General features: G+C 39.3%; 3 protein-coding genes, 1 non-coding gene and 2 pseudogenes across 6 annotated transcripts; 1 reads left to right on the top strand and 5 right to left on the bottom strand.

Annotated features, from left to right (window-relative positions):
• Positions 1-383: 383 nt before the first annotated feature.
• Positions 384-38,488, bottom strand: ZMPSTE24 (zinc metallopeptidase STE24). 2 transcript variants are annotated; one of them, XM_024554630.4, is made up of 10 exons: positions 38,182-38,485; positions 36,228-36,374; positions 30,288-30,374; positions 27,811-27,927; positions 27,277-27,429; positions 25,833-25,974; positions 17,110-17,294; positions 8,939-9,043; positions 6,218-6,361; positions 384-2,340 (listed from the first exon to the last, which is right to left on the bottom strand). In XM_024554630.4, exons 1-10 carry the CDS (start codon positions 38,308-38,310, stop codon positions 2,116-2,118), a joined length of 1,434 nt encoding a protein of 477 aa, XP_024410398.1. In that variant the 5' UTR covers positions 38,311-38,485; the 3' UTR covers positions 384-2,115. The 2 variants fall into 2 exon arrangements, with proteins under 2 accessions (XP_024410398.1, XP_024410399.1); XM_024554631.4 differs by lacking the exon at positions 6,218-6,361 and having other exon boundaries at positions 38,182-38,488.
• Positions 38,489-43,819: 5,331 nt separating this feature from the next.
• TMCO2 (transmembrane and coiled-coil domains 2) lies at positions 43,820-46,461 on the bottom strand. The gene is made up of 2 exons (XM_024554632.2): positions 46,201-46,461; positions 43,820-44,221 (listed from the first exon to the last, which is right to left on the bottom strand). Exons 1-2 carry the CDS (start codon positions 46,438-46,440, stop codon positions 43,904-43,906), a joined length of 558 nt encoding a protein of 185 aa, XP_024410400.1. The 5' UTR covers positions 46,441-46,461; the 3' UTR covers positions 43,820-43,903.
• A 6,263-nt stretch (positions 46,462-52,724) lies between these two features.
• Positions 52,725-132,948, bottom strand: RLF (RLF zinc finger). 2 transcript variants are annotated; one of them, XM_024554627.4, is made up of 8 exons: positions 132,665-132,948; positions 104,118-104,272; positions 102,063-102,144; positions 97,207-97,339; positions 91,622-91,824; positions 70,914-71,050; positions 64,342-64,483; positions 53,223-59,399 (listed from the first exon to the last, which is right to left on the bottom strand). In XM_024554627.4, the coding sequence occupies exons 1-8, from the start codon at positions 132,905-132,907 to the stop codon at positions 54,744-54,746; spliced, it is 5,751 nt and encodes a 1,916-aa protein (XP_024410395.2). In that variant the 5' UTR covers positions 132,908-132,948; the 3' UTR covers positions 53,223-54,743. The 2 variants fall into 2 exon arrangements, with proteins under 2 accessions (XP_045046817.2, XP_024410395.2); XM_045190882.3 differs by lacking the exons at positions 102,063-102,144; positions 104,118-104,272; positions 132,665-132,948 and adding an exon at positions 92,338-92,426 and having other exon boundaries at positions 52,725-59,399; positions 97,207-97,340.
• LOC112299713 (small nucleolar RNA SNORA28) lies at positions 65,544-65,664 on the bottom strand. Its single transcript, XR_002974302.1, has one exon. It is a non-coding gene; the product is annotated as a small nucleolar RNA SNORA28 (small nucleolar RNA).
• Positions 110,524-113,648, bottom strand: LOC128780577 (keratin, type II cytoskeletal 8 pseudogene; annotated as a pseudogene).
• On the top strand, positions 121,946-122,823 carry LOC112299394 (transcription and mRNA export factor ENY2 pseudogene; annotated as a pseudogene).
• Positions 132,949-144,179: the final 11,231 nt, after the last annotated feature.

Here is a 144,179-nt window from a genome sequence, read left to right as displayed (position 1 = left end):
TTATAGGGGACCAGCTAAAAACAATTACATATTAAAAAGCTAATTACTCCTGCCACACGTAAGGAAGACCAAACAGGCAGCTGGAGCAGACCAAACAGGCCCGAGACAATCTGAGGTTATAAAAATGGAGAAGGGATGGTTCTGAATGAAGCTTTTGAGAAAACACCACAAAAACTGCTAACGCTCTGGAGTGGAGCAGGAGGAAGACTCCGAAGAGGCTCATGTGTGGGAGGCGTGGTGATGGCATTGGCCTCACTCAGCACCAGGGCTGCTTCTCCCCACTACTCTTGATGTCCTACAACTCAGTTCCTCCAGGTAATAAACATACAGCTAGGTAACAAACAACACACACATTTCATCAAATCAAAGACAAAGCACATGAATCTGCATTGGCAATTTTAATGTTTCACTTGTGCATAACTGAAATTTTTATTTAAAGGCACAGAAGGAAGGAAAGGCAGTTAACACAGCATGGATTCGCAATAAAGGATGCTGAATAAAACTCATAGGACTGCTCCTCTTTCAGCCTTAGGGAAATAAATAATGCAGTACAAAACTAGATCTTTATCTTTATTGTATTTCCATGTGAAGACATCACCCAGTTATGAGCTGAGCAACGGCTTTCTGTCCAGATCCCGGGGGTGCAGAGCTGAAGCACTCTGGACTAAACGCCCAGAAGGCAAGCATTAACTGTGGGAGGGAGCTTAGGCACAAAGGAAGTTCTCATTCAGGAAGCGGAGAGATTTGAAGCAGTCAGACACACAGCTTTGGAAACTGGAAAAGAAATCTTTCATGGCATTTGTTTTAAAAAGAACAATTATGTACATATCAAGAAGTTTAATTTTTAAAACTGGAACCAGGCCCAATTAAATAGTACTTACAACTTATTAATTAATAAAAATTACAAAAATAAAAACCACAACTCTTCTGTCCTTGAAAGAGATAGAAAACTATATTTTTTCTTATAAGAGAATCATCAGCATTTTCACCTTTATGTCTCTTAAAATAGCATTTCTTCTTCTTTCCACATTTCATCACTTCAAAAATAGCAAAACCTGTTCTGTATGGTAATTTCTGCTATGTGAAAGGATACACCACCATCTACTGAATAAGAGTATAAATGAGGAAAAGGCTGAATGTTTTGAAAAATACCAGTTTACCTCTAATGGGATCATACCCACCAGGAGGAAGGAAAGATAAAGACTGAGATATTTTTTAAAACAAAACTCAAGCCCAATGATTTAAAACATTCTATACATAATTTCTTATTACAAAGCACTATTGGAAACTCCCGATCAGCGCGTAGCGAGAGAGGGAGCAGAGAAATTTAGTGGAACAGCAGGGCGTGTTTCTAACTGCTTTCATTTAAATAACATCAGCTTTCCCAATTATTGTCTTTCTTCCTTATTTAAAACACTGATAAGCCAGATTAAATCATAACGGCATGAAAGTAAAATCAAATCTCAACTCAGACGAAGACAATGGTTCGGAACCACTGCTTCTGCACTAGACAGGACTCGGAGGGGTGTGTCCTCTTCGAGAACTACGCCCCCAAACACATCATATGCCGATTCCATAGAAGTGTGTAAATAAAACAAGTTCTGTATTTGCCCAAATAATTTTACAAGTCGATGGTAAATTCGATGTTAAAGATAAAAGCATAAGCCTTAAAATTTCATCCAATGTTTTCATTAAGAAATGGATTATTTTTATTTTATTTTTATTATTATTTTTCTATTTATTTACTTTTAGAGAGAGAAGAAGGGAGAGAGAAAGAGAGGGAGAGAAACATCAATGTGTGAGAGATACCTTGATTGGTTGCCTCTCACATGCTCCCAAATGGGGACCTGGCCTGCAACCCAGGCTTGTGCCCTGACTAGGAATCAAACCAGTGACCTTTCGGTTCACAGGCCGGCACTCAATCCACTGAGCCACACCAGCCAAGAAATGGATTATTAAAATAATTTTTGAAATGAGATAGTAAATGTATTTACATCTGGGCTTTACTATACTTAATAATTTCCTTTAAAAAAAGTTTTAAAAAAATCAAGAGCTGGAACATGCTGTCAGGACAGAAATAATCAGAAATGTCTTCAGTTGCAGACCCTGGGCAACTCAGTCTTGTTTGGAATTTTTCAAAGCCTGAAGTCTCTCTAGTAGCGGAGGATGAGAATAATGCCACATTGAAAACAGCCAGTCAGAAACAGGGAATCCCAAGTTATCCTTGTTCAGTTTGATTAAAGCAGAATATAAGTCTTTAGCCTTCCCAAGTTTCTTGGCAAATGCATCCGCTTGAAACTCAAATCTGCGGCTTAGGACTGTTAGGCAAAAAGAAAGAACCTGAAAAGGTAAATAAAGAGGTTTTAATCAATGCCCACTCGCTGTTGTCACTGAAGGTTTCAAGCGCTAAGCAGGACTGGAAAGGAACTAAGGCTCAGGAAAGAGAGACAGCAGGCCCAGGGAAAGATCACTAGTACTCAGGGAACCTGGGATGGGGGAATTATTATAAAATGAACCTTTCCACCTCTAGTAAATAGACCAGAAACAGACATATATCCAAATGAACAGTGTCCTTACCAAAAAATACTAATTTTTAAGAATATGCCATTTGCCAGGCACTTTACATATTTCCCAACAATCTTGCAAGGTAATTACTCTTGCTCCTGTTTTATAGGCGAGGAGGGTGAAGTTCAGAGAGGTTCGCTAATTTGCTTGAGGTAACACAGCTAGAGGTGGTAGCACTGAAATTCTCAGTGACTCCAAAGCCCAGGGACACCACCTACCTCAGTCAGAGTGAAGTCATAATAATTTGTATTCTGACCCTTTTTTCCTTTCTAAAAAAAATTCTTGATCACGTATCTACCTTTAAAGGATAATTAGTCTTGACTGAGAATATTCTTAAAAATATGCAGTTTCTAATGACAATCTCAAAATTAAATTTTCTACAATTTTTTGAGCTATGGAAGCACTGTTAGAATAGACTGGGTTGGCCAAAAAGTCCATTTAGTTTTTTCTGTAAACTAAAAGACACAATTTTCATTTTCACCAATAAGTTTATAGATTTGGATATTTTGAATATGTCGGCTATCTCCCATGTGGTATAAGGTTGACTGTTCTCAATTAATGTCAAGATTTGATTGCTATCAACTTCAACTGGCCTACCCATCATGGAACATCGTCCAGTGAGAAATCTCCAGCACGAAACTTCGCAAACCACTCCTGACACATTCAATCAGCCACAGCACCTTCTCCATAAACTACACAAATCTTTTTTTTTTGCATTTCAATTGCATTTTTACCTTTCTTGAAATAATAAAGCATAATATGCTGAAAATGTTGCATTTTTCTTCAATATTAAAATGGCTACACAAAAATTCACCAATTTTGGTATGTTTTTTAAATGCATGCTGACATGACAGCTGTCACAATACAATCTAACAAAATTGTTTCTAATGAAGTTAAAGACAACTAAGCACTCCTAGAGCCCTCTTATGGAAAAATGCCAAAAGAACTTTTCGGCCAACCCAATATATCCAGTCTCCAATGATGACAGCTATGAAGGGGATAAATTTCATTTGAAAATAGAAATTTCAGAGGAAAAAATAATTTCTTTGCATACTGAAATACTGCAGGTTGAATGATGTTATTTAAGATATTCCTATCTTAAAATACTTCAGCATTAAAAGGCTTAAAGAGTCTCTCATTTGTACCTCTTATTGGCGCTAGCAAATAGAAGTTTCAAAGTCAAGTCTGTGACATGAAAGGAAATTATTTGCCCGGTAAGAACAAAATCCTTCTGGCCACTGGGGGTCAATCTCTGCTCGGAGTTGACCAGCTCCCAAACCACACATTGATGTTTCTCTCCCTCTCTTTCTTCCTCCCTTTCCCTCTCTAAAAATAAATAAAATCTTAAAAAATATATTTTATGTATTTATTTATTTTTTACAGGGGAAAGGAGGGAGAGAAACACCAGTGTATGAAAGAAACATAGATAGGCTGCCTCTCGCACACTCCCAGCTGAGAACCTGGCCTGCAATCCAGGCATGTGCCCTGACTAGGAATCGAACCAGCAACCTTTTGGTCCAAAGTCCAGCGCTCAATCCACTGAGCCACACCAGCCAGGGCTGAACTGTTTTTTTGTATCTCACTGTAACACATAAACAAAGACATAAGCAGATACTAATCTGCAACTATCTGCTCTTACATAGGTTTCCAAATTCTTCTTTAACAGGGCAATTTCCCCTGGAAAATCTCTTTCCTATTATGACCTCTTAAACACTAATATTAAACATGAGATTTTCTGGTTAAATACCTAGTCTTTTTGAAACAAATTTTATGGGCTCGCCAAGGTTGTGTGTTTTTTTTAAAGATTTTATTTATTTAATTTTTAGAGAGTGGGGAAGGGAAGGAGAAAGAGATGGAAAACATCAAACAGCTGCCTCTCACAGGCCCCCAACCGGGGACCTGACCTGCAACCCAGGCACGTGCCCTGACCATCTGAGAATCGAACCAGCGACCTACTGGTTTGCGGGATGATGCCCAACCAACTGAGTCACACCAGTCAGGACCTCTCCAAGGTTTTATACATTAATATCTCTGTGGATTAGTCACATTTCAAATTATTCTAATACCCCACATATTTACTGAGACATGTGTTGAAGTGAACTCAACCACTCAATTTGAGGAAACAAAACAAAATCCCCTGAGCAGCCCCGTTAGATGCCATAAACGATAGCCATTCACACTACTTACAAGAGGACCCTCCTACTCAGCAGTCTAGTAACTCTTACTTAATGAGTAGGGTGATCTGGTTTCGCAGTCTGTGGCAGGTTAAAGAATAAAGTTACAAAGGATAGCGACCCTACTGGACAGTCACCCTGATAGTAGCAAGGATTACCAGCCTGACTGAGAGGGAAGAGACAAGAAATGAAGACAGATAAATAAATAAATAAATGGCACAGCCGCTGAAAAAGCAGAGCAGTCTGGGGTCATTAGCATACACAGTTCAGGGTCCTTGAGGCATCACTGAAATGCGACAGAAGACAGAAGTGACAGTATCATTACAAGGGGGCCTGTAACCTCTTTAAGCAGTAACAGACTGTGTAAGGCACTTTATAAATACTTTCAATAAAATGTAAATTTAGGCACCCCCCCGCCCCCCCACCAAGGGGGTTACCTTTGCCTTCCCCTCTCCTAAGCTCCAAGGGCCCTTCTTTTGCTTCTGTAACTTGTTCCCTGAGTCCACACAGCCCAGCTGGCTCACTTCTGCTACCTCTGTAACTTTCTAAATAAGCTTTCTCTTATAATTTGGAAACAAAAACTTAATATGTAAAATTAAAACATTTAGAGTTTAAAGATAATCTCAGTTCTCTGGAAAATTTGTTCAGTTTATGTAGTCAGTGCTACATAGATATGATCTGTTCCCCTCTTTTCTGATGCCTCACCCTTATCCCCCTTTTTATGAAGAAACAGAATTCATTCAGTTTATTTTAAAACCGTGTCCCAAGAAAGTCTTCTTCTGAATGGAGATATCTCAAGATCTCCAATGTTATTTCTGTTTCATTTGGAAGCCTAATCAAATACGACACGTGATTACCATCAGATTTGTTAAGAGTCTCAGTAATCCATGTCTTACATGTACGAAGTCCCAGTACTGAGCAGTGGCAGAGCAGGGGGTCTGAAACGTCACCTATCATAGAGCACCCAGTTCTGATGGAGAGGGTCCTGGGGTGGGGCCCCAGGGCTACGCTGCAGCAGGTGACCAGGGAACGGAATCAGAGAAACACTCCCCCACAGCCTCCCTTATCTGGCCGCATGAACTCGGTTATTATTTGTCTTATCCCCTCAGACACGGGTCTTCACCCCACACTGGTGAACGTGTGGTCTAGGACATAGCGCTCCAACAGGTCGTTTCTATCTACCAAGACTCTGAGGGGTACGTTACATCCAGGTTTGTGTTACTAGAGTCTAATCCTCTACTTACCCCCCTTGTTGCATGTAACAGCACGCAACAAGCATTTGTTTATTTGGGCCTGGGAGTTTCTGCCCAAGCAGGAAAACTTTTTTTTGTACTGGTCAGTAAATCAAGGGACTGAAAGACTTTGTTTCATTTCCTTGTTAAAACTATAGTTTTGCTTATTTCTTTTTTCACAACCCTAGGGGTCCAGTTTTGAAACAGGCAAGGCCATATGTGAGATTATTTTAGATTATACGTTACCTCATTGTAAGGTGAAAAAATAAACTGGAAGATGATCAGCAGTCCAATGAGAGTGGGCTGGCTGTCAAAAAACCCGAATGCAGCAAAAAGCTCCTTTCGACCAATTAATACAGCAAACAAGAAGAAACACAGGAAAGAATTCATCTAGAAAGAAGGACACACGATTTCTAAGTGACCGCTAAGCTGATTTCACTGTAGTACCAAAAAGCAGAGTGAGACATCATGGTGTGGCTCGAGGAACGGTGTCAGTGTAAGGGCAGAAAAAGTTGGTTACGTAGTTTTCTAGTTTCACTTTCACTGTAAAAAGAAAAACAAAATTTCCCCCAATGCATGGTATTCTCTACAAACAGGCTTAAGTGGAGCCTCCTATGATTGAGGGTTTAAAGTGGCCAAGAGTAATGGGGTATTTTCTTTCTGTAAAAAGTTAAAGGACTAGAGTGGATTCTGGCTTCGTTTGCACTCAGCCATCATCGGACACAAGGCTTCCCACCTGACCTCGATGCACAGGCTCAAAGGAAACTGGCTTCCCTTGAATTCTCTTCAGAACCAATGGAGCTGAACATTACAGTTAGAAAGGTCCAAGAAAAAAGCAGATCTATCTTTAACAATATGTGAGAGGAAAAAACTCTGAAGTCTGAACCAGTAAAATTGGAGAATAAATACGATTCTTTTCCCTTAGCAGATGTGGATCTTGGAAGCCACATATAGCATTTTTAAGTGTAAGGTACCACCTATTTACCAGATGACCCAAAAGCTGCCAGCTTAGAGTGGGCCCAAGAGCACAAGAAGGCTTGCCAGCTGGCCCAGGATGTCCAGGCTGGACAAGCAGTTTTGCCACTCAGCAGATCCAATACAGACAACTGCACTCATAGCGAAGGCCCCTAGAATTGTGAACTAGGCGCTCCGTTTCCATCAAGTGACCGTAGTTCTTTTGATAAACAACTTCTGCTTTGCTACTGGGCTCCACAAGGACTGATTCTTGACCATGGGACACCATGATCCTGCAACCTGAGCTGCTCCTCCTGACCTGGATGCTATCCTGGTCCACCTAGCAAGGAAACGGGTATGCCCAGAAGCACTCCAACATCAGGCATGTACAGGAGTGGGAATGAAGAAAGTCACGAAGGCAGAAGTAAGTTAAATAAGCAGGTGGTTCATACTCCTGGCATGCCAACTCCTGATATCTGTCACCCTCGGTCAACCCTTACTCTAGGGAGCTCCCTGTAATCATTTACTCGGGAAGGAAACGTGTGAGCCAGTTTTACAGATAATGCAATACACTGGCACCAGCCTAAAGTGGAATCTGTGGCATCACAGTACCACACAAGGATGGCCCTGGAAGACAGTGGTAAAGGGAAATTCTCTCCATGAGGAACTTTAAGAAATTCATCTCACTGTTCACTCAGTCTGGAAGCAGAGAGGGTCTAGGCTAAGGATGTAAGTACCAATTCACCGGCAGTGGGCCACCGCTGGTTTGGCTGGATGACCAGCACCTTGGGAACTGAAGGATGGCTAAAGAGAGATTTGGAATAGAGGGGTGTGGGAAAACCTCCAAAATTGGCCCTGAGTGTGATTATTCCCACAACAGAGGAGGTTCTCAATGATCCCGTGGAGAAGACGCCTGTTCTGTGGATGTCAGCCCACCTCTTCTCCCAGCCACTCAAGAACTTGGTCGAGGGGTCCATGAACAAAGTGGCCAAGGAGGTAGGGATGGAGTCAGTGCGTTAGTCAGCAACACAGGCATCCCCCCACTGGCTACTGCTAGGTGCCCAATTTATTTTTTGAAGGGGCAATCAACCCCAGCCCTGACAAGGTACCACAGCTTCGGGACCAGCCCACAGCCTCATGGTAAGCTGATTCCACTGGACCTACTTTCAAGAAATGGGCAGTGATTTTCCTTATTAGACTAAGTACTTACTTTGAACTTGGATTTGGACTTACTTAATGTCTTACTCACTGTTGTGCATCCATACAACATAGCTTCAAAACCAAGGAGCTCGTTTTATATCTAGAGATGTAAGGCAACAGGAAAGTGCCTAAAGGGAGGGGTTCCTAAGTCTTCCCATACATTCCATGCCCCAGAACAGGCTGGCCTTTTGAAAGGGTACAAAGTATGGCTTAAGACTCGGGTAAGGCCACACGCACGCTCGGATCCAGTCAGCAGGATGGAGTGCTGTCGCCCTCAGAGCCTGCGAACTTGAGGCCACTCTGTGGATTTAGAGGTATTGATACCCAGAGGAGGAATGTTAACAGGAATTGTTACTTTCTTCTTCACATACACTAGGTTTTCCAGTTTCTTTTCAATGGATGTATGACGACTTTTAAATTAGGAAAAATGGTTTTTAAAAAAGAGTCTATTGTCTAACTTACTTAGGCCCACTCCTTCTGATCTTACAGCTCCTGCAGCTGAGTAACTCAGGGGGCAGTGATGACAGTGGTGATGACAATAAACATGTTATAATACTTACTACTTTCCAAACACTACTATAAGCTCTTTACCTGTATCAACTCATTTAATTCTCACATCACTCCTACGAGGTACTGTAAGGGAATGGTGGCAGACAAGGGTCCAGAAATGTGCCTGAGGTCACACTGTGATGCAAAGCCAGGGGCCAGGCTGCAAAGTCTGTCTCAACCTCTCTACCACATGATCTCTCCTACCTGCCATTCTTCTAACCTGGCTACCGTTCCGTAAAAAGAGAAGTGTCACTCCAAACTTACCTGGCTAATGATGATATTTTTGACCGTATGTCCCAACTTCCAATGCCCCAGTTCATGGCCTAGTACAGCAAGCACCTCCTCGTTTTTGCATCCTTGTTTCTTATTCTGAATCAAAGAACAAATTGATATAATATAATATCAAGATATAATCTTTATCAATAGGACAATATTTAAATAAATCATGACAAAGTCACAAGGCAGCCATATTATAGAGCCATTAGAAATTGTGTTTTCAAAAACCATGTGTGACATGGGAAATCGCTCATGGCGAATAGTGTCAAACAACAGTTATGGCCTATTGGTGATGTTTCAAAGATTATATTCTGACAGGGGAAACTGGTTTAATTAGGTGAAGAAAGCAGGAAACAAAACTAAAAACACAGTATGATTCTCATTAAGAAAAAATGTGAATGCGTATGTAAAAACACCCAAATCCAGGGAACAGACTGGGAGTATTCAACGTATCAAAATGTCAACAGTAGTTTTTTCTCTACGGTAGAATTACAGTGTGTTAACTACTTTGTATCTTTCTTATATTCCAAATTATGTACAAATAAGCACATATCACTTATGACCTCCAAAAATACACCAGAAATTGCCATTTTAAAAATTAAGACCTCCAATTTAAAACAGCAGAAAGGACATTCACATCTAATTTTATTCCCACCAAAACCCCCAATAAGACGACATTCACCCCCCACCCCATATAAATGATGAAACAACGTAAACCGACAAGAATGGGGCAAACAGTAGCGGTGACAACAGCAACATTTTGGAAGCAGGAGGGCAGATGGAGAAAAGAGAACCGGCCTCATTCACACCAGAGTCTTCAAAGGGCTTGGGGACTAGCAGCACAGGGTACAGTGGAGCTGGGGAGAAGGGTAAGGTGACGAATATCAGGACCGGGTGAGAGCTGTTTCAGAAGGAGTTAGAGCCCCAGATTCCACGTCCAGCTCCACACCAAAAGCCAATGGCTCCTCCCTCATCTGGGCAGAACCCTGAGGGTTTGTTCTCTGAGCAGAAGAGGACTTTCACCTGGGGGCTCACTAAGCGTGCTGTCGGCCATCACAACAAAATGTGCCTACAGGCGGGTATGAGACAGCTGCAACACGGGGCCTTGGGGTTAGGGGTAAAAGGGTGAATGGGGCAGTGGTGGTGGCTGCCCTGCATTACAGATACGCGTACACCAAAAAGCAACTGAATTTGTACACTTTAAAATGGTAAATTTTATCTCAATTTTTTTTGAAAAGTAAAATGATTACACAAAATCTAGTAAGCATTCATCAAAAGAAAGCTGGTAGCAGTATTAATATCAGACAAAATCAACTTAAAGGCAAAAGGCATTCTTAAAGGAGGTCACAACAGAGTGATCAAGGCTCAGCTTAACAGGAGTATACATTGATTCTAAATTTTTATGTACCTAATACTCTTTCCTCAGAATATATTAATTCAAAACTGTCAGATTTGTAAAGAAAACCTGACAAATCTATCATAATAGAGGATATTACCATACCTCTCAATCACGGAAACATCAAGCAAATGAACTATCAACAATGATATAAAGATCTGAATGAAATAATAAACGAGCTTGACCTACTGGGGACATGCAGCATCCTGCAACAAGCAATGAGAAAACACATGCCCTAAAAAGTGAAGGCTAGAGGTTTTGAAATTAACTCCAGCTACTTAAAAGGGTGAAGTACAAAAAAACAGATGAGCACGGAATTGATTTTGCTTTATAGTTTAGAAAAATGCAACCTAATGGGAACACAGGCAGCAGGATTTATTGGAATCTAGATATTTCACCTCTTCTCCCCTCTTCCACCAATTCCTCATTTTTTAAGGAAAACGACCACTTAAAGCAAAGCTCGGTAGATGCATAAGAAAAGGGATCAATTAAGGATATTTGCAAGAGAGTTTTTACATTTATTTTATCTTTTCATTCTAAATGTTAGAATATAGGTCAGAGTACATTTGGCAGATAAAGAAAAGAATGAGATAACTAACCTAGTAGTTCTTTCAGTATCTAAGAGAAACGTGTACTGGTACCTTCAGGGCATGCCCACTAAAAGGGAGTAATGAATTAATGCACCAATTAAGAGACATCTATTCTAAGGGGGAAAGTTAAGAGGTGCAACTGAAGATGTACATACAAAGATATTCACTGCACGAACATTTTGGGGGGCAAGAATATTTCTAACAGCAAGTAATTGGTAACAACCCCTATACCCAACTATCCACAAACATAGTTAGATAGGATGGTTAGTTGGATCATGAACGATTTTGTTATGGCCCTGATGGGTGTGGTGCAATTGGTAGGGCATCGTCTTGCAAAGTGAAAGGCTGCTGGTTCGATTCCCGGCCAGGGCACAAGCCTGGGTTGCGGGTTTGGTCCCTGGTAGGGTATGGCCGAGTCATTAAGAGGTAACCGATAGATGTTTCTCTCTCACATCTATGTTTCTCTCACTCTCTTTCTCTCTCCCTTCCCTCCAATAATAAATAAAAATAAAATCTTTAAAATAAGTAAATGATTTTGTTACTGATGTTTTCTAACTTTTCAATTACTTCAGTAACAAGCAAAAATATGGCTGTTTTTGTTTAATAATAATAATGATACTAACTCCTACTCATTAGTGGCTTATGCATCAGACAGTGAATATTAGGAATTTTACATACAGTTCATTCACCTCCATTTCTATAAGGCAGGTATCATTAGCCTCGTTTTATATCAATTAACACAGTCTTCAGGCTTCTGTTTTCACTAGTTACCCGCTTCGATACGAACTATTGAACTATCCCAATACGATAGTGCCCAATACGAACTATCAATTCTTTTATAAAAACAACCAGCTCTTGCCCTGGCTGGTGTGGCTCAGTGGATTGAGTGCCGGCCTACACACCGAAAGGTCACCAGTTTGATTTCCCAGTCAGGGCACATGCCTGGGTTGTGGGCCAGGTGCCCACTTGGGACCGTGTGAGAGGCAACTGATCGATGTTTCTCTCACACATTGACGTTTCTCTCTTTTTCTCCCTCATTCCCTTGTCTCTAAAAGTAAGTAACTATAAAAAAACAAACAAACAAAAAAACCAATTCTCTATTAGATAGTAGACTATAGGTCCGACATCTGGACTACGGAAGCTATTCAGAACTGTACAGGAGTCACACTCAAAGATATGAATGAAAAGAGCTTAAATAAGGATTACTTTCCAGAAAAAGGGGACTTGCTCATTTGTTGTAGAGTCTTAGGCAGAACTAGATTTTCTTCTCTTCCCACACTGATTTCATATAAAAGAGCGGAAATAAACACCACACATATTTACTCACCTATTGTATCAATATTTTTCTTTTTATATAAAATTCATGCACTGATTCATTTGATCCTCACAACACTATGCTGAGCAGGATAGAAAATACTATCTTCATTTTAGAGAGGAAGAAAATGAAGAAGGTGAGAAATTAAAACTGCCCTGGCCAGTGTGGCTCAGTTGGTTGGAGCATCAGCCCATAAAACGAAAAGTTGTGGGTTCAATTCTGGTCAGGGCACATGCCTGGGATGCGGGTTCGATCCCCTCATCAGGGTGCATGCAAGAGGCAACCGGTTTCTCCCTCCCTCCCTTCTCCTCTTAAAAAAAAGTCTTTTTTGCTTTTTAATTTATTGATTTGAGAGAGAAGGGGAAAGGGGGGGGGAGAGAGAGAAAAAAACACTGATTTGTTGTTCTACTTACTTATGTACTCATTGGTTGTTTCTTGTATGTGCCCTGACCGGAGATCAAACCCAGAACCTTGGCATATTGGGACAATGCTCTAACCTACCGAGCTACCCGACCAGAGCAAGAAATTAAAATGTCTTACTTGACATCATCTTGCTAATAAACAGTGGGTAAAATTCAGACCCGCATCTTTGGAGCCTGTGCCGCTTCTATTACACTTGTCAGCTAGGACGACTTTCACCTAACCCTAGCACTTGCTTGGGAAATGCTTGTTTTCTTCTACAAAAGGGCAGCTTTCCTGTACAGCTTTTATATGGTTTTAACTTTCCTTTTCTTTAAATTGCTTTTGACACAGGTTGTTCAAATTATGTGTTCCATTTGTCTCCTGAAGGGTAAAATTCCAGAGAATAAGTTCCCTAGATATTTTTTAAAAACATGAATAGCCAGTCCAGAGACATTCAAAATGTTCATAGTTATCTCTAAGAGGAATTTCAGATAACATTAGTATTCTTCCTTAAATTTCTGTTAAAAATGAAACGAGTCATCTTCTCTACATCATCCAGACTTAAAACCATCTTTGCGCTGCCCCCTGCATTGTACAGTAGGGAGTCAGTAGCAGGTGCCGGGTAAATTACTGTTTCCTAAACATCTGCCACATCTGTGTAATCTCTACGTGACTACTTACTTAGTATCATTTCTTTCCACTTTTATTTTTTTATCCTTACCTGAGAACGTTTTTTTCATTGCTTTTAGAGCGAGAGAGAGACATTGATACGAGAAAGAAACACTGACTGGCGGTTTTCTCCTACGCGCTCTGATGGGGGATCAAACCCGCCACCTGCGCACAAGCCCCGCCCAGAAACGGAACCCGCGACCCCTTGGTCCGTGGGACAACACTCCAACAGAGCCACACAGCCAGGGCTTAGTATCTTTCTTTAAACCAATTTACTTTTTAAAACTTAGCCTTATCCTAAATGACATAATTCATGAAATCATAATATGCTAGTTTTATTTTTCCTAATGTACTTTAATAAATATATAGCTATTCAAATTCAACACACTGACATACTATCTAAAATCATCTCACCAGCCCTGACCTGTGTGGCACTACCAGTTGAGCCTCAGTCCACAAAGTGGAAGGTTTCCGGTTTGATCCGAGTGTGGGTGTGGGGTCAGTCCCCCGTTTGGGGTGGGTACAAGAAGCAACTGATTGATGTTTCTCTCTCACATCAATGTTTCTCTCCTTTCTCTTCCTCCATTCCCCTCTCTCTAAAAATAAATAAGTAAAATCTTAAAAAATAATATAAAATCCTCTCACCAGGGGGACATGCACTACTGGAAGCAGTACGGCTAATGAATGAATGTCTTTGACCTTCTCCTTCACTCGCATTGTAGCAATTATCAAGCACTTTAAATCTGCCTTTTGTGGTGACCCTTCCCCGCATTCTGACCTTTCGCTCTAGCACAGGCCCTCATTATTTCATGGCTATCTTGGACATCCTAATGCAACAGACCCTAGAAGCCTCCTGGCCTCCAATCTTTGCTCTCTCCTATATGCTGCCACCAAATTTTAATCTTCCTGAAAACAGGCTTTGGCCTTTACTCGAGTCAATCGAAACATTCCAGGCCCCTGGAAACACTCACTCCATGTCTTCAGGAAGGAGTATTTTACAAACCGGTCCTCGCCTAACTTTCTCCATGTACGAGAATTCATTCCATAATTACTCTCAGGATAGCCATTGTGTAGTTTTCTTTTCCTCTCGACAGCTTTATTCATTTCATGTCTTCAAAGTGGAAAGGCCTATCCCCAAGTTAAAGTTCTATCTAGTTCAAATATCCTTTTTAAGTAACTGTCTCACCATTAGAACTTATATTAATTTCTTAATTCCTGAAAGCCACACTATTTCAGCTACTTAGTATATTTACCACACTTTGCTTTAAAGTATGGGCTATTTGTATACTTATCTAGACTCTATTATGATAGGTTCTTTTTAATTTAATTTATTGATTTATATTTATTTCAGAGAGAGAGTGGAGGGAAGAGAGAGAGAGAGAAAGATCAGATGTGAGAAAGAAACATCTGTTGGTTGCACCCTGTGTGTTCCCCGGTCAAGGACTGAACCTGCAACCTAGGCATATGCTGTGGCCAGGAATTGAACCCACAACCCTTTGGTTTACAGGATGATGCTCCAACTAACTGAGCCACACTGGCCAGGACTACTATAGGTTCTTTAGGTAGGACTATGTCTAGTGTATCTTCATCTTGTAACTTATACATAGATGCTGAAATATTTGTAGTTATCAATGAAATAAAACAGACTCTTCAAGAAGCCAAGAAAATAACTCAAACTCCATTCAACATGCTTCAAAGGACTGCCCAATCTTTTTAAAAATTTAAGGCAAAGATTACTGTTCTCATAGATACTAAAGTTCAGTGATTTCATTACATTGCTCACAATTAGGGAACCACTGTCTCCTATCCAGGTGTGGCTATAAGGTAACCCTGTAGGTAGACGTCTCCTAAGTAGGGTGCCTCGCTGAACTTGCATGATGCCTCAGTGCAGTCCCTGGGTTACCCTTTCTGCACTCAGTTTTCCTGTCTATAAGACGACCTTACGCTCTCTGCCTGGCTTAAAGTCCTATGACTTGTCGTCAGGCCAAATTGACTTATTTCAACATCATAAAAACCCCACTTAAAAAATAAATTAAAAATTAAAGGAGGTAAGCCTCTCCCGATGCTGCCTAATCTCTTCGCAGACTTTTGTCCCATCTACATATTTATAATGGACTAGGCAGTTTTCTAGACCATCTTCTTAGGTCAAAATAGATGCTCAAGTGATAATAGTTATTTTCTGGTACTTAGAATACATAAAATAAACTACAAGGTATTTCAGAATACAGAGTGGGGCAAAAGCAGGTTTATGGTTATTTGTATGGAAAATAATACAGTAATTAATACTCAATAATACAAGAGTAAACTGTCTTGTGCACTCACAAGGGTGAACCTTTGCTCCACCCTGTATTATTTCCCTTAGTCTCCATGACCCTAGTGCCTCTCAACTCAGAGTGACCTTGCCCCACAAGCCCCTACCCCCTCAGATACCTGGCAATGTCTAGAGACATTTCTGGTTGTCACAACTGTTGGGGTGGCAAGGGGGTCGTGGTGATGTTTACACGGGCATCTAGTGGGCGGAGGCCAGAGATGCTGCTAAACGTCCTATGATGCGTAAGACGTCCTCCCGTAAGACAACAAAAAATTATCTGGCCCAAATCTCAACAGTGCTGATGTGAAACCCGCAGCCTTCATCTTTTAGTTATGAAACTGATGATTTAGCCCCGACCAGTGTGGCTCAGTTGGCTGGGCATCATCCTGCAAAGTGAACGGTTGCTGCTTAAATTCCCAGTCAGGTCACATGCCTGGGTTGCAGGTTTGTTCCCTGGCCAGGGGGCATGCGAGAGGTAACCAATCGATGTTTCTCTCACATTGATGTTTCTCTCCCTCCCTTACCCAGTCCCTAAAAATAAATAAATAGAACCTTAAAAAAATTAAAAAGAAAGAAACCAATGATTTAGAGAGCTTAACTTACTTGTCCAGCATCACGCAGATCCAAAATCATCTCTGAGAGACACCAAAGCCAAGAGCACATCGCACATACAAATGCTGGTGGCAGTTTCTGATTAAATTTTTGTTGTTTCTTATCATTGTCTCCTTTCCCCCATTTAATCTTGGTACTTGAGATTTTGCTAATCAGCGTCAGCTGACCTCATCCAGGAAAGGACTCAAAAAAAAGCTTTCTCAGACTCTAAGGTCAGAGTTAGGAAATGTGTATTCTGGTGTCCTCACTGCATCCAGTATACGTGGCTTCACTGTGGCAATTGCCATGCTGTACTGTGACTGGGTAAGCTCCTTGGGAGCAGGGTTTGCCCCTTTAACTCTGTGTTCCCAGTGCCAACCTAAGTATCTCAGCACAGAGTATACGTTTCATAATATTTGTTACACAAACAAAAGGAAACTCACCAAATTACGAAACGTACCCAAGGACACATAGCTACTAAATGACAGAACCAGGATTCAAACCCAAGTCTCTCCATTGCCAGAGTCTGTAATTACTGTCTCAACAAAACTACAAATTAGTGTTTATCTCCTCTTTATCCTGCCTGTGGGATTTCTTTGATCATAAACACATAAGGAATATATATAAAGTCCCTGTTGTGAAGACAGCGTATAATTATAAGAATTTACCTGTCTATGCTTCCAATTTTAATGTGTACACTCTGCAAAGCTCTCAAGATAGTTAGCACGTAATAACAGTGATGACCTCTCCCAAATATCAGAATTATAAAGGGGCCATGTGTTGTAATGGATAGTCTCCCTGAATTCAACACTCACATAGAAATTGATGTTATTTTGAGTTGTCACGGGAAATAAACCAGAGTCTCTTAGAAAAAGAAGAACTCACTTTAACTTTAGCTTTTACTTCTTCACTGTCCCCTTCTCCATCATTGCGGGGTTCCATGCCAGGCTCCTCCTGGATGTCTTTGTGTAGGACAGAATACTCTTCCAGTAGAGTGTCAAACAAAACTATTCGCTTGTTCTTGAAGAAGCCATAAAAATAAGCATTGCTGTGGGAAGAGCGTTTAGACCCTAGGGAAAAGACAGTTCAAAGCACGGAGAATAATTAAAAAGTCTGGGGTCCTTGGAAAGCCTCCTAGAAATTGAATTACTGGAAAGGACATTAACATTTTCAAATTGCTTAGTAGCTGAAGAAACCTGTACCGACATAAATCACCACCAGCAGTGGGAGAGGGTCTGTTTACCTGCCATCTGGCCCACACAGATCTCTGCTCAGCAGAGCTATGCAGCAGTAAGTAAATAAGGAAAGCTGAAATATCCAGCTGCACTGGAATGATTAAATTATGGTAAAGCAATGAAACGGAATATTAAGCAGTCTCCCAAAACTATACTTTTGAAGAATTAACAAGATAGGAAAAAGCTCACCCATATACTGAGGATATAAAACTTTATGTATATATGGTTCCATTATTATCACGGAAAAAAATGTACATGTAAATAGAAAAACATAAACAAAAGCCTAAGAGATATATCAAAATACTGAAGTGTTAAAAAAAAAAATGCTGAAGTGGCTTCTAGAACTATAGATTTTTGTTCCTTCCTCTATACTTTTGTCCCTTTTCCTAGGCTTTTAAAGTAAGTAAATGTACTTCTACACTCAGAAAATAATTAGAGCTACTTTTTAAAAGACTGAAAAAAATGTTTAAACTTTTAACAGTGGCCAACAGTAGCTGAACTACGGTTGACTTTTATTTTCTTCTTTACATATGTATTTTATTTTCTAAACATTCTATATTGTGCAGTGAATTTAGCGGTTAAAAGCAGACTTTGGGTTCAAATCTTGGCTCTGCCATGTATTAGCTGTGTAAATGGAAGAAACTTTCTTAATTTCTTTAAGTTTCATTTGTCTATTTATGATGCAAACCAGTATCTACCTCATTGGATTGGACCGAGGATTACATGAGAAATTCTGCGTAAATCAATTAGACTACTGAGTTAGATATAACTACTGATTGATTGATTTATGAGCCCAATGCATATAAACTACTACTACTTATATGCTTTTAAAAAAAATTACAAAATGTGTTTCTCTTGAGAATTTGAGATCTCTCACTGTAAATGTGAATTTTGTATCTACTCATATTTCTAATGTGAAGTATGTTTAAGTAGTATATTTAGAGTATAGTATATTTTATTTATATAGCAGTATGTCTGACAGTATGTTTAGAAGATGGTAAGATTTTGATAAACAGTGGCATTTATTTACTTGTTTATTTTTCAGTTTTTGTTTAATTGCTTGGATGTTAAAAGCCAAAAGTGGTCCAATTTTGCCAATAATATAGGACCTTAGGATTTGGGAAACTGTGAATCATTCTGAGGTCTCACACTTCTTTCTCATCTCTGTCTTATCTAATTCTGATTTTTAAAAAAATGAATTTAAAAATATTTCCAAGAAGCTGCTTGAATTTATTTATGGAAGCAGGCAGACTGCATGCATATAAATAAAATTAAATTAACATCTTAATATCTCTCACTGGTCCAAATATCTCAAAATGTGGCCCAAGGCACACTTACATCAAAATAAGTTCACGGTGCTAGTCAGATGTAGATGTTACAAACACCTATGAGTAGAAACACGTACGGGATCAGAATCTCTGGGAATCTGTTCTTTAACAATCTCTCCAGGGAATTCTTATATAGTACTCATTAAAGTTTAAAACTCCCTGCACAGTGCTCTGGCTGGTGTGGCTCAGTGGACTGAGTGCCAGTCTGTGGGCCAAAGGGCGGTGGGTTCGATTCCCAGTGAGGGCACGTGCCTGGGTTGCAGGCCGGGTCCCCAGTAGGTGGGCACGTGAGAAGCAACCACACATTGATGTTTCCCACCCTCTCTTTCTCACTCCCTTCCCCTCTCTCAAAATAAGTAAATAAAATCTTAAAAAAGAAAAAAAAGGCCCTGCACAAGACCATAAGCTTTTTGTATCCCTGTGTCTGGCATATAGTATATATTTGATAATGCTTGTTTTCTGAATGGACTAATGATACCACTTGAGGTATGAAGTAATGTATTTGAGAACTCTGAGAATCCAAATGTCCCATGCAAATGTAAGGCATTGCCATCTGTGTCATTTTTGTTTATGTTTGATCTTACCCTCTCAGCAGACCACTCTCCTTAAAACACTTCCTTTTCCAATCTCAAAGAGAACAGCATTTTCTCCTGTTTTCCTTCCTACCTCAGTGGTCTCTCCCTCTTAGTTTCTGATGCTGACTCTGCCCTGAGCCCCTCACCCACAGCATTAAATGCCATCGCTGTGCCAGATATTTCCACATCAATATTCTTGGCCCAGACCTCTCCCTAGAACTCCAAACTCATACACCCAGCTGCCTATATATTTCTCCATCTCCACATGGATATATACAGTGCATGTTATTTTTATTCTTTTTTAAATAAATATCTTACTGTTGTTCTACTACAGTTGTCCCAGTTTCCCCCCTTTGCTCTCCTCTGCCCAGCCTACCCCTCTGATGCCAGTCAATCCCCACACCAATGTCCATGTCTATAGGTCATTCATATGTGTTCCTTGACTGGTCCTTTCCCCTTCTTTCCCTCCCTTATCCCCCTCCCCACTCCCCTCTGGTCGATGTCAGTCTGTTCCTTGTTTCCATGCCTCTGGTTCTATTTGCTAGTGTGTTGTTTTGTTCATTAGGTTCTTCTTATAGGTGAGATCACCTGGTCTTTGTCTTTTGCCACCTGGCTTATTTCACTTAGCATAATATTCTCCAGTTCCATCTATGTTGTCGCAAAAGGCAGGAGTTCCTTCTTTCTTTCTGTTGCATAATATTCCATTGTGTAAATGTACCACAGTTTTTTGATCCACTCATTTAGTGATGGGCATTTAGGCTGTTTCCAGCACTTGGCTATTGTAAATACCACTGCTATGAACATTGGGGTGCACAGGTTCTTTTGGATTGGTGTTTCAGGATTCTTAGGGTATAATCCCAGCAGTGTTGTCGCTGGGTCAAAAGGCAGTTCCATTTTTAGTTTTTTGAGGAAATTCCATACTGTTTTCCACAGTGGCTGCACCAGTCTGCATTCCCACAAACAGTGCTCCAGGGTTCCCTTTTCTCCATGTCCTCGCCAGCACTTGTTTTTTGATTTGTTAATGACGGCCATTCTGACCAGTGTGTGTCAGGATCTCACTGTAGACTTAATTTGCATCTCTCTGATGGCTAGTGATGTTGAGTATCCTTTCATATGTCTCTGGGTCCTCTTAGAGAAGTGTCTGTTCAGGTCTTTTGCCCATTTTTAAATTGAATTGTTTTGTCTTCCTGGTGTTGAGCCATATGAGTTCTTTATGTTTTGGAGATCAAACCTTTGTCCGAGGTATCAATAGGAAATATGTTTTCCCATATGGTTGAATCCCTTTTCATTTTGATGTTTTCTTCAGCCCTGCAGAAGCTTTTTAATTTGTTGTAGTCCCATTTGTTTATTTTTTCCTCTATTTCTCTTACCCCAGGAGATATATCAGTGAAAATATTGCAGGGTGGGATATATGAAATTTTACTGCCTATGTTTTCCTCTAGGACTTTTATGGTATCATGACTTATATTTCAGTCTTTTATCCATCTTGAGTTTATTCTGGTGTATGGTGTAAGATGGTGGTCTGCTTTCATTTTTTTGCATGTAGCTGTCCAGATCTCCCAACACCATTTATTGAAGTCTATTTTTACTCCGTTTTATGCTCCTGCCCCCTTTGTCAAATATTAATTGACCATAACGACATGGGTTTATTTTATGTGTCTGTTCTTATGCCAGAACCAGACTGTTTTGATTACTGTGGCCTTGTAGTATATTTTGATAACAGGTATTGTGACCCCTTCTACTTTGTTCTTCTCTCTCAAGATTGCTGAGGCTATTTGGGGTTGTTTTGGGTTCCATATAAATTTTTTGAAATATTTGTCCTAGATCTGTGAAATATGCCATTGGTATATATTTTTTAAGATTTTGTTTTTAGAGAGAGGGGAAGGGAGGGAGAAAGAGGAGAGAAACATCATTGTGTGGTTGCCCCCACTGGGGACGTGGCCTGCAACCCAGGCATGTGCCCTGACTGGGAATCGAACTGGCAACCCTTTGGTTTGCAGCCCACACTCAATCCATTGAGCTACACCAGCCAGGGTGCCATTGGTATTTTAATAGGGATTGTGCTGAATTTATAGGTTGCTTTGGGTAGTATGGACATTTTAATGATGTTAATTCTTCCAATCCATGAGCACGGTGTATGGTTCCATTTGTTTGTGTCTTCCTTAATTTCTTTCTTCAGTGTTCTGTAATTCTCCAAGTACAAGTCTTTTACCTCCTAGGTTAAGTTTATTCCTAGGTACTTTACTTTTCTTGTTGCTATAGTAAATGGGATTTTTTCCCCTAGTTTCTGTTATTTTGTTGCTGGTGTACAAAAATGCCTTTGATTTCTGAATATTGACTTTGTATCCTGCTGTTTTGCCAAATTCACTTATTAGGTTGAGTAGTTTTTTGGTGGAAACTATAGGGTTTTCTCTGTACACTATCATGTCATCTGGAAATAATGACAGTTTTACTTCCTCCTTTCTAAATTGGATGCTTTTTATTTCTTTTTCTTGTCCGATCACTGTGCCTAGAACTTCCAATACTATGTTGGATAAAAGTGGTGAAAGCGGCACCCTTGCCTTGTTCCTGATCTTAGGGGGAAAGCTTTTAGTTTTTGCCTGTTCAGAATGATATCAGCCATAGGTTTCTTGTATATGGCCTTTATTATGTTGAGATATGCCCCCTCTATCCCCACTTCGCTGAGTGTTACCATAAAGGGGTGCTGTACTTTATCAAATGCCTTTTCAGCTTCTGTTATGATCATGTGATTTTTATGTTTTATTTTGTTTATGTGATGTATTACATTTATTGACTTGTGAATATTGTACCATCCTTGCATCCCTAGGACAAATCCCATTTGATCATGATGTATGATCTTTTTAATGTATTGCTGGATCCAGATTGCCAATATTTTTGTTGAGGATTTTAGCATCTATGTTCATCAGAGGTATTGGCCTATAGTTATCTTTCTTTGTTGTGTTTTTACCTCATTTTGGAATTAGGATAATACTGGCCTCAGAAAAAGAGTTTGAGAGTCTTCCCTCTTCTTGAATTTTATGAAATAGTTTGAGAAGGATAGGAGTTAGTTCTTTAAATATTTGGAAAAATTGCCTATGAAGGCATCTGCTCTAGAGCTTTTGCGTGCTGGGAGTTTTTTCGTTACTGCTTCAATTTCACTAGTTATTATGGGTCTATTCAGGCTTTCTGCTTCTTCTTGATTCAGTTTTGAAAGCTTGTATATTTCTAGAAATTTGTCCATTTCCCCCGGGTTGTCTAATTTCTTGGCATACAGTTGTTGGTATAATTTCTTAAAATCTTTTATATTTCTGTGGTGTTGGTGGTAACTTCTCTTTTGTTTCTGATTTGATTTCTTTGGGTCCTCTTGTTGTTTATATTCTTATGTGTGTTTTTCACTCTGCCCAGGATTGGAATCTCATTTCAGAGTTTAGGGAATTCACATCACGTCTTGTGAGAGACCTCTTGTCACTTGAGAACTCTAAAAATCCAGATATTTGTTTCCCCAGCATCCTGGCAGCTAGCTCGTGCCCTGGCTCAGTCAATCAAATGTACCCACTAGGGACTCTGAATAGGTAGCTAATTAGCAAGGAAGCAGGGCAGTAAGAACTAGTTGTGTAGGTGCTAGTGGCAGGGATGTTAGGGGTGCAAACTGCTGAATCCAACAGTAGGAGGCAACAGCAGTGTCCTCCCAGACTGGCTCTGCAATGAAATTCTGAGTTCCTCATCTCCCTAGGGAACAGCCCATTTTCCAAGCTTGGTAAACTTAACTTTCCTGGTGATTCTGTAAGCTAGCAAATATTGTTTCAATAAGCGATATCCCACCCCCCACCAGCCCTGCTTAAGTCAGCCACAGGTGGTTTTTACTGCTTGTTTGCAACTACAGCTTGCCAAATTTGTAGTTCAATGTTCAATATTTATCTCAATATGCAACACATCCAACTTAATTTCGCATAGACCTGCTGTCTTCCAGTGTTTTTCAATATCAGGAAGCTACCATTTATCTAATTGCCCAGGCTATAAATCTAGGTCATTATCCTTGATGTTTCCGTTTCCCCCTTGTTCCTTTCCATGTAATCTATTAGCAAACTCTACGTCTAAAACATATCCACAGTGTACCCACTTCTGTCCATCAATCACTACTGCCCTAGACTAAGCTACCACTACCTCCTACCTGTATTATTACAACAACCTCCGAACTGCTCCGCGTGCTTCTATTCTTGCCGCCCCTACAATCTATTCTCCATATAGCAAACCGAGTTATTTTAAAAACACAAACCAGACCATGTCGCTTTCCTGCTTAAAACCTTCACTGGCACCCTGGCTGGTGATTCCCAGTCAGGGCACATGCCTGGGTTGCGGACCAGGTCCCCATTAGAAGGTGCATGAGAGGCAACCGCATATTGATGTTTCTCTCCCTTTCTCCCTCCCTTCCCCTCTGTCTAAAAACAAATAAGTAAAATCTCTAAAAACCCTTCAATAGCTTTTCCCTTGAACCTAAAATCCAAGCTCCTTCCCCTGATTTACAAAAGTCTTTGTGGTCTGACTCTTGGCTGTCTCAGATTTCATGTCCTAACACTCTACTGTAATATGGCAGCCACACTGGACTGCTTTCTGTTTCCTGAAGATTCAAAGCTCTGGAAGGCCTTTCTATTGATGTCAGCATGCACAGCTCCTTCCTGCAGGTCTTAGCTTAAATTCACTTGCTCGGAGAGGTCTTGCCTGATGAGCCACTCTAAAGTATCTGCTCAGTAATTCTTCACATCACACAAGTTTGATTCTCTGCACAGCCCTTGCTATCTGATATTTTCCGGGAGCAGGAATCTTGGCTCCTCACAATATTCCTGTTAATTTACAAATCTGTAATGTGTTGTTGTTATTGTTATTAACAATATTCATTCATTCAAAATATTTTTGAGGACTGGTAACATTATTAACAATAAAAGCATGCATTACCAGTGAGCAACCTTCTGTTTAGCAAAGTTAAGTTGCTCAAAGTCACAGGGTAACTGTGACAGAGCTAGGATTCAAGCCCAAGACTACCGACTCCACAACCTGACCTCTGAAATTCTACCCCTCCACCTACTCAAATCTTGATTTTCTGTAAGGTCCCAGCTTATACTATAACCCTACATAAAGCCTTCCCTGACTGCTGCATCTAAAATCATATAGCATGATGGTATATATTACACATCTATCAAGTACCTCTGTTATCATTAGCTGTCATTTCATATTACCTGATTATAACTTAAGTGATCAGCAAATTAGTTTGCCCCTCCAGTAAAAGACCCTCAGAAACTGCTGTACTGATTAGTGTGCTACTAGTTTAATATTAACTAAAAGAGCAGTGATCTCAGAGGCTAAAGTAATATGAATTGGCTTATTCTCTTAACATTTCCCCACAGAAATGTTCCAACTGATCCTTTAGTTTGGCTGAATAACCTCAGAAGCTAACCAAAGTCTAAGATTTCTATATTCTCCTAGTTACTGTTAATTCATTCTTTCCCGTTGTGGCCATCTCTGTTCTCCCCTAGCTCCACTATTACATACATCTCAGTTTCTACTCCTTCATCCAATTGGTGACTTTTTAGTTTAGAGGAGGGATGGGCAAACAATGGCTTGCAGGCCAATTCAATCTGCCGTTTATTTTTATGAATAAATTTTTATTAGAACACAGCCATGCTCACGTGATTATGTATTACCTGTGACTGCTTTTGTACCATAATGACACAGTTAAACAGCTGTGACAGGGAACATGTGGCCTGAAAAGCCTACACTTTTACTATTGAGGCCTTTACAGAAAATGTTTGCCAAAACCATGGTTTGGAGGAAGCAAAACTGAAACCTAGAGGGATGAAGTGACTTGTCCAGGATTCCACAGCTGATAAGTAGCAGAGGAAGAACTAGCCTCATTCACTGACATGGATTTTAGTTTATAGATTCTGAAAGTCATGGTACGACACAACAGCGTTATTCTACATCTCTGTAAGTTTCGGTAATCTGCAGGTGCAATCAGAGTCCTCCAGAACACTGACGTTTTGTTGAAGGAGACAAAGCCAATAATAATGGTTTTGTTTAGGAGCCCCCAAACTAGTGCTAAATGGAATCTGACAATGCAAGGGTCCGAGTTAATTCCTAGGAGCCAGGCAGGTAACAGAAGTACATAAATCAATCTAATATACATGATATAACGGGGAGCAATAAAGGCCTTGGCCCAAAATTAAAAACAGTATTGAAAAGCCAACCAAACATAGCTTCGGGCAAGAGCGGGATTCAGTATCAGTCCACCGGTTTGATGACATATCCCTGAACTATGCCATCTATTCTTATCAATCTTAAAAAGCCAAAATGTAAAATTCTAACCTTTAGATAACAATGAAAACAAACCTGATTTGTTCATTTATTAAAATTTTAAAAGTACTCAAATAAAACAAACCAGGCAAATGAAATCTTCTTACCCCCAGTAGCCTTACCTTCAACAACATACACCTTAGTCAAAGGAAAGTCAATACTCTTTGCCATTACTTCAATTTCTTGTTTAAGCTTTCCCTCAGGTAGAGGTGTGAATTTGTCAAATAAAGGGGCAATATAATCAGCATAGATTGTGACAAGCACCTGAAAAGTAAATGTCAGAACAACCTATGAATATGTTCTTAAAGAAAAACTACTCATTATACAAATTCAATTACGTTAAAATAGTTATGCGATCCTAGCCTTGGAAACAGGGGCCTTATCTTACTTGCTCTGATATTCCCAGCCCCATATCGTACCAGATATTAAGTGTTTGATGAGTTAAATCAAAATGAGTAGTCTCTAGGTGGTAATAACCAAAAAGTCAAATGGTCCATTCAAAACTATCCTGGGGATTTCCGGCACTTCACAAGCCCGTAGTAACTTGGACTTCTGCCTTTCAAAGTAATCGTGATAGACCTGAAGTCTTTGCTGAAAAACAATTACTAGAACTTGACTGTGTGCTGTCTGTTATTTGGTTGGTCTGCTAAAATTAATTACCTGTAGGTCACAACTGTACACTTTGGTTGAAACAGCACTTCCTTAAGCATTTCCTCTGCTCTTTCCTCTCACTTCAGTTTGCCATGCAATAGACACGTATAAATCAAACTAGTGCCCTTTGTCCGATCTTGATCCCACCAGTAGGAAGTGAAACAATGAGCACCACGGTAGTTCAGACTAAGATAAGCCTCCTCCTCAGTGGAGTTAAGGGATGATAGATGATATTTTTAGGGGCTGTCAACAGACAATTTTGATCATGTTGTAGTGCTTGTGTTGTGAAGCAGTTTAGGATATGGGAAGGAGAAGAGGAAAAGAAGACGTGAGGGAGGGTAAATGAAGGGGGAACGAGAGAAAAAGGGAGGGAGAAGGAAGAGAGATGAGGAGAGATGACAGTGGGGGAGGAAAGAAGGTAGGAGGAAGAGGAAAGGAAGGGGAAAGGAACAGAGAAGAAGGGGTAGAGAGGGAAAAGGGAGAAAGGAGGAAGAAGGGCAAAGAAAAACCAGCTAAGTTTATGCTTTTTTCTTCTTGTCCCTCTTCAATCTCTTCTCTTCACAACAGCCATGCTTTTTAGGCAATGGAGTTCAGTCAAGAGTCATTACATTATCAAACCACGTCATCCGTTCTGGTGGCGACCCATCAATGCATAGCCCAAAACTGCCTGACAACTGGATCGCCACAAGTAACAACTAGCCTCTAGGATCTGTAATAGTCAACAGAAGGAGAAAAATCTATGTCAGAGCCAATTCTATTTTAATAACCAAAAACAGAATCCAGGAGGGGAATTTATGAGCACCTACTTATATTTCATCTGCTTCTTAAGAACTGTTTATGTGCCAATGAAGTCTAAACCATACTTGTCACACCAAGGAACTTTGTAAAAGAAAATTACACAAAAACTTTACTCACCAGAGAAACAACTAATGTGAACAGCCAGGCATAAATAAAAAAATAGTCACCCCCAATTTTAATAATGTAAAGCAGAAGCGAAGACACAGGCAATAAAATGCACTGAGTTACAATAAATTTTTTGATTGCATCTCTCATGAAGAATCCCAAAGTCTGAAAAAAGAAAACATCATCACAAGAAACTGAGAAATTGCCTTTTAAATGAATATAAGAAGATACATTATTAAGGCAATTTAAAAAGTTAAAAGGCAGTGAGACTGTATTACATGACACTAGGCAACCTAAGACAATAAATGTCTTGCAGTTTACAGTTTAAAATAAACACTTAAATGTTATCAGCTGAAAAACACTAGACATTAGTGCTTGAAGGGTCCATGGCAAGACCTTACACTGCGCTCTCTACCACATGCAGTTCTTTTTTTCTCACAGAATTCACACTCTGAAACAGCAAATTATGTTTCAGCTGTTACTAGCAGAAGACAAGGGCACAAAAGGTCTTCACGTTTAAGAGAACATTTGCATTCTCTACCATACCTGCTGATTGAAACCATGTTTTTCTTCTATCACAAAAGTGTTATAAAGACTCCATGGCAAACCAGTCAACGCGCTGAAGAGTGTAGCCATCAGCAGAAACACCAAGGACTGAGTGATCTAAACACAAGGAGGAACAAAAATGGCAGTTTTTATAGTGTAATACTAATTCATTCTTAAAATGAATTACTGGGGAACAAATCTAGGAGTACTGGCTGAGTACTTACTAGATCTCAAGCAATGTGCTTGTTTCTGTGGGTAATACAAGGTCTGAAACGTCATCTACACCCTCAAAGCTTACTTGCTAGAGAAGGAGGTATTGAAGGAAGTCCCCTTTTATCACACAGGAACTGTATGAGAGTTACCTGAAGCCATACAGACAGTTCAAGATTTGAAAATCCAGACTTTGCTCATCTATCGTCTTCTGAAACATCCCCCATTCTTCCTAGTGTATCAACACACCTTAATAATCAATATAAAAAGTGACTGTTCTGTGACCTTTAAAATGTTGGCTATCTCCTACTGTCAGTTCTAAACATATAAGGATATGGAAAAATAATAAAAATAACACTGGTTTAGTACACTATACTTTAAATCATTAGAAACATTAAGAATTAGTGTTTACTTCTTTAAGCAGTTTGGACAGTGCCCGCCTTCTCAAAGTTTACATCGGCTTCGAACATTCACCCTCTGAGCTTTCAACGTCACAAAACATCTCTGAGGTCCTCAGACGTGAGAGTTCCTGCCAGTACAGCACCTCCGGGACATCTTCATCCTTTTCGTCAAAACCGCCTTCCTCATTTATGTCCACGTCACCTTCACTGAGTTCCTCTGGCTGCACGTCTAACCTCTCTCGGGGCAGCAGGGGCAGCCTTCCCAGGGGCAGCTATTTCATCTCTACCTGCACGCATGCTAGACGTGAATGTCACTTCAGTGTAACCATTTCCCATTTCTTGGCTATACGTTCATCTTTGCTGGCCACTTCCCTTGCAATTACCCGTGTTTTGTAAAACGTCATGTGGATATACAGCTGGGACGCCAGGAGGCCACACAACGTGCACTCTGCGTAACTAACGGGTTGACCACTCGCTGACCTACTTTGAAAAAAGTGAGGTGACTGCTCACGGATGACTGAGCATCTGTTATTTGCAAGAGATCCGTAGACCAGAGACCTAGCAGGGAAGTTCGTACTTTATGCAACCCCTCACGTGATATACTACGGTAATTGAAATCTGAGCCATGCTGTTAAGGGACTGGCGTTATTTAACCAAATCGTGGTGACCGAAATTTGTGTGTATCAGAACTGTGCAAGAAAGTACAGCCAATACCACGTATGTATACAGTCGTCTACATAAGTCTACAGTCGTATGTAGACTTATATGTATACAGACAGGAATAGGTCTCTAAAACACTGTGAAATGCAAAAATATCATCTCAGAACATTATATAAAATATGTCCCATTGAGGTAAGAAATATTTTTAATGCCTATATGTATATAAATTGTGTTCATTCATTTAACAAATATTTACAGAGTACCTGCTCTGTGACTGGCACTGTCCTAGCACTAGTGACAGAGCAGTGAAGGACACGTATATAAAAGGTCTCTGTTCCTTAGAGCTTAAAATTCCTGTCAGGGAGATAAAAAGAAAACAAACGAGATAGCTGCAGACAGTGGTAAGTGCCTTTATGAAGAAAACAAAATAAGGAGACGTGCTTCCCACAGAGCGTCAGGTGAATTCTACTGTAGGTGCAGTGTCAGGGAGAGCCCCTCTGAGAAAGCGACATTCAGGGCGAGAACTGAAAAAGGAGCCAGCCCGGACGTTACATAAGCCCACCCTAAATCCTTTCTGAAACAATGCTGAGACTATGTAAGTAAACTGCGACACCACACGTGACAGGTCGGGAGAAAGTCTGTGAAGACAGAGACATCACAGGAAAAGGGGTCATAGAAGAATTCGGCTGCTTTAGAAAAAGGCACACAGAAAAGGGACATCAGCTGAGCAGAATTAAAGCGCAAGGTACCTACACATGTAGAAGAGATCCAGCATTTCAAAAAGCAATCAGGAAGCGGGGAAAAGACTTGACAATTTCTAAGGAAAAGTCAGGAAGCAGTGTCCCAACACCCATTATGGGTGGGAAGTCTCAGGTTCAAGGCTTTGCCTTAAACTGGAGGTCCTAGAAGAGTAGGTGGCCGAGCCAAGCAGCTCAATGCAGACTGTAAGAGATGCACACTCTGTCTTCGTCTGAAGTGTCTGCTAAGTTGTGTGGCGCAGAGAACCTGCTGAGTGTGGGCTCAACAACATTCATGCTTCCCCATTCGTTGCACAGAGTTGTTCTGAGAAGCAGCCGCCTCACTAGACACGACCTTACCCGGGTCCCTTGTGTCTGAGAGGGAAAGGACTGGCTCACAAGCGAAATGAGCACACAAAGGACAGGCACCGCTCTAGAGCCAAGGAAGTTAAGAAGAGGGTGTACATACCTCATATTCTGGTCCAAAGCCAGCACTGCCACAGAACCGTCCAGAGAGTCTCCAGAGATAAGGGATTCCTCCAAAGAGAAGAATAAGCTATAAAACAAAGCACACTTTGCTCACATTTGAGCAGTACCAGAAACTATCATGTTATAAACAAAAAAGGACCCATCTTACTGAGGATAAAATATGCATCTCAACGAATACAAACCAATTGAGATACTAAATTTAGACTGTTAAAAGGCTTTTGCCTGTACATTTTATATGGATGAATTGTATGATATGTAAATTATATATCTCCATAAAGCTATTTAAAAACAGCTTTTGCCAAAAGACCACAACAAAGGATTAAAAAAAAAAAATCTACATGCTGCCTTCTATAAGGATTTGGCTTCACTGGCTCAAATTTTCCGCTCCACCCAGAGACAGGGCTCAGGCCCCTGTCCGATCACGTCTGCTGAAAGCACTGCAGCCTGAGTGTGGACAAACTCCCCCTGACATCGCCAGACCACAGTGGGAAACAAGCTTAGAGAGGCTGAAAAACTTGTGCAAACTCTCACAGCTCGTGAGTGACAGGAATGGAATCTGAACCAAGCTTCATGCTTCCGTAACTGGCTTCTCCTTCACAGGAAATAGCCACTTCAGTCAGGACAAAGGGTTAGTACTGGTATAAGTGAGGGTCGCGTCCACTTGACGAACTGGGGCCGAGTGGGCTGTCCGCGCCCTCTCCAGGTAAGGAAAAGCTGACTCCCGAGGCAGGAGGCAGGGTGTCAGAGAAGCGGGCCCCCTTCTCAGCACGCCCTTGGTCTTGGACAGACACGGTGAACAAAGGTGTCTACCAAATCATGTGGACGTTCAAATGAAGCAGCAGCTCTTAAAATCTGAGAGGAACACATGTTGAAGAAACACAATCTCTCACAACAGACACTAAGTCTGTGGAATTCACTTTGTTAGGAGGCATCAGTTCGTTGTTCCTCTCAGAGGAGCCTCAGGAACACGGTGCCCACACCTCTTGGGCAGAAGCTCACTTTCCCACCAGTTCAGCCACGGTATCTCGTGCTTTGAGGGTCTGGGCACGATAATGTAGCTCACGGGTGTCCTCCCAATCCACTTCGCATTTTTATATATGAATCCGTAAGTAGTACAGTGGTTTGTTTATACATGCTTTCTAAGAATGTATATAAATGACTTGATATTGTACAACTTGCTTTTTACACTCTCCATTTTTTAGATCTATCCTTGGTGAGTTTTAACTTTATTCAATGTTATCGGCTTGTTCTCTAAAGTATTTCTACCAAATTACACTCCCACCAGCAGTATCAGAGTTCCTGTTTCCCCACAACCTCACTCACGCTTGGTGCTATCCATCCTTTTACATTTCTCCCAGTAAGCTGGGTTGGTTTAAAAGCATGGCTCTCAAATATGGTCTCTCAACAGCAGCATCAGCATCACCCAGGAGTGTGTAAGAAATGCAAATTCTCGGGCTCCACCCCAGAACTACTGAATCAGAAACTAGAAATGAGCCTAGCAATCTCCAGAAAAATCTGACATATACCAAAATTTGAAAATCACTGTTTTAATAAATTGCTTTTAAAGGCTCCCTTAGCTCTAGGTCCAGCTATTTCCACGTTACTACAATTAACTCAATTATGGGTGTACACCCTGTTTTCCCAAAAGACATGTTCTGGCATCAACGCGTGGTGTATGCCCTACTTGTTGCACTAATCGACTTGGGGTGGCATCTGTTTCATCCTATTCTCAATACTAATCACACAGAATTAAGGGTTTATAATGCCTCTAGTGAAGGAACATTAACACTCCAGCTTTTAAGTAAGTACCAAGGGCAGCTTAACATGAACTTTGAAAGCATCTATGAATGCATTTGGGTACTGCTGTGGCAACCTGTTTAGCACGCTCTGGGGAATGAAAGACAAAAGCACAGTGAGCAGTAAACTTCCTCCGTATTGACCATCTCGCTGAGCATGACCTGGGGATGTCTTACAAAAAAAACTAACCATCTCAGCAAAAACAAGTCCAGTGCTTTTATATATATTACATCACTGAAGTCTTGAAAAGCAGGCAGGGCAAAAGCATAGTCATCTCTGTTTTATAGATGAGGCAACTGAAACTCAGAAAGGTTAATTTGCCTAAAGAGGCCCAATAACTAAGTAATTGCTGTATTAAGCACAGTAGGAGGTGTTCATTTACATTATGTTACTCAGTCCGTGCCAGAACCATCTGTGATCTGGTGTAGTATCCACAAACTTCTCATCGTAAAGAGGAGAAAAGTGAGGCTCAACGATGCTAAACTACTCACCCAGAACCGCGCAGAAATTAAAGCAGCAACAATTTGGACTTTTCTGCTCTGCCCTACTCTACTCGCCAGCCCTTCCATTTCTTGAGAGGACATCTATGAGATGTCAGGGAAGTCAGTCTCGGAGAGGCTGGACATTTTCCCTCTGGGTGCTCTGTCACATTCGTGTGAACAGTGGTATCTGTGGTCACACAAGGCCTCTGCTTATGATCCCCCAGGTAGAAAGTACCAAGAAAAAAAATCAAAAGTGTAAATTAATCTTTGTCCTTGTTCTTTGTGACCAAAGTATATAAGCCTATTGATTTTAATCAACACAACACAGGCATTAGTGACCTTGTTTTCAAACAGTATATCGGACTTCAGAGTAACACAAAGCGCTTCCTCGTCTGCTGGTAAATGTAGCTACTAATTCCCCAAGGATAAATTTAGCACATTCCTGTTGCAGTCCCTAGAGTTTCAAGAATGGTTTCTTCAATGTGATTTTAAAGATTCAGAAGAGCGGAGTTTAGAACCCAGTTCTCCCCTTTATTAGAGTCTCTGATCTTCAAATGGACAAGCCATTTAATTTCTCGGAGCCTTCGATTTCTCACCCGTAAAAAGGAAACAATGATGCCTCTACTCTACCTCGGAGCACTGCTATGATCGCCAACCATGCAACAGAAACAGCGTGCGAAGTGAAAATCACTACTCGTACAACTGCTACAATGGTGACCGTTACTGTTCCCAGGGTCGCCCGTCAGTGCTGCTTCTGGCCTGAGCCGCGGCAGATCACAAAGCTCCTGTTCTGCACACGGGCTCCCCCACCTCCATCCTCTCCCAGGGCAAGCGGAACCACTCCCGTGGACACCGGCTGTGACGGCCAAGCTGCTGCCCATCTCTCCTGGAACTGTTTTACTACCGACAACAAGGAGACTGAAGATGTTTCCCTGTCATTTTATAATGGCCCTGTGGGGGTAAGTCAAAGAACTCCAAAGAGTCAAACACCAGCGAGGAAAGATGACAGTGTCTAAATTTCCCATCTCTACTTCCGTCCCTCCCTGAGGGCTGATTTCCTCCTACTCAGGGACTGTCCCTAACAGAAGAAATGCTTCAGATAGATGAACCAAAATCAAATACAATCCTCAACAATGCTGGCTCTCCTGGATTGGATGGAAGGCATCAAGTTTTGTTTGGTTCTTAAACATATGTTTTATTGGTTTTAGAGAAAGAGAAGAAGGAGAGGGGGAGAGAGAGAGAGAGAGAGAGAGAGAGAACACTGGTTGCCTCCAGCACACGCCCCCAAAGGGATCGAACTCGCAACCTAGGCATGTGCCCTGACTGGGAATCAAACTAACAACCTTTTGGTGTACAGGACAATGCTCCAACCAACTAGGCTACTTGGCCAGGGTGGAAGGCATCAAGTTCGAATACTAATCTTCAGTATCTCAGTAACTGAACTTGGCTTAGACTAGTAAAAATATAATTTAAAAAATCAATATTGAAAAGACTAATAACTAGGATTCACTGTCTATCCCAAAAGCCACTGTAATTTTATTTTTCAGATCAGTTATTAATTCCAAGACATAACTCTGCCAGAAGTTTTGCCGTTTTCCATCATGTTGAGGAGATGGGAGAGGTTTCTAATAACCTGGCTCTAACTGCACTAGTCTTACCATTCCGTATCTGTCAAGGCAGATTTTGTGACTGGATAAATAATTTTGTCATCATTTACCAAAGCCACCAACAGTCAGTTTCTTCTCTTTAACTGATGAAACAATTACAACAGCTGATCTCAATTATTTTCAATGTAGGAATCTGTCCCTTAGTGGTACTGGGCCCTAAAAGAGCTCTGGAGGGACAGAGACTCAGCATGATCGTAATGACGAAACTAGTAATAGCCAACGCTATGGAGCACGTACAGTGGGTCAGGCACTGTTCCAAGCATCTTACAAATATTAACTCATTTAATCCTCTCAACAGCACTATGAGTGAGGAACTAATATTACCATGCAATTTTAACAGATGAGGAAACTGAGATATAAAAATATTGAGTGACCTGCTTGTGGTCACACGGCTGGTATAGTAGAGCTAAGATTCAAACTCAAGCCCGAGTCTGCCCTTAACTTCTAAACCATGCACTTTCAATTGTTCCCCAGGGTGGGAAACCAAGAAATGGGTTCTGGGGCAGAAAAAATCTTACTCATTTTATAAGCACAGATATACATACATATGGTACAGAAAGAGATATACAGTGTATATGTGGTTTAAAATTTCATGGAGGGACGATTAGGAAAAAAAAAAAATGTCTAAAAAGGAACATGGTCAGGGGCCAGGGAAGAGAATGCAAACAGACTGAGAAACAACGCTCCGGTCCCACCGCACAGCCTGTACTTTTAGCATGGAGGCTAAGACGGGCCCTGTTTCGCTCAGTAAAAATGGCCTGTCACCCACTGTTTCGTTCAACAAATATGAATTATGTGCTTATTATAAGCCGGGCCCTGGGTATAAAATGCTGAGCAGACTTCAAAGAACCCTTTCTTGAAGGAACGACCAGCTGTCCACTAAACAGGCACATTTACAACCCGGTAAATGCTCTGACAGGAATAATAATAGGACGCTACGTTCTGCAGACTTGAGGGACAGGGGAAGTTCCCAATGGCTCCCTAGAAGACATCTGCCTCAGCTGGATCCTAATGGAACAGTGGGGATTAATCAGCCTCCAGTGGCACTGAAGAGGGAGAGAAAGGGCACCCCAGACAGAGATACCCGCATGTAAAAAGACTCAAAGTCATAGGAAACCAACTTGGGTATGAGTACAATAAAGAAGGGGAAAGAATCTGGGGGAAGAAATAAAACGATGAGGCTCAAGTAAGCAAAAATCACCTCATAAACCACACAAGGAAATCTGGACTGCACCCTGTAGAATAACATGATCAAAATGGTTCTTCAGAGTGCCTGTGGTTGCAACGTGGAAAACAGGGTTAGGATGGAGGCATGAAGACAGGTAGGGGCTGCTACAAGAATAACTTACAACGTAAGGTTCTTCACAACTGGCCTTGGTGACAGTTGCCATATTCTATAATTTTTTTTCCCAGAAAGCTTTAAAAAAAATTCTTTTATTGAATTTATTGGGGTGACATTGGTTAATAAAATTCTATAGGTTTCAGGTGTACAATTCTCTAGTACATCATCTGTACAGTGTATTGTATGTTCACCACCCCAAGTCAAGTCTTCCATCACCATTTATCCCCCCTTTACCCTCTCCTACCTCCCCACCCCCCTTCACCTCTAGTAATCACCATACTGCTGTCTGTGTCTGTGAGGTGTTTTTTATTAATTTCTTCATCCTTTTCACCTACTCCCCCAACACCCCTCCCTCTGACAACTGTCAGTCTGTTCTGAGTCTGTTTCTGTTTTGGTTGTTAGTTTATTTTGTTCACTAGATTCCATATATAAGTGAAATCATAACTAAACAGTTATGTGTTTGAGTCTTTGCTCCACACCTATTCTATCGATAACAAAGGCCAGGAAAGCATTCTGGGATTTGTAGATGCAATATTATCCTCTTTTGTATCACAAGAACACAAAAAGGAAAACAAACATACACAGTATTAAACTATTGGATAGATTGTCTCTTCAAGACATAAATTACTCACGGTGCCTTCGATCTCTGAATAGAGTCCTGACCAGAAGCTGAAGGTACTTTTATCCAGCTGATAGAGTCGAGACTTCTCAAACGTTTCTGAATCCATGATCTGTCCTAACTCCGTTGGTACGTGAGTTGTTGTTTTATATATTCGTCTCTGAAATATTTTGAAAACACTTGAATGAAACAACTCATTATTTACTACAATAGTCACTTAGGATCAAACATTGAATGGCTTACAGCATTAACTTGTCTCTTAAGCCTGTTGGATTCACTGGACACATACATCTAAGTTGCATTTGATCGAGCACATTGTCCACTAAAACAACTGCTGAGGAAGAACGGAGAATCCGAGGCTAGCTGACTAGGTAAGAAAATCAGGGCTGTCATCACATTTCAGTTTGCACTTATCAACCAAAATTGTAACATTGCAAAGGGTACCACTCACTTCAGGGGTAACATACATTCTACTATGTAGAAAACAAATTCATGGATGAAAGAAGGAAGCAAATATGCTAACCATGAGTATTAACAGATAGAGTGGCTAGTAATTATATTTGGTTCTAGAAGCCAAATTAAGAGAAATTTGAGGAATAACAGAAACATGTTAAGTCTTCAAAAAAGACAAACGTTTTCATTATATAAAATTGGGAAAGGTAATTTCAGCCCATGGGACGTAATACAGGGACCAGAGAGCGAACAAGGTAATGGACAGCATCTTCTGAAATGGTTTTACGACAAATGGCTTCTCTGTTGTTGTACATCTTACCAAATCCTCACTAAGTGGCGTGACATTAAAGCATAACTGAGTAAAGATACTATAGAAAAGTAGTTACTGTAACTAGGTTTATTATTAAAGCAAGACAGTGAAATGTTCAATACCCCGCCTGTGTGTTTACTTTATGCAAAGTACCTTCTCGAGGCCTAGAAGATTCTGTACTAATGAAGCTATGCAAAGAGCTATTGGGTCAGAGAACATTAGGTGACAGAAACTAATGCTTTTTTCATCTTCACACCTCTTTGAATATTCTGGATGGAAAAAGAGATCAAGATACAACCCAAACATTGACATAGAAAAATTAAAAGTTTCAACTTAAAGATTCATGCAGAATGTAAAATGAGAAGAAATTTTCAGAGGAAAAATCTACATTGCTCCAGAAAAAGTGTTGCAGCGGTTAAAAAGAGAAAGGTTTTCTAACCATCATAGTTGACATAATTCAGCAACAGAGAAGAATGTTAAGTAAAGCAAACCAGCAGTGAGAGATGGCAATAAAGCAGTCAATTAAACTTAAAATCTATCTCATTTAAAAGTTCAGCTCTCTAATCCATCCAGCTGTGAATTATGCTCATCTCCAGGGAATTCTGAGTAACTTTCCCTTTCCACTTTACTGTTTTAATTGTTTAAACGAAGATAAGAAGATGCTTTTGAGAGAAACAAGAAAATATTGTTGTCTGGGCAATAAAACAACATACTCCTTTTTTTTTTTTAAGGGAAAGGAGTTCTTGGAAGGTTTACGAAATCCTTATTTTCAGAAAATGGTTTCCTGATTCTATGGTTGAACATGATTATACAAGCGTCTTGAGGAAGCTGTGATTATAAAATGTTAGTATCACCCTTTGACGGTTTATGGGTCGCTGCCAAAGGAAAAAACAGAAGTCTGGGGATCTTAAGGAAGCTGTGGGGCAGGCACAAGAGCTAAAGGCTGACGAGGCGGCAGCCTGCTTTCCCTTTCACCAGGCCCTACTGCTCCTGAGTCCCACGATCACGTTGCGGAAAACGTCCCTGGAGCACCAGGTCCCCTCGAGGCCAATCCCAGCATCGGACCAAGTTAGGAAGCTCAGCAGGACCCCATAGGGTCGAGGCTGGGTACTGGGGCAGCAGCGTTCCGGGACTTGGGGTCGAGACCGCGACTGGCCTAGAGCTGGCGGCGTGTCGGGGTTAGGAGGGCCCTGTCTAGGCTCACCTGACGGTGTGCTAGGAAGGTCTCCCAGAGATACACGGTCCACGAGAAGAGGAGCACGGCCCCAAAGATACGCTTCTCGGCTGGGATCTCCCACACCGGGTCCAGAGATGCCCACATGCCCATGGCCATCTGGTTCCGCCTCCTCCTTTAAGCGTGCACCGGTACCACACCAACACAGTCCCCTCAAAGCGTCGCGGCAGTGTCACAGCTTTAGCCGTCCCTTCCGAGAGCCCCTGCACCGCCACCCGCCCCCATGCCACCCCCTGCGCGCAGCCGGCAGTGTTACACAAACACTCTTCCCCATGCCGACGCCCCGTGGTGCCGCCCAGTGCCTGCCGGAAGAGGGCTATCCCGCCTTCCTCGCTTCCGGCTGGAGGAGAGCCGAAGCTCGGAGACCGCCAACCCCACCTCCACCCAGGACCTATGGTCCTAGGCTGCGCGACCCCAACCTTCTGTCCCTTCCCCTGCACACCGAGGCCCTGCCGAGGGTTCCGGGTGACGCTGGAGCCCCTCCGCGCGCCGGAGCCCTCCGCTCTCTAGCTTCCGGAGCCGCAACTGCAGCTCTTCGCTTCGGGGCTTGCCAGGCTGGGCCGCGGCCGAGCCGTATTTTCCCCGGCCAGGGTAGTGGGACTGAGCGGGAACTAACGCAGGATGGACTGCTACACGAGCCCTTAAATAGCTGGGAAGAACGAGAGGAGCCGACGTCCTAGGCTCTAGACACCATTCCTCTAACTAATGCTATTCGGACTGTGGTATGTTCATCCTGGGATACCTTAAGATTAAAGGTATAGCGAGACGAGGTATTAAAAGTGCCCTATTTTGGCCTGTATCTGGGTGTTCTGAATTCAGGCATGTTAGAGAACGGTCGGTAGTGATGAGATTTTCAGTAAACATCTCGCCTCTTCCACCCCAAGTGAGTCAAAGGCGGCGTTTTGCCTAAGAGAATGCCCTGGAGCAAAGCAAGGATAGAGTAGGTTAGAAATACCTGTAACAAACTCCTATCAAAGCACAATGCCATATCTCTGTCTTAGAATTCAGAAGTGAAATATGGTCACAGGAACGACTGTTCACACATTTGTTTGACTTGAAAAGTGAAATTTTTTCTGACCCAAGATATGGGTGACTTGGTTAATTGGATAGACAAAGAATGGCGTTGCTAATTTGCACAATTATTTACTATGAATCCAACTAAATCTGCAGCTGCAACTAAAATATATTTAAATTACAGTGAAATTGTAGTGCTAAAGATGTGTTGAGATTAACAGTATCTTGAATTTCCCAACTCTTCCTATATGCCTCAGAATGAGAGTAATCATATAATTAGAAGTCACTTGAGAAAGTGATGGATTCGCCCTGGCTGGTGTGGCTCAGTGGATTGAGTGCCGGCCTGCAAACCAGAGGGTCACTGGTTTGATTCCCAGTCAGGGCACATGCCTGAATTGCAGGCCAGGTCTCCAGTAGGGGGGCGTGCAAGAGGCAACCACACACTAATGTTTCTCTCTGTCTCTTTCTTCCTCCCTTCCCCCTCCCTAAAAATAAATTAAAAAAAAAAAAAAAGAAAGTGATGGATTCTATTGACAGGACAACAAATTACTTTGCAAGTCAAATTGTTTCCAGTTCTTTGCTTTCAACAGAATCGGTGGTGGGCCTAATTGAACTGTCAGCTAATCAAAGAACGTTATTTGATGTTTGGCATATAACTCAGAAGGAAAACAAAGAATTGATTGACACTCCTATAAGAAAACTAGCATTCCTGGCTTTTTGTGTGAGTGATATTTCCCAGCACCGTATCTATGAAAACAAAAAAATCTATCAGTAAGAAACAGTCATTCAGACACATGAGTTAATTGGTGGGGAAGCCCTATCCACCTCCCTGAGAGAAGCATTTCCAGTAGATTTTTACATTTGATGTGTATGTATTAAAATTTGTGATATTATTTTGTGCAGATTTTTAGTCATTCATTCTAATGATAATTATAATGATTAGTCAACTCAATGAATTCTTTCTGATAGGCCCATACTATTACAGGAAAATTTTTAAAATTCTACTTTAATATGTAAATACTTTTATTTCAAACACGATTAAAGGTTTGTCTAACAAAAAGCTACATTTGGATAACATTTAATGGAAAAGTGGAATATAAATGTAAATTAGGGATGAGAAAAGAAAATACACAATTAACAAATATTAAAGAGCTTATTTGTGTAATTTTAAGTGGATGATAGTGGTTATTCCATTGTTACGTAGATTGGGATGCATTATAAAAAGTAACTTCACAGTCTTATCTTAAATTGTCATTATTATAATTTGCCAAAATTTACATCCATTGCAACTATTTAAGTTAATGATGAAAACTTTAGCTATCAACCTAAAATATGAGGGGATAAACCCTTTTTAAAAATTCTCTCTCCCTTGGGCTGTCATCTCTATGCCCTCTTCAGTCCCCACGTCTTTATCTGTCTAGGTCCACCCAGCCTGGTGCACTTGCTGCAAAGCCTCACGGAAGCTCCTGTCACCCAAACTTTGTCGCTAAGAGAACAGGTTTAGTTGGACTGCTTGAGTGCCTGTCACAACTGTACCACATATTAGCAAGTTGCTTAACCTCTCTGTGCATCAGTTCCCCATCAGTAAAAAGAGAAAATAGTATTTGCCTCCTCATATTGTGAGGATCAAATGAGAAAAGTCATGTAAATCTCTTAGCAGTGTATCTGGCTTGCCCAATAAAGGTTAGCTGCTAGCTCCCCATATTCATGAGAATTATATCATAGCATTGATCTGGCACCATGTACCTGAAGAGATTGAGGAACAAGAAGCTGGTATGAAGTTTTGAAAAGTCACGACTGTAATTCACTCATTCATTCAACAAATATTGAGTGTCTGCTAAGTACAAGCCACTGTTCTAGGTGCTTGGGATATAGCAGTGAACTTTCCTCTCCTGAAGCTTGTGTACTTAGTGGGCTGGGGTGGATGAGGGTTGATAGATAAGCAAATATGTAACAGAAAAAGTGGAGGAGGTGGTAAGCACTCTGATGGAAAAGCAGGGAAAGGGAAAAACAGTGTGCTGGCATGAGGGGCACTACTTTACATAAGATGGTCAAGAAAAACCTGTCAGAATAGCTGACGGTTGAGCACAGACCCAAGGAAAGTGAGAGGAGCCGCCAGAGAGTATCTGGGGAAAGTGTGCCTTGCACAATGAAGTGTGCTTTGCAAATGCAAAGGCCCTGAGGTGGGACAGTGCTTCTTTGCATATTTGAGGACTTGTAAGAGTGTGTGGAGAGAAAGCAGGAGGGGGAGTGCAGATCATGCCATCATACACAGTCTTTTATTGAAGAACTTGACTTTTGCTCAGAGTGAAAGAATAAGCCGTTGGAAGATTTTGAGCAGAGCAGTAACATGATCTCATTCACTACTGTGTAGAGAACGATGTAATGGGGACAGAGATGGAAACAGGGAGTCCAGTTAGGAGGCCATTTCAGGAACCAGGTGAGAGATAGTGGTGGATTGGGCTAGGCTGATAACAGGGGAGGGAGAAATGAATTATGGAAAGGGAATAAATCACTTTGTTCCCCTTTGCAGAAAGATAGTGGTAATAGAGGGGCTGGTCTGTCTGGAGCCTGAAATAGGAGTCTCAAAAGAGAGTGTTGTCAGGGTTTTGCCAAAAGAGAGAAACTGAATTTCGAGAATAAGGAGTCCCCTCCCTAGAGCAGCGGACACTGGTATAGGGTAGCTCGTCTACCCCATCTAACCTGAATGATAAAATAGTTCTCAAGCCCTCCCCCTATCTTGCCTTGATTCTCTGCCAAGCATCCAAGGTTCCTTAATTGGTACCCTGGACATGAGTGCTCTGATGTCAAGAAAGCAATGCCCTCGCTGGGAATGAGTACTTGATATTAGTCCCTTATGGTTATGGTGTAAATCACACATCTCTTCTTGGGAGCTGAGATCCAGGAACAAGGTGACCCCATCATTAGTTTCTACCGCACTTTGCATTTAGCTCAGTCTATGTCTTCCACACAGACTACCAAATCTGTTACTCCCCTGTTTAAAAGTGTCCATTGCCAGCAATATGAGAGGACCTTTAAATGCCTTTCATTACCTGGTATCAGTCTATTCTTCCAGGCCTTTCTTCAAATACTTTCCTTTTGATATGCCCCCAGAATGATAACCAAGTCAAAATGAACGGAACGATGCAGAAAGACACTGAAATTTAGACAGCACACACACAAAACTGAGATGTTGACTTTAAAAGGTTGCAGGGCACTTGAGCAGCAGCAGCGTGGTTAACAAACGTCTCCCCTGCATCGTCAGATAATACACATTGTTGACAACCCCCATCTGTTCCATTTGCCACATCACCAATTCAAAGCTGATTTGAGGATGAGATTAGTATGTTTTGCCTAAAGCAAAAATCCTTCCTGGTAGCTCTGGAAATAGCCAGTTCTTCAGCCACCATGAAACTCTCCTTGTTCTCCCAGTAAGCCACCCTCTTTTTTATGGCTCTGTGATGATTCCGCCAGGGGGAATACCTTCCTGCTGGATACCTTCCTGTGTAACCCTTTATGGGATACCTCAATGTGCCTTCTTTAATGCCTTTCCTAGGCGCATCCTGTATTCACCAACCTGCTGACCTGTTTTTTGCACTGAGTACACAATACAATGAAGTCTCATTTTACACAAGGGTTGCATTTTAACACCAGTGCACTGGACAAAAACGACCAAAATTACCCTTGGAAATCCCTTACGAAGATGCCATTTGGAAAGCTGCTGTCTTGCCTCCTGCTGACTAGCATAGCCAGTTTTTGCCCAGCACGGCAGTAAATCATTGTTTGTACACCATCTGAAACGTTTCATTTAGGTGTCAAATACAATGTTCCAATGAGCGTAATCACATTTGTTGTGGCAAGAATGCACACACTATGAGGCTTGTGGAATAGGAGACTCTCTGAGAGGACCATCTACTGTATGTTCCCCAGCAGGCCATCGTTCTTGTCAGGTACACACTCAAATTGGGTATAACGGCAGGTGGGTGCCTCCCCTCTTCCTCCCCTCCCTGTCAAGTTGGATTCACATATGAATCCCCCTCAATTCAAGATGTTAAAACCCCACTGCATTATAATTCCTTGTTCTGAAATTACCTGTTCAACCAGCCAAATTGAGTGCGCCTGAAGCACTCAGGACAGATTCCCGAGGGTGATTACAATGCTTAGCACAGAGGAAATTTCAGTAAAAGGTAAAGTGAAACTCTTTTTTTGTCCACTCCCACCCTTGCCCACTTCTGAGTAATTAATGCAGTGAGACTCCCGGGCCAAATATTTACCGTTAGGCCCAAGACCAGCACGAGGGTCAGCCTACCTTTACAGGACAATCCGCAGCATTGCCCCTCAACAGCGCTTGCTTGCATCCAACCTCTTCAGCATGGAGCTCAAGGCCATATCCCTGACCACTCTCCCTTCCCTTCCCAGTCCCATGGATTCGTTTGTCTGTCCTCTTCCACATGACCGCTTATGGTCTCCAGCCTGCGGAGCAGGCACCACAATCTCAGGGACATTTTTAACCACCACCATACCCAGTATTACCCCACCACACGCAAGTAGAAGTTGGGCTCTATTGAATAGAGAGCCAGTCCTTGTAGGGTGATTTCAATATAGTTCTCTGTCTTTATTGATACGCCACTGTACACATAAGGGCAACAGCGCTTTTCTGGAAAAAGATCGGAGTCCATCACATTTCAGAAGTGGAAGTAAACCCTGATGTGGGCAAGGGACTCTGGCAGTCGGAGCAGCTGCAGTAGGGCTCGGAGGAGCAATCCCTCTTCGTGGCAGGTTTCTGGGAAATGATCATCCCCTCCAGGTTCTTCACTTTGTTTTCCACCATCTGAAGTTTTTTCAGAATTTTCTCTTGCAGACCCATGGACAGGAAGAAATTATTTTTGTCTTGAACTGGGAGACCATTCCCTTCTGGGTTGACCAGCAAAGCCTGAAAAAAATCTGAGCCCTTCTTGTAAAGTTTGTAGAGTGTGATTACAAACAACAACATTTTCTAAAATAAAACAACAGAAGTTTACCGTTACTTGTTTATTCATGTGAAATGCCAGTTTGCTATAGATGTAAAACAAAACAAAAAATGGACAGTGAAAGTAAGCCCTCGTCCCTTTGCCAAGCCTTGTTTAACAAGACACCTGCACCCGTATTTTGTCTTTTGATCTTCACCCCAAAATGGAGCGGGGGGCAGGTTGGGGATTATTATCTGCATTTACTTAATACAGATTGTAATAATAGATATACCTTTTGCTGAAAGTTTGCCGCATGCAGGTCCCTTTGCTAGGAGTTTCCTTGCCTGTGCGTGACCTATTTGTGTAGAAAAAACCCAACTGAATAGCCATTTAGTTACATTCCAGTTTGGACCCTATCATTGTCCAAGGTCATGCACTTGGAAATGGTAGAGCCAGGACTGGAATCCAGGAATTCTGACTTCTACATATGTGCTTTCGAGACACAGTGGTCTGAAGAACTGTATTTCCTGGTCACGGCAAAAAACCCTTTTTTTAATGTACCAGGATGGATTCCTGCCAGAATAAGAAAAATAAAACCAATCATCTTTTTTCCTTATAACACTAGCACTGCTTATTGAGTACTTATGTGCTAGGCTTTACATACACAGTACCTCCTTTAACCCTCACACCCTGAGGGAGGCACTGTTAGCAAACCCATCCTACAGATGAGGCTAAGTGATCCCTCTCGGTCACACAAGTGGTAGAACAAAGATTTAAGCCCCAGCAGTGGACTCCAGAGCTCGTCCTATTTACCGCTCTGTTACTCTGCTGCTTTGTCTTGGTTGAGGTTTCTGGAGGGCTGTGAATTCCTTTTTCTGATTGAGCTAAACATTAACTGTATGAGAGCAGAACCCAGAATTACAGATGAGTTATTATTTTGCCTTATATTTTTTTCTATTAGCTAATTAAAATGTGTGTATGCGAATATACACACACACACCCATGCTGGGGATTTAGGTCAGTTAGATTTCATTAAATGGGGTTTTGGAAAAGAATTGAACTTGCAATCCTAAAAGCTGGGTTCAAGTCTCGGCTTTTCCAGTCTATGTCAGCACGGAAAACTCTGTCAAGTTCCCTGGCCCACAGCGCTGCCCTGCCCTGCCCTGCCCACCGTGCAGGGCTGGGAGGAACTGAGAGCGTGCGACCATGGTTCCTCAACAGAAATGACAAATGGAAATAAATGAATGCTATAAAATGATCTAGTAATAGCTTCTCTTAGCATTTTCCAAGTAAACCAATAACTCTTTAAGAAAGCCCTTTTAAAAACCTACTTCCTTTCATTTTCACTGAAGCCCATTTCACCTCAGTTTTTCTGTCTTATGAAAATAACTTCTATCCATTTCATGGAATGGTTGGGGTTCTCGAAGCATTTTGACTATATTGTAAGATAGCTATTCTTATTGGTGATTAAACAGAGGTATGTAAAATCCTAAATGTTTCTCATAATCCCAGCCAATTATACTCCTATTACCGAAAAGATCCACTGTATAGTTACCTTACAGAACCCTAGCTTGTTAAAACAAGGAAGTAATGAAAACACCACGATGACTAAATGAATACACGTGCCTCTTCATCAGTTACAGACACAGTAAGAACCCGAGACCCCAGTTATACTCACGCTACCTATTCTATTCAAGGTACCCCCAACAGTGTCTGATGCAAAGGAGACACTCAGCAGTAGTCAAATAAGTTTGGGGGTAAGGCTGCCTTCTCAGGTTGTGAACTAGTTTAACCCATTTTATTACAAACAAGCCAAAGGCCCTTATAAGAAAGAGCATTTTTTAATGCTCAAAACCTCATTGGGGGAAGTTTTAAAGGATAATTTAGTTTCAGCCAACTTCAGAGTCAAAGGTTCATCCTTGCTCATCTGCATGGCCTTAAAACTGGGATGGCAGCAATGTGGGAGAGAACTGATCAAGTTCCAATGTATAACTATTTAAGTTTCCCTGTAACAAAAGAGTATAACCTGGAATGATTGAATACTTCGTTTCCATAAGGCATACAGTCCTGCTGCCAACAAAGTACAAAATGAAATCCCCAGGATAACTTGCACAGCCGGAGCAAAATAATCTAGTAGCCCTGAATTTGTTTGCTGAGGCACACCAGTCTCTCCCAAAAAAGTTGCTTGTAGCCAATTCCATATTGAGCTCAGAGAGACATAATCTATTTTGTCCCAGATAGAAGATGAAGGTGGAAATGTTGACATTTTAATAAGATATCTGCTCCAGGAGCTACATGTGCTAAGGCTTCAGGACCCTCAATGGGAGTTAGGGGAAGTGACCTGGGAGGCCAGGTGTTCTAGAGCCACTGTGAGCTGTGCTTTGTGACGTCACCATTCCAAAGGTCAGCTTGCTTCCCACTCGCCCAGTGAACCTTCTCACACAAAACCAACCAAGCACTGGCCTGGGTTTTCAGTTCTCGTAGCGGCGCTTTCTCTGATCTTTGGCAGTTCCTAGCTCTAGCACAGCACTGCACAATAGAGCTTTCTGTGGAGAAGGAAATACATGCTCTGTCCAATATGGTAGCTACTAGGCCCTTGAACTGTGGATACTGGGCAGAGGAACTGAATTTTACATTTTATGTAATTTTAATTAAATGCCACATGTGACTGGTGGGGGCCCTACTTGGACAGTATTTGGATCATTTCCAATAATCTATGGGATGAACAGCAGTATTTTCATATGACAAATGAGAAAATTGATGCTATGTGGAGCTTTGAGGAGACAGGATTTAGAGAGGGCTTTGCTAAAGAGTGAGTAGTTGACGTGGTACATGTGGAGAAAGGTGGCTACTGGGTCATTTTGTAGAATTCCCTTTTTCATATGTCCCACCATTGTTTAGACCTATTCAGAAATTGTGACCTCTGGGAAGGCTTTTAACATTCGATCCTCATTCTGCTCTTCTTTTTTGCAAAGGGGTATTCCACCTCCTTAACAATTTATAGTAGGAACAAATGGTATAATATTGTACACACGCTGTAAAGAGCAGCACGTGCACTATAAACTATCTGACGTGTTATCAAATCACTGATTTACTGACTCGTACCGATCTTCTCAGCAAGGTGATATGAAAACATAACATGTCTGATCTCTTCCAAAAAAGCTTACATGGAAAAGACAGCACACAAGAGTCCCAAAGAGGGTTTGCATTAAGAGGAGGGGAGGGGGTACTAAGGAAAGAAAGGGTCAGTTACAAAAAATAATTTTTAGAAAATATAGTTTGATGCTACTCCAAATTGCTCATTCTGTTTGACTGAAAGAACAAGAATAGGACCGTCTGGTGGGGAAGGAAGAACTCATTTTGTTCTTACAGGGAGGGGAGGTACAGTGAGTTACTTGAGGTGTCAGAGACACATCCAGAAAATGCAAGCCTAGAAAGCTATTGGAAATGTATAGTACTTGCGTCGGGGAGAAATGATTAGGAGTGACTGCTATGGATGTTAATTAAACCCACAGTCTGCTAATGACTAACAAGTAGCCAGCATCCAAAATTTTTAGTAAGAACTAAAAGTTACTCAGGTAAGACTTGGGATTTGACTGTAACAGGTTAAACATAGGTTGGAAACCATTAAAGAATGGTAACTGGAGAACCAAGATGGCGGCGTAGGTAGACACACTGCGCCTCCTCGCACAACCAGAACTGACAGAAAACCTAACGGCAAGGAAGTCCGACACCAAGTAGATAAAAAAGAAACATACATCCAGACCGGTAGGAGGGGCGGAGACTGGCGGAGTGTGGGACTAACGGGGCAGGCAGTCTGACCACTAGCAGACCCTGCGGCCCCACATTCGCGCACAGATAAACCGAGAGGGCCGGACTCAGAGTGGCAGAGAACGGAGCAGGCAGAGCGGTGGGTAGCACCCCACGACCGCACACTCAGGCACAGATAAACCCGGTCGAACCGCGGGGAGCGAAGCAGATGGCGTAACCCAGGGCTCCAGCTCGGGGAAATAAAGCCTCAAACCTCTGATTGAAAACGCCCATGGGGGTTGGGGCAGCAGCAGGAGAGACTCCCAGCCTCACAGGAGAGGTTGTTGGAGAGACTCACTGGGGCCTGGAGTGTGCACAAGCCCACCCACTGGGGAACCAGCACCAGAGCAGCCCAATTTGATTGTGGGTGGTGGAGGGAGTGACTGAAGTCCGGTGGAGTGGAGCGGGCGCCATTGCTCCCACTTGGCCCCACCCCCACGTACAGCGTCACAGCACAGCCACCAGCGTTATCCCACCCCAGGGAACACCTAAAGCTCCGCCCCTTTAAGTAACAGATGTGCCAAGACAAAAAAAAAAAAAAAAATGGCCCAAATGACAGAACACTTCAAAGCTCCAGAAAAAATGCAACTAAGCGAGGAAGAGATAGCCAACCTATCAGATGCACAGTTCAAAACACTGGTTATTAAGACGCTCACAGAATTGGTTGAATTTGGTCAAAAACTAGATGAAAAAATGAAGGCTATGCTAAGAGAAACAAAGGAAAATGTACAGGGAACCAACAATGATGCGAAGGAAACTGGGACTCAAATCAATGGTGTGGACCAGAAGGAAGAAAGAAACATCCAGCCAGAAAAGAATGAAGAAACAAGAATTCAGAAAAATGAGGAGAGGCTTAGGAACCTCCAGGACATCTTGAAACGTTCCAACATCCGAATTATAGGGGTGCCAGAAGGAGAAGAGGAAGAACAAAAAATTGAAAACTTATTTGAACAAATAATGAAGGAGAACTTCCCCAGTCTGGCAAAGGAAATAGACTTCCAGGAAGTCCAGGAAGCTCAGAGAGTCCCAAAGAAGCTGGATCCAAGGAAGAACACACCAAGGCACATCATAATTACATTACCCAAGATGAAAGAGAAGGAGAGAATCTTAGAAGCAGCAAGAGAAAAGGAGACAGTTACCTACAAAGGGGTTCCCATAAGACTGTCAGCTGATTTCTCAAAAGAGACCTTACAGGCAAGAAGGGACTGGCAAGAAGTATTCCAAGTCATGAAAGGCAAGGGCCTACATCCAAGATTACTGTATCCAGCAAAGCTATCATTTAGAATGAAAGGGCAGATAAAGTGCTTCTCAGATAAGGTCAAGTTAAAGGAGTTCATCATCACCAAGCCCTTATTATATGAAATGTTAAAGGGACTTACCTAAGAAAAAGAAGATAAAAACTATGAACAGTAAAATGACAGCAAACTCACAGTTATTAACAACCACACCTAAAACCAAAACAAAAGAAAACTAAGCAAACAACTAGAACAGAAACAGAACCACAGAAATGGAGATCACATGGAGGGTTATCAATAGGGGATTGGGAGGGGGAGAGATGGGGGAAAGGTACAGAGAATAAATAGCATAAATGATAGGTGGAAAATAGACAGGGGGAGGGTAGGAATAGTGTAGGAAATGTAGAAGCCAAAGAACTTATAAGTATGACCCATGGACATGAACTATAGGGGGGGAATGTGGGAGGGAGGGGGTGGGCAGGATGGAGTTGAGTGAAGGGGTGGAAATGGGACAACTGTAATAGCATAATCAATAAATATATATATATAAAAAAAGAATGGTAACCAGAAACGTTTTGTGGAAAGATAGGGAAGGTTGTGACTGAATCGTTACCTAACACTCCCCACACTCAATCAGACCCCCGTTACAGAGCACCTTATACTTTACTTTCAAGCACTTAACACAACTATAGCAATCTGTGCAGGTTTTGGATTCGTATCAGTCTTCCTTGTCTATTGTAAACTCAAGGAAGACAGGGACCATATCCATTTTATTTACTGTATCCCTAGTGCTTGGCACATAATATGCATTTAACTTTTTTTAGTAAATGTGACGTCCCCTAGGAAAATTCCAGCCTAAATTGTTCATTCATCAAGCACCTATCCCTGTATTTGTTACTAGTGTGTGTAGAGGCCTTATACATAGCCGTTACGATAAGCCTTTGATAGCATAATAATAGGTCTGGGTTCAAATTCTGACTGCTATTCATTACCCTTGTTACCTTGGGCAAGTTACTTAACCTGGAGCTCAATTCTCTGTAAAGTGGGAGTTATTCTTACTTTGTAGAGCTATAACGAAAATTTGGTAACTTGTGTAAGTACACATAGATAATGGCAACTATTGGTAGTATTTGTAGTGACATTTATGACCAAATACAAGGGACTGTAAATCTCAGTAATATAAAGGTGCCTCAGAGAATCTCAGCCAAAAAACCTATCTGATTCTCCACTTGGACACCCGAAAACTCCCAATGACCAAGAATTTACCACTATGGAAGACATCGTGGCCCACCTTTAGACAGTGTCATCCTGCCGCCTAGCCAGCCAGCCAGCCAGCCAGCCCTCAGTTACGTCCACTCGGTAGTCTGCAACACCGCACCCTGGTAGGAATTTTTGACTTACACATGCAACTTATGACATATGCAACATTTACTTTCAAGCCTTCAATAGGTTGTTGCCTTTCAAACAAAATGCAAAATCTAGAACATGGTTACAAGGCACCAAAATACTTGGTTCCTTCTTATCTACCCACCCTCTCTCTCCTGTCCCTTTTCCATGGTTATTTCAACTAGACTTGTCAATGTAACTACCATGTGGTTGCACCACAAAGCCTTCATATATAATTGAATTGTTCTTTGGCTAACTCGTATCGATTCTTTGATTTCAGTTTAAACATCACCTTCTCAAGGAAGCTTTTCCTGCCTCTTTTTGGTTCCCATCACAGCCAGAGCTTGTATTGCAGCACTTTTATTTCACTATTTTTAGTATTTCATTTAATTTCTTCCTTACTAGACTCTAATCTCCACGATGCAGAAAATTTCCATGCCATATTCAACACTCATATCCCTAGAAGCCAGCAATGGTATGTGCTTGGTAAATATTTGGCTATAGCTTTTCCATCTCTCCTGTCTTCTCTTTTCCAGGCTAAATATACCAAACACAGGCTAAATCCGACTGTCCTGGTTACCTTCCTCAAAGTGGTTCAGACCTCCAAACGCAGTCTGTCACAGTCTGTTTCTGCAGACGTAGACCCAGCAACTCAAAATAAGAGTGGGCCACTCTCTCTAGACTCAGCTTTACATAATAGGAGGCTTTGCCCCTGAATCTGTAGGATAAAGCCAGGAGGCATCATTCTACTGTGGGAGCAGGAGGTGGGGAGGAGAGGAAATCGAGCAACTTTCCTGACTTTCAGAAGATTCCTTACGAGATGTTTCACAGGTTACACGCTGTTCACAGAAAGAACATGCACCAGTTCATCTCTTTCCTCACATGAGGAAATGTCAATACTGGCTATGGGACTGGACTTGGATCTGCAAGACCTGGCTTTTACCTACACTTCAGACTTTATTTCCCACTCCTCACTTTCACAAACAATGCACTCAGTTTAATTACAGAACTGGGGTATTTTTGGTACTTTAAATACCACCTGCAACTTTCCCTCTTTCTTCCTGCACATTAAGTTCCCCTCCCTAATATTCTTCCAGTCAGAAGAGATTGGGAAATAGGCTCTACCTCTTCCTAGCTTTCATCAGCAGGGCAGTATACTTCATTTCTAAAGCTTCTGTCCACAAAGGGTAACAGAACCAACTTCACGGAATTATAAAAAGTCAACAAGATAATTTTATGTAAAGTGCAAAAAAAGAAAAAAAAGGCAATTGTCCTGAATGCTCACTGAACATCCCACTTTGCATCCTAGGCCATTGCTCCTGGAACTTTTCTGTGCCTGTGAATTAAAATGCAGACTTGGGTCCAGGAGGTCTGGACAGTGTGCATGGCTAACAGGCTCACAGGTCCACGGTGCTGGCCTGCTGCTGCTGCTCTGTGATTAACAACGTGTAAGTCAGCCCAGCCCTCATATTAAACTTCCACAACAGCAGGTGACTTAACAAATTTACTTTGGTAATTTTATATCCCAAAGTATTTGGAACTCTCTTTAAGTATGTGTGTCCTTAAATATCTATTTGGTTAATGACCGCCTCTGTCTTCCAATAACCACATCCTTGGCAGTGCAGCTCTGAAGGAGGCCACCTTGGACTAAGAGGATAGGATGGGGATGAAATCCCTAGAAAGGCTCATCAAAAGCTTTTCTTCTCCATTGTTTTCTACCCTCTCTTCTTTTACATATGTGCTCATGAACATGGGGAGACACTGAAGCAAGAGAACTGTGGGTGAAAAGAATGACAATGCCTGGCAATACCATCATTTTATGAGGCATTCTCTACTGAAAAAGGCTTTGAGACAAAGTGTTTCCCAGTCTGTTATGAATCCCAGGGAGATCAAGAAGAATAACAGCACCTAAAAGCTCCATGACACTTTGGCTTTCTGTACTATCATATAGTCACACATGCTGCTTCTAACATAAAACACTGTCTTCAATAAAGATCAAACGAAGCAAGCCCAACTGGATTAAAAAAATACTAGGATCAAACATTTGATCCTAAGTACTTGAAGCAAATTGAGTTTGGCAGCACTGCAAAGGGACTCACTTGCTCCTTCCAGGGGGTAGGAGTTAGGTGTGGTTGAATGGGTATCGTTCAGTCTTAAGGAAATTAGCAGCTTTCTCTAGTATGATGATTTTCTTAATGAGGCCACCAGTTGTTTCTCATGCTCAGATCACAGAAAGGGACCTTTCAAGATTATCACCCGTATCTCATTTTGTGAGGAAAATGAAGCCCATTCATTTCAGAAGAAATTCACTGAAGATCCCAGAGTCAGCAGTGATCTCGGCCTCTAAAATGTCCCTAAGATGCCCCACTGTTTCTGCCGCTTTTTCTTTGAAAAGTTTTTTTTTTAGATTTTTAATTATTTTTAGAGAAGAGGAGGAGAGGGAAACATCAATGTGTGGTTGCCTCTCGTGTGCCCTCTATTGGGGACCTGGCCCGCAACCCAGGAATGTGCCCTGACTGGGAATCAAACCCGCAACCCTTTGGTTTGCAGGCCTGTGCTCAATCCACTGAGCTAGACCAGCCAGGGCTCTTTCAACAGATTCTTATCAGAGAGTCCTGTAACTACTGTGATCTGAGCAAAGCAACAACTTGGGTGCTTTAGACTTAGGGTGAGAAGGTGGCAAAATGAAATTCCCAAAGAGCTGACAAAACAAGGCAACAAGGTTTAAGGGTCAGAGAAAAGATCTTAAAATTCTAACCACAGGCATAATAAAGGGATGTTAGAAATGTCTGAGTCATTTCATTGCTAGCTAATGAAAGTGGTTGAAAACTTCATGAGGAAGAGAATAGCTTTATTCTAAGAATACACTGCTTTCCTTGTCATTAGACACAGATGTCCCACAGTACACCGAAACTCAACACATCCAAAGACCAAACTCATATTTGTTTTCCGTCCTCTTCCCCAAAACCCATTCTTCCCTTTTTTAAAATTTCCACCTCAATTTGCTACATCATTTTACATCTTCCTCAAAATGTTTTCTTCGTCCTCCAAGGCCCAACAATATGCTCTAAATTCCTAAATTTCATTTACTCTTCCTTTTCCTTTAAATGTCGATAGACTCTCATTGAGTTTGCCTCAATTACTTCAGCAGTCTTATTATCTATTCTACTTCAGCTGCTCCAATCACACATTTGAAGTGATCTATATTTTGTTTAAAATCCTTCAAAGCCTCTCCGCTGCCTATGGCCTCAAGTCCAAAATCATATGTTCTTGGTTTGGCTCCTGCCTATCTCTACAATAATCTCATCCACCCGGTGCTTCCTGCTTTTACTGCCAGCCTGTCAAATTATTTATTAGTTTCCTGGACACATGACTTCATACCTCTGAGTTTGCTATGCCCTTCATGTTCTGCCTGGCATACCCTGTCCTTTCTACCTAGATTTCCTCTTGTGAGAGCTAGCTTAATTCCCATAGCTCATTACTCAATGTGAAAATTTTCTTTCCACAAAAATTCTAAGACAATAGTCATTCAAAAAGAAGCTTCATGTGAATGGGCTTATTAATAGGCAACAAAAAACTACTTGTGTAAAATAGAAATGCACATTCCAGGAAATATGAGTGCATTTCCAGCTTACATGTGACATGAAAACTCTTTATGAGTAAACAAGAAATGGGTGAAAAATTGTAATTTATTGAAACTCAACTCAAAAAATATAAGATGCTGTAGTGTACAATATATTACACAAAGCACCCTCAGGTGCACATTCAAGTCAAGTAAGAACTCCATATCCCTTTCCCCAGCCCTCCCACCCTGGGATCATAGTATTTGTTCCATATACAATCATGCACACTTAATTTGAAAAAGGAAGCCCCAATATATTTTTATGTATTAATTAGCACCAAACAAGAGTACAGTTCCATTTCTTATTTTTAATAAACAAAAAACCCAATCAATAAACCAACTGGAGAGCTAATGGACTCAGCCAATAGTGCTGACGTAGATATTATACATTCATGTAAATACACAGCCTATTCTACCTTAAACAATGGTATGGCTGGGTCTCAGCCTTTGTTCGAGTTGGCAATTGTCCCATGTTGCAGTGTTGGAGCTAGTCTGTTTCAAAAACAAAATTGCTATTTAGGAACTTCCTACACAAAGCTCATCTGTTTTTTTTGTTGGAAACAAGTCTAAAATTGGTGTGGAAAACTTAGATCTTTCAAGGACAACCACTGGCCGAAGATAATGAAGCTGTTTTAAGGCAAGCTCTCCACAGTCTGTTAATGCTTTGTCCAATACGACTCTCAGGTTTTCCAAGGAAGGAACTGTTGTTGTCGTCTCAGCTACTATTAAAGGTGGGATTGCAGTCAGGTTCTCATGAATTGCAGAGTCACTGGAAGAATGAGGTATGTCAACTTCAGGGTCATTGTCATTCACCATATTATTTGCCATAACAGTCCCTGTCAAGTCATTACTGGATTGTGAAGAAGTACTTAATGTTAAGTGCTCTGAAGGCTCCCAATCGTCAAAATCGTCTTCTTTCTCTTCACTTTCCTGAATAAATTTCAGAAATGAAGATTCAAATCCCATAGGTTTGTAAGTCTTCAAATCAAATGATCTGGGCTGTGGATGCTTCCTAAAATTCTCTTTTGGGGCATGTGTTGAATTTTTTACAGTGTTTTCTTGCCCTGAACTTTGCTGCCCATTTTCTGAGTCTTTGATCCTTGGTAAAGGCAGCTGGAAACTTGTGAAGTAAGTCCCATTTTCAGTCCCATCAGAATCAGGTATGGAATTTTCTATTTTACAAGGAGGAGGCTGAACTATATTACACTGTTCCAAAGAAGTGGTTTCTGAACTATGGCTGCATTTCAAAGTTCCTCTGTAAAGCAGACTATCTGCCTCAAATACTTGGTTGCTTTCAGTACATCCTTTCTGACCTCCATCCCTTTCACCTGGATGAAGGCATTCGGTGTTCTGGACAGGTAGGCTACTGTCACCTAGGGAATGGCTGTGCTTCGTGTGCTCGGATTCACAGCTTCCATCTTCTTCTTTCTTTATGTAGGGCTCTATTTCAGAAGGTGGCTCCTCCTTAATTTTGGTACCGTACTTAACACAAATGACAAGATTTTCCATCTGTTGCTCTAAATAGGCACTACTCATCTGATGGGTACGTTTGTAATGCCTCACTATGCTGCTCTCCAACTTCACCACGGATAAGCATCCTTGAACCATGCAGGGGTACTGTGTATGCTCAGAATGCTCCACACACATATGGAGGGCTTCGGCTCTTGTCTTAAAAGTAATTGGAGCTTTCTTTTCTTTCATAAAGCCACATTTTTTAGCCTTAGCATTAAATGACCTCCTGGTAGTCTGATGTTCATGCCCCTGCGTGAGAGCTGTTTGACACACCTTTTCACTCCTTAGTAGCCTTTCATTTGCCACTTTCTGGCTTCTAAACAGATCATCGTAATAGTCCTTGTGCCGGTAATATACATGTTGAGAATAATTACTGCGATGGGTAAAAATCTGGCCGCAACCATTAAGATCACAATGAATTTCATAATCTGAATGTATCTCTCCTTCAATATTATGCTGTTCCATCAAGTGGTGCTTCAACTTGCTGAATGTATAAAAAACAGCAGGGCACTGAGGCTGGTTACAGGAAAACCTTGCTGCAGATTCAGCTTCAGAAAGCACTTTAGGCTCTTCAATATGGTCTAGATTATGAGAGTCACTACAGTGCTTAGCAAGAGCTTTGGAACACAGGAAACGTTTGTTACATTCTTTATATTTGCAAGCAAATATCTTTTTACATTTGACAAGTTCCCTTTTGGTTCTTGCTTTGTCTTTCTCTAAACATAACTGTTCTTTGTTGTACTGATGTACAGTTCTGTAATGGCGAATCAAGCCTTTTAGATTGGTGAATGAAGAGTTGCAAGTTTTATGGATACAATGGAATGGTTTGTGGTATTTATTCAAAATATAGCAGAGGTTTCCTTTAGCAACAGTCCTCCTGCTACCTCTCCCCTCTCTTCCTTCTTGTTCTTCTCTATGGCTACCTATTGGTGATGAAATATCAGATGTTTTACTTTCTGTTTCTTCACAAGATGACTCCAAATCTGTTTCTGAACTGCATTCATCCTTTTTAGAATGACAGTGTGGCTTCTCAGAGTTACTGTTGGGACCACCTCCAAGTTCAGCAGAACAATCATCTTTCAACCTATCTACTGAGCATGGGCCTTCATGATCACATTTTTCATTCTCTAATAGTTTGTGAGTTACTCTGTCAGTGCCAATTTGATGTTTATTTTTATAATGGATCCTAAGGTGTGTTTTTCTTGTAAATGACCTTTGGCAAATATGACACTGGAATGGGGAATACCGGTGTTGAAACATGGTTAACTGGAGGACTTTTTCTTTTGAATAATTATGCTTTTTAAGATAATGCATTAACAAAGCCTCTCTGGTCACAAATTCATATTTGCATCCTTGAAGCTCACAGAAAAAAGGCTTAGCTGCCAACTGTGCAAGGTACTGGCTTGGCATATTTTCATCTTGATTCTGAAAATTAAGGTCTGCAATATTGGGTGAAACCGACTGAAGAGACTTAGCACCACTGGATGGGTACCCCTGCAATGACCCTGAGAAAGATCCATGTGTTATCGAGTTTTTCAAGCTTAAATGTTTCAAGCGCAACAGAAGTTCCAACATGGTATCCTCTGTACATGGCCTTTTAGAAGCACAAATGGAGGCTTCTGAAGAATAACCTTGATGTTCTCGTTTACATTTAGTATGAATGTTGTGATCTAGACCTCCATCTGGGGAGTCACTGTTTGTATCTGAGCTGGGTTTAGTTTCTGCATCAAACTTTACAGTTGTTTGACTGTGTTCATTACCCAAGCAGGGAAAGAGGTCTTTTGTTTTTATCTTTTTGGGTTTAAAATGGTATGGATGAACCTTTCGTAGATGCTTCTGCATCCCTTTTGCATTTTTGTACGTGGAGCCACAGCCATCAAAACCACAGGTAAACTTAGTCCCATCAAAACAAATTGCCACACTGGAGCATTTCTCTTTTAAGCTGGAGGACACAAAGACTTTCTCGTGAGATAACAATATATCCTGCATGGTTTCAGGGTGATCCAGTGTGTCGATTAACTCTTCATTCACGGAAGCGGAAGAGCTATGACTTAACTGGTCACTGGAATTACTGTCACTGTTTTCTTTCAGATTTTCTGCAGGTTCTATTTGAGAACTTGCTGGTCCTGCACTGAAAAGAAGATCCTCAGGTAAATGAGATTTATCAGTTTGGTCAAGTAGATGGGGCTGATCGATACATTCTTGCTTTTCACCTGCTGCAGGCTCCTCAAGTTTTACTGATTTCTTCACATCTCCATTTGAACTTTCAACATTATGCATTAAGAGGTGATTCTGGTATTCAATTTTGGAATAATAGAACTTCTTACAGCCAACAAAATTACATGTGTAAGATGCATCCCTAAAGTGTTGTGCTTCATGGTGGTAAAGCTGTCCCAAGTCACTGAAAACAATATTACAGCCATTTAATTCACATTTATAACGCAGATCATCATGTTTTTGTTTATGGTTAAGTAGTTCATTCACTGATCCAAACCTAGCATAGCAATCTATAGATACACACATATAAGGTTGAGGACCACAATGCACTTGTTCATGTTCCCGCAGGTGAAATGCAGACATGAAATGTCGTCGACAATAAGTACACTTCTCTCTTCTATTTTTCATATCCAAGTAGTGCTTGGCATTTTCATCATTATTTTGGTGTTCAGCTTTAAGATGTACACTTAAGTATTTAAATTGCTTAAACACACGGGAACAGTCTGTGCCAGGACATGGGTACAAATCTCTGTCTTGCAGGTGGCAATCTTCTAATTTGCTGAATGTGACATATTCATGAGACTCTCCTTTGGCTTGTTCATTCAATGACTGATTTTGCTCCAGGGCTGCAGAGGGACTCTTGGGACAAATTCCCTTTTGAGAGCCTTTCAACAGTAATTTCTTTCTAGAGGGGTCTCTTCTGCTTGGTGGCATTTTAACATGTTCCATCACATGAGGAACAAATATTTCTTTTCTCTTGAACTTTTTAATACAAACTGGACAAGTGTAAATTCCATCTTCCATGTGCATCTTAGAATGATGAAGAATCCTGGCCTCTATACATTCCCGCTTACATAACAAACAGAAAAATTTATACTGAAGCCACCTCTGGTATCTCTCAGAAGAACCAATGGGTTTTTTGTCTCTTTTCTCCTTGTGTTGATCTGTCAAATCTCTTCTTCTATATTGTTTATCTTCTTTACCTTCCTCAGAGTCACTGAGAAATGATTCTAAAACATCTGTGTCATTTATAGACATTTCATAGCCACTTAGATCATCATCAGAATCTGAGGCCTCCTGTCCTAGGAGTTGGTGGCAGTGTCGTTTTAAAGTTTTCCAATCCCAAAATTCAGGATCAAAAGGCCAGTGGGCTTTTAAAGCTAGTAAGAGCTCACATCGAAGAGAATTTGGAACTGGTGCATTTTCTTCATCAAATTTTTGATCTGGTTGCAAATACAGTTCTTCCAACATATTAAACCCATCCAAACTGGGTTCAATTAAGAATTCTGTAAGTTGACAGGCTCGTCTAACTTCTAAATCTTCTGGTAAAAGACAAGCAATTGTTTTACAAACTGATGCCTTCATTTCTTCATCCTCACTTGATCTGAGTTGAAGAGCTCTGACACACAGTAAAATCGAAACCCCGAGACCAGCATCTTGTGCCTGCAGGGAAAGCAGGGGAAAAAGTTGGGTTTTTTTATTATTGAAAATAATAGAGTCCCTAACTCTCAGGTAATTTACCTGTGTACTGAACCCTCAAGTAATTCACCTGTGTCGGAACATATAAACAATAAAGGCAAAGGGATTCAGGATAAATAAGGTCACCAAAAGACAAAAAAAGACTTTGTCTTAAGTTGGGTATCAAGAATAGAGTTTAAATAAATGGGTGCAAGAGGAAACGTGTAAGTGAGTTTAATATAGAATTCAAAGTAAGAAATGCATGTGTTATGAACACTTCAGTGTTTTCAAAAGCTCAAGGCTAAAATAAATGACTCTCCTCATCTCTTCCTAAAAGAATCAATACTTTAAAGTTTAGGTATACTGAATCTCAAGCTTTCCATGGAAAAACAACAGAAATCAGAAAATCTCTGTAGCAGCAAGTTCTCAGAAAACAAGTCAAAAATTAGCTAGTGCATACAAAATGGTGTTTTTACGAGAGAGGCTGAAATGGAATGGGAATATAATATGAGCAAAGAAAAGCAGGATCATATGGCAGAATAGCTTAAAATGCATTACTGAAGAGCTCAGAATTTTTAGTCAGACTTTGTCCTTGAACACCAGCTTCACTACAGTGACAAGTTCTTAATTCCTCTATGCCTCAGTTTCCTCACCTGTAAAATGGTAATAGCAATGGTAGTATTGGATTTCCCTAACACTGTCATAAAAATGAAGATAATATAAAGTGATTACTACAATGTTTGCACATAGTAAATATTTAACAGAATACCATGTAAAACAACTGAGGGTAAATTCCACTGTTTAAATCAGTAAGCAATTTGCTAAACAAATTATTTCATGTTGGGCACCGTTCAAAGTGCTGGAAACACAAAGAAATAACTGCCATTAATTTACGGAACTCTTACTACACACATCCTAGGCACTATCCTAAATAAATGCTTTGCATACATTGTCCTCATTGTGTACGTAAGAAACCAAGGCTCAGGCTAATTACCCAATGAAACTAGCTGGTGAGCAGAGGAGCAAAGATTTAAACTTTAAATGAATCTTTTTCCAGAGTCTGAACTCTTAACTCCTTTACAGCTGATACTGACTCCAAAGCTTAACTGACTTGGCTATAACTCATGTGCTCTTAATACAATACACCAAGCCACTCTTTGTTCTCTCACCTTCCTGGTTTTAAAGCCACCAATTTATACATGCCCACCAATTTCTTCAAAATTCAGCTCCACATTCCATATCCTAATTCTAAGTTACTTGCCACTCTATTAGCAAGTAACTGTTTGGCCTATCTGTTCAGAATATATAATGGTATTTCTAGTTGTTGGTTTTTTTTTTAAGTGTCCTTACTGATTTCACAAATTTTACCATTTCAACCAGATTAGGCTGCTTAAGAAAAAATGGACATTCTGCCCTGACTGGTGTAGCTCAATGGATTGAGCACAGGCTGTGAACCAAAGGGCTGCCAGTTCGATTCCCAGTCAGGGCACATGCCTGGGTTGTAGGCCAGGTCCCCAGTACAGGGCGCATGAGAGGCAATCACACATTGATATTTCTTTCCCTCTCTCTCTTTCTCTTCCCCCTCCCTCTAAAAATGAGTAGGTAAAATCTTAAAAAGAAAAAATGGACATTCTGTTTACCTCACAGAGTCTTCTAAAACAAATTAAGTAATAACTATTGAGATCCTATGAATTATTTAAAAATTTACCCAGTTTTCTCCAAGTCCTCTGTGCTATAACTTACAAGTGATAACCTTGTGTCACATCATGCAATTTGTCAAGATTGGTCTAGTTCTGACTCTGCTGTGAACTAGGTGTATGATCCTGACAAATCACACACCTCTAATTTTTAGCTTCTTTATTACTAAAGAGAAGGGATTAAACTACATAAGGACATGTTTTGCAAAACAGTAGTACCATATGTTTCACCAAAAGGGCCCCATAACCAAATAAACTGGATTCAACATGATCCCTCTTCTTATACCTTCCAATTCAAAATATAGCTGCATCTACACTCATTCTGTCATACTATTTTGAAAGTCTTCAGAGACACCCTGGATTCTCTAAAGTCTTCCCTCCACTTAAGACTTTCTCAAGTCACAGAATTCAAGTTTAACAACTCTTAATAAGCACTTTTAAGTGAGATCTAGTTAAGCTATTTAGAGAAAATTGAACCCTGGAAAATAAAGAGGTCCTATTACAAAGCACTCTCTCCATTATATGCTGTTGCTTTCTGCAACAGACCTAATGCCCACACAAGCTTTTCAGCATCATTAACCTTTTCCATCCCAAGGGCTATGTGACTGGTTGCTGGATATCTCCCAATATCCTTTCCTCTATTCTCCTACAAAAGCAGAACACCTGGTTTTCATTTGGCTACAAAGTCACTCAGAATAATGAATATATATCCTAGCCCCCCTGCAGCTAGATGTGGCTGTGTGTGTGTGCTGAAGGGAGTGGGGAAAGGTATGTCAGAGTATGCTTTTTGCCTATCTTCCTTCTTGCTACCTGGAATGGAGACGTTATAGCTAGGTTTGGAATGGGATGGAAGCTATGTGTTGACAAAGACAAAAATCTGGGAGCCACTAAAGCAACCCTGGCCTGTCTACCTGGATTATCTACCTAAATGAGAGAGAAACTTCTATCTTCTTTAGGCCACTAATATTATGGGATTTCCATCATTCACAGCAGAACTACAAGAAAACTGATTTAGGTTAGATCGCCACTCTCTCTTAAAGAGCTAGAGGCACCCCGGCCGAGTGGCTCAGTTCATTGGAGAAGTGTCCTGTACACCAAAAGGTTGCAGGTGTGATTCCTGGTCAGGACACATACCTAGGTTGCAGGTTTCATCCCTTGTTGGGGTGCATATGGGAGGCAACTGATTGATGTTTCTCTCTCTCCCTCTACCTTCCTCTCTCTAAAATCAATAAACAGATCCTTGGGTGAGGATTAAAAAAAAAAAAAAAAAAAAAAAAGCTAGAGGTAGGTCTCTTCATTTGAACGAAATTCTATACTCACTGCCTCCCTTCCACCTACCTGTCCATATGTTTTCTACCTTTTAGGCTAAATATCATAAACAGGACTAGAGTGGAAAGTATGCTAGACTGGGATTAAAGAGAAATGGGTTCTGGTTACACAGATGTACATCAAATTCCTTGGTCTTAGAAATCCATTTTCCTCGTCTTCTAGCAGATTTCCCATGTTCTGTGATTATTTGTGGTAAGCAGAATTCTAAGACGGCCCTCAATGGCCCTCACTTTGTATAATCTCATTCCCTGGAGTGTAAGTGGAACCTGTAAATGTGAGATTTCATTCCTATGATTACATCAGGTTATATGGCAACAGACTTTGCAGATGTAAGACTCCAATTCAGTTGATCTTAAGACAGGTGGGATACCTAAGTGAGCTTGACCTAATCACTCAATCCCTTTCAGTCTGGAGGTCAGATGGAAGAGATCAGATCCAAAGGATGAGGATTCTTAGTGCCTTTGCTGCCTTGAAAAAGGCATGAAATGAGGGAGGCTTCTAGGAGCTAAAAACAGGTTGTGACTGATATCAAGAAAATTAGGACGTGAATATCGTCAACAGTAAGAATGAGCTGAAAAGCAGATTTTCTACAGAGCATCCAGATAAAAACTCATTCTGATCAACACCTCAATTTCAGCCTTGTGATACTCTAAGCAGAGAACCTTGCCACACTGTGCTGGCTTCTGTGCTACGAAACCATGAACTCATAAACGGGTGCTGTCTTTGTGGTAATCTGTTATGCAGCAACAGAAAACTAATACTTTCCTTAAAGATTAAAAAACAAAACATCTTAAAGGCCAGTTGTAACACTAACTTTTTTTAAACAAGGCAAGTTCCATAATTACTTGAACATGTCCTTTCTGTGACAGGAGACACAACTTCATTCACAGTGATTAGAAATAATTATCAACTTACTTATCTGACCATGAATTTACTTCTGATAAGTTTTTACCTTTTCCTATAGTCAATGGAGAAAACAAGATCAACATATTTCAAATAAAGTATAGGATATGGAATGTTACATTAAAGTAGACAAGAAATATCAAAGATACAACTTTGCCTTGATTTCAGTATAATAATAATCCTTGGGGAAAAAATAAATTAAAAATAAAGACAATTCTTGAATTTTGTCAAAGTAGTAACCCATAGAACATACCCATGAGCCATTATAAATCTGGGCATATAGGGAGAACTCAGTCATGAGAAGATACTAAACAGAAAACAAAAATAGAGAATAACCTAAGACTATTCCAAATCTTTAGCCTAGTAGACCTAGCAAACAGGGTGCAGCAAAAGTAGATTTACAGTTGTTTGTATGGAAAACAATATAATAATTAATATAAACTGTGTTTCATGTACTCACAGCTGTAAACCTACTTTTAACCTACCCTATATATCCATAGGGCTGAACTCAAAAAACAAGGTTTTATATACGGCAATTCATTTCATTTTCAGAAATATTTACTTCCTAAAAATACCTAACTTGTTTCCTACTTGCACAGAAGTTGACAATTTGTGCAGTTTTTTCTGGAACTGTTCTGTTACTCCAAATCCCAGAAAAATGTATCAGTGCAAGAAGAGGAAAAATGCAATTATATTTTCTTCATTTATAATTATTAAGTTAAGTTGCAAACAAACATGCCTGTATAAAATACAGACACTGTTCTAGGAAAAGCAGATGTAGGCTGGTTGAGGTGACAGCAAAGAAACATAATCTTCCTTTCCTCCAGTGCTGTGTCACTTCAAATTACTATTTTTCATTAAGGAAAACTGTGGATCCCCCAGAAGTCGATCTGCAGAAACTGCTATGTGCAATTATTTAAAAGGAGTGGCCTGAGAGAAATCTCCCCCCTCATTTCACCCCTCCAGGACAATCAGCATTAAAAGCATAAATTACTCACTTCAGTCTGTACAACTCTAATGAGGCAAAATAAATGCTGCTGTGTTTTAGCTATGACACCGAACTGACGACAGCGCTCCAAAAAAGTGTCTAAAGAAGGGTCAATTCTTCTTTGCAGTTTACTCCAAAAGAGAGTCAATTCCCTATAAAACAAAAGAATAAGGTAAAGCATTTAAAGCAACTGGTATTTGTTATCCACCTCCCCATCCCATTTTTCCCCCCTTTGGTTTGTGCAAATAAATTGACAGTAAACAAAAATTAGGAAAAAAAACCCCTAAGTATATTACCTATTGCTTCCTCCCAAACCATTCCCACCTTGTTCCAAAAGGGTTTACCCCTTACATTGGTAATTGCTCTGACTATCCCTAGTGGGCGGGCATTGTCACACATTACTACACTGTCAAAAAAAAAAACACGTATACAACCAATAAATATTATAAGGGTACGCTTCTTCACGTTAATCTCACGGGCCTTTTCCAGCTCTAAAATGTCATGATGCTACTCAGGCCTGTGTTTTGAAATGTTTAGATATTGCCAGTAAAATTAGTAAATTGGTACTCTTGGAAAAGGCTAAAATACAAGAATCCCACAAATATCTTATTATGGAAACAAAGAAAAGCTTGAAAAGAATAAGTTAAGTAAAACCTTGAATGGGTTAAGAGAAAACTCTCAGAGAAAACAACTAGAAATTTAGAAATGCCAAGGATAGGAATGCTAGTGTGAATATAAAATGTGAATGGAAGGAAAGTTACTCAATAAAACTGAAGAGAATGTCATCACTTAAAAAAAAAAAAAGTGGCTCTATTCTCTCTGTCTTTTTTTCTTAAGTGATAAATAACCATGCCTTGGACAGTGTGGCTCAGTTGGTGGGAGCGTCATCCTATAAACCAAAGGTCCCAGGTTCGATTCCTGATCAGGTCAGGTTAGGTCCCTGGGTCAGGATGCATCTGAGAAGGCAACCAATTGATGTTTCTCTCTCATATCAATGCTCCTCCCCCCTCACCCCCATGGCCTGTCTGTAAAAGCAATGAAAAAAACTGTCTTCGTGTAAAGATTAAAAAAAATAATAACCATATTATTTTCATAAACTAGTTTAGAGCACTAATATCCTATTATTGCTCTTAATAGACTATTCCAAGAAGATGGTTACAAATCTGAAGCTTAAGAAATAAATTACCTCTTTTTATTTTTATTTATCTTAACACTAAGTCAACATAATGGCTTGTCTCATAGAGGAGAGCGCTCGGGAAAAGGTTCGACTTTGTTGCTATAGCAAAGTCAAATTGTGTCACACAGTTATGATCATCTTCCAAGACTGCTGCTTACAAGAACATAGCTCTTCCTGATGTGGCTCAGGGGACTGAGTGCCGACCTGCGAACCCAAGGGTCGCTGGTTCAATTCCCAGTCTACGGTACCTGCCTGGGTTGCTGGACCCAGCGGGGGCCTCATGAGAGGCAACCACACATTGATGTTTCCCCTCTCTCTTTCCCTTCCCCTCTCTAAGTAAAATCTTAAAAATAAAATAAAATAAAAGGAATATATCTCTTTTTTAGATTTTCTTTTTTATTGTTGCTCAAGTACAGCTGTCTCCATTTTTACCCCACAACGTGCCCCCCCCCCGGCTCCCACCCACAAACCTACCCGCTTTGGCTTTGTCCATTTGTCCTTTATACCTGTTCCTCGATGGCTCTTCCTGTTATCCCCCATTATCCCTCTCCCCACCTACTCTCTGGTCACTGTCAGTTTGTTCTTTATTTCAATGTCTCTGGTTTTATTTTGCTTGCTTGTGTACCTCTTTTTATAATAGATGAAAAATAAAAATATTTAATAGAACTTAATACTTTTTTATACTTTTAAAGAGATAACTGGGATTTTCATATGGTGAAATTCTTACATAGATACAAAACTTGCCTCAAAGATTAAATGAATATATGTCTCAAAAGATATATGATTAGAACTTTTAGTATTTAATGATGGTAGATTTGAGCTAAAACAAATAAAATTAACTTTTAACAATTTTAAATATTTGTCTTTGGCAACCACTGTTGCTTTCCTAACCAGAAAAAGTAAAAACTGAGATAGGTCAGCTCTGAAAATAGCTAACAGCCGGGCAAGTAATTGGGATGACTGTTTATTTTTAAACTCACAAGACTGCTTCATTCAGATGTAAGCATTTTTGTACTATAAACTTGAGAATCATGTAAAATTCTGAAGAACAAAGGAAATGAGGGAATTACATATGCTCAGAGATAAAAAGAGTATCGATCAAAATGCATGTATGTGCCCTGACCAGGTGGCTCAGTTGGTTGGAGCGTTGTCCCGTACACCAATAGGTTGCGGGTTCGATCCCTGGTCAAGGCACATTTGGGGCAACCAATCGATGTTTCTCTCTTTCTCACTCTTCTTTCCTCTCTCTATAAAAGCAATAAACATATCCTCAGGTGAGGATGTAAAAAAACCAAAAAGCAAAGTACTGTATGTGACATATATCCTACTTAAATAGGACAAAATTATCAAAGCTAGTAAGACCTGATTATGAAGATAAAATGTTAAAAAATAAAAATTCACTGACTAGCAAGAAGCTTAAGTAGGCAAATCTGATAATGTGATAAAAGGCAGATTGAGAATTAAGGTCTCTAATAATTAAAAAATATCAGAATGTCTAGGGCTTGCTTTATTTCAAATTAAATATTTCAAGCTCTCATTATTTTAACTTCAAATAACCATGTCCAAAAAAGGGTAGTTTGGCCCTGGCTGGTGTGGCTCAGCGGTTGAATGCCAGCCTGTAAATCATAGGGTCGCCAGTTCAATTCTTGGTCTAGGGCAACTGCCTGGGTTGGGGGCCATGTCCCCAAGTGGGGAGCGCACAAGAAGTGGCCAAAAATTGATGTTTCTCTCCCTCTCTCTCTCCCTCCCTTCCCCTCTCTAGAAAATAAATAAAATCTTTTTAAAAAGGGTATTTTATATTTGTACACATATTTTCACATTACAATTCACCAATTTAAAACAATTATTACCCACCCAAACATGTCAAATGAACCTGGAACCATGATAACCCATAAATTACCCATGAGAATGTCAGTATGTGATTTTAATCACCCGATCAAATCTGCACACCTGAGCAACAAAACACTAATGAATCGTAACTTGTAGCCTGTTGGGTCATCCATGCACTGGGACTAATACTTCTTCAATGAGTAAAGCAATGTGATTTTTAAAATTAGACAACCATTAAAGAATATATGAAAAATGATTCTACTATATAGATTCCTGCAATGTTCAGATGACTTACTGCATTCTAAAATTAGCTCAGTGCCTACCTCAAGTCAACACACTACAAATTCATAAAACAGGAAAGGAAATTTGTTTCTATAAATAGGAGGAAATGCATTCTGGCAGTGATGTGGCTACTGAGCAAAAACTTTAAACTACACTGTGTTTCTGTATAGCAGGAGGCCCATAAAGTTAACATGTCACACTAAGATCCAGAATTTAGGCATTTTAGAAATGAGGTTGGAAAAAAAAAAATTTGTGGAATTAAGGAATGATCATGACGTAAAGAAGGCTCCTGAAAATTCAAGGAGTTCATTCTCATGACCTCTTTTTTTCCTACAAAATTTGGTTATACTAATCATATATGGATATGTGGTCTTTGCCAGGTGCAGGGAACTCAACTGTGAAGTAGGCAACATATTGATACATGATGACTCTGGTATATCACAGTCTAGTTAGGAGAGGACAGAAAATTACATCTGAAGATACACAAATACACAATATATAAAGTTTAAGCTCAGAGAAATTACAGAAGTAAAGGCCAACCTATCAAATACTCGCTGAAAGCTTAGTGTGATTGAACCCAATGATGTTATTTTTAAAGAAGCAGTGGTAATTACACTGTCCCATTCAAAATGGTTCTCTTTCTCACTTGCTTGGCTACTCTAATTACATTGCCACAGCTAGACATCTATATGAAACTCATTCTTCCAGCACTTCTTTGATTTTTGCAGATGACCAAAAATTTAGGGGTGGGAACGGTTTAAAAAAAAAAAAAAAAGCGCCCTGGCTAGTGTGGCTAAGTGGATTGAGTGCCAGTTAGCGAACCGAAGGACCACAGGTTTGATTCCCAGTCAGGACACATGCCTGCATTGCGGGCCAGGTCCCCTGTTGGGGGCGTGTGAGAAGCAACCACACATTGATGTTTCTCTCCCTTTCTTTCTCCCTCCCTTCCTCACTCTCTCTAAATAAAATCTTACATTTCCAATAAATAAATTCTAGTATGTATATATGTTTAAAATTAAGTGACTGCTGCCCTGAATGGTATAGCTCAGCAGGTTGGGTGTCATCCTACAAAACAAAAGGTCTCAGGTTCGATTCCCCAAAGGGCACTTGCCTGGGCTGTAGGCCAGGTCCCAGGTTGGGGGTGCACAAGAGGCAACTAATCAATGTTTCTCTTGCACATTGATGTTTCTCTCCCTCTTTCTCCCTCCCTTCCCCTCTCTAAAAATAAATATATCTTTTTTTAAATGACTTTATTATGATATCCAACATTATTGTCATGTTTTTACAAATATTTCATCAAAAATACCACTTAAAAAATTAAAACAGAAGGGTAAACAAAAAGCTTCCAGATTCTGAAATTTTAGATTCTATTTATCTTTAAATTACTTGGAACAAGCTTACTTTTAATAAAATGTTAAGTGACTTAAGATTTTCTTTCCTTTACTCATTACAGCTCTTCAGAAGGCCAACAAGAGGGAAATCACTGTTAATCCTTTCCTGCTACAGGGGAAGAGCATTAATCCTAGAGCCCTAACATCCTTAACAGGGCTAATGACAGCTGAGTGAAGAAGGGAAGGAAAAAAGCATGGGTCACTGTAAAGGGGAAACTGTATCAGGGTTATTATATAAGAACTGTGTGACTAGTTTTAAAAACACTTTCTAACCCATCCCGTATGGGATTTAAGGTATTCTTTGCACTGAAAACCTAACTATAACTAGCAGTTATTTTTTTCATTAGAGGCAAAGGGGGTTAACTGTGATAAGAAAAATAGGAGTTTGGGGGGACGGATTAATGGAGACAACTGTACTTGAAACAATAAAAAAATGTGAAAAACCAAAGAAAAATAGGAGTTTGTTCTTTAAGTGAATACATGTTTTACTAAAGCTAAAATCTCTAATCTCTAGTGCATGAAAAAAACTTCTTCATTAAGTAGTCAAAAACCTCATTGCTACTTAAGAATTTTGAAAATTTGTATCACTTCTTTTTCAGTTTCCCACCAAAATGCCCACGGCGATCATTACAAAGTATAGTTAAGTCCCTATACCACTATTTCCCTTCTCATAAGAGATGTAATTCTGGCATAGTGGATTTGGTGGTAAAGACTTCAAATTGGATTCTGGCTGTGCCAAGAAGACATCCAGATTAGGTAGGAGTCAAAGCCCCTGCCATGTGAGCCCAAGACCCTGGGCAATCACAAGACTTCTCTGACCCTCTGAGCCTCCACCACCTGCCTCTTCTGTGCAGTGATTATTATGAGTGAGTGAGATAATTTACAGTACACAAATAGTATTTCTATGTAAAATAGTAAACAAAAATATAGCAATCTACAAAATGCTAGTAACACAAAATTATACAAATACACACAGACACTCCAGACGGAGATGAAGGGTGTATACAAAAAGGTTTATTACTAGGTTTTCCAATAAACAAAATGTTCATTCCCAACTTCATCTTTACTCCTTAATTTTGTTTCTCAAGTTATCTTTAGTTTCTAAAACACTCAAGGTTCCTCTAATCAAGATTATGCAGATCCAACCCATTCTTTGAATTACAGCTCAAATACTACCTCCTTCCTGACACTGGTGTACAGCCAGCATCTTTTTCTAACCTCCTATAACATTACTGATACCACTAATCTGATTTCTTATTGGCAGACTCTTACATTTAGAGGTTTCCTATTTATCAAGTTTGACTTATGGACTAAATAGATTCAATACAGTTAGAATGAAAGAACCATGGGTTACACCTACTGTTTCCTATTTAATAACTAAGTACTCAGCAGGCAAACAAGATATAAATTGAATTAAAACCAAAATAATGCATTTCTGCTATATGGTAGCAGAGTTACAAAAGAAATTACTATTCAAACAGATTACCTTCTCTACTGCAAGTCTGACCTAAAAACCTAGATAACTAGTGCGTTTCCAAATAACAAACAGAGAGTGACTACCAGAATTCTGATATAATAATGTAAAGGAAAACAACCTAACATCAATTTGTAGTGACATAATTTTATCTTCAAAGAAGAAGGCACATATTGGAGTTAATGAACAACCCTCTATAGAATGATGAAGATGAGCTCAAACTTTTTACCCTTTGTTTTTGGACCCTTCCAGAAAAGATCAAATCAATGACATCATTAAGTGGGCTAGCTTATAAACAAAATTTTATTCACAAGTCATCATTTAATTTGCTTGGACTTAAAATTTGGAACAAACCAATGTTTTACATACACCCTAACTGCTATGCTATGTGCTAAGAAATAAAGGGAATAAAACGTAAATATACTTACCAAGAACAATATACACTTGCAGTTTGGAGCTGCTGCGTAAGGTAGGTCGTACAAAGAACAAATGCTGTGTTATCCTGACCCTCGGATTCCAAATTACATATGATGTCTAGTATTTCCTTGCAGTCAACCTTTGCAATCTATCAAAAATGAGATGACTAAGTCAAAAAGAAAATGGTGACTTTCCTGTACACTTTGTTACACATAACATAAGCTTCTTTTCTATCTTTGATCACTGACGAAGCAAGACTTTAAAATGGCTGGGTCTTATGATAATGACCTAATTAATGGCTGAGTCTTATGGAATGAAATATTTCATATAAGAAAATATTAAACAGAGAATAGAACAGATAAGAAGTTCCACTGCAGTCCCAACACAGATAAAAATATTTTAGTACAGTTTTTAAAAAATTACTCACGAACACCGCTGCTACATAAATGAGTCGAATTATGTAGATTAACCAGGTTATTTTCAGCTAAAGTACCATCATTTCCCCCCCCTGTGTTTTCTTTCTTTTGTTCATTTTCAATTTTACTCAAGTCACTCTAGTTACAGGTAGAAAAATAAAGGGCTTAACCTTGCTGCCAGTAGGGCTAAAAGAAGACAACTAAGACACTGTTTTAAATGTAAATGCTATAGTAGTATGTCATTTCCTCATACAAATAAGGAAAAAAACCTGTGTGTGAGTTTTTCAAAGAACTGAAACACTTCTAGAAATTTATATTTTTAATTTGTACTATTTATGGGAATCTTAAAAAAAAAACTTCTGAGCAAATCAGTAGGGTTTTCTGGGGCTTTTCTGTATACTGGTCAAACAGAATAAAAACTCTAAAGACCCTTTCTCATTCTCTATTGTATCACTTCCCTGTCTTAATAAATAGAATGTAAAGAACACAGTCTACTTCATTACTGTTTCAGCATTACAAATGTCAATTATACCAGGCACTAAATATACAACACTGATCATTTCAAGACCACTGAGGTGTGCGTAAGGGCAAATGAGGTATAAAGAGTTTAGTTCTCTCTTACAGGGTGCTATGCAGTTCTCATCCATGGTTCTAAGTCACTAATTTTAATCATACCCTCAGGCACCATAAGGCTTCTTTCAAAACTTAGCTCAAATGTCATTGTCTTAGAATCCTCCTCTATAAACACATTAGAATCTCTGTCAAAAACTCTACTTTTAAATTCCTCCTCTGTAGCATTTATCACAACTGTAAGTCAATCACTAGTTGAACAACTTATTAGCATCTGTCTTCTCTGCTGGAATATAAAATCCATGAGATCTATGTACATCTTGTTCAAAACTCAGCACTTAACAGTGTCTGGAACACAGAAGACACTCAGTAAATAGGTGCTGATGAATGGATAAATGAATCTCAAGTTTTATCAAAGTAAAAGGCTCATGTTTACAACTAACAAACTGAACATTATACAATTCTGTGTTTTCTAATCGTTACGAAGACAAACAATGACTTAATAAGCAATATATTGTGTGGTTAAAAGCAATTATTCTAGAACCTGATTGTGTATATTCTCTTTCTAGCTCTATAGCTACTGGTTATGTGATCCTGGATAAGTTGCATTAACTCCTCAGTAACTTGATTACTCAGTTTCCACATCTGTAAAATGGGAATAATAGAACCTCTCTCATAGTCATTATTAAGAATTACTATGTTTTAGTACAAAATGATGACTATATTAATAATACTGTACTGAATATCTGAAAGTTGCTGAGAGACCTCAAAAGTTCTCATCACAAGGAAAAAAACTGTAATTATGTCTGGTGACAGATGTTAAGTAGACTTATTATGGTGATCATTTTGCAACATATAAAAATACTGAATCATTATGTTGTACACCTAAAACTAATATGTTATATATGTCAATTATTACCTGAATAAAAAAATGTGTGCCTATTAAAGGTGTAGTTAAGCCTTTTAAAAAAGATGTTTTAAAAAGGGACTGGCAAATAGGGAGTACTTTAAAAGTGATGTTAAAAATTGTTTTCATAAAATATATAATTTTTTTTAAAGGAGGGGGAGAAAGTGAACCTTAAGAGTATACTAAGAAGTATTTCAAAAGATCGTTTTCAGATGCAAAATCACTCAATGCAAAGTTGTATCTAAACAAGTACTGGGAGGCCAAGTTAAATTGTTAAAGCCTAAAACACAATTAAAGTTAAATTCAGCTTTCGGGGGGTGGGGGGGGAAGACCTCATCATACATTATGAAGATGAAATTTTACTGATGCCCTAGACAACCGATGGATGCCCATCTATAACTGAATTAAACAGAAGGGTCCTCCAGAGAGGAAATGCCCACCACACAGTCACTTAAAATTACACTAACTGAAGGACCAAAATGAGAATTCCGTAGCGTGTGAAAACAGCTGTTCCAGAGCTACCACCACCTAGTATCCCTGCCACGTTAAAGCTCCTGTCAAAAACTAAGAATTCTAAATTTGGTTTAGACTGCCATATAACATCTCCAAGCTGAGTAACAGCATGAGAAATTCTCTAATCTATACAAATTAGAATAAAAATAACATACAACTGTATTTCTAGAAGTGCCCAGGTTCCCCAGTTGGGGGCCTGAGAGAAGCAACCAGTTGATATATCTCTCATACGCTGATGTTTCTCTCCCTTTCTCCCTCCCTTCCCCTCTCCCTAAAAAGTAAATAAATAAAATCTTTAAAATGATATACTTTTAACACCTCATAAGTAATACAATATGATTATACTACTTGTCCTCAACCTTCTGCAATAAGCTGAAGAGCACACTAAAAACCAAACATAAGCCACAAAGTATTTTTCAGCTACAGTGAATTAAAATGAAGGTCACTGACAAGGTTTTGAGAATTCAATAATTATCTAGGAAATACCTTGTATTTCCTAGGACTGGTACTGAAATAATTTCTTTGTTCTTAAATATGATTCCTATCCCTGGGCTTTACATTCTTTACCTATTAAGACAAGTAGGACATATGCATCAAATAATTCAATCTTTGTTTACCATCCATCTTACCTACTAGAATATATCTTCCATGAGAGCAAAAGTTTGTTTCATTCACCACTGCATCTTCAGTGCCTACAACAGTGCCAGGCACATGGTGGGGGGGGAGGGGAAGGGGGATCATCAATAAATATTTGTCAACATGAAAGGTTACATGGTAACTTAGTGGCCACAAAATGTCAGGATGACCAAGGGGGACAGATTGAAGACAGGAAGAATAAGATGGACTAGAGTTAGAAAATAAGTCTTCAAGGAAAATAGTTTTTAGGGGATACCAGGGTCTAGATGTATAAGGGTAGGATGGCCCAAAGAAAGATGACAGATTGCGCAAATCATTAAAAGTGAGAGTAACTGCATCATATGAGGAGGGAAAAGGTTGCCTGTTACAAAGAGTAATATTTAAGAATTAACTGGCACTAAGTAAGTGAATGAGAGGTTGAATTAAATAAGGTTAAGAGACTTAGGACAAAGCTAAATTGCACACTGGAAGAATAAAACCGTATCATAAGGTTGTGCAGATTCAAACTACACAAAGGTAACCAGCTAAGATGGTTAGTGGGGACTTAAATTCGGTCTGCTTGCGAAGCCCTAAGTGTTGGCATAGGGCTTCTCCTCTCAGAAGAAGGGAGACCTTTGAGAGGCAACCATATGAAGGGGGGCATAGTAGAACATGGTAATTTTTGCTAATTTCCATAAAGGCAGCATATAGGCTAATGACAGTGACAGGCTGGAGAACATATAATTTACCCTTTGGGTTTTATGGGGAATTAGAGGATTTTGCTGCTACTGTTTCTTTTGGATATATATCCAAAAGGGATGACTTGAAATCAGTATGGTTTTTGGTTTAATTTCTATTTATTAGATTTCTCCTGATCATGAAATTATTTATAATAGAAACCCTGAAAGATATAAAAAATAAAAGTTATCCTTAGACCTTTTAACAACATGGTTGTTGAAAGTTTTAGTCCAGTATTTTGTCTATACGCACTAACTGTACAGCATGGATTTGACCTGTCCACCTGCCAATACGTATCTATTTTAAAGGGAGGGACTATACTGGTTGTATATTCCTTCTTTTACCCTAATGTTGTGTCTGACTTAAGTGAGTTTTTACCAGCCCACCAGATAGAGAGGAGAAGGTAGGCTAACTGTAAAGTAACTATACTTTACTAACTATACAGAGAGTAAGAAGTACATGTGAAAAAATAAAGGAGTTAGAAAGATAATAACAACAACAACACTTCTCTTATAGCATTTGTTACGTTATGCCAGGCTCTGATCTGCAAGTTTGCATAAACTAAATCTTCACAACCACCCAACAATACAGGTACACTACTGTTATCCCCAGTTACAGATTACAAAACTTAAAGCACAAATAGATTAAGTAACTTGCCAAAGGTTATACAGATACTAAGAGTCCCAGGATCTACCCCAGGCAGTCTGGCTCCAGAGTCCATACTCTTAACCAATATTTTATACAGAGATGTTTTAATAGTAGAACACATAATACGTTATGACCAAACAGAAAGGGAACTGTACACCTTTGGTATTCCCCAACTCTGTGCTCTTTGAAGACAAGGAATATGTTGATTGTTTTGTTTCTAAGGGTAGAAAATAAACATTTACTGAAGGAAAATGAATGAACCAAGAGCAGAACCAGCCAAGAACTTAGAAGCATCTGAAAGACTATTCAGGATCATTCATTCCACACCATGTCCTCACCTTAAGCCTTTTCGAAATCCTTATCAGTTCCCTCATATCTTTCCTTATCAAAATCTATTTCATAACAAAAGTCTGATAAACAATGATATAAAAATAGAAATCACGCATAAGCATCAGCAATGACATTGGAATTTACCAGTATCAAAACTTTCAGGATAAATGCATGAAGTAGCTAATGCTGGAAAATCAGGTGGCAAAGATGAAAACGTATCATCTTACCTAACAATTTTATATATATTGGTTACATAACTTCCTACCAGCCCTGATGCTGAATAAGGAATAAAAACAAAGAGTTGGACATAACAAGGGTAATGCCTGAAAATTATCCTGTGGCAAATCCTGGGTAAAATATAATGAATGTCTTTTGTAAATGCATAGCTGAACACTCAAAAAAGATAAATAAATCACTAAGGGAAAAGAGTATTTAAGTTTGACCATCTTCCCTAATTTGACATATCGTTGCTAATGTCACTAAGAGCCTGAGCTTCACGAGCTGTGGATAGATGGCAGAGCTCAGACCTGAGAGCAGAAACTTGGCACTAAGACTGTCTATATTAAGTTGTGCCCCTGAAGAGCTAAAAACTGAAAGGGTGGACTAAAATTAAAAAAAAAAAAAAGAAGTAATAAAACCAGGATATAAGAGGAAAACTTATTTGTCAATCTTAAGCTGAATTCTGGTAGGATAAAAGAAGAATCATTTTAGGTTTATAACCTGTCCTTCTCCAAACCTGGAGTGTGATATAACACTACTGTTGTCTGAAATCCCCAAACTGAGAAAAATAAAATAAAAGGATGATCTAGCTGGTAACAGCTCTGAGTTACCAGGCAGAAGCAATCATAAAACTGCTTTGATTTATAGAAATATGCTAAGGCCTATTAGAATTCGCAGACATAAAGCACTCTCTACTTCCACCCACCCCACCAAAACTAAGCTCAAAATTCCAAACTATAAAAAGCACGAACAGGCCACCCCGAAAATGCAAGCAAGGACAGTAAGCTGCAGAACTAGACTCCTGAGAACTTCAGATAACAGAATATAGAACACAAAGAAAGATTTGAACACCCATCCAACCATGGATTTTGGGGGGGAAAAAATGAAACAGTACAATGAGTTTGATAATAAGAGAGAGAGAGAGAGAGAGAGAGAGAGAGAGAGAGAGAGAGAGAGAGAGAGAGAGAGGGAGAGACACTGAGAGTCATGAAGGGAGGGAAGATGGGAGAGGGAAGGACCAGGGGAAGGAAGGAAGGAAGGAAGGGAGGGAGGGAGGGAGGGAGGAGGGAGGGAGGGAGGGAGGGAGGGAGGAGGGAGGGAGCATTAAGTCATGGAAAAACATGGAGGTAAATGTACAGGGGTAGGCAAAAGTAGATTTATAGTTGTATGTGAAACAGGAGTTTATTCCTTTTTTATTTTATTGTTGTTCAAGTACAGTGGTCTGCATTTACCCCCCACAACTCCCCCCCACCAAGTTTATTCTTGTATTATTAATTATTGTACTTATTTGCATTACAACTATAAACCTACTTTTTGTCCACTCCTGTATATTGTTAAGTGAAAGAAGCCAATCTGAAAAGGCTACATACTATTTGATTCCAACTACATGACATTCTGGAATAGGCAAAACTGTGTAGGTAGTAAAAAGTGGTTGTTAGGGATTTGAGGGGAAAAAGAGAGAGAGATGAAAAGGCAGAATACAAGAAATTTTTAAGGCAGTAAAACTATTCTATATGATACTGTGACGGTAGATTCATGTCATTTATATGTTTCAAACACATAGAATGTACAACACAAACAAGGAACCCTAATGTAACTATGGATTTTAGTTAATAACAATGTATTGGTTCACCAATTGTAAGAAATGTAACACACTAATGGCAAGATGTTAACAGGTGAAACTGAGGGTGGGCGGGAGGGTATGTATGGGAGCTCTATTTTCCACTCAATTTTTCTTTAAACCTAAAACTGCCCCCCCAAAATCCTATTAATTTTAACTTGAATTATTTGTCTTTTTATTACTAGCTTGTAAGAGTTCTTCATATATTTTGGATTCAAGTCCTTTACCAGACATATGGTTTGCAAATATTTTCTCCCATCCTGTGGATCACTTTTCACTTGCCTGGGTGTCCTTTGATGCACAAAGTTGGATTCAGTTCTATGTATTTTTTCTTTAGTCACAGGTGTTTTTGGTGTCAGGTGTAAGAAACAATTGCCTAATCTGAGGTCTTAAAGATTTATTCCTGTCCTGGCTGGTGTGACTCAGTAGGTTGGGTGTCATCCTGAAAACCGAAAAGCACCTGGTTCAATTCCCAGTCAAGGCACGTGCCTGGGTTGTGGGTCAGGTCTCCAGTTGGGGGTGTGTGAGAGGAAATCAATTGATGTTTCTCCCCATTTCTTACTCCCTCCCTTTCCCTCTCTCTAAAAGTAAATAAAATCTTTACAAATATTAAATTAAAAAACTAAAGGTTTATTCCTGTGTTTTCTTGTAAGTTGCTACAGTTTTAGTTCTTACATTGAAGTCCATGATGCATTTAGAGTTAATATTTGCATATGGTCCAACTCCCTTTCTTTCCTCTCTTGAATTGTCTTGGCATCTGTGTAGAAAACGACGGCTTTAGGTGTGAGGGCTTATCTCTAGACTCTCCATTCTAGTACACTGATCTTTTTGCCTATCTTTTTTTTCTTTTCATCAGTTCTGCTGAAACATACTGTCTTAATTACTGTAACCTTTTGAAACTTTGAAATAAAAAAGTGTGAGTCCTCCAAATTCATTCTTTTACAAGATTTTGGGAATCCTGAGTCCCTTGAATTTCCACATCAATTTTAGGATCAGCTTAACAATTCCTGCACAAAAGAAAGGTAGGATTTTGATAGAGATGACACTGAATCTGTAAATTAATATGGGGAGTACGGCCATGTTTATAATATTAAGTCTTCTGATCCATGAACATGGGCTATTTTCCATTAATTTAGACTTTCTCACATTTCATAGCCTTCAGTGTAAAAGTCTTGTACTTTTCTTTTTTAATTTGTTCCTAACTACCTTATTCTTTTTGATGCTATTGTACATGGAATTGTTCCCTTAATTTCATTTTTGCATTGTTCATTGCTAGATGTATATAAATAAAAATGACTTTTGCATATTCATCTTTTTAGGATTGTTCATATACAAGACTATGACATATGCAAATACACCGTACTTATTCATCTTCCTTTCCAATCTAGATGGTTTTTCTTTCTTTCCTTGAGTAACTGCCCTGGCTAAAATTTCCAATACAGTATCAAATAGAAGTGGCAAGAGCAAACATTCTTGTTTTTTTTCCTTCCTGATCTTGGGGGAAAGCCAATCTTTCATCATAAAATATAATGTCAACTGTAGGGTTTCAAAGGCGCCCTTTATCAGGCTGAGGAAGTTCCCTACCATTCCTAGTTGGAGTGCTTTTACATAAAAGGGCATAGGATCTTGTGATGAGTGTGTGGCTTTTATCCTTTTTATTGAACATGGTGTATTATATTGATTGACTTAAACCAACCTTGTGTTCCTGTATAAATGCCACTCAGTTAAGGTGTATACTCCTTTTTATATGTTGTGTATTTGTCTCACTGCTTTTTTGTTGAGGATTTTTGCAACTATATTCATTAGGGATATTGGTCTACAGTTTCTCTCTTTCTTTTAAAGACTGTTTGTTTGTTTTTAGAGGAATGGGAAGGGAGCGAGAAAGAGAGGGAAAGAAGATGTGTGAGAGAAACACTGATTGGTTGTCTGTCACACGCCCCCAACTGGGGACCTGGCCTGCAACCCAGGCATGTGCCCTGACTGAGAATTGAACCAGTGACCTTTGGGTTCACACGCCAGTGCTCAATCCACTCAGCCACACCAGCCAGGGCTCAATTTGGTTCTTTTTATAATTTCCATTTTTTTGCTGCTATTCTCCACTTGTTCAGACATTGTTCTCACAATTTCCTTTAATTACTTACCTAGTTCCACCATTGCTTCTTTTGAGCCACCTGGTGTGCATATTCTCAGCTAAGGTCACACAAGGTGACTGTCTTCTTGTTTCAGTTCTCATAGTGTAACAAGTCTTTTTCATGTTCTATTTAGTGTCACTTTTTACATTTTTGTGTTTTTTTATTGGTGATTTCACTCTTTAAAATAGCCCCCAAGTGTAGTACTAAAGTGCTACCTAGATTTTCTAAGTGCAAGAGGCTGTGATGTGCCTTACAAAGAAAATACATGTATTAAATAAGCTTCATTCACGCACAGTGCTACTGGCTGTCAGTTCGGCCAGTAGCACTATGAATCAACAGTACATATTAAATAGCTTATCCTTATACAGAAACACACATAAAACAAAGTTATGATCTGTTGACAAAAATGTTGTGACAAGAAGCTTGCAGAAATCTAACCTTCCATATCCCCTAGGAGTAACAATTTCAGCATTTGCTAATTCAGTGTTTGCAGTGACTGTTATAGAACATAACTATCATGAATGACAAGAATTGACTGTACTTGTAATAGGTAATATAAAGTCCTTGTCTAGTTAGTCCAACATCTGGGTGTCCTTAGGAACAGCTTCTATAGGCTGCTTTTTTTTACCCTGTGTATGGGCTATCATTTTTCTTCTTTTGATAAGTGAGTATCTTAAATAATATACTACGGGAACTCTGGAAATCTGATTCCCTCACCTCTTTAGGGTTTGTTATTGTTGCTATTTAAAGACTTTCCTGGAATAATTCTGTAAAGTCTGTATTGTCATCTGTGGCCACTATGAAGTCTTCACTCATTTTGCTTAGTGGTCAGCTGTCTATTCAACATATTCAGGGTATTTGTTTAAATGCCTTGGACAAGTAGTCTCTCTGCTTTTGCCAAGCAGCTCTGCGTTTGTGTTGGGACATGCTTTCCATTTCAGTAGGCAGTTTACAACTATCTTGCCCTTCATTTCCTACTTGTACAGAGCCCCAAGGTAAACAAAAGGTGGGGAATTAGGGCCTTCTGAAGTCATTCCTTGGTAGATACACAGAATCCAAGGAATTACTTTCCTTGGATTTTACTTTCCAGAATCCAAGGAATATATCAGAGGTTTTCAAAGCCCCTGGTTCATGGACATCCCATATTCCAGTTTTTCTTTTTAATTTTTTGGCCAATCTCTTTTTAGCCTGACTAGTAATGCTTCCTCAGAAACAACTGATTAAGTTGTCATGTTAATGAATTATCGCTGATTGTTTTTGATGAATGTTCTGGGGACAGAGCTTTTGGCAGAGTAAACTCTGAATCAAATAAAGACAGGTTCTGAGAATGGAGTTTTTTAGAAGGTTGCCAGATAGGTCAAATGGTGACATTTTTCTGGGGATGGGCTTTTTCAGAGTTCCAAAACCATTCTATTTCCTTGGGTGACACTAGTCTGCTGGTTTTTACAGGCACCATAGTTTCCAGGTTGTTTCAAGGTTACTGTGAAGCTGAGGAGGGGGAGATGGGAAGTAGTAAAAGTTAAAATGCCACCAAACTTGCTGTTCTTACTGAAATTCATCTGTTTTTCTTGAATAAAACCTCCCAGAATTGTGATATGCTGTTAGGTAATTTCCAGAGTTCTGAAAAAGATAATTTCAACCAGTCTCTGACTTCAAACGCTGATGACTTGGAACTCTTTAATCTCCAGCTCAGACCTCTCCCCTAAGTCTCACATTGTGTGACCACTACCCGCTGCTCCTTCTCCTCTGTGCTGTCGTTCTTTGTACCTCCAGTGTGTAGTACAATCTTCCCATGGATATATGTTACACGATTGAAAGGCTTATATGTACTATTCTTTATTATAACATGTGAGTCTACAATTACCTCAAAATAAAATGTCTAATTTTATTTTATTTTTCACCTTGACTGTTGTAAAAAAAATGAATTTGGGGGCAAGAATAGATGCAACTATAAGACTTTCATAATAAGCAATCAACTAGCATAAAAGAAGGTGGGTAGAGGAAGCACATTTGTCTTCCTAAGTTATTTTCACGCTTAGGCTACAAAGGTTAAACTAGTACTCTGGCCACTGCTATTACTGGATTGTTTTCAATATAGTATTTTCAGTCTAGAATAGTGGTTTCAATCTAGTATTTCCCTGATCCATCCTGAGGTGTAAGGCAAATAATTTGTTCCTACTAATACCTTTTAAAAACTGAAATCAGTAATTCTTTTCAAAAAGGAATCAGAAAAACAAAAAGAATCAAAGTGGATTTAAGATTATCCGTAACATAGATTACTCTCACTTGCATCCCTGAGTAGGAGAAAGGTGGGAGTTACAGTTAGCAAGCTTCTATTTCATGTAAACCTGGGTCTATCTTTGGGATAAACAGGTCTATCTATCCCTGTTTAGTTTCAAAGACATCACCTGGAAAAAGGCTTCTAAAAATCTGGCTTCTTTTAAACTGTAGCAATACCACAGACCACCACTATGTTGAGAGGTCACGTGCAGGCTTCCTAAAGAAAGAAATGGTCATTGATGTTTTTAATTAAATCCTAGAATGGTGTGTATCTGAGAGAAACCTGAAATATCCTACTGAATTTTGAAAAATAATGTATGTCTAACTCTCCAGTGTAATCGTACATAAACCAAAAACCAAAATACCCACACATAACCCATGAAAGTGAGAGCAAAAGTGAGACCCAAATATACACTTAGTCACGGGAAAATGCCTCTTCTTCAAGTTATTTTTTAAAACTCTGCTTTAGGAGATAAAATATTTAAATAGGCAAATCCTCAATTTCCTCAGAAGGCCTTTTTACCTTTAGTGTACTTTCCAAGTATACATCTTATTCCCCATATGATTATTAATGGTAAAGTAAAATTATTCATATTTTAAATTTAATTGTACACTTTGTTATTATTCCTTGTTCTGGATCCATCTTAATCTTGTTTCTTATTTAAAATACATTTGGAATTTCTATGTTCTTGTTTACCTTTTCTTCTATTCCCAAACTGAATTCCCAGTGGGTCCTGTTTAAATGTATTTGCTATGTTTATCATTTATACCTAGTGACTGTGTCAATTCCCAACAGTGTTAGTTAAGACTGGTGAATAAATTAGGTCCTGTTTGTTCCTTTCCCATCAAGACAAGGAATAAGCCTTTGCTACTATATCCATTAACCACATTAAACACTGAAGGTGTAGTTCATTCAGGGGCCAAGGCTGAAATGGACCCACCCTATAACTGTGTCAAGAACTTTTCTGACAGATTTCTTGGTTCTTCATAATAACAAAAGTGTTTCATGTTTAAAACATTATCCCTCATATTATATGTGGAAAACTTGATCTTTGCAAGGATTTCCTCTTTCAGTAGTGAAAAACATACATAGGAAAAACCGACTTGGGATACTTCTCCATGGCCAAGCCTGTAACTTTCATTAAAATATTTTCATATGTAAAATGAACAGCAATGTCATCTCATTCAATTCTAAATGAAGTATTTACAAACTAGAACTTGAGGATTCCATGGAGTTCTGAATTTTGGCTTTCAAGCTAATCCTGTCAATTATTCTTAATTGTATGTGTCTGCCTGAATCTTCCCCAGCAGAGGTTTCCCATTACACACACCTATTACTGTGATACCCACAGGTGCCAACATGCAAGTACTTCTATTCCCTGCTGCTGCTCAAGTTAATTTGACTCTTCTGAACTCAGGAGATAGTCAAATCCTGAAGTAGATAGCAAAATATGTGCATAACTCTTCTACCTTAGAATATGTGCTGATTTTAAGTTAAGGAACATCTAGTGATTCATTAGTACTTTTCTAAAGCAAATTTTAAAGATTCTCTTTAGTTCTATTGTCACTTGCAGAAGAAAGCATCACTGGATAAGAGACTAATTATGATGGTTCTAGTGTTCTTTTTAAAATGATTTTATGATGTATGCTAAATGCTTTCGCATTAATTCAACAGCTTAATCCCAACCATTATAAAATATTTTAAATCACACCTTATATATAAATGTATAAATATGAATAGAAGGATATACCACCAAGATGCTTCCTATTAGAACATGGCTCACCAATGCGTACCAAATGAAAATAAGCTGTACAGTGGAAAGAGGGCTGGCCAGGGAGTCAGGAGGTCTGCATTCTAGTCTGGGCTTGGACATCAGCTTAATGCAGGTAGGGCTTTGGAGGTATTACCATCCTGGCCTTAGTTTCATCATTGATAAAACACAGGTTAGGCTAAATAGTATTTAATGGTTGTAATACACTGGAAAATCTGATTCTTATAGAGCTAGGATCAGTAAACATTTTTTGTACAGGGTCATATAGAAAATATTTTTAGCTTTGAGGGCCAAATGGTCTGTTACTCAACCCTGTCACTGTACAGAAAATAATAGCCACAGATTATTCGTAAAACTTTATTTACAAAAACAGTTAGTTGGGTCACAGGCCATAGTTTTCCAACACCTCTGTTTTTGTCCTGTCAGCAAGACTTGTCCTTTCTTCTGTTGCTAACTCCAATTTCTTCTAAACCTAATACATACTTTTTCTAAGTTTCTTTCTAAAACACTGTTTCAATCATTTCACTTCCTACCTTCAAAACCTTCCTAATATCCACTGCATCAAATCTTAGCTCTAATGCCCTGAATTTTCAGAAGCATTCCTTTTCCACACCCAACAGATCTCTCTCACAAGACCTCAACACCCACTCTCTGCCCCAAGCAAGGTGTTCTATAGGGCAACGGTCCCCAACCCCCAGGACTGAGGACTAGTACTGGTATTTCTGTGGCCTGTGAGGAAGACCTGGCTGCACAGCAGGAGGTAAAGGGGCAAGCCAGCGCTGGCAATACTGCTTGAGCTCCACCACCTGTCTCCCCCTCCCCCCCCCTCCGCCCATCTATGAAAAGATTATCTTCCATGAAATCGATCCCAGGTGCCAAAAAAGTTGGGGATAGCTGCTATACAGGGTACTGAACAAAGTACACATTCATTTCTGTCTACTACCACATTCAGTTATCTCAAAACCATCCCTTCTACCTTCCACACCCCATCAGTATTTCAAGGTCCAACTCAAGGATCAATTTTTATAAAGCCTTTTATTCCAGTCTACAAAGACGTTAACTCCACACTGCTACTGAATTTAGGGGCAGTATTCTATGGCTTAGAATTTATCTTCCTGTAATTGTTTCTGGCAACCAAACTAGGCCATACATACTCTTTGAATTTGCCAATGCTTAATACAATGCTAGAAACAATACAGGTTTTAAATAAACAAAAGGTTGAGAGATTAAAGAAAAAGTTATTGTTATAGAATGGAGAAGAATCAAATCCAAGGTCTAGCATTTTTGATTCTTCTGAATTCTTTTGGTCTAAGAATAACCATTACTGTATCTTATCATGATTAAGTTTCCCAAACAAAATACTGCAGCTGTTTTAGGAGGTGAGCAGTCTTCCATCTCATTACCCTTCCCAACATGGCAAATAAATAAATTAGCATATAGGCTTGTACTTAGTCCCTGTAAGTGCCTACTTTGTGGCTAAGTATTCTTCTAGAATGCAGGGATGTAGCACTGAACAAACCTATGTCTCTCTCCTTACAAAGATTTTAATCTAGTGGAAGGAAGTAGAGAATAACCAAACATGATATCTAGAAGTAGTAATGTATATTACAAAGAAAAAAAACCCAAGTAGGTAAGGGTGAAAGTAACAGGGGCCATTTTATATGGGTTTGTATTGGGTTGGCCAAAAAGTTCATTTAGTGTTTTCTATACAATGATGCTAGTAGTGTTTGGTTGTCTTTAACTTCATTTGAAACAATTTAGTTAGATTGTATTAGACAGCTGTCAAATCAGCATGAATTTTAAAAAAACTCATCAAAATTAATGTATTTTGGTGCAGCCGTTTTAATACTGAAAATGGAAGACAAGCAAATTTTCAGCATAGTATGCTTTATTATTTAAAAAGATAAAAATGCAACTGAAACACAAAAAAAGATTTGTGCAGTATATGGAGAAGGTGCTGTGACTGATTGAATGTGTCAAAAGTGGTTTATGAAGTTTCTTGGTACTACTGACAGACATCATGGCCAAACAACGCTTTGCTGTGGGGCTGTCTTATGCATTGGGAGACATTTAGTAGCACCCCTGGCCTCTACCCACTGGAAGCCAATAGTGGAGATACTCAAAATATCCAAATCAATAAAGTTATTGGTGAAAGTGAAAAATGTCTTATATTTTATGGAAAAAATCCTATGGACTTTTTGGCCAACCAAATATATATTTATAATAACAATGGCAAATATTTATTGAAGAATTAGGGCAGAGTAAAATAAGGGGTAAGATATTATTTTAGATGGGACAGTGAGGAGGGCCTCTCTAATATGGCAAGGAGAGATGTAAAGGAATGAGCAACCCAAATTATCTTGTGGAAGGACATTCCAGGCAAAGGAAATACTAGGTAGAAAGCTCTCAGGTAGGGACATGTTTGTCTTGTTCAATGAGCAGCATAGACAAGGTGGCTGGAGAGCAATGAGCATTAAAGTGTACAAGACATGGTCAGAGGCCCTGGCCAGACAGCTCAGTTGGCCAGGGCGTCGTTCTGACATACCGAGGCGGTGGGTGTGATCTCCAGGCAGGGCACACACAAGAAGCAACCAATGACTACATAAATAAGTGGAACAACAAACTGTCTTTCTCGCAGCCTTCCTCTCTCTCAAATCAGTTAAGTAAAAAATTTTTTTTAAAGATAGGGTCAGAGATGGTTAGAGAAGTAGGCAGGGGCCATGTCACATAGAATAAAGAATTCTGGGTTTATTCTGAAAAGATGGAAAGCTGTTGAATGGTTATGACCAACTCAGTGACATGCCTGATTAATCTGAGATTATTTTGGCTACTTTTGAGAAAAAATTTGTTGGAAGCAAGAGTGACAGTAAGCACACCAATCTGGAGACTTCTGATTTCATCTGCGTATCCCCAATGTCTAAGACAGCACTTGGGATATAAAGCCTTAAATATATAACACCTAGGACAATATTTATTATCCCATATCTTTAATATAATATACCAAACTCAGCTTTGATTCTCAGCATTACCACTTTCAGTTTGTAACCACTCTCATATTACTTAATCTGAGCCTTAGTTTCCTCACCAATAAAATGGAGCTACGTAAGAGTTTTAGTGAGGATTAAATGTAACAATGTATATAAAGCACTTAGCCTCATACGGCCTACCACAAGTTAGGACTCAAAAAAAAAAAAAAATGGTAGCTGGTTATTTGCTACCCATCCCCCCACCTCCAACACTGAGAATACAGTTGAAGACAAGTGACTTCATTTAAAGGGAAGTTCATAAAAACAACTAAAGCCCCTTAATAGCAGGAATATCAGGAACTTAGTTATGGACATGTTAAATTCGAGATGCTATTTATTAGCCATACAAGTAGAGATAGTAATTAGCGGTTGGATATACAAGTCTGGAGTTCAGAGGACAGAACTGGACTGGAAATAAAACATTTGGGATTTAGATCATAGGTGGTACTTACCATCATGAGTCTAGCTGAGATCACCGAGGGAATAAGTATAGATAGAAAAGAGAGGACACTCAAAAACAGAGTCCTAGAGTACAGGTAGAACTGAGAAAGAACAACCAAGCAGGTAGACAGAAAACCAAGAGTGTGGTAACCTAGAACCAAGTGGAAAAACTGTTAAAAGTTTAAAAGACAAAGTTAAGAAGTCAGACTGAGTAAGATGAAAACTGAGAACTCTTCATTGGACTTAAGTGATGTGGTAAACTGGCAAGGGTGAATGCCATATTAAAAAATATTTAAGGAGAAAAATGTTAAACAATAAATTTAGACAATTTGTTTAAGAACTTACTCTGAAGGGCCTGGAGAGAAATGGGGTGGTGGCAAAGTGTAATTTCAAAATTTTTTTTAAGATGGAAAAAACAACAACATACGTCTTTACAGCAGAGGTTGAAACTGATGTAGGAGAAAAAAGGAGAACTGCTGTAACATTTCCCTTGAGGGGGCAAGAGCGGATGGTATTTGATACAGAAGTCAAGGGGATTGAGCTAAACTGGAAGAACAGATATAGTTCATCCTTAGTAACAGAAGAAATTCTGTGTATGTACAGATGCAGGCAGCTGAATAGATGTCATGAAAGGAGCTTATGGAAATTGTCTTATAACTGCCTCAATTTCCTCAGAGATATAGGTAGAAAGTTCATAAACAGTGACATGGGATACAAATTATAGTATGGTTGGAAGAGAAAGAAAAAGTATGAAACAGTAATTTAAGAGAGTGGGAGAATAAATGAACTAAGGAATTACAGTAAGTGATTTAAAGTAAAATTAGTTGGCAAGTGTTCCTCCACACAAGTTTGGCATCACTGGTGCAGGTTAAGATATAGAGTTTGTGGAAATTTAGGGATAATCAGGATATTGGTTAGTCAAGTAAGTACAATTAAGGGAGAGACCAGCAGAGGAACTGAGGGTGTATATAAAGGGTGATAACAATGACTGACTAGAAAAACAAAGTAAAGAGGGAGGTGAGAGCATGTAGAGGATGAGGAGAGTGAAAAGATGAGAGCATGAATAGACTGTTGATCCCGGTGGAGTCTTTACGGTAAAGAGAGTGAAGCAGAAAAAGAGAGTTGAGTTTGGAGAGGAGGATATTTGTAGTTCAACCTGTCATAAAATAAGAATTACTACATCATAGACCCAGATCTCTGGGATTCCTATACTTAACAAGAAGGTTCAGTGTAGAGGTAAAATGAGAATCCATATGTCAGAACTGAATGGCAGGTAAGAGACGTAAAGGGAGGAGATGAATTACAGCCTAGGAAGTCCTCATTTTTCTCTGTATAATTTAACAAAAACTATTAGAGAAAACTAATTTTAACTTTTCTAAGGAAAACAATGATTCATGTTTAAAAAAAAGAATGCAATCTGAGGACCTCCGGTCACGATGGCAGCACAGGCAGACATGGCTCACCTCTTCACACAACAACATCAAAATTGCAACTAAAATATAGAACAATCAGTGCTCAGAACTGCCAGAAATCGAGTTGAATGAAAGTGTGAAGTAGGAATTAAAGAAACTGTCTCCATCCAGATTGGCAGGAGGTGTGCGGGCACAGAATGGGCTAGTCCTTCACCCACATGTGGTGGATAAAAATTCGGAGGGATACCTTGGGGGTGAGCAGTCCCAGTCCCACACCAGGCCCCCAGCCCAGGGTTCCCATGCCAGAAAGATATGTCCCCACGACTTCTGGCTGTAAAAACCAGCAGGGATTGAGTCAGTGGAAGAAACTGCTGGAGCCCCAAGCAGTTCCTCTTAAAAGAAACCACACATGGACTCACCTACTCAGACTCACTCCCTCTGAGCTCCAGCACCAGGGTAGCACCTTGAAAGGTAGCAGTTAAATATGGGGAGAAATTGAAGTGTCTGGCATCAAGGCAAGCAGAGGCCATTGTCCCTTTTCTAAACCCTCCTCCCCCCACAGAGCAGGCAACCTGGTGCCATATCTGAGACTGCATCAACCTGGCTAACATTGTTTGACCCAGGTGTGGATATCCCCAGTGACCCCACCGCACCAACTTCGGGGCCCACCCAAGCTGCTTTTCCATGTGAATGGCTAGTCTTGGCTAACACTTCACAACTTCCTAAATCCTATCAAACAAGCAACAGCTGGCCTCAGTTGAGTCCCAGGCATGGCACTAGCAGCAGCCAGCCTAGGTTCACAGCTTGGCCTCACCTGGGAAGGAATCTTCACCTGGGAGATTCACTTGGAATCTCCAAGTCCAGCACAAGTAGCAACCTTCTCAGATTGCTTTATAGCTCAGGTAGGTTAGCCCCAGGCAAAACACAGGCATGGGTTGACCTTGCACTGCACCACCTGGGAAAGCCCAGGGCCAACACACCCAGTGGACAGCTACAGACCATGTCAAAGAACCACCACCCTGCCCCTGCCCAGCTGATCCTCCACGGAGGGTGGAGGTTGGGTGGTAAGAGGTCATAGCCCATCCTTGCAGCAGACTGGCCTGGGTAAATCCCTCCCACTAATCTGCCAACAGCAACCAAGGCTCTACTGCAAGAGGAGGGTGTACTCAGCCCACATGAAGGGTGCACCTTGAGTATCCTGCTTGGATGATAGTGGAGGCTGTGCCACTAGACCATAAAGAACACCTACTACATTAGGCCACACTACTAAGACACAGAGTCAGAGCAGCTCTACCTAATACATAGAAACAAACACAGGGAGGCTGCCAAAACAAGGAGACAAAGAAACATGGCCCAAATAAAAGAACAGATCAAAACTTCACAAAAGACTTAAACAAAACAGAGAGAAGCAATCTATCAGATGCAGAGTTCAAAACACTGGTTGTAAGAATGCTTAAGGAACTTAGTGAAGACCACAGAAGCATAAAAAAGATCCAGTCAGAAAGGAAGGATTCACTAACTGAAATAAAGAACAATTTACAGAGAACAACAGTAGAGTACATGAAGCTGAGAATCAAATCAATAGTGTGGAACATAAGGAAGTGAAAAATAACCAATCAGAACAAGAAAATAAAATTTTTAAAAATGACTAAACAAAAAAAATGAGGATAGTGCAAGCAGTCTCTGGGGCAACTCCAAGAGGTCCAACATTTGCATTACAGGGGTCCCATAAGAAGAGAAAGAGGAAGAAATTGGAAATCTATTGGAAAAACAATGAAAGAAAAATTCCCTCATTTGGCAAAGGAAATTGACATGCAAGTCCAGGAAGCACGCATGAGTCTCAAACAAGATGGATGCAAAGAGGCTCACTCCAAGACACATAATTAAAATGCCAAAGGTTATAGATAAAGAGAGAATCTTAAAAGCAGCAAGAGAAAAGAAGTTAGTTACCTACAGGTAAGTTCCCGTAAGACTGTCAGCTTATTTCTCAAAAGAAACTTTGCAGGCTAGAAGGGATTGGCAAGAAACAGTCAAAGTCATGAAAAGCAGGGACCTACAACCAAGATTGCTCAACCCAGCAAAGCTATCATTCCACAACTGAAGGGCAGATAAAGAGCTTCCCAGACAAAAAAAAAACTGAAGGAGTTCATCATTAACAAACCATTATTATATGAAATGTTAAAGGGATTTATTAAGAAAAAGATCAAAACTATGAACCATAAAATGGCAAAAAATATATAAATCTATCAAAAATTGAATCTAAAAGAACTAAGCAAGCAAAAACAGTCAGAATCAGAGATAGAGAGCGTTTTGATGGTTGCCAGATGGGAAGGGGGGTGTGGAGGAATGGGTGAAGAGGTGAGGGGGTTAAGAAGTACAAATTGGTACTGATAGAATAGCCATGGGGATGTAAAGTACAGGATAGGAAATGGAGTAGCCGAAGAGCTTATACACATGACCCATGGACATATGCCTCAGGGAGTGGGGGGTGCTGGGTGGAAGGGGGGCAAAGGGGGAAAATCAGGACAACTGTAATAGCATAATCAACAAAATATAATTTTTAAAAAAGAATGTAATCTGATAAGTTTTTTTAAAAATTTAATCACTTTATTATTTTCTATGGTATCTAGTTTGTACTCTTAATCACTGTTCAAAATGTATTCATAGGTTCCAGAGTCCTACATTTCTTTGCTTACGGTTCAATGTATAAAAGTAATTTAAGCTAGTCTTAAGTGCCATTCTCTTTAGTTTATCTGTTGACATCAGTATTAATAATTTCTGCATTTCTCAAACAGAAAAATCATTACTTTAAGTAAAAACAACCTTCACATTTAAAGATTTCAAAGCAAACCATTACCCAAACATACATGCACTTGCCTATTCTTTAAATTACCCACTTTTCAAATCTACCTAAGAAATAACTTTATATTCAACCTCTTGAACAGTTAAACATACAATTAAAACAGTATTTTTCAATAGCCCGAGAAAAGACTCTTCACCTTGCCATGCAACATTTATCAAATTCTGTTAAAATTCTTAGTAAATGTAAATGACAACAGCAGTTATCTGCTTTACTCACCTCCTTAATAGCATCTTCATTAGGAAGAACAAAACATAAGCATGTGATATAGGCTTGCTGAAAAGATGACACATTTGAAATTTCTTTAGATTCTGCACATAGCTTTGATAAAGCAGTAGCCTGGGGGATGCAGTTAGATTTCAACAAATGTTTTATTCGCATTTGCAGAAAGAAAGGTCCTTCTTCTGCAATCAATTTATTGACTAGAAAAAAGGAAAAATGAAACAATTTAATAGCATACCACATAATATGTTGTGGTTGTTGAAGTTTGATATCTTTTGACGTTTGTTTTAGTGAACTAAAAATTCCGTTGATATAACTAGGAAATTGAATCTAGTCTCAATACTCATCTAACAGAGCAGAGAGCAAAATAAAATAATTTTGCTAAAGCTTCCCACATTATTTAGACAGTTTTATTTGGAACACCAAACCTTTTAATAAAGCTACTATCATTTCATCAAAATTTATTATTTGACCTCCTTCCTCATTTTCTGATAAGGGTAAGAAGAAAAAGTGAAATGAACTATAAACATAAGTGCAAGAAAAAGAAGGAAGTGGCCTATGTAGTATTAACAACTTACACTTATGAGGTACGAACCTTTAAACTCAGTTTTTATATACCTCTCGTTTATTCCTCACACCACCACCAAGGCAAGTCTTATCATCCCCAGTTTAAGGTTGGAAAAATCAATATTCAGAGAAATTAGGTAACTTGCCAAAAATTCCAAAGCCAGTGGTGCTCTTTCCTCTAAACCAGGCATTTCTCAAAGTGTGTTCCACCGACCAAAAGACCTGAGAGATAGTCCTAGAAAAAAAAAGGATTCCTTGGTCAAATCTCTGAACAGTCCTGCAATAAAGAAAACTGTCCACTTTTATTTATTCCAGTGTTTCCCAAACTGATTTGACCAGAGAACCCTTTTACACATATTATTAGTACAATGTAAAATCTATGTTCCTGGTTCAGTACACACTTTGGAAAATGCTGCTGAGTAGTACTAAATATTAAGCACCCGAGCACTGATTTGCACAGTGTTTTGGACAAGCCCTCAATTTATGAATAGTAGATATTCAGCAAATGTGCGGCATCATTTTACATAGTATTATTTAAAGAATAGCAGTGTCAAGACACAAGTTGTTTTGTTTTCCTTCTACACTGATTCCAGTCCCCTAGTCTACCTCCCCAAGAAACAATAACCACTTCCAATTTCTTGTTTACACTTCCAAAAAAATTCTGAGTACCAAAGTCATATTTTTCCCACTTAATATATCATACATGTCATTCTATCATCATTGTACATTTAGAGGTACCTCAATATTTTAAAAAACTGAATAGTATTCCACTGTGTGGGTGTAATTTAACCAATCCCTACTGATACACTTACAAGTTGTTTCCAATTTTTGGCAATCCTCAATAATGCTACAATATAGAGCCCTGTACCTAGACTATTCCACACACGCATGACTGTAGATCTATGGGAAAACTTTCTACAGGTGAACTGCTGCCAAACTGATCTCCAGAGGTTGCACCAATTTATACTGCCACCATTTATAGGTGGAAGGTGCCATTTCCTGTGGCACTTCAAAAAGGTCTGGATGCCAGAGCTTCAACTCTGGAGACTTTGATTTAGCAGGTGGAGACTGCACCTCTGGGGTGGGTGTGTGCTTTGGTTTTAATTTCCACAGATAGCTAATATGCAGGCATGGTTAAAAAGCATGGACAGAAAAATCACTTTTACTTGGACTTTTCCAAGTTAGTCCCACAGGCACTAAATCCCACAAAAGAACTCATAATCATACCTTCCACTCAAAGAGCTCCCCATTCCTTACTTCTATTTTCAGTAACGGCATTCTCTCAATCATACAGAAATGAAATTTTGGCATTATTCTTCCCTGCCACATCCTTTCCTCAAGGAAATCAACTTAGTTATTGTGCCCTAGTAATTCTTTTCAAAACTCCAATCTAATTCCTCCATATTATTTCCTGCCACATCTGTTAGCTCTATATCCTATTCTGCTCTATTTATCTGCCCTCCAGGTTGTAAGCATTTTCACAAATCCCACACCTGAAAACAGGCATATTACGTACACACACACACCCTTTAAGTCCCCACATTTACTTCTTTCACCTCACTTATATTTCTCTTTAAGTTCAGTAATAAAAGCTTACAGTATACATATGTTAAAATCTCAGGTTTGGGAACCACCAATCAGAGGGTGAACTGTGACTCTGATACATACTAGCTGTGAGACCTCTGGTCAAATTGACTTCTTAGAGCCTCAAGTTTTTCATCTGTAAAAAGGTCAGTAACACCCACCACACAGAGATGAAAGAATCATAAATGAAATATTAGTAAGGCAGATAGGACACTTACCGCAGGGCCAGGCACAGAGTAAACGCTCAATACTAGTTGCTATTACTTGTCTCTGACATCCCTCTTATTACATCATCAAAAATTTGTGATTACCATGTCTTCTTAACTTCTGTATTCCCTATAGCACTAAGCCCAATGTCTTGTGTATTTGAGGAGTTTAATAAAACCATGTATTTAGTAACTGAATAGTAATCACTCCTTAATCAAAAACCTTCAACCTCCTCACCTGAGCTCAAATTCTGCCCCCCAAATCTCAACTCTGTGGCCTTGGGCACACACAATCTCTCACCTGTTTTATGGATTAAATGAGATAGGAAAGCACTAATATAGTGTCCACCACATAACGGGCACTCTGTATACCATACCTGTTATTTCGAGAGGTAACTATTTTACTCAACATATTCGACCAAAGTTAAACTGCTATATCAACTTTTAACCCAGATCAATCTTGCATTTTAAAAAATCATTTTAAGTTATATTAAAATCAACCTTTATTTTTATAAAAGGAAATCATACATACACTTTAATATTTAAAGTATATACTGAGAAGTCTCACACTCTCAATCGTGATCCTTTCTGTATTTTTCCCTAAATATTTTAATACAAAAAAAATTTAATCATATATTCCCTTTTCCATCTAGATTCAGCAGTTGAACTGTTTTGGTATATGTCTTTACCTAATTCTTATTTTTCTGAACCATTTGAAAGTCAGCTGCAAATATGATGACAGTTTACCTTTTATATAGTTCATCATGTAAAAAACAGTAACATTTAGGGTCCAGTTAAAAAAAACAGCTTTTTCCCCCAATCAGGAAAGTCTGTTTTTATTTTTACTAGAGACTCAAGTGGCACATGACAATTAATAAAATGGCTTCAGAGGTAAGGAACAGAAGGGAAACAAAAATTAAACCACCAGGGGTAAGTAAGAGCTGTCTAGTTCCTTCTCAGCCTGATACAGGGGAAAGAGTTGGTGCTTCTCCACAATAAGGATGGATCCCTTCTTTCAAACCTTGGTAGGGGAGAGAGAAGAAAGCAAAAGGCTACTACTTTGGTACTCCTAAGTCTCATGGAAAAGGGGAGAAAGCCTGTGTTTTGAAGCCATAAATTATAGGATATAAGTCAGTTGGAATACTGGCAGATACCAGGTGGTAGTAACACTGGGTGACCTTTGAGTTGGAGTCACTTCAGTTTGTGATGGGAGGATCCCGCTATTGATGGGGGTTTGAGGTCTCTGGGGCTATGGGCTACCCCTACTTCCAGCTGCTGCCATCACAGCTGGCAGCAGAGGAGGTTTTGTGGGTGTTAGACCTCAGACTGGAAACCTTCTATAGGGCTTGGCTGGGGTTATTCTCACCATCCCCAGCTTCTGTGGTAGGCTGTTGGGTGGAAGGGCCTTCACTACCTGGGCTGGAATCTAGGTGGGAGAAATCCTTTATGTCTCTGCTAATCATGGCAGGCAGAAGTGTCCACAACTGGTACTTAGTACATATTCCAGCAATAAATTGTGGGGTGGGGTGGGGGAGGGTGCAGGGGGGCCCACAAAACTCAAAGACTTCAAGGCAGGAACAATAAAAGTCTTATAGACTTTTTTTTTTAATTCACAAAACTAAACTGAAAAGCATTTATGGAGTTCCTTGGAGGTTTAAAAATGTACATTTTTCTACTTCTGATTATTACAATATTGACCAGAAGATAATCAATGAGAAGATAGCCACTGCTTTCTGAGAGTCCAATGTTAATATCTGGGCTGCAAGGGCAGTTGAGCTATAAAAAATGCTTTCTCATCTTTTGACCTGAAATTAGGGTAAGGGTCAACTGAGAAAGCAGGTAAGCCACAGGCTGATTCTCAGACTAATTCCTTAGGTATGTAGGTATCCTGTACCCATTCAGTCTTATAGATAATGGGTACTAAATCTTTATTGAACAGATATGGGAAGTTAGGTGAACAGTGCTCATCCCTGCTTCTGGATTTTCTTTTGCTATGTGAAAAGAAATTAAGTACTATTAATTCCTGAGGTGGGGTGGTGTATTTGATTAGCATACATCAAGGGAAAATAAATTGAGGACATATAACAATTCCACCCTTTTCCTTGGGCATGGGCCTGCCCAGAGAGCATGAGTTCTTCTCTACTCTCGTCCACACTTATCTAAACTGGGACCTGTCAAATTCTAGGATCCTTTTGAAACTATTTGGCTCTGCCCTGTAACAAATTTTATTAACAATAAAGGTGATACTTTAGCCTCCATCTGCCTATATTTATAAAGGAATGAAATTTATTGGGTACCTCAACAGAAAACAATAAACACCAACCTCTCTGCTATTTAACAGCTCTTTTCCTTATTCTTTTTGTATTCTTTCTTTTCTGTCAATGTAACTGATAAGCAAAATTATCAGAGGAAAAGGACCAAAAGAAAATCTGAGTACTATTACTGGTAATCTCACTATATGCAAAAACCCCCAAATGGCATGTATAGAGTAGGTCGTCAAACTTGGTGAATGAATAAACTAACTGGGATATTTTAAGGCACGAAGATTCAAATGGTCTGTTCTAAGACCTAAGCTAACTATTAATCAGAATTGTAAATAAAAGCTGTTCTGGAACTCATTTTTATTCTAGAAACATACTTAACAGAATGTGATTTTTAAAATTTTCCATTAATTTAAAGCAAATGAAATCACACACAATTGTTGGTTATACTACACAATATACTTTTCTGTGTCTAAAATGTAAATGTCAACTCAAATACAAAAATTTTCTGGTCTTAAACTGACAATTTTGGAAATAAAAATGTTCACTTTTTGCATTTATCAGAAAACACTATGTTCAAATATTTCTGAAATTTAAACAGTTTTTTCACAGTCCTCAGCTGTAGCAACCAGTGAACAAATTATGAACAAAGCTCTACTATATACCAAAGTCAAGAAGCAAATCATTCATTTCTATCACAGGAACTCTGTACGACATTGTTACTCAATACACCATTTTAAAATAAGCACAAAAGGACATTAGAACTCTACCTAAAAATGCAAGAATCTTTAGGCAAAACATTAAATGCTAATGGTTAGTTTTTACTATTCCAAGGAGAACAGAATGACTAGGAATAGATATACACAGGTAAAATTCACAAAATTTTAACCCATAAATCAATTTTAATTCTCTTAGAACTAAGTCCTCCTTCAATATAGTCAGTAAGTTTAACAGTAAAGCTTACCTTCTTCTGTTTCTACTGGTTGTTGAGCAAGAATTTTAAGAAGAACTGGATTTTTCCACACCCCCTCCTTGGTAACATGAACCAGTATTTGTAGGTTATTATTCCCAAATTCCAATAATGCATCATGTGACTCCTAAAACAAAAAACAGCACATCCAGAAAAAAGGCTAATAAACAATACAGATTGTAGTTTTGCCTTTTAAATATATCTGAATGTCTATGAAAGGACCTGTATTGGGGGGGGGGGGGCAGGGTACGGGGGCGGGGGGGGTGGGGACTATCCTTAAAGCTTTGTGGGATTATGGTACTGCTCTTTTAAAGAATGAAATTTGGGTGCTTCCACTAAGTTAAAGGGTACCTTTAAAATGTTCTCCTGAATTTCCCTTAGGTTTAATTATCATAATTAATTTACATCTTTGCATTACTAAATTATTTTACAGCCAATGATATCGCTTTGCTTTAAAGGATTCTGCAGTATTCACACAGGCAACATATTCCTTTGAATAAAAATATTAAGCCCTGGCTGGTGTGGTTTAGTGGACTGCGCGCCAGCCTGTGAACCAAAAGGTCGCTGGTTCAATTCCCAGTCAGGGCACATGCCTGGTTTGCAGGCCAGGTCCCCAGTAGGGGGCACGTGAGAGGCAACCATACACTGATGTTTCTCTCTCTTTCTCCCTCCTTTCCCCGTTCCCTAAAAATAAATAAATGAAATCTTAAAAAAAAAATTAGTGACATCAAGCACATACTTTTTACTTGTTTAAATTATCTATCAAATGGCTTTTTAATGAGAGATGGCTCTATATAAAATGTCATGGCAAGTCTAGGTTACTCTCATTCTATCTCCTCAGAAAACAAACAAAATGTAATTGCCAATAGTTTGTTCTTTAAAAGTACTGACATACCCACACAAAAAAGGGGGTCAGAGATTTAACTTGGCATACATGATTAAGGATATGTCTCGCTATCTTCTACCACTAGTGAGGATTATTGGTTGTTGCCAGTCTAAAGTTTTTAACTTATTTTTCCGTATTTTAGACTGCTAAAATTCTCAAGGAACATAAGCTTCCATTTACTGCAATATATTCCTTTGGAGTTTAAAAAGTTTTAAAAAAGTTCACTGATTAAGAATGTTATCTTATATTCACTCAATTGAAATATGAAAAATAAAGTTCATTTTTTCCACTTAATTTTCACATAAAAATTATAGGTTTTTGCCCTGGGTGGGTGTCTCAGTTGTTTGGAGTGTCATTCCTCTACACCAAAAGGTTGTGGGTTCGATCCCTGGTTGGGAGCATGTATGGGAGGCAACTGATCTCTCTCTCTTCCTCTCCCTCACCATCTCTCTCCCTCCCTCCCCTCTCTGTAAAATCAATGAAAGCAAGTCCGTTATCTTCTACTAAGAAAGGGTTTAAGACATAAAAATGACACAGAAAGTGACATTCCCAATTAGTACTTTACTAATAGCTATTATTTTACTAATGGTGCTCAACTTATCCTCTTTCTCCTCAATTTAGGACAACAGGCATTTACTTTGCAGGGAAGGTGAAGATTGTATGTGACAATTTCAGAATTTGCTGTGTCTGGTTACCATGTTCATAATATATAAACATAACAGTCCCATTATACTTTATGTATAAAATACTATCACCAACCATGATACACAGCAACTAAAATAAAAGCTACAGTTTGAGTTAAAAACAAAAACAGCTTTCTACTTTTTCATCTGCTCTAAACACTGTTTATTCTGAGTAAGAATGATATGTGTGATCTTTTGTTACCCATGTATATATTTATATTATAGCAAAATTACTTTAAAAATATTAAATAAAATCTTTAAAAATTATGATGGAATTTTAAGAACAATTTTAAAACTTAAACTGTAAATCTATAATACAGAAATACTAGCACAAGATGTTCACTCTAGCACAATTTACAATAAATAGCAGAGATTTGGTCAAATAATTTATGGTATAACAGAATCCCAAGTAGTTATCAGAAAGGGAGATCTACTGAATATATATGCAATCCTAGACATATGTCCATGATCACGATATTGAGATTTATAAGATACGTAATCTTCATCCACAGTTCCTGGGCATGGAAATTCCCCACCCCTTCCTATGTACACTGCCTTATCTGGCTATTTCTCTGTTACATCCTTTCATAATAAACCAGCAATCTAGTCTCTGAGTTCTGTGAGCCTCTCTAGCAAATTAATCGACCCCTGTGGTTCCCGGCAGTCAGAAGTATAGGTAACAACCTGGACTTGCACATTGCATTCTGAGTTGGAGGGAGTCATTATAACTGCCAATCTGTATAGCCAGCCGGTGAGCAGTCCAGCTAACTACCTGGGTTTGTGGCTGTTGTCTGACGTGTGTGTGGGAAGGAGGAGGGAGGCAGTCTTATAGGACAGAATGCTTAACCAGTGGAATCTAATGCTCTCTTCTCTGGGTATATAGTGTCAGAATTCAGTTGAACTAATTCTTCAACACCCTTCTGGAATCCAAGATTTACTTGTTGGTGTGGGAAAACCACACCCTATGTTAATATTGGGTCCGGGGAACCTCATTTAATGATAAAATTATTGTTTAAAAAAAGTTACAAAAAATAGGGTCTTGTTTTTATTAAAAAATCCATTTCAAAAAATCCATTTCAGAGTTGTTTTTTTAAACAGGAAAACTCTTATTTATTTATTTTTAGAGAGGGGGAAGGGAGGGAGAAAGAGATGGGGAGAAACATCTACGTGTGGTTGCCTCTCACATGGCCCTCACTGGGTACCTGGCCCACAACCCAGGCATGTGCCCTGACCAGGAACCGAGCTGGCGGCCCTTTGGTTCACAGCCTGCAATCAATCTACTGCGCTACACCAGCCAGGGGTCAGAGTGTATTTTTATGTTCATAGGGGAAATGTCTGGAAGGGTCAGACAGCTTTAGGTTATGACTGAGTGTTCTATCTGTGGTCTGCCTGCTCTCATAAAACTATTCTCTTATTAAAAGTACCCTGAAAACCATCTATAGCATTGTGACTTATCACTTAAAATAAGAAAACTTCAGGGTTTTACCTTTTAGATTTCAAAAGGACTATGGCATACATCTATCTGTACCTCTACTGCATTTATTTTATTAAACATTCAAAAATATATACTAAGTATCTGATAAAAAAAATTACACAGATAGGGAAAAAGTGAAATATTTTATTCAGGCATACTATGTAAGAAGAGAATAAAGAAATGAGAGTATTCTCTCTTCAAAGAATACTAATAAAAATAATAGTAACAGCCCTAATAAATTAAGTAGATTTGCCCTTCTAGAATGCCATACCCCAGGACAAAACTACTGGCAGGCCTCAGAACAAAGAGTAATGAAATCAATGTGCTATATATGAAAGATGATTGTAGCCACCGTATGATTTCGTGAGGAATTAGTACCACATTACAGGATTAAAACGGGCCGATAGCCCTGGCCGGGTAGCTCAGTTGGTTAGAGTGTCATCCCGATACGCCAAGGTTGCAGGTTCAATCTCCAGTCAGGGCACATACAATAATCAACCAATAAATGCATAAATAAGTGGAACAACAAATTCTTGTTTCTTTCTCGCTCTAAAAATCAATATAAAAATAAAATTGACCAAGAATATAACAAAGAAACCTCCTCTTCCTAAAGAGAAAAAGATTAACATTATTTCATTTTGGATGATACAAGTATATCCCAGGAAGGAAATTTCCAGATAATGAAGTGTATCTGTTAATATGCAGATCTTTACTTATGTCTACATGAAGCAGGTCCAAGCTACTATGGAGTTTGGGTCTTCAAGGAAGCAGTTAAACCTCGGATATAAATCGGGTGTAACTTTGGGCAACCTAATTATTTAACCTCTCTATCTACGCCTGTCTCTGCATTTGTAAATGGAGTCAAATGATTACAAGGCTTGTAATTTGATTAAAAGATACAAAACATGCTGAGCAGTGTTTGGCACATAGTGATAAATAAATGATAACTATTATTACTTATATTATGATTTTTTAAAAGATTTATTTTTAGAGAGGCAGGAATGGAGGGAGAAAGGGATAAAAACATCATGTGTGAGAGAAACACCAACTGACTGCCTCTCACACGCACCCCAACTGGGACTGAACCCACAACCCAGGCATGTTTCCTGATCAGAAACGAACTGGCAACCCTTCGCTTTTCAGTATGATACCCAACCAACTGAGCCACACCGGCCAGGGAATAAGTCTATTTCTTAAAAAATAGTTTCTCTGTCTCTACCAGTAACAAGCAACTTGGCCTCCTGTCACTGGGCAGTACATTTTCTTTTCTTCCTACCCTAATCTCCTCCTCCCCAACCTGCTAGTTTCTGATCTGCTCACCCTTAGAAAGCTGATAATCAGGCTAATATGAGAGCCAATGTAGCTCTCCTGTAAATAAAATGCACAAACAGAATTTATGATGATTATTTTGACTTACAAGGCTTGACAGTAATAGGGGGATTAGGTCATTTCCCCCTGAAGTATTAGGAAATTACTAGGTAAGTGTACTATGAATGATCCAAATATTGCTACCTTATAACCATACACAATTTTATATTTTTAATAGCTTTATTCTGTTAAAATTGTTTTTGAATAATGAAAACTTCTTTATTGTTTTCTGAGCTATGTAAAGGCTAACAAAACCAAATGAAAAAAATCTTTTTAACACACCCCCTTCATCTAAAAGGTCTCTCATTTCACAAACTTAATACCAATGTATAATGAACCTGTTTTTGTTCTAAGTTTCCAAATTTAATTTGCTGGGAGAAATTAATTAGGTGTCTTCGATACCTAAACAGAAACCTTTCTTGAGCCCAAATCAACTCACCTGCAGAGACTGAAGAAAGAGTACCCACACTTCATGAGGCAGTTCAGTTTCAGACACTGAAAGTAGCAATTCAAAACAACTCCTACAATATAAATAAATAAATCAGTATATAAAGGTGCCTCAGGTCATAATCAAACCGTATGACACTGATACTGAATATATATTTTACAATTGTTTCGACTTTTAAATGTTGTTTTTTTACTCTTCAAAATTTTCTTCAACATTGTTACAGTGGCTTTCAACTTTAAAAAAGAAAAACCAGGAGACTTAATAATTACATTGTTACTTTAATACCTTCAGTTAAGAGTATAAACCTTTTCTAAATCACACACCAAACAGTTTTGCTCAGTTAATTACAGTGTGGGGAGGGTGCCCATATAGGAAACAATGAAACAAACACCGTCTTTGTTCTGATTCCAGAAGACAAAAACAGGAGCTCCTGCTCCTGTCAATTCAGCTGATACAGTGACAAATGCATGTAACTGTCATCTGTATAAGTTCTTGTCACTTACACAGGAAGCAGAAAGATAGGCAAGGCTATTTCTTTACCTCTGACAAATCAAGCAAGAAAAAAAGAGTTTTCTCCTTTCTACCCTAACCAATAATGAGAAAAAATAACAGATTTTTAGAAAGGAAATGCGTAACAACTTGAATAAAGATCAGCTCAAAATACCAATAAACCAACACCTCTCTAAAATCCTGCAGAATGTTACTTTACCCTTTAGAGATTAGCATGAGTAATACAGAAAACAGACTTAGTAGGAGGAATAATGGGATTATAAAACAAGGAATGTTTGTGTTCCATCAAAGGTATAGCATTAAAGGTTTTGGGTTTTGGAGAATAGGAAAGAAACCAGGTTGAGGCCAAAGGAAAAAAAAAAATGGACCACCCGGTCTAGAAGTTATCCCAACAAACAATCTGTAAACTGAACCAAGGTGATTCCCCACACAAAAACTAAATAGCTATCATATTTTTTCAGTTTGCAGATGAAATTACATTAGAGGTGTAATTTTGTCTGCTAGCTGGCAGCCATATATTAAAATAGCAGCTAAATTATCAGGGACTTTTAGGGTGGTAATCTTACACCATACCCTGGTATTTTCTGCTAGTAAAATTCCTAGTTCCAATAACATAACTGAATTGCAGATTTCATAATGTTTCCCCCTTCCCCAAAATGTTCCTCTAAGACTAAAACTGTTTCCAGATACTCTGTCACTTGAATTGAACTATACCTGAGGATAGAGAAAATCTACCATTCTTGGATTCTAGGCCTCAGTAGGAAAAGACACTAGAGGCAAATAGGTTACGTTGCCTGGCTTGTATGGGATTGGCCAAAAAGTCCATTTAATTTTTTCCATAAAATAAAAGACACATTTTTCATTTTCACCAGTAACATTATTGATTTGGATATTTTGAGTATGTCGTCTATCTCCCACTATGGCTTCTAGTGGGTAGAGGCCAGGGGTGCTGTTAAACACCTCCCAATGCATAAGATAGCTCCACAGCAAAGAATTACCTGGTCAAAATATCAATAGTAGTAAAAAACTTCAAGAACCACTTTTGACACATTTGAGCAGTTACAGCACCTTCTCCATTCACTGCACAGATCTTTTTTTTTTGCATTTCAGTTACATTTTTACCTTTTTTGAAATGATAAAGCATAACACGCCAAAAATGTTGCATATCTTCTTCCATCTTCAATATTAAAACGGCTGCACCAAAGTTCACCAATTTTGGGTGAGTTTTTTTTTTTTTTTAATGAACACTGATATGACAGCTGTCATAATACAGTCTAACTAAATAGTATCAAATGAAGGTAAAGACAACTAAGCACTACTGAAACCATCTTATGGGAAAAAACCTTTTTGGCCAACCCAATACTTTATCTCCTGGGAATCCGAGTGTGAAGTCTCAAAGCAAAGGAAATTTCATGCAAAAAGTATGACTCTAATGGTCCTTCACTGAATACCATGATGCCATAGGAACTACAAGTTAGGCAAACATTATGACCAAAAGTACTCAGTTTTAAGAATGATTTAAGTTTTTAAACTTACAGTACTAATCTGCCAAGCACTAAGAGGACATCTTCACATTCAGTAGTTAAGTACGGGCGTGCGCTGGCAAAGCTTTGGATGGCGAGTCGATATACCTCCAGGAGATACACCATATGTTCTGATGCATTCTTGTTGCTTGCATATTGCAATAGGGTCTAAAAAATAAAATTAAAGTTTTAATTATTTAAAAAATAAAAACAATGAGGCAAACACTGTCTTTGTTCTCTTTTTTATCTAACAGACACATACACCTTTTATTTGCCTTTTAGGATCCAGCTTGTTTAGAGGATTCTATTTTCATCACTTACTGAATTGTTTTTGTGGAGTTAAAGAAAAGGCAGAACTGCTCTTCTGACATGAAAATAAATCTATGAGTAGAGCCATAAATTGCCTACAGTGGTTCTTTCTAGAGGTCCAGAGTTACCATCTCTAAAATTCAATCAGTTTCATTAATACAACATTAAATTGAGCACTGACCATGTCCAGGCACTGGGTATACAAGAATTAAGACTGATCCCTGCCTTCTACAAAAAGACTTATGCCTGAATATGGCCCTCAGTTTTATACTTCAAAAAATATATATATTTTTGCATACATAGAACTGATTAGGCTTAATTTATTTATACTAATTTATAAAAGGTTGATGTTACAATTTATATTTCATTTTATTTTCAAAAATTAACATAAGTCAAATGGTTACTTGTTTACAGTGAGGGGATATATTGTCACCCAGGATACCTCATTTATCTAAGAGGTTGTCTGGCACAAAATCTAAAATAAAGGAAAATGAAGCTATAATTAGACTTGATAAATGACATGTCCAACATTAAGAATTTTCTGATAGACCATTATACAGTAAGAGTTCTCTTAACTAACACACTGAGTTATCGAATCTTTATATGCCAGAATGATCAAGCCAGTTATATTAGTATACCCATTCAATTAAGTACCTTGCTTCTTCACCCCTCACTTTAGAAAAATGGGCTCCTTCTGTATTTGCCCCCATTAAATCAAATCCCAAATTTTAATAAGAAAAAAACACTGAAAAACAAGATTATAAATCTGACCCCATAAAATTTCCCAGCAAAATGAGTAGAGAGAAGGAACACAGAATATGTATTTATCTGTTACATAGGTAACATTGAGCTTTACAAATTCATATTTAGTACCAGAATTTATTCTCCTTGAGATGAGATATTAAATCTTACCCATCATTATAGGCCTAATACTCCTCCATCTACAGGACATTCTCAATTCTCACTAAATGTTTGCTGAACACAGGCACCATTTTATTCATTTGACAAATATTTATTGATAGCCTTCTCTACATACAGTGCTGGGTGCTGGGGTAAGACATGGGGGCCTATCCTCCGGAGCTTTCAGAATGAGTCACACATGAGAGTTGAACCTACACATGCAAATTAAGCAACTGCTAGCTAAAGTATGCAAAGAGAAGGGCTGAGTGCATACGGATGAGGTGGGTCTTTCCACAGTCCACCTACATATTTAGAACGCTCCTGTCACCAATCTAATCATCCTCAGGCACAGACACTCCACAAAGACTACACCAAGTAACACGATTTCAAAGATTCAGTACATCATAGGTATTTATGGTTACAGTTTGCCCTATATTGATTTATATTTTTTTTAATTCCCGAATCTTTTTCATGTGTTAGTCCAATGAAATAGTGAAGTCTCCTTAACATACTCACTATGAACATACTCTAGGTATTTGGATAGTCACTGGAACAATCTTCACTCTAAGTTTTCTAAAAACACAAGACTTGACTTTGGGTGGTGAACACACAATGCAATATACAGACGATGTATCACAGAATTGTACACTTGAAACCTACATGATTTTATTAACCAATATCCCCCAATAAATTTAATGGAATTTTTAAAAGTATGAGTGAATTATAACTATCCAAATAATATTTCAAGGAATTATTTCATCAGAATAATGAAAAAGAAAAATGGAAAGTATCTTATTTTACTTTAGAAATTTAAATTTTAGACATCAATAAAACTGAAAGAGGAAATAAATGATAAATATAAATCCCTCAATTCACTGGCATTCTACAGAGACCAAATCAACAGCCTCTTCTCTTTGTTTCAGTAAACTCATTTATCCCATAAACGCCTATTGTGTGGCAACACTATGATGGGTACTGTGGATGGAGACTCTATTCCTACCCTTCAAAAGCTAAATCTACTGACAGATCAGAGATATACTATATAAAAATTAGCCCAATTAGGCACCATCCTCAACAATTTTAAGCATTCTTACTAGGGTGCTCTCATTCATATCCCAAGCAGATTATCTCTCAAGTTCTTGCTGCATACCTCACTCAACTGCCCCTTTAGACATTTCCATTTGAATGTCCTAGTCAAATCTCAAACTCAACATATCCAAAATAAACACCTTCACCAGAAAATATGCTCTTCTTTTCAGATGGCAAAGCTAAAAGATTATCTTTGAAACCACTACATCAAAGTCTGTAATTCAACCTCAGAAATACCTTTGTCTCCTTCCCCTAAGCTTTATTTCTAGAGCCAATGACCTAGACCAGGGTGCCCAACATCATTCAATTGGACTGCTATAATAGTCAACTTCTCTTGCTGAATACCCTCCATTTCTGTACATGTGTTAAATGACAACATATTTTTACATTAAAAAATTAATGCACGGGCCCTAGCTGGTGTGGCTCAGTGGACTGAGCGCTGGCCTGCAAACCAAAGGGTTGTTGGTTTGATTCCCAGTCAGGGCACATGCCTGGGTTGCTGGCCAGGTCCCCAGTAGGGGGTGTGTGAGAGGAAACCACACATTGATGTTTCTCTCCCTCTCTTTCTCCTTCTCTTCCTCTCTCTCTGACTATTCTCTCTAAAAATAAATAAAACTCTAAAAAACTATATTAAAATTTTTTTTTACAAGATCTGCTTGGAAAAAAATAAAAACTAATGCATGGGAGAAAAAAGACCAAAAGGTACTCACTAAAATGCTAACAGTTATTAGCACTGGGGCAGCAGTAGGATTATGAAAATTTTTTGTTGTCTGTATTTTTCTGAACTTCCCAGATTTTCTTTAACAGGCAATATTACCGTATTTTGCCATGTATTATGTGCTCCCATGTATAATGCGCACCCATGTTTTTGTACACATTACACACCATTATTATACCAATGGTATGCAATTGTTATACTCATGTATAATATGCATCCTTGTTTCTCCTTCAAAAATTTGGGCAAAAAGTGCACATTATACATGGCAAAATATGGTGCATTTACAATGAAGGGAAAAATATCTCCCCTCATCCCAAATCTACCTACATTCCTCACTGCATGGTTTCAAAGAGGTTGGCAGTATCCTGACTATTCTCTTGAAGTACCAAGGAGGGAAATTTCTTTCAGGATGGTCATTATTTCATACAGGAATGCATTCTAATTTAAAATTCAAATGGTTCAAGACTCAATTTCCCTATGGAATAATCATACTTAATGTTTCTGAGCACATAGTATGGGCTAGGTTTAGGCATTTTCCCAAGAGCTTTACATGCTACTAATATTTAAAGCAACCTGCCCTGGCTGGTGTAGCTCAGTGGATTGAGTGCTGGCCTGTGAACCAAAGCGTTGCTGGTTCAATTCCTAGTCAGGGCACATACCTGGAGAGGCAACCACACACTGATGTTTCTCTCCCTCTCTCTCCCCCTCCCCCTCTCTCTAAAAGTAAGTAAATAAAGTCTTTTAAAAAACACAACCCTATGAGCCAGGTGATTTATGATCAGCACATTTTTAAAATGAGAAAACAAAGACACAGTGATATTGCTATTTGCCTAATGACACCCAGTAGGTTAAGTAGGTATTCAGGATTTGAACTAGGGTCACCCAGCTCCATGTTTTTTTCAGAACGCACAACTGTACAACTATTTTAAGTATGCTTTTAAATTTTGCTTTTTTCCCCACTTTGCATTAACTTTACTGTTGGTTCACAAAGAAATGACAAAAAGTATCTGGTACTTACTATTAAAACTGCATGTCCTACGGCAATAGGAAATTATGCGACTCTTAATAGAGGAGGATTTGCATTATTTCAAATTTTGCACATAAAGCTAGAAGGCTTGTTTTGACTTTAACTTCTCAATATTTTATTAAATAAATTTGAGTAAAATGTGATTGCACTATGATAGACTTTCAACAAGAGGTAGCACTTGAGCCAGGTTTCTGAACTACAGTTCACTTTTGAAAATGCACAAATGAGGGGGAATAGAAGGACTCCAAGTAGACAACAACTTGAACAAAGTCAAAAAAGACTACTAGAACAGATGGTGACAGCACTTAAAACATCAACTGGTGAGGAAGCACCAGAGGTTTCCCATGAAGAAGCTATGCTGGACACAAGATGATGTAGAATGAATGGGAAGAGAACAGCTGGCAGCTTACATTCAGAAAGGCGAGAGTAAATTAAGTCTTTTACATATGTTTTTGATAGGCCCCAACTCCCACTTTCTATATCTAGTTAGTTGATTTTTTTAATCCCAGAAATATGACTGACTTATTTATCCATCTTCTTATGCATCCATCCTGATTAAATTTCACTGGATTTGGTCCATCATTCCAGCCTAAAATCTGTCATGGAATTTAACTATGCTTTCTAACTTCATTTCATTTTCAATTTTTAAAAACATCTTTTACTGTTATCAGAAAAGAAGTAAATTTATTGTTTAAAAAATATAGATGGAAAAGTAAAAATTAAAATGTCAACACTAACAGCACCCAGAAATAGACCACTACTAACAGACAATATTAAGTTTGGGAATCTTTTATGCCTAAATAAAAGCATTTTAATTGAATCATACTCTACATTGTTTTATAAAATCTTCAACATCAGTATTTCTTTTTAAGATTTTAAAATTTATTATTTTTTTTAGAGAGGGGAAGGGAGAAAGAAAGAGGGGGAGAGAAACAACAATGTGTGGTTGCCTCTCATGTGCCTCGCACTAGGGATCTGGCCCACAACCCAGGCATGTTACCCTAGACTGGGAATCAAACTGGCAACCCTTTGATTGGCAGGCTAGCACTCAACCACTGAGCCACACCAGCCAGGGTCAACATCAGTATTTCTATGGTACACAGCCTTGTATGTGTACCACAATTTATTATCCTATTCTCTGTTTCTGGACATTGTGGTTTCTAACTTTGCATTATTATACATAATGTCAAGAGGACCCCTCTACCTAATTTTTTCCAAGTTACCATGATAATTTTCATTAATGTCCCATAAATGAAATTGCTGAATCAAAGAATGTCTAGTTTTTATAGCTTTACATAGTGCCAAATTCTGTTCCAGAAAAATTTGTTCCAATTTACACTTCTATTATTAGTGTAAGATAGTGACTGACTGAGGAATTGTCACAATTATACTACAGCAGATGGATGGGGGAAATACAATGTTTTCTTTATTCTACTTAAAATCCTTTCATTACTGTTGCAATGGAATAAAATAGTTCATGTTTCTTTTATGATGTAACCTGAAAATTTAATTACTACAGCATCTGCATGTATCTTCATCTGAATTATCAATAATATTAAGGAATAAAGTTTGGGTAAGAACAGCATCAACAGTTAGCTTTAATTTTCAAAAAAAATCAAAGAGGAGGGAACACTTCCTAATTTGTTCTATGAGGCCAGTATTCCCCTGAAACCAAAGCAAGGCAAACACAACAGTAAAGAAAACTACAGACCAATATCCCTTATGAACACTGACGCAAAAATCAACAACGAAGTACTAGGAAACTGAAATCTCCTGGCATATTAAAGTAGATTATACACCATGACCAAGTGGTAGATTTATTCCTGGAATGCAAGAATGGTTCAGCATATGAAAATCAATGTAATACAGTCCTCTGCCACTTAATGATGGCTACTGCTCCTAGGCTACAAACTTGTACAGCATGTTACCGCACTGAATACTGTAGGCGATTGCAACACAATGGTATTTATGTTTCAAAATATATCTAAACATAGGAAAGGTATAGTAAAAATATGGTAAAAAAGATTTTTAAATGGCACACCTGTATGGGACACTTACCATGCATGGAGCTTTCAGACTGGAAATTGCTCTGGGTGAGTCAGTGAGTGAGTGATGAGTAAATGTGAAGGCCTAGAATATTACTGATCACTACTGTAGACTGTATAAACACTGTATACTTAGGCTACACTAAATCTAATTTTTAAATGCTTTTTTAAATAATAAATTAACCTTAGCTTACTGTAACTTTACTTTTTAAGTAACTAAATTTTTTAAACTTTTTAACTTTTGTAATAACACTTAACTTAAAACACAAACACTTTGTAGAGTTGTACTAAAGTGCCCTCCCTCCCACTCTCCCTCCAGGGTTGGCAGAGCCAGCTGAGATTTTACTTCGGAAAAAAAAAACTTGATTTGGCTTTTGGTTGGAGGCATGGGTAAGAGGCAGTCCCCTGGACAGCAAACTCCTCCACCCCAAGGGTGAGCTGAGGACTGGGGCTGAGCCTCAGGACGGGTCTCCTGTGCCCACTGCTCCTCTGCACAGGTGCACAGTTCCTTTCCTACAGGCCTGGAGGACAGGAGAGACCACAGTAGTTGTTCACCTGGGAAGGCCATCAGATGACTCAGACCCCAGCTTTCCACCGAGGGTCTCAATCTTCTTCATAACCACCGTCTCGGAGGAGCTAAAGCTGGTGCTGGTGCATGTGGCTGAAGGAGCCAGAGCCCCCACCAGAGATCAAGTTGGCCTGAAAGCCGAAGCCATAGGTGAGGTTCCTGTAGATTGGGCTCAGCCTACCTGAGTAACCACTGGTAGTATTGGTAATGGATACTCATGTTCTATATCCCAAACTCCAGCCAGTTCTCCTCGCTCTCCAGCTGTTTGTGATACGTAGCAATCTCCACATCCAGGACCAACTTGAAGTTCATGAGCTCCTGGTATTTATGCAGGTGCTAGGCCATGTCCAGCTTGAGAGTTCTCAGAGCAGCTTCCAGCTGAGCCACACTGGCCTGAGCATCCTTGATAGCCAGCTCCCCACACTGCTCGACATTAGTGATGGCAGCCTCCAGGGAAGCGCTCTGGCCTTTGAGGCCCTCGAACTCAGTCTGGAGTCAGCTGATGTTTCAGTTCATCTTAGAAATCTCCATTTTCATGTGATGCACGTCATCCCCCTGCTTCCCAGCCAATGTCTGCAGCTCCTCATACTTGGTCTGATACAGCATCTCAGCCTTGGCCTGGCTGTGGTTGGCTTGATCTCAGCTACGATGTCATCCAGGTCCAGAGAGAAGTTGTTGTCCATGGATACTCCACAGACAGCACCATGGACATGTCGGAGATCTGGGACTGCAGCTCACGAATCTCCCCTTCATACAGCTGCCTACAGAAGTTGATCTCATAGGTCAGCCCTTCCAGGCAAAACTCCAGTTCCACCTTGTTCATGTAAGCTTCATCCACATCCTTCTTGATGAGGACAAATTCATTCATCTCTGGTGCTTGTTGATCCCATCCTTATAATTATTCAAGTCCTCCACCAGCCCCTGCATAATGCCAAACTCCACTTCCAGCCTCAGTTTCACCTGAGCCAGCATGTCTAGCTGCCACTGAAGGTTCCTTACGTACTTCTTGAACATGTTGTACATTACTGCGAGCCATCTTCTGATGCTGCTGCAGGTTCCACTTGGTCTCCAGAATCTCATTCTGCTTCTCCAGGCTCCACATCTCATTGATAAAGGAAGCAAACTTGTTGTTGAGGCTCTTGATCTGCTCCTTCTCCTGGCTGTACACAGCCTGGATGTTGGGGTCCATCTCCAGCTTCAGGGGGCTCAGCAGTCTCTGGTTCACCTGGACATCTCTAATGCTACCCACACTCCCAGCCCTATCATAACCCCTGGCCAGATTCATATTGGCATCCAGGCCAACCTGGTAGCCACCACCCACCAGGAAAAAGGCTGAGGAGCCAATTACAGATGCTGGGCCCACTTGAGTACAAGCAGCTGCTGAAGGCCTGGGGGGCCAGAGGTAGACCCTTGTGGACATGGTGGATGGAGGTTGGAGTTAAGGTAAGGAGGCCAAACCAGGCAGAGATTCGAGAAGGAGCCAATAAGCTGCTTTAATATCTTCTTTCTTTTTATCCTTATTCTGTAAGCTTTTTTCTATTTTTTTAATTTTAAATATATATTTTTTATTTTAAACTTTTTTGTTGTTAAAAACTAAGATATAAACACACACATTAACCTACCTAGGCTTGCACAGGGTCAGGATCACCATCATCACTGTCTTTCACCTCCACATATTGTTCCACTGAAGGTCTTCAGGGGAAATAACACTTCATGGAGCTGTGTTAATAATGCCTTTTTCTGGAGTATCTTCTGAAGGACCTGCCTGAGGTTCTTCTTGAGGAAGAATCACTTGTTTCAAAAATATGAACATGGCAGTTTGCTTAGTTTGTTTCTTTTTCTTCATCATGGATTTTGTATGTAAGCAGATAATGTACCATAAACATTCCTCTCTATTAATGAAAACCTTTCAGTGTTGGGTTCCATGTTTTCAAACTTTTTAACAAGCTTGCTGAGGTCTGCAAAAGCTTCTGCTAAATCCTTTACTGTGAATTTCCCTAGGGGCTCTTCTTTTTCTTCTCCTGCAGTTTCCTTTTCTTTTTGCCTCTTCTTCAGCAGTGTGCCCCAGTTACAACAACTCCTCATTAGTCAATTCCTCGGGAACCACTTCTAAGTTCTCTTCAATGTCATCCTTATTTCCAAGTTAAAGTTCTTTGTCATTTCAACCTTGTTGATTTTTGCAACCTCCTAATCCTTGTCAAATCCTTTGAAGTCTAGGATGAATATGAGTGTCTTCAGATTCCATTTACATAATCCTTGATGACATCAACCCAAGCCCAAACAAGGCTCCTGATTAAGTCACATACAACTGTAATCCTTCAATTGCATCAGGGTCTTCTCAACATCTTCCTTGCGTGAACAGTAGCCCAGGCAAATGTTCTTCTCAAATAGTATGTCTTAAAAGCTGCTAAACCCCTTGACCCATTGATTGGATCGAAGAGGTGGTGTTTAGAGGAAGAAACACCACTTTGATATTGGGATGAAGACTATCTATAAAAGGAGGATGTCCAGAGGCATTATTAACAATAATCAAAATCTTGAAAGGTATGTAGTTCTCCAAACAGCACTCTATCTCTGGCATAGCAATTGAGAAGGGCCATCTTGGAAGAGATCATCCATGACTTACTGCTCCTGCAGTACACTGGCAATATGTGCTTACTGATATGCTTAAAGACCCTGGGGTTCTCACTGTGCCAGATTTGTAGTTTTCAAGAAACAGAAGTGGGTGAGTGTGTAACAGGAAGACTGGGAAGAAAGAGGAGGGTAAATTCAAATATCCCCATTTCTGGTTTAGTGAGTCACCAGTACTAAAAGGAATGGTCTAGACTACTACTTAAGTCTGGAGATTTTAAAATCCAAGCATTATTACACTGGGAAACAGTATTAAAATTCTGAGGCAGCTACATAATAGAGTGAAATAACATGCCTCTTGGCTGTGGATTCAAACCTCTATCCCCATCACTTGTCAGCTAACCTATCTGGGTCTTGATTTTTTTTTTTTTTAAATCAGTCAACTGAAATTGAGTTCTTATTTTGAACTAGATGTTGTGCAAAAATAGCTTTTTAAAAAATGTGAGCAAAAAGCATAGCAAAGTGTACCATCTGAACCATTTTTAAGAGTACAGCTCTGTGGCAATAACTATATATACAGCTGACTCTTGAATAATGAGGAGGTTAGGGGCACAAACCCCCATGCAGTCAAAAATCCACCTGCAACTTTTGACTCTCCAAAATGTAACTATAGTTGTCCCTCGGTATCCCCGAGGGACTGGTTCCAGGAACCACTTGAATAACCAAAGTGCATGGATGCTCAAGCCCTTTACATAAAATGGTGTAGAATAATGCATATAGTCAGCCCTCCCCATCTGTTAATTCCCAACCACAGATTGAAAATACTGTTGGTTCTTTTTTTTTTTTTTTAAGAATTTTATTTATTTTTAGACAGAGGGGAAGGGTAGGAGAGAGAAACATCAGTGTGGTTGCCTCTTGTGTGCCCCCTACTGGAGACCTGGCCTGCAACCCAGGCATGTGCTCTAGACTTGGGAATCGAACCAGCGACCCCTTGGTTCGCAGGCTGGTGCTCAATCCACTGAGCCACACCAGCACACCAGGGCTGTTTGTTTTAAAATACTGTTTTTGATCTAAGGTTGGCTGAATCCTCAGATGCAAAACCTGGGGATATAGAAAGCTAACTGTGTATGTATTGAAAACAACCTACATAAGTGGACCCACACAGTTTAACCCATGTTATTCAAGGGCCAACTGTACACTGTTGTGCTACCATCATCAACACCCACCCAAGAACTCTTCATTTTGCAAAACTGAAACTGAACCCATTAAACAATAACTTGCCATCCCCCAACAGCCCCTGGCAACCACCATTCTAACTTCTGTCTCTATATGCAAGACAGCTTTCATAATATATTTTCTTTTTGAAAAAGCAAAACAAGTACGGTAAGGGTATCAGAGTAGACAAATGAGTGGAATAGAATACAGTCCAAAAACAGACCCACATACCTATGGCTAGTTGATTTTTCTCAATTCAACAAGAAAGTCTTTTCAACAAATGATGCTGGTACTTTTAGATAGTCATACTTTTAAAAAATACTTTCATCATCCTTTATAAAATATACAATAATTAACTCCAAATGGATTACACATCTAAATGTAAAACCTAAAACAGCCCTGGCTGGTGTGGCTCAGTAGATTGAATGCTGGCCTTCGAACCAAAGGGTTGCTGGTTCAATTCCCAGTCAGGGCACATGCCTGGGTTGCAGGCCAGGTGTTCCCAGTGGGGCACGCGCTAGAAGCAACCACACATTGATGTTTCTCTCCCTCTCTTTCTCCCTCCTTTCCCCCTCTCTAAAAATAAACAAAATCTTTTTTAAAAATGTAAAACTTAAGACAATAAAATTTATAGAGAAGAACATGGGAAAACATCTTTGTGGAATTGGGTTAGGCAGATTTTGTAGATATCACATGAAAAATACAATTCATGAAAGAAAAGCTTGATAAATTGAACTTTATCAAAATTAAAAACTTGTGTTCAAAAGATACTGTTAGGAGAATAAAAAGAAAAGCCACAGCCTAGGAGAATATCTTTGTAAATATATTTGATTCTATCTCCCCATCAGCTCTATGGCTGTAAAAGGGATCAACTTAACAGAAATTAATCATGGCTTGGCTGCTCTTGTGCCCACCCAGTAATGTAGGACTGCTCTTTCTTGTTAATGTTTCACCTAGTTTTTCCTGGACGTTCTTGAGTGTCTCACATGAGTTCACCAATAGTTCTGTCCAAAACACATGACATCCACCATGTCGTCTACCTCAGTTCATCCTCGTCAGCAGATGCTCCCTATAAGCTGGTGGACCACACCTCAGTCTTTCCCCATGCCGACATCACCATAACAGAATCTGTCATGGCCAAGGGTGTTTTCTCCAGAGAGTCCCAACTGAGCCAGAGGCAGAATGTAAGTTAGAAGTGTGAGGTCTATCCAGAAGGTATCCAGCCATGTAGTATGAAAAAGAGACATTTATTGAAGAAGATATAGGACATAAGAAACACTGTACATAGGAAAATGATGCCTCAGTCCCCTTCAAAGTAGGCACCTTGGGGCCTTACATAGTTCTCCCAATCGTCATCAGCTGCCCCATCATATTTTCCTGAATCTCATCAACGGTCTGAAATCTCTTCCCTTTCAAAGGTGATTTTAGTGTTGGGAAAAGCTAGAAGTAGCAGGGTGCCAAATCGGGACTATGTGGGGAGGCTGCGTCACCTGGGTGATGTGATGTTTTGCCAAAAACTCTGCATGAGACATGATGCATGCATGAGTGGGCACATTGTTGTGATGAAGCTGCCAATCACCAGTTGCCCATAGATGCAGCCTTCTGAATCATCTAAATAGTTTCAGTGGAGGAATGTTCATGCTTAACACAAAACCTGATGCAGATTCGTTGCTCTACTCACTCATTTTGAATGTATATCCACATAGTACACATGCTCACTCAACAGCGCCAACAGACCCCACTGACTAGCACAGTGACATTGGCATTGTGCACATATTTGCACTCCAGTGCACTCTCCTTGGCGGCCAGGTTACATAGCTGCCACGCAAACCGTTCTCATTATACTACCAATGGCTGGACTTTTTCCGGACAGACCTCACAGTAATATAAATCACCATCCCCGACCTGTCCATCCTTTGCAATCTAAGCCTCAACGTTTTTTTAAAAAAGGGGAATATATTTTATAAAGAGTCTGTGCGTGCATGTGCCCCCCACACACCCCATGTGCATATAACCCCCCTCTCAAAACTCAACAATAAGAAAACAATCCAATCTTTTTTAGTAAGATTGAAAAGATACTTCATCAAAGAAGATATAAGGATAACAAACACATAAAACAGTTAACATAGTAAGTCATTAGGGAAATGCAAATTACAACCACGATGAGCTATCACTAATTTTAGAATGGCTAAAATTCAAGACTGGCCAAAGCACATTTTGACTGGGAAGTGGAAAACAGAAGTCTCCTACATTGTTGGTGGGAGTATAAAATGATACAACTCACTCTGAAAAACCTGTCATGTGACCCAATCATTCCACCTGGGTATTTACCAGAGAGAGAGAAAGCAAGCATCTGTCCACACAATGGCTCCTCACACCAAGGTTCACAACAATTTTATCTGCAATAGCCAAAAACTGGAAATGAGCCAAATGTCTATCAACAGGTGAATAAATAAACAAATCCTGACATAACCATACAATGAATAGTCAGCAATAAAAGGAATTAACTATTAATATATGCAACATGAATGAATTTCAAAATAATTATACTGAGTGAAAGAAGCCAAGCAAAAAGACTGTAAAATTTTATTTATATAAAATTCTTTTTATATAATCTATAGAGACAGAAAGCAGATCAATAGTTGAGTGAGGACGGAAGGATGTATCGAGGAGAAAGGTAAAAGACAGGGCACATGCCTGGGTTGCAGGCCAGGTCCCCAGTTGGGGGCATGCGAGAGACAACCACACATTGAGTTTCTCCCCCTCTCTTTCTCCCTCCCTTCCATTGTCTCTAAAATTAAATAAAACCTTAAAAAAATAAAAAGGAAATACAAAGGGGTAAGAAAAAACTTCTAAGTAAGGGTATGAATATATTTATTATTTTGATTACAGTAATAGTTTCATGGGCATACACATGCCAAAGCTTATCAAACTGTACATTTTTAAAAAGAGCAGTTTATTATGTCAATCACGACTCAATAAAGCTGTTTTTAAAAAAAGACAAAAGGGCCATAAACTGTACAAAATTGTAAAAGGAATTTAAATAAATCTGACATTTCAGTTGTCAGATTTATGATTTTTACTGCAATAAAATGTAAAACTTTGGTGCATAAAGATAATATAAAATGTGAAAAGATAAACTGGAGAAGATAACTCCAAAGTACCAGCATATGGCCAACAAAGGATTAATGTCTAGAATACATCATTTCATAAAAACTATTTTTTCAAAAGGCAAATAATCCAACTGAAAAATAAGCAAAAAATAAGGTAATTCACAGGAGAGGAACTATTAATAGCAATTGGGTATACACTAAAAAGATAAACAGCTCTTCACAAGTAAACAGAAAAAGCAAAACCACAATGAGATATCACAGTCCACCCACCAGAATGACTAAAATAAAACTGCCTACATCTAGTATTGGCAACGATGTGGGGCAGTAGTAATATTCATACACTGAGAACTGACATAAACTGCTACAAATACTTTGAAGAATAACTTGGTGGTACTTATTACATTTGATAATAGGCCTAATATATCAGCCTAGCAATTCCACTGTACGCATAGACCCTAAAGAAATTCTTAAATCCTGCCCTGGCCAGGTAGCTCAGTTGGTTAGACCATCATCACAATAGGACAAAGTTGCACGTTCCATCCCTGGTCAAGGCACTTAGAAGAATCAATCAATGAATGCATAAATAAGTGGAACAAATCAATGTTTCTGGCTCTCTCTAAAAATCAATTTTCAAAATTTCTTTTCTATAAAGAAATTCTTACACCCGTGTTTCAAGATATTTTTGAAAGATACCCACCCCACTAGTTAATATAAACCCCTCTAAATCTGTCAATAAAAGAATGGACAAATAAACTGTGATATATTTGCATAATAAAGCATTATACACCGGTGAATGAACACATACCAATACAAAACTTAGGAATATTGTTGAATTTTAAAACTTAAGAATACATACATTACCATAATTTAATTAATGCTGAAAAACAAAATAATACTATACACTGTATTAAAATGCACAAAAATTTAAAAAGTAAAGAGATACAGGGAAATGATTAAATACCCTAATCAGATGGTAGTGGAAGGTAGATGATAATCTGTGAATGGATACATAGGTAGTGTCAATTATTTTATTTCTTAGGTTGTATTCACTTTAGTACATTCTTTATTCATTTGTATTTTAAGAGATTATCCGATTTTTAAAAAGTAACATACCCTTCATGGTTCTGAGCAAAACTGATTTTCAATCCAGATTCCTATACCCAACCAGACTAATAACACCATCAAGAAACAAAAGACTGACTCAAGAAGCTACATTCAAAATAAAAAAAAGACATGAGGGTCAGGAAACAAGGGATCTAACAAGAGAGAAGCAAAAACAAGTACTGAACCAACAGCTGATAAAATGAAAATAAATTTAAAAGGGTAACACAGAAGTATAAACTCTATAAAAACATAAACAAAAAGTGATTGTCCCACTAGTTCTTAAATGAAATGAAACAAATGATAATACTTTAGTAATTGTCTTTCAATTTTTTTTCCATATATCATTGTTTCATAAAGTGGGACATAGTTTCCTAAACTTTTTCTTTAAACAATAATCTTGAATATTCTTTCATATTAATAGAGTGCCATTATTTTTTTGCCTTTTTAAATTTTATTTGAAAAATACTGAAATTCACAAAAAGCCAAATTCACACATAATTCCACCACTTTAAAAATGTGTATGCAATAAAGAAGTTAAAAGGTCACACCTATGGTTCCATCTAATTCCACTCCCACTCCCAAATGACACCTATAAACACTTTAGTACGTATAGCCTTATATACATAGACAAAAGCTTTCTAACTCTTGGCAATAATCTCCTGGGCTCAAATATTTTGTGACTGTAGGATGTTTAAAGGATACTTATTTTTTGGCATTTCCAAACCTAAAATATCTTATAAAAGCCTCATCCAGCCCAAAATGGATTCCTGGCATCCCTGCTCTCCCTTACATTAGTAGGGTCTTCCTCTTCTTAATCACAAGCTTGCTTCAAACTTTTAGTTTGGCAGCCAATACCAATAAAGTGGTTGTAGAAACGTGGCACAGAAAATGATATCTTTATAATCTATACCAAGTGGCAAAAAGTAATCATGTTATTCATTCAAAACCATTTATATTAGACTTCAAAATTATGCAATAGTTAGGCATTGGGAACTGTTTTACTTATGCTCCTATCAGTTGGAAGGTGAAAAATACACATGATCAAACACTGACTACTGTTCTATTGTATCACAAGCAAATGTAATATGAAAAACTGTTTAATGTTTATCTTCTCCACTAGACAATAAAGTCAGAGAGGGCAAGAACCACATTTTTCCCATCCATGTAGACTAGAACACCCAGCATACTAAGTAGCACATAGCAGGTATTCTGATATTATTTACTTTTGACACTTTGCGCTATTATTAAAGGATCTGGTAACTTACAAATTTGATTAAGACAATTTTTCAGATACACATCTTTATTGGAGAGAAATATGCCTATATAATACTAAAGCAAATTCAACTAAGTAGGTTTGATTCCAAATTCTCACTGCTTCATTAAAACCCTATAAAAGGAGAGCAGCATGTTGACCACACTGCACTTGTAGAAACTTTAAAAAGGGAATGCTTAGATCATACATTGTAGAAGGGTGCTCATATCAAATCACAATGATACACTAGTCCTGAAATGTTTAATGGTAAATAGGTATGTCAAAGGTCAGAACTTTACTGAAATTATAACCTATTCTGATCCTCAGCTAACATCCTAGACTAAGAGGGAGGTTCCCCTTAAAGTTTTAAGCTGGAAAAACAAAGAGCTAGAGAACCTCTATAATCTTCCCCCAAACATAAGACTCTATGATTTTTATAAAAACATGGCCAGCCATCTTTTTTCCAGGGACTCAAATCCAATGTGTTACAAATTCAAATCACTTTTGATATATGCATATTTCAATAAAGTACATAATTTAAATCCAAAACAATAAACCAACTTAAAATCAACAGCCAAATGAATAAAAAATATTTTACACAGAATGATATGTTGGTTGCAACAGGCCAAATCCATTACACACACTATAAATCCCAAAAGGACATCCATATTGCCTCAATATAATAAAAATTCACCATAAATTATACTCCCAGTCTACAAAGCTCATCATAGGCTCTCTGAATCTAAAACTATGCTAGAAAATACTCTGTAAACATCTAGAAACAAAATTGCTTTAAAACAATACTCAGGATACAAAGGAAATTAAAAAACTGACACACTGTGGTCCTATCTGCTACCAGAAGCTATGCTAAGGGCAGTGTTACACTGTCTCATTTGACTGTTATTTGGAGTAGCTTTCTATTACCCCAAATTTCATAGACAAGAAATTTTAATCCAACAAGGCAAGGTTTAAGGTCACAAGAGTGTTGGAATGAGCATTTAAAATGAAACCTCCTAACTTCAAATCTACTTTCTACTGCATATGTTCTCCATTTCATAAGACAATGAAACATGAGATGGACCAAATGTAATGTTTTATCCACATTCACTATTAAACTTAAAGGGATAATTTGCTCTAGATTTAACATATTCATTTGCCAAGTTCTTTAAACACCAAAATCAACATTTCACTATGAAAAAAAAAGCCAAGTAAGGAGAGTGAACATAACAACTAATGTAAACAAATAACCTCAGTTCATATTAGTAGAGTGGTTTCCACTGAGATGGGCATTTGCCCTATCCATTTTAAAATGTTAATATAAAAATATTAATATTTTTATTTAAATGAGTTTTCAAAACTCTCGTCCCTTTTATATTTTTCTGTTTGCTCATAATTTATATATTGGTACTATATAAATAAAACATTTAAGTATTCATTTCAACTGAATGCACAAGACAATGTTTGGTGATTGATGTCTTAGAAAATAATCCTTAGTGAGTGTTTTTCAACAGAACTATGTAACACTGGAAGAGAATGGAACCTTAAAGGTCACCTCATTTAAGCAGCAATTTGAGGCCCCAAATAACAAACTGATTGGCCCAAGGTCATCCATCCAATCAGTGGCCTTTATATAAAAACATATAAAGATAACAGTATTTTAAAAAGTTAGCTAATGGAAAGCATATTTCCAGTTATTTAGCTATGATTTATCTAACAGCACTGATAAAAGATACACACACAGAGCACATGCATGAGCGCAATAAACGTTTGCTGGAAACGAGTATGCTGACAAACCTCTAACAACCAATTACTAAACTGTATCATACATTCCAATGTTCCAGGTTAGGCTGCAACTAACTCTCTGATGTGTTCTGCTTCTTGACAACCTCAAAGCAGTATAAAATCTCAATATTACACGGTCATGCTCCAGGATATACACAATCAAATTTCAATGACATTTGATAACATTAAAAAAAAATAAAAACATGTAAAAACAAACCTCACAGGAAAAAATGTAAATACATAATACACATGAAAAACTATGCAAATGCTGTTAAATTGCAGATTAATATAATAGTGTGACAGCACTTTTTAACTATCAGATTGGCAAATATGAAGCAGTTTAGTGGAAGTCTAAGTCCAGGCAGCCAAAGAGTGTGGTAGATAACGGTCATCAGTACAAGGGTCAGTTTGTTGCAGGGAAGGGACAGCCCTTGCCCACAGTGATGGTGGTTAGCAAGATGAACTGAGATGGGCGGATGAGAGCAGTGATTAACCAAAAGCTGACAGAAACTGGAGAAAGAGAATGCCTCAAAGTTGCTAAGGGCTAAATCAATTGAATGGGGGTGGCAGGATCAATTGAAGGCATACTGTACAGAAGTAATTAAAGAAAAAGGACTAGGAAAAAAAGAAAAAGGACTAGAACATGTTACTGCTGATGACCTGATGGGGAAAATCACACGAAAAGGCAGAACCCTGATACCTGACAATGCAAAGGAGAAGCTTCTACAAAAGTAAGAACACTCCTTGTTCAGCATGCCAGTTTTTAAGATTGAATTGGATTGTGTTGTTTTGTGGTCTCATTTCTGACAGTAAAACTTACCATAAATTAGGAATCGCCTTCCCAAAATGAAATACTTTTTTGTATGATGGTATACAGTTCTCAGTAATGATGCATACACTGTATTGATTTTCCCCCCTACAGGTGTTCTTTTAACAAACAGCTCATGAATGAGTTGGAAGTTTCCTTGGATCCTGGAATAACTGGGACTTTTCAACAATTCACTAGCTTTGTTGAGAGAAAAAGTCATCGAGTAATATAGTTTAATTATTGAGTATGCACATATTACTGTGCTAACAACTGAGAAGTGAGCAGCCTCTTCTGATTGTCTAGATATGATATATTTCTCTTTTGAATCCCTGTATTTTATAATACATGCCCCATCTTGTACTAAAAAAAAAATTTTTAATAACACCAGAGTTGGCAAGGATACAGCGAAACATGGACTCCCAAACACTATTGGTAGAAGTACATATTCAACTTTTATAAGCCAGCATCCATCAAAATTTAAAATAAACATTCTCCTTAATCCAGTAAGTTTCATTTCAGAAATTTTTATTACCAATATAAACAACCAATGCTTAATGTTTAAGGATGTTCGCTGCAACATTTGCGATAACAAAAAAGAACAAAAACAGTTTAAGTATGATACGCATTCAACATGTACTGATATAGAAAGTTTTTCTCGATATATTAAATTAAAAAGTAAACTGCAGAAGAGAATGTATTCGAGCTTTCAAGCATACACAAGAGACTGTTAACTCCTCTGGGGAGTCACTGGTGGGATTGAGGGCAGAAGGCCACTTACTTTTCCCTTAAACCTTTCTGTGGCATTGTATGTTTTACCTTGAACATTGCTCTTCTATTTAAAACGTTTTTTTAAGATTCAGAGTGTTGAAGGTTTTGCTACCTATAGAATTTTAAATCAATGCAGTTGTCAATGAAATGCTGTGCATTTATTTTTTTAACATAGTAAATATGTGTTACACATGGGAAAACAAGTATAATAAACTGAGTGAAATAAGTGAGTTTTAGCATATAAACTTGACATTATTTTTCTAAAATTGTAGATATATGCACATTCCATATAGAAAAATTCTTTAAGTATACATCCCAAACTGTTAACCTAGGAAGATGCAGAAATCAGTATAAGGGGTTATGTGACAGTTTTTCACTTTAATTCTTATTTTGTGCAATTAGAATGCATTCCTGGTTTTCTTGGGCAATTAAAATTTTTAATAGTTTATACACACACTTATATATATTCCCCCCCCCAAATCAGATAACTACACCAAGGGATTAACAGTCAGATTACATGGTCCTGGACTTCCAGTAAAGATGGAGGCGTAAAGACTTTGTTTTGCCTCCTCACAAAACCAAAAGAAGGACAATGCCAAATTTAAAAAAAAATAACCAGAACTGCCAGAAAATCAAACTGTATGGAAGTCCGACAACCAAGGAGTTAAAGAAACATTCATTCATTCAGGTAGGAGGGGCAGAGACAGGCAGCTGGGGTGGAGAGTATGAGCAGCAAGGCAGCGGCTGGCTTCCCTAATCTGGCAAAGGAAATAAGACTTCCAGGAAGTCCAGGAAGCTCAGAGAGTCCCAAAGAAGTTGGACCCAAGGAGGAATACACCAAGGCACTTCATAATCACCCAAAATTAAGGATAAGGAGAGAATCTTAAAAGCAGCAAGAGAAAGGGAGAGAGTTACCTACAAAGGAGTGCCCATAAGACTCTCAGCTGATTTCTCAAAAGAAACCTTGCAGGCAAGAAGGGGCTGGAAAGAAGTATTCAAAGTCCTGAAAAGCAAGGACCTACATCCAGCACAGCTATCATTTAGAATGGAAGGGCAGATAAAGTGCTTCCCAGATATAGTCAAGTTAAAGGAGTTCATCATCACGCAGCCCTTATTATATGAAATGTTAAAGGGACTTATCTAAGACGATGATAAAAACTATGAACAGTAAAATGACAACAAACACAACTATCAACAACTGAACCTAAAAAAAGAAAAACTAAGCAAACAACCAGAATAGGAAAAGAATCACAGAAATGGAGATCACATGGAAGGTTCCCAGTGGGGAGGGGTGGGGGGAGAATGGGGGAAAAGGTACAGGGAATAAGCATAAATGATAGGCACAAGAGAGAGAAGGGGTGGTTAAGAATAGTATAGGAAATGGAGAAGCCAAAGAACTTGTATGTACAACCCATGGACATGAACTAAGGGGGAGAATGCTGATAGGAGGGGGTGCAGGGAGGAGGGGAATAAAGGGGAGAAAAAAAATGAAACAAGTGTAATAGCATTATCAATAAAACATACTTAAAAAGAGATTACATAGTCCTTTCACTTTCTGCTTTATGCATTTAAACATCTTGTCTTAAGCTTTCAAAATGAGCATGTGTTAACTGGAGTCTCACAAAGAAATATAATAGTTTTATTACTTTAAGATACCTTATATACTTTAAAATATATGTGAAAAAAAGCAAATTAAAGAATAAAATCATGAATAAACATATACGACCATATACCATAACAGTGCAATTACCAAGCTAGACCATTCATTCTATTATGTCTGATAATAATTCTTACACATGGCCATGTTAATAAAGTATTACTGTGCTGGCTAACAGTATCATACTCAGGTTATTTCCTCAGGAGTAAAATTACTATGAACTCAAAGGTCAGTACAGCAAGTTACTAGAACCACCCCCCAAAAAAGGTATGCAAAAAACTCATTAAAGAAATCAGACTTAACACAAAAGTGATGACAAACAGACAAATACATCAGTAGTTTCCAAGCTAGCTATGTTGCAGAAATACTGTTAAACTTGAATAAACTGGAAATCATCATATGTCTGAAATTTAACTTATTCTCAACTTCCAAGATTATAATATTTAAAATATTTTCATACAGGACAAATAACAAAACCTGCAAAAACTTTGGAGGAAATTTTTTTCATAGGAGCTCACAATAATATTTTAGGCTAAAACTAAGGAATCAAAACTTAGTGGTATGCAGAAACATACAGCAATCAGCTCTTCACCATAGTGTTTTTGCTTTACCATAATTAAAGAAAAATGCCCTGGCTGGTGTGGCTCAGTGGACTGAGCACAAGCCTGCAAACCAAAAGGTTGCCAGTTCGATTCCCAGTCAGGTCACATGCCTGGGTTGTGGGCCAGGTCTCCAGTAGGGGGCGCTCAAGAGGCAACCACACAATGATGTTTCTCTCCCTTTCTTTCTCCCTCTCTTGCCCTCTCTAAAGATAAATGAATGAATGAATGAATGAATAAAATATTTTTTAAAAGGAAATACATGTTTGTATCTGTATGTATATATATGTATATACAGACACACACACACCTACAGTTTATACAATATGCCATATATATGTATACAGACAATATACTATATATATAATATACAACATATATATACAGACACACACACACACACCCCTACAGTTTAGGAAATAAGAGGAAAAATAGCAGGGGCTCTGAAATCTAAAGACTGCCATAGCTTACCAGCTGTGTGACCCTGGGAGTTACTTTATTTCTGTGGGCCTCAGTTTTCTATCTGTAAAAGGAAAACAGCACCACCTACCTGAGTGCCTACCACATAAAAGATGTTCGGTAACTTAAACAGGCCTTCTAATTTTTCATTTAATGGCTTGTACATTGGCTTTATGTCAGCAATTAAAGTTTTAAGGAATCTACTTTTTTATACCATCTTGTTCAGGTTTCCAGTATTGTGACAATTATATCCAAAATAAATGCTTAAATCTTCTAAGCAAACCTAGTGGAAAAAATCATTACTTTATTTGTGGAATATAAGCAACCATGAGAAGTTCTTAGAAAACATAAAAAGAGGTTCTACTGAAGTAATCAAGATACAAAGAACAGTAAGACCTCTCCCTATGGAGAAGCAGCATAAACTGGTTGATAAAAAAAAATGTCCCTGTTTCTTGATACAGAGAGGTAAGGTTTGCTTGTTACACTCAAGAAGTCTAGTCAGGAATTTAAGGAAAGGAAGAGATAAAAGATCAATAAATATTGAGTACCTGTTAAGTGCCAGGGACTAGTCTAGGCAATGGGTAAACAAAACAGTCAACAGTCTCACTTGCTTACATTCCAGGCAGGAAGAAAAGTAGACGTACCAAGTAGTAGTCAGTGACTCGAACAAGTATAAAGCAGTATTAAGGAGTTGGAAAAACATGGGGAAGTGCTGTTTTAGATAAGATAGTCAAGGAAGACCTCTAAGACAGGTTAACAGGTGTCTAGAACTGAATGAAAATAAGGCACATGGCAGTTTACCAATGCCTTTGCAGTCTTGAAGTAGTGCTTTCTATTTAAGTTTTTTATTAACATTGTTCAAAAGACCATAATCAACAGGCAGACACTGCAATCACTAGGGGGTCACAGAAAATAGCAAAGGATGGGGTGGTACCACAGCAAATGACAGCATCCAAAGTTCCCACTGCCTTGCAGGTCACATTTATAGGTTTTGGTCATATGCACTGCAAAGCTAATTTTTGCTATTATAACTACCTGTCACCTAGTTTCTATTTACATATCTCCCAAGGGAGGGCAGCACAAGAAGAAAAGATTAACGCATTAAAATCTTTTTTTTAAAGATTTTATTCATTTATTTTCAGAGAGAGGGGAAAGGAGGGAGAAAGAGAGGGAAACATTGATGTGTGAGAGAAACATCGATCACTTGCCTCTCTCTCATAACTGGGACCTGGCCGGCAACCCAGACATGCGCCTTGACTGCAGGCGATGCTCAATCCACTGAACCACATCAGCCAGAGCTAAAAATCTCTTAAAATGAGTGAAATAGGTAAACCATAAGAGTCTTCATGGCCATCAACCTGAAGGAATTAGGAAGACTTATCATTCCCCATCTCAACATTTCCAAGCTGTTGTCCTATCAGGCTGCTAACTCTTCCTGAATACCATATAATGCCTCCCATTGTCTCCCTCCATCAACACTACTCTTCATTCCACACATGTAAATATGCACATTATTATATGAATGTAGGCTAAGTTGATGAGTAAAGTCTCTAAGAAATGACCAAAATCTCCTATCCTCTTCCTTTACAGTAATTTCTTAGGGTAATATTGCTTTTACTAGATTTTACTCTAGGTGTTCCTTTTGAAGTACTCATCTTGAGTATTTCATGAATTCCCTACAATATAATTTATTCAACAAATTAGTTTTGTAATCCCAGCATTTTATTAATTGCTAGGTACCAAGTATACAAAAAAGACTAAACAAGACCCACACTTTCACTGGCTTAGTAGTCAATCAATACAAGAGACAAACGTGGAAACAAATGTATGAGAATATACTAAGTGAAAGAACCACCTATTTCAGTGCTAAAATCAAAATACAGTTCTGAAAAACTGTTAATATTTCAGCCAGGTCTGAAAGGATAAAATTGGCAGATAGGAAAAGGAAGACCCTGAAGTTAACCAGGCAGACTGAGCAATAAGGTAAAACTGGACCCCCACCCTCACCCCCCAAAAAAGAGGCTAAAAGGTGGGAGCTGGAGAGGGAGAGGTCCAGATTCTAAATGCCTTTGCACACCAGGCTGATGAGTCTGAATTTTATCTTGCCTTTGGGGATGAAACCACTGAAGAATTTTAAGGAATAAAATGACTAACAAGATTAAATTTAAAATTTAGAAAGAACACCAACATGGTTTGTAGATAAGTCTAGTCAGAAGGCAGGGAGATTAGTAAAGAGGATATTATGAAGCCTGAGCCAAAACAGTGACAATAAGAAAAACAAGAGTTAAAATCATAGGTATGTACAAAGTATCAAAAAAGAAAAAAGACAGAAAAGCCCAGTAAGAGGAAAGGTATTTAATGAAATCAGAAAATTCCACAGAGGAAGTGACATATGCACTTGGTCCCTAAAGAAAGAACATTTGTCATGCAGAAAATGAGAGAAAAGATAGAACAGCATAACAAAAGGGAAAGACATAAGAATGCTTGATGACCTGAGATCTTGTTGAAGTAATTCTTTCCTTTTGGAGATCAGTCAGTTGGTAAATACTTACTGAAAGCCTAATTTGGCTAGGATCTTGAAGAATCAAATGAACATTAGGATCGTCTTTCCCAAACTAATGCACTTGGAAATTCACAGGCAAAATTTTAATCACAGGAGTAACAGAGATCACTCGTTGGTCCATGGACTCCAAATACCCTTGAATAAATTAAGAGTAGGATTAGGGTGATGAGACTGGCTAGGTAAGAGCTAAAAAGTAAACTGTGGGCAAGGTCGCAAAGACTTTTTATTCTAAGGCTAAGAAATCTGGGAAACTCAGACAATTCTGAGGGCACTGTTTTTTACAGAGATTGTCTTATTTAGCCCAGACAACAATGTATTTTCATAGAGAACAAGAAGTACTAATATTATTCCATTTGCAAATGAGAAAACTGAAGTTTAAAAAAAAAAAAACATACCCAAGGTCACACAGCTAGTTTAAATGGTGAATAAACCATGCCTACCTTACTTAGACCTTTTATAGTAAACCCCTATCCTAGAAAAACTGAAACATATATATGCAGTACTTACTTTAAGCATTAAAAACGTACAAAGTTACTGTTCGTGTGGATCCTAAAACTGTCTCATATAAACAAGGTTACTTATGAAACTAATTTGACTGGTATTCCCAACATACTCGTATTCACCCAATAACCTCACGCTTGTTAATGAAGATTACTTTAAAAGTCTTCAAAATTTATGTTACAAAACTTTGGACTTTAGGAGTCCTAGTTCCCAAAACATAGCAAAAACTTGACAGGGTATCATCAATTTTTCAGCAAAACAAAGGAAAGACTGTTTTCTGGAGTTTACCTTATCCACACTGTCTGGCAGAAAATATTTTCAAAAAGGGAACTGAGGAAAAGAAGAAAAAAACAAAGAAACAAAACCACATCCTATAGCCACTGAATACAAACTTGTACTGAATACAACTTAATCTAAGTATCCTTTTCTCAGTTACTATTACTTCTGAAGTTTTGTTTGTATCATCTTCACAAACTTCTGCCCAGAATGAGACAAGCTCTTCTACCCTTTCAAATATTAGTTTATTTCTTCATTTGGTGCAATTCCAAAAATACAGCCATTTCTTTTAAAGGCTGCAAGAGATGGAGAGAATATGATTCCATTCTGTTGCAGGAGGGATCTACTTGGGACAACCTAAGTCTCCAGGACATTTCTAAACTAAACACTTGATGAAAATACACTTGTTGGCAATTAAGCATCCCAGAGAGCACGGGGATGTAATGTCGGTACCTATGTCGCGGCACATTATGTGCTCCTAGCAGGCAGGCTGCAATGTCAGGCATACACACAATCAGTGTTTCTTAAGAGGAGAGATAAATCTTATTTTGCCTTTCAAGTGTGAAACCAAGCCCTATTAAACCAAATTTGGATAGTGAAATTTTCCTAGCTTCATCATAAAAGTAAAATATTTTTCTGTATCTGGTATCTAAGTTTTTTTCTGTTTCTTTATCGAAGTTGACTTAATTGGGGCTACTGAGAAAAAATGTGACAAAAATACTGTGATAAATAATTGTAAAGAGTTGAACGTAAACTTTCTATTTTTACTGTTTGTAGAAAGCATTACCAGGAGATAAAGGTCAGCAAGTAAAATATAATCCCATCGTCATAATTTGCTCAAGGTTCCCAGCTGCGGAATCACAATTAAGATCCGACTAAACTCCCAGTCCCACGTGCTTTCTACTACACTATCCCATCACAGGAACACCTTTTCTTATTTCACTATTACTCAAAAAAGCGCCTTGGGAAAAAAAATTTGGCCAAAAAAATCATAGAAAAGACAAATTACAAAGGTTCTTTCTTTTATTATTATCATCACCATCATCATTATTATTTTATCTTCATCCAAGGACATTTTCTTCATTGCTTTTGGAGAGAGACGAAGAGAGGGAAACAGGACACAAGAAAGAAGCAGCCATTGGTCGCCTCCCGCACACACCCAGACCCGGGATCCTGTGCCTGGCAGAGCCGGGGTCCCAGGCACCCGCACCCGGACACCGGCCAGGGATCCAACCTCTCAGTTATCGGATTACATTCTAACCGAGTCATTCCGGCCAGGGCAGCACTTTCTTTTTTAAATTCTTTTGTGCCCTCACATCTTTAGATTATAACCAAGATTCAAGACATTAAAAGATTCATTTCAAATAAAATCGGAGCTGCAAGCTCTGGCATAAAGAATACATATGTGTGATATCCAATATCCTCTGTCAAGTTTCAATTTGATTGGTTACATCCCTTCTTGTTATCTTTCTAGGAAGACAAATCAAGCTTAGACGTCTTACCCCAAACCCACAATTTTCCTACCCTCCTCCTCACTACTCCTTTTCCAATCAGCTCTTTCTCCCAAAGCATTCTGTTCCTGGAATGCTACGCACACACCCCCCATTCCCATGACTCACTTTCATCTTTTCAGCATGGGACCCTCCCTCCGCACCCTATCTAAAGTGGTCTCTCCCAGTTAGTTTCTTCTAAGCACAGATTGCAATCTATAGTTAATCTTTTTATTTATTTTTACTAGTTAATTGTTGTTCCCATTAGGATGTCCCATGAGGGCTCCTCCCTCACCACTAGCTCCACAACACCTCCTCTCCCATCATTACTAAAACTGCTCGGAAATTGTTATTTGGGACCAACTCCCACCACCTCCTCCCTAACTGTAAGCTCATCAAGGGTAAGTGCTGTCTTATTTCTGTTTTCTCAGCACTTTGTAAAGTGCTCGACATCACCCTATGGAGTCAGTAAGTTTGTAGAATAGATGTGGGTTGTTAAGTGCAAATGGTCATTACTAGTGAAGAAGCAAAGAACAATTAAAGCTTAACATTTCATAGTGCAGGGAAGCGCAACAGGTTGTAGACATAAAAATTGAACTGACATAATGTATGGAAAAGACTGGCAAGGACAAAATTCCATTCAGAGATGAGGCAGGCAGCTTCTGGCTCAGCAAGAGAGAAGGGAGAAAAGCAACCAAACAGGTCAACTTTTGATTCTCCTCCAGACCAACACAGCCGATTGTCCCCCAAAATCGTAAGTCTGGAGCAACGCAAGTTACCCAACAGTCAACGACACGTTAAGAGTCCAAACGTCAACACGCTATGATTATTTTGCATCCTCTAAAGTGTATCAGGTAAGAAGGAAAGGAGTAGCTCTGAAACTTGATGTAACAGAAGTAGAAGTGACAATGGCGTATCTTTACACTTAACCAGAAAACACTGAGAAAAATCTCGGGGTGATCGTGGAGGCTAAACTAAACATCCAATAAATACGTAATCATAGGTTAGAACCGGGATGGCCCAGAAATGGTCAAACGACTCCCGAAGGAGATCACCCCCCACTTCTCTCCTGATTCGCTTCCACTCAGACACCCTACCCACCTCCGCAAGGCTCCCCAGCCTCAGTCACGGTAGCAACGCCTCAGAGCAACACAGAAGAGTCGAAAGAACGGCTTAAATGTTTGGGGTTTTTTTCAAGTGCAAACAGCAACCAACAAACCGGCTCCGCAATCCCTAACCAGAAAACCCCAGACGCCTTTCAACGAACTGTCACATCTTTTAGGGACCCAGTAGACGCTGGCTCCCAAGAGAAGTCTCTAGCCCCAACGCGTACCTCCGGATTATTCAGGGGAAAGACAACAGGCTTTCCAGTTTGGAGGTCTGCACTCTGGTCGGAAAAGGATCTTCTGGCAGAAACGAGCCATCAATCCCTCCGCGGGCAATGGCGCTCCAAACACCCGGCAGGGGCTCGGGCAACGGCGGCAGGGCAAGGCCCTCTCGGAGCCGCGGGCGCCCTCCGAGCTCTGAGTCTCTCCCGGAGCAACCCGCCCTGACGGTGGCTAAAGTCGGGCAGTGGCGGAGGGGGGCCAGCAGCAGGGCTTCCGAGCTGGGCCTTCCTGGCTCGGGGGCGCGGCGAAATGCAGAGGCAGCGCCTTTCAGCCCGGCCCCGGCTACGGCAATGGATCCGGGGCCTCTTCCCCCGGCCTACCCACCCCGCCGCCCTCCGCCAGCCAGCCAGCCCCTCACCTGGCAGAAGCTCCGACAGTAGTTCAAAGATGAGACCTCCGACACCTCTTGCTCCCTCAGCTCTGTCTCCAGCTGCCACAGACACGGCCGAAGTCCCGGGGCTCCTGGCGCCGGAGATGCGGGGCGCTGACTCTGAGCCATGGACTCAGTCTCGGTTCGGTCTCCAGCTCCAGCCCCCGCCGGAGCCTCAGCCCCAGCCCCGGCGGCAGCGGCGGCGGCGGCGTCTCCCTTTCCGTCCGCCATCTTCCCACGGCCCAGCAGCGCGTAGGCAACCAAGCCACGTGACTCAACCTTGGCTCCGCCCCCGACCGACCGCGCGTGGTGACGCGCTCCCAGGCGACGCCGGCGCCCGCCGTTTTCCGTCACGGGGACTCTGGACGCTCCTGCTCCCGGCACTCTCCGCTACTGTGGTCCTGCCAACCTCCTGCCAACAACTGGCCAGAGCGGTCTCCTGCTCAACTCAGTCCTTCCACATCCTCTACAGTCGTAGGGTCACCCAGCTGACATACGTGTAGACATAATCTAAGATATAAAAGGGATGACATTTCAGCTGCGATCTGAAGAACGAGAAAAAGGGAACCCTGAGAAAAGCCTAGAGGAAAGCATCCCCAATAGAAGGAAAATAAGAAGTAAATATTCTAAGACCAAAATGAAGACTAGCTCTGTGGAAACGTGATTCGTAATAGAGAAGGCACTACAAGTCAGTAGGGAAAGGATGAACTCTTAAATGGCACTGAGACTTTTTTTTCTAAAAGGGAAAAATATAAAATTAGATTTCTACTTCAAGCCATATCCAAAAATAAATCCCAGGTGAAGTGAAGACCTAAAAATATTTTTCGGAAAATATAAAACTATTTGATATCAAAATAGGGAATGATTTTTTAGATAAGTTCCAAACGATAAAGAAAAATGTTAGATTTGACTGCATTTAAATGTGTTGCTTCAGTAATAACATGTTTAAAAAGATGGCCCGCAAAGACAAGCCAAACACTAGACGATATTCACAATATAGCCATCAGAGGATTAAGATTCAGAGAAGTACCCAATATCAGAAGAAAAGAGGAAGCAATCCAATAGAGAAGTAGATAAAGGATATACAAAGTTCACCAAAAAAGAAATCTGAATGGCTAATAAACCCATGAAAAGATACTTAATTTCACTATAACTAACAAAGTACAAATTAAAATGAGATATACTCCCACACCCAGCAGACTGTCAAAAATTTTTAGTTAGTACCATGTTTTAGAATTCATGAAAATGGAACTTCGTTACAGGTGGAAGTATAAATTGGCACATCACTTAGGAGAAGGATATGTAATATTTAATAAAATTGAAAATGCACATGTCCTGTGACTCAGCAATTCCTAATAAGAATAGTTAATCTTTTGAGGGTTCTTTACATATATTAACTCATTTCATGCTACTAACAACAGGTTCATTTTATTTTTTAATTGATCTTAGAGAGAGACAAGAAATGAGGAAGAAATATCAATTTCTCGTTCCATTTCGTTTATGCATTCATTGGTTGATCCTTGTATATGCCCTGATCAGGGACTGAACCCACAACCTTGGTGTATGGGGATGATGCTCCAACCAAGATACCCGACCAGGGCAAAACACCCTCATTTTACAATTCAGGAAACAGAGGCACAGAGAGTTTAGGTAATTTGCCCAAAGTGACAACTAACAAGTGATGGTGCCTGGAATTCAACCCCAGTTACTCTGCTCTGTAATCTGGCCTCTTAACCACTACATTGTGGATATTCCTTGAGTGACTATTTATAACAGTAAAATATTGGATACAACCTAAATGTTCAATACTAGAGAGATAAATAAATTATGGTATATTCACACTCTGAGATATTATACATCCTGTAAATTAATAAATGAAACCTGCATACATCAACATAGTAAACATGGAAAACATAAAGATGATAACAAGAAAACTGCAAGTGATGTAACAGACAGGGCAGAAGTAGGTTTACAGTTCATATGGAAAATAATACAATAATTAACAATAATACAAGAATAAACCGTCTCACATATAGCTGTAAACCTTTGCCACACCCTGCATTATTTCATACTATAAATTTTAAAAACATACAAAACAAATGCTCAAGTAGTAAAAATATTAAAACAAGAGAATGCGTAGGAATGGCATATACATCAAACCTCGGTTTTGAATGTCTTGGTTGTTGAACAATGTAATTCTCCACCAAGTTGTTCAGTGAAAAAAAAAATCTTGGTTATCTAACAAAACTTCGGCTCTCAATTCTCTACCAACAACACTTTCATGCCGATACCTGTATGATCAGTCACGTGTCTCTCAGGCAACATACAAAGGACATTCAGCTTTTGAACAAATTGCTTCTCAAACAGCCATCTGGAATGAATTAAGTTTGAGAATGAAGTTCCACTGTATTACTTTTAGAATGGCAGTGCCCTGGGGAAGGAGAGAGGGAAGTGTAAGAAGCATTCGCTGCACCTGTATTGTTTTATTTTTTTTAATCAGAAGCAAATATTTGATCAATCACACAAGGAGCATTAAGCACTGATTATGTTCTGGGCACTTTCCCAGGTAACAGAGATTGAGAGGAGCATGCATTTTTAACAGACAAATGTGGCTAAATATTAATGTTAGATTTGGGTAGCAGGCACATGTTGTCTGTAATATTATTCTCTGTACTTTTAAAATATATGAATAATTTTTGCCCTGCCTGGTATGGCTCAGTTGGCTAGAGTGTTGTCTTGTGACCAAAGGGTTGCAGGTTCAATTCCCAGTCAGGACACATACGATCCCAGCTCCAGGCCCATGCTGGAGGTAACTGGTCCATGTTTCTCTCTCTCATCAATGTTTCTCTCTCTCTTCCTCTCTCTTTAAAATAGCAATGAAAAAAATGTCTTCAGGTGAGGATAAAAAAATACAAATCCTTTTTGCAATACAAATTAAGTTTTAAAGGAAGAAAGTCAGTTTGTCCGGAGTATGGTGCAAGAGAGAGAGAGAGGTAAAGGTGAGGTTGGAGAAGGAGAAAAGGGCCAGAATGCATAGGACCTTACAGCTCAAAGTTAGCAGTGGGGATTTCAATGTGACAGGTAACCCTGGAAAGCATTAAGTGATGGTGTGATATTGTCTGATTTACACTCTTGCTGCTGCATGAAGAATAGGTGGTGGGAGTTAAGAAGGTAAGCATTTATCAATTATGTGTGTATTTCATAATTTATCCAAACATCTTTGGCTCATCAATAGAATACCCAGACATATAAAATAATAATTAAATTCAGCTATCTTTGATATTTTGCCAATATTTGGTCATAAAAATCACAGCCCTACAATGTCTCTTTAGATTTTATTGTTGTAAAGGTATATTTATCAAGGAGAAGGATAGGACATGTTTTATCTAGGAATCTGTTGTTAGCTTGGCTGTAACTTCTAAGTAGTTAGACCTATGGAATGTGAGCCTCCATTTGTACTCTTGCTCCCAACCCTGCAAATAATGAGTGAACCTGCTAACTCTCACCACTGCCCCGGAATCCAGACTCTGCCCCCTAACTTGCCCTGTGGCTATCTAGTAGCCATGTTACACAGAACATGTGCAAAATGGGGCCTTTCTCAGTAAATGATACTCTATCAATCTAGCTGCTTAAGCCAAAGATTCTGAAGTCATGCTCGACTCCACTCTTTCTCTCACATTTCATCTCTAATCCAATCTCTATATTGAAAGTATATCCTCAAATCTGACCCTTTCTCACCTCCTCCAGCTCTACCTCCTAACACCTCCTTCTAAACTTAATAACCTTTTAAAAAAGATTTTTGAAAACTGATCTCAGAGAAAGGGGGGAGGGGAGAGAGAGACACATCTATTATTTTTTAGATTTTATTTATTTTTAGACAGAGGGGAAGGGAGGGAGAAAGAGAGGGAGAGAAATATCAATGTGTGGTTGCCTCTTGCGCGCCCCTCACTGAGGACCTGGCCTGCAACCCAGGCATGTACCCTCACTGGGAATTGGTTCCCAGTGAGGGTACATGGTTCAAGGCTGGCACTCAATCCACTTTGGTTCACAGGCTGGCACTCAATCCACTGAGCCACACCAGCCAGGGCAGAAACATCTATTTGTTGTTCCACTTATTCATATATTCATTGGTTGCTTCTTGTATGTGCTCTGACCAGGGATTGAACCTGCAACCTCTGTATATCGGGATGATCCTCCAACCAACTGAGATACCTGGCCAGGGCCAGTAATAATAACCTTTTTAGTTATTTCTGTTCTTTCCCCCACTGTAATCAATTCTCCACACAACAGCCACAATAATCCTTTTAAAACAATCCAGTTCTCATCACTCTCCCTGCTCAAAGCATTCCAGTGGCTTTCCATCACCCCTACCCACAAAGTTCTACTCACCTTCCCAAACTCACTTCCCGCTCCTTCCCCTCTCGCCAGACTCCAGCCATATTGGCCTTACCATTCTTATGCAAGATAAGCCCGGTGACTTTTGCTTGTACTCTTCTTTCTCTGGGGAACACTTCCTTTTTTTTTTCCCTGTCATTTCAGTCAGGTTCAAGTATCACCTCCGAGAGGCATTCGCGATGGCCCTATCTAAAATAGCCTTCTGTATATCCTTGCGTTCCTTTCATTCTGTTCGTATTCATTGACTTTACACGATCACTCTTTTGTGCGTCTCCCTTTGCTAGAAGGTTCTTCTTTAAAAATTGAGACTAATTCACATATAACAGAAAGTAGAGTGTCTTGTTTTATTCAATGCTCTATCCCTCGAACCTGGTACAGTAAGTTCCTGGCATATTGTGGCTATTTAACATTTTTTTAAGGTAGATACTTAAAAATCTTATGATATTTAAATGAGACTGGCTGAGATCCCTTAGGGAAAGTGTGAATCTGGGTTCACCAACTCATATTCCTCCATGCCTTAGGCAGGTAACCTAAATGAGTGAAGCAAGATATCACTAGATATCACTGTTTTGGATATAGTGGGCTGTTTAAGGAATGACCCTTGCAACAGGTACTCAGTTCGAACAAATTATTGCTATGTGAGAAAGCAATCCCATATTTCTATATCTTCTCCAAGAGAAATAGAAAATCCAGGTTTCCAAATACAATTTCTCATTAAAAAAAAAAAAAAAAAAAAAACTTGCAGGCCATATAATGCTCACCTGTAGATCAATTTGGTTTTGGCCAACAGTTGGGGACCTCAAGCAGAAAAAAAGGAGGAGGGTCCAGGGTCACTCCCAAATGGGCGTGTCAGAGGGAGGGTCCAGTCAGCAGAGAATGTTGAGAGGAAGCCGTCAAAGAGGGGGAGGGAAAACCAGAAGAGTGTGTGATACTCCTAAAGGCGAAAGAAGACAGTGGCAGGGAGAGAACAGTCAGCTGTGCAGACTGCTAACAAAGGTTTGGGGAAGATGAGGACAGAAGGGGGCACTTGATAAATCTCAGGTTTGTTGGTAACCTTGCCCAGAGAAGTTTCCGTGTGTCTTTGGCAGGGAGGTGTGATTGGACAGGGTTGAAGAATTAACCTGAGGTGAAGTAGTTTAAAAAAAAATGGGAAGAGAGGAAGTTAACCCCTTTAAGAAGTTCTGTAAAAGAAGAGCATAAAAATGGGGCTGTGCTATAAGGCGGCATGAGCTTTTGGAAGAAAGTGTTACAGATAAGGAAATTCTAGAGTGTAGTTGTATGCATATGAAAATGATACAGGAAAATGGGAATTTGGACACACAGAAGAGAGAGGGAGGACTGCAGGAAAAACGTCCTTGCGAAGGCAAAAGGAGATGGCATCCAGAACACAAGAAAAGATGTGTTCCAGAATAGAAATTAGAGACACATTTTTATTTTAATAGGAGGAAAGCTAGAGAATATGGGTACAGAAGCAGGGGGTGTATAGACTTGGTAGTGAAAGATTTGGGAATCACTGCCTGAGTTTTTGGGGGTTTTCCCCCTTCCCTGAAGTATGAGATAAAGTCATTAGCTGACAGTGAGGTGGGGGAAGAGAGGCAATATTGGACATTTGAGGAGAGAGAGAATCCTTTGTTAGACCTGTTTCAGAGTAACATAGGGAAGAAAACTTGCTAGATATGTGCAGGAAGATTGTAAGGCAGTGTCGAATGTCATTCATTCATCTGTTTAACAGTATCCATTGCCCGTCTACTATGTTTCTTTTTCTTTGTGCGTGGGCATGTGTGGGCCAGGAACGGGAGTCTACTACAGGTGGAAATGTGCCATGAATAAAAGAAGTCCCTGGGTTTTGTATTCTTTTTTCCCAGAAGTTACAATACATTTAATTTATCTGTAGCTTTCTTCAGTCATACTCCAGTTTTAAGGCTACTACCAGTTTTCCTTGACTGAAGCTGCGTATTTCTCAGTACACCATTGGTAACATATTTACAAGTGGTGACAGAGGGTAGTTTTCATTTTGCAGATTCATCTATGCAGGTTCAAAAAGCACTGTGGATTCCTACTATGGTTATAGCAGTTCCTCTCAATATAGGTAAAAAGCAGAGAATTCTGGAGTCAGGTTTGCCAGGTTTGAATCCCACCTCCACTGCTTATTAGTTATGTGCTTCTAGGCCATTTAATTTCCTTGAACCTCAGGTTCCTCCTCTCAAAGTGGGTATAATAATAGCATTTATCCCATAGGAATGTCATGGGTCTAATGAAATATTCTTGAAGTGTCCAGTACAGGGCCGGGTATGTAGTAAGCACTCAATAAATATTATTACTATTGCTTCTATGAGGTTCAGTCTCAGAGAATAATTTTAGCTTCCTTTATTTTAGACTCCCACACACTGACTCTGGGAACGATTTATTCTCATGACTGTCCTGTGGGTGACAAAGTGATCGGAGGACAAACCCATGTTGTGTAACACTGAAGGTGCTGTTTAGGCTAGAATTTCTCATTTGCAAGTTCAGGAACTTGATTCTCTCATTTCGCCTAGGTAGTGATTAAGTCATAAGAGCTCAATTTACCAATTTACTCTAAAAAATATAATGGCATCCCTACAGAAAAGTTGGTTTGGGAAACAAAATTAGTATCAGAAGGTTGCTTAGAGAGGGTAGAATCGATGCAAAGGGAATTAGAAGATTTTAAATCACCCCTGTTTTAACACCCAGGCTTCCTCTCATAATTATTTTCTATTCTATCTCCTCCTAGAAATCTAATCAGGTTAAATTTCAAACCCTATTAATTTGTCCTCCGGAAATTATCTTCCATCCATCTTTTCTCTGACCCATTTCCACTTACTCATTCATGGGAATAAGAACACACAGGTGATGCAGTATGGTGTCCTCTGAAGGTCTGAGGAGAGCCTGGAGGGTGAGAGTTGCCAGGGGAGGGAGCAGTGTTTGTACTCCAGAGCCCCCTTTTGAATGATGACCCCCATAACTGTCACATGGTCTCCCTGGCCCTCTGTCTTAGACCCCAGAAGCTTAGTGTTCCTTTCTGGGAGGGAGACCTTCGTGCTGTGTTTTGATGAGGGGTCGGGGAATCCAATGGCAGAGAACCCCCAACAGAGGCAGAAGCTCAAAAATGTCACAGATGCTGTTTCAGCCTTTTCTCTCCTGCCGGAGATTTCCCCCAGAGAATTATTCTTTGCTCTTCCTTTGGGGGACTTTTATATTGGCTGGACTTAGGGAAAGGGTGAGTCCTTCATTATGCCGCCACCCTTAGGCAAGGCCTACGCTTCTCTTGCTTGGGCTATTTATTGTAAGAGCGTCCCAGCAGGTATCCCTGCTTCTAGGTCACCCTGCTCACTCCCTGAGATTCGTCTTCCTAAATTTATCTCCATTGCTTAACATTTTTCATCCCTTTTCTTACTTCAAATACAATCAAAATCTCCAGCATGGCTTCTAAGTCCAACCATTTATCACTTGCTAGTTCTAAGAGCAGAGAGGTCCTTGCTAATTCACCAAACATCCACCCCCCCCAACCCTCCACCATGATACAGTTTTCCTGCCTTTGTGTTTCTGATCAATTTGTTACATCTTCCCGGAACTCCCTGCCATTCATACTGAATGGAATTAAGAGATAGTGCCATCCAGTCTGGGTAGAGTGGTTCCCAGCTACACCGGCCTTCCTTCAGCCCTTCAACTGCTCATTGTTTTGTTACCCCAGGGCCTTCATACTTATTGTTCCCTCTGTGTGGAACACTCTTCACCTGTCCAGCTCCTTCTCAATTTTCATGGTTCTTTTCTTAAAGTAGGCCCCTTGCTTTTGTCTCTTGTAGCGTCGTGTTCTGTCTTCCTTCCTATTATCTACGACACACTTGCAGACAGTGTTCGTGTCTTCTTGTTTCCATGCCACGTCAGTGCAGGCCAGGGTAAGCACGGATATTCGCTGAAAGCACGAGTTGCTCAGTGGGTTATAGTGCGTGGAACTCACAGGCTATAGTCGCCAAAATTCCCTATATTCTCAATCTCCCCTGCTTTGACTTAGACCTAGCTCCTAGCTCTCCCCAAAGACCAGTGCTCCCAAAGGCTACCTACTCTCTTGTGTTCACTTCACAGATTGCTGCCTCGTGGTCCAGAGCTGCTCCATATATATTTAATTACTGTAGAATTTACTTGCTATGTCCTTGTCCTTTTCCTTTTAATCTAATGAATGGTCAGGAAGATAGCCCAACAGAGTAAAAAGTAGTCATTGTTCAGACAGAGATTGAATCTGCTACTGACTAACTGGTGGTCTTGACCAAGGGTTTCTTTGGGTTTGTTTGTTGGTTTGTGTTTAAACTTCTCTCAGCCCAAGCTTCTCCCTTTGTGTGTAACCGAAGTGGGCAGAGGTAGCGTTAGGTTAGACTAAGGAGTTAATCTACACTGCCCCCTAGAGGACTTTTGTTTCTGGGATAGTGGACTGGATCCCAGAAAATGTTTAAGGATCTTTGTGAGCTACTCTGACACCCTAGAGAGAGAGGAGGGCTCCAGCCCAGGCTTGTCAGAGGGAACTCCAGCACAGACAGTGGAGCCACCTCTGGCATGAACAGGTGAAAGGCTCAGTGGTCTAGGAGAGGGCAGCACAGGCTTCGACAAAGGCCAGGCCTTCACGGGCAGAAGAGGGACAGTGGTAGTTCCAATTACTTCTGAGAACTGGGGAGGGGACCTCATTGAAAAACTAGGTTTACTGCTACTTTAGCATATGGTGGGTTGATTAGAGCTTGGAGATTTGGGATGCTGCTATATGTATGATACATTTATGTGAAACATACGTAGGTGAAGTCAGGGGTATTTCTGAGCCACATACAAAGTGAAGATAATAAATACCTACCTGGCAGGGTTGTTGAGAAGGTCAAAAGAGAAAATAGGTCATATAAAGTGCAAATACGGTGTCTGGTACATAGTAGATGCTCAGTAAACAGCAACTGCTATTATTGTTCTTGAAAATAAGGCAAACTTTCTACCTTTTTTCCTTATGCCACATGATTAATTTATTTTTTTAATAGTAAAGAGAATCAGGAAAAAATAGATTTAAATAAGAACATGGTCAAACTGTACACTTTTTTGTAGACAGTCCTTTGCTTTGGGGTTTAATAATAAAATACAGACATTCCGTTAATAAATTAAATGTGTGTAGTTAAATATATTTAAAATCCATTAACAGATGGTAATGTAATTATTTTTTTAACTTTTTTTTTTATTGTTGTTCAAGTACAGTTGTCTCCATTTCCTCCCCATCTCCCCCCCCACCCCAGCCATCCCCACTTCCCACCCTTGATCCTACGGTAATGTAAGGATCAAGGGTAAGGTTGGATCAAGGGTTTACGTGGTTACCAGTAGCCAGGGGTGGGGCATAGAAATTGATTGAGAAGGGGCACATAGAACCTCCTGGGATGATGGAAATGTCTATCAATTCTAATTCTAGCAGATGTTCTATTCAATCAAGAAATCTTGGCCCTGGCCAGGTAGCTCAGTGGGTTAGAGCATTGTCCTAACACACCAAGGTTGCGGGTTTTCCAGTCAGGGCTCATACAAGAATCAACCAATGAATGCGTAAGTAAGTGGAAAAACAAACCAATGCTCCTCTTCCTCTCTCTCTCTCTCTCTCTCTCTCTCTCATCTCTATCTCTATCTCTCTCTCTGTCTTTGGAAAAAGAAAAAGAAAAAAAATCTAATCTTAATTTTGGTTATGGTTACTTGTGTATATACATTTGTCAAAACTCACTGAACTATGCATATAAGTGAGTGTTTTATTGTATGTAAATTAAAACTCAACTGAGCTCATTTTAAAAATGCAGTGCTTTCAGGCATTTTACTATTTTAATAATTTTTTAAAATTAATTTAAGTAGTAATTGAACTTGAAATTATTATTTTTATTATTCATCAAGTTATTATGCTGCTCAAAGAATTCCTGAATATTTATCAAATGGCTCTTGCAAGCCTGTATGAACTGACTCCAGCCCTCCACTTTAGAATGCACAAAATATTTGTATTTGTGTATATGTATATCCATACACATATTTCCTAGTTGATGTCCTATTTTCTCGTCCTACTGAAATGACCTACAAGAATGACACCCTAATAGCAATGAGTACACCTAGCAATGAGTACATTTTGGCATTTAAATATCATTCTTCATTAAAAAGGAACAAAAGATTCTTGGAGAAATGGTTGATTCCATGACTGGGGCAGTAAAAAATCTTACTGGTTCCTTACTAAAGAAAGGAAGTGTTCAAAAATGATGATGTAGTAAACTGAATAATGGCCTTCACAGACATCAGGTTTTAATCTCTGGAACCTGTAAGTGTTACAGCATATGGAACAAGAATCTTTGCAGAGGTGATTAAGTTAAGGGTCTTGAGATGGGGAGATTACCCTCAAACATTCAGGTGGTCTCTAAATGCAGTCATAAGTGTCCTTTTAAGAAAGAGTCGGGGGAGCTTACATGAAAGAAGATGATAAGTTAGGCAGAGATGGGAGTGATTTGGCCACAAGCCAAGGAATATCAGCAGCCACCAGAAGCTGGAAGAGGTGAGGAGTAGATTCCCCCCTGCAGCCTCCAGCATGGCATTTCCCCACTGAGTGGACTTGCTCCTCTTATCAAAACTCATTTGACCTCCATGACAGGCATGACTCAGTTGGCTGAGCATCATCCTGCAAACCAAAAGATTACAGGTTTAATTCCTGGTCAGAGCACATGTTTGGGTGTGGGCCAGGTCCCAGTCTGGGGAGCATTTGGAGTCCTTGCAGGCGACTGGCCTGGGTAAATCCCTCCCATTGACCTGCCAACAGCAATCAAGACTCAACCGTAAGAGGAGGTGTACTCAGCCCACTCAAAAGGCACACCTCGAGCATCCAGCTTGGGTGATGGGGAGGCTATGCCACTGTCCCTGCAGGACACATACTACATTAGGTCACACTAACAAGGCATGAGTCAAAGCAGCTCTGCCCAATGTATAGAAACAAAACAAGGAGGCTTCCAAAATGAGGAGACAAAGAAACATGGCCCAAATGAAAGAACAGATCAAACTCCAGAAAAACAGCTAAACAAAACAGAGATAAGCAATCTGTCAGATGCAG

This window comes from Desmodus rotundus, chromosome 3 (genome assembly GCF_022682495.2).
Source record: "Desmodus rotundus isolate HL8 chromosome 3, HLdesRot8A.1, whole genome shotgun sequence".
Classification (NCBI taxonomy): Eukaryota; Metazoa; Chordata; class Mammalia; order Chiroptera; family Phyllostomidae; genus Desmodus; species Desmodus rotundus.
This window is presented reverse-complemented; position numbering and strand designations above follow the sequence as displayed.

What these genes read in the sequence shown, in the direction of transcription:
- ZMPSTE24 (XM_024554630.4), bottom strand. Translation starts at nt 38,310, where the DNA reads ATGGCCATGGGCATGTGGGCATCTCTGGACCCGGTGTGGGAGATCCCA. An exon ending in ATTCAGAGATCGAAGGCACC is followed by an intron (nt 30,375 to 36,227) that starts GTGAGTAATTTA and finishes TTTGTTTTATAG; the next exon opens with CTTATTCTTCTCTTTGGAGG. An exon ending in AAGTAAAAGCTAAAGTTAAA is followed by an intron (nt 9,044 to 17,109) that starts GTGAGTTCTTCT and finishes TCTTTGATTCAG; the next exon opens with AATAAGAAACAAGGATGCAA.
- TMCO2 (XM_024554632.2), bottom strand. Translation starts at nt 46,440, where the DNA reads ATGTCAACATTTCCACCTTCATCTTCTATCTGGGACAAAATAGATTAT. An exon ending in GAAGTATTCAATCATTCCAG is followed by an intron (nt 44,222 to 46,200) that starts GTTATACTCTTT and finishes GTTTTATTTTAG; the next exon opens with AAAATGTTGTTGTTTGTAAT.
- RLF (XM_024554627.4), bottom strand. Translation starts at nt 132,907, where the DNA reads ATGGCGGACGGAAAGGGAGACGCCGCCGCCGCCGCTGCCGCCGGGGCT. An exon ending in TCTTTCTTCAGTCTCTGCAG is followed by an intron (nt 97,340 to 102,062) that starts GTGAGTTGATTT and finishes TTTTTGTTTTAG; the next exon opens with GAGTCACATGATGCATTATT. An exon ending in ACCAGTAGAAACAGAAGAAG is followed by an intron (nt 91,825 to 97,206) that starts GTAAGCTTTACT and finishes CCTTTTTTCTAG; the next exon opens with TCAATAAATTGATTGCAGAA.